Here is a 144,179-nt window from a genome sequence, read left to right as displayed (position 1 = left end):
AACATTGATTTTTTCCTGCCATTTGCTGCATGCAACAATATGAGGCTCTCAAATGAGGCAACGCACATGGAAGGCATTAATAATACATTGTGACAGGTATAGTAAATTAATTTGGAGACTACTATAAATGGTGTGAAAACACAGATCTTATTGCAGTTTCTTCTGTGGAAAGATGGCAAAAATACCTCTTTGCTAGTAATTTAAGAGACTGCAGTTGCTTCCAAAATACTTTGATGAGAACTTCAGCTTCTTAGACAACAGAGGCTCCTCTTGACTGGCCAGAGTCCAGCAGAGCTTTAGCAATTTAAACCAGCTGAAACCATAGCCCATAACATTGTGTTTACACCCTCAGCCCTGGAGAACATTTAAACAGGACAGATCCAAGTTTCTACGGCCAGTGGAAAGACTAACAATAATTTCAGAGCTAAACTGAGCCATTAGCCAAGCTTTTGGATGAAATGGAGGCATATATGAAAACAAGTCAGATTTCCAGTTCTGAAAGAACAGTTTTCAGAAAGTGAACTGATTAGTGAGTCCAGGGAGTCCAAGAATTGTAAGGTACTTAGCTGAAGGAGACCTATAATTTATATTCAATAAAAGCTGTAAGCAACTCTGTGGAATTCACTTCAGAAGAAAAGGAGGAAAACTTGCAGAAAGGGGCTATAGACCAAAATGGATCCTTATAAAGTCCAGCACAGTTAATCAGCAAAGAAAACTTAGTTTTGGAGGCCATGAAGCACAGGGCTGAGGTAAATATTGCCAAAAGTCAAACCAAGTTAGATGTTTGCAGAGGAAATTAAATAGTAATAATAAAAGGAAATCATAAAAAGTTATTTAGATATTGAAGTAAGAAGAGTTTAGACAGGAAAAGAAGTGATGTTTTTATCCTGAGAGGATTAATGCTGGCATAGGTGTGTGAAAACATTAAGTGAAGCTCAGCTTCGGTTTTCTGTAAAACATTAAACTCTGGAGAAAAGGAGAACAGATATGTGATGATTGTCAGGAAATTTAAAAATACTTCCTCAGGGGAGGTACAAAACTCTGAGAGCTGGATGTGCTCAGCCAGCAGGATCCTTCACTACAGGACACTTGAATACCTGGCAGCCAGTCTATGTAATTTTGTCAAGCTGTGCAGGAGAGGGATCCACATGACTTGAGAACAGTAAAAATAGTAACCATAATTAAGAAAGTGTACTGGCATCTAAAGGCCTGTTAGCTTGATTGTAATAGTATGCAAGGGTACATGGAGGATTTTAAGTGAAAGAAATAATGAATGATATGATGATTAATGAAAAATAAAAGGACAACAACCTGTGCCTGCCAGCTGGTGGGTACCAGGCCAGCCTAAAGCTTCTGCTTGCAAGAGCACTGATTGATTGCTTTAAGAAAAGTAATTGCAGCAAAGTTAAGCTGTACGAACATCTGAGCAGCACTTGTGATATGGGAAATCTCTAGGTAAAATGGAAAAGACATAAAGGAAAAATACACAAACTGTAGCAAGAAAGTCAGAAATGGCTCTAAAAGCAGATGGCAAGTAGTTGTGCTAAAGGACAACTTTCAGCTTTTTCCGGGAGCCAAATCTTTTCACAGCGGTCTCCACAAAGAACTTTGATTGAAGAAGTAGGTGTGTGGTAATGAAATTTGCCCTTTAGACATTTGTAGGAGACAGCATGGCACAGAAGTACTTCTGAACATGGTACAGATAGAAACAGATAACCTACAGATCTGGGAAAATAGTGGTAGAGTGAAGTGTAACACCCATTTCAAGACATTGTCTTTAATATCTAACAAGAGGATTTCTGCAGTAGTCTGGGGATTTGCTACTACATGTCTCCAAGAATCTGGAGAAGTGAAAGAGAAGGAGAAAGAAAGGGTTATTTTATTCACTTACAGGAGTAACTATGAGAGCCCAGGGTGATAGGGCTGTACAAAATGCAAATGTCTTCATAGACATTTTTAGGGAAGTACTTCCAGTAGACATAGGAAAGTGTTAAAAGTCTTGCACAACACATTAGTTGGAATATCAAGAACAAGGCAAAAAACTCACATCCTGGAGAAAGAAATTCATACACCAGAGGTAAAATGAAAAATTTTACTCTGTGCAAGGAGACTCAGAGAGTTCAATTTGTCTACCAAACCAAGAGATCTTATGTGATTTAAAATACTGATTACTTAATTGAGTGTATAGCCCAAATGTTCCTTTTGGGTTCATAAAACTTCTATCCTTGCTTCTATGTCTTCCTATGGATTAGTCCTCAGCTCCTAGTCCTAGTTTCCTCAGAAATCTCTGGAGCGGTGGTGACCTGAGGAAAGGTGTGCACCTGCTGGTGTCTGTCTCTGGTAAGGTACCTCCTGTTCTCTACAGAGTTTGGACTTCCTCACCTATCACACCTGGAAAGGTGCGGAAGTCCACACCTGGAAAAGTGTCTGATCTGGTCTGGAATGGTGTATGAAAAGGTCTCTGGTCCAGAGATGTTGATTTGAAATCAGATCTGTCATCATATCTGGATTTGGGAAACTAAACCAACCCTCTGTGTACAGGTAACAGAGGCCTGTCTGTCGGAGATATGGATCCTACATTGAAGGTTAGATCTGAGATTATGCTTTTTTATTCAAAGAACATAAGGAGGGAGATCCCAGTGAGTTTTTATACAATAGATTAATTTCTAAAGTAACCATCTAGGCAAAGGGTGAGGAGGGCTAAAAAGCTCAGACGTCTATTACTCCAACATTTAGTGAGAGCCCTAACCCACAAACTGAAGGTGAATCTGGAGCACAGAGATAGTTCACCTTTTGTGTTCAAGTCATGTCACTTAGCATCTGAAAACTGAATCTTTATGAGGCTGTGGAGGAAGACAGAGAAAATGAGCTTATTGAAAGGGGTTGTCTGAAAATATTGATAGGCAGGGCTAAGAATCTTGTTCCCTAAAGAAACAGAAATAGTTAATTAAAAGGAACAGTTAGACCTTTCCTGGAGACAGGAATACAATCTGTGATGTGATCTGTGTTCTAAACAGATGATAGAAGACCTGCAATGGAAATACATGTGTCTTTGTGCACAGAATCATGTGATGATCTGGATCACACCCTCAAAGGACTTAGAGACACAGAGGCTGTGAATCCCATACACACATGGTTGTTGAAATGGATGCCCATCTATCCATTTAGTCTGTCCATCATTTGGGTTAGCCCTTTGGGGGAAATTCATCACACCTAATCACCACTGGGCATCAAGTTGGAGCTAGCTCTCCTGTTGTCTCCATGGCCAGGGAAAGGAGATGGGTGGTTCAGCATTCCAGGTGGAACGGGATCAGTGTCCCACACTGGGACCAGCCTGCTGGTTTCACAGGTATCCCTGCTGGTTACAGGCAGAGCTGGAAAGCCAGCTGAGATGTCACACCACATGTCTGAGAGCTAACACCAAGGTGGGACAAACATGCACCTTCACACACAAAGATCCCAGTCATGGGAACTTGGGCTCCTCCGGGGTTCAGATGCTTTTGGGGACTGCACCTGGCAAAAGGCAGGATAGAAAATGAAGATCAGCTTGCTTGTGAGAGATTTCAGGCCAAACGGCTGTGGATCAAAGAGTTTAATAGCTCCATTGGCCAAGATGATAGATTTTTGCATGTTCAGCAAACCTAAACTCTTCATTTAACAGAAAATTTACAAGGTCTCCTGGCGTAGCTGATGGAGCTTGTAAGCTTTGTGACCAGATTAAGCCAATGGGATGTATGTACTATGAGTGCCAAGTAGTTCAGATGTTCCTTTCCATCCTTCAACCTTTAAAACAGAAAAAAAATAAAAGTAAACAACTACCATTTAGAGTGAAAAAGAGAGTTTTCAGATCCCAGGAAATCTCAAGAATCAGAGACTTCACTGCAGAAATAATTTTGTCCCATTTATCTCCCTGTGAGATATGCTTATCATCAACATGTAGCAAGACCACAAAGATTGTTATTATTTTACAGCTGGCAACATGTATTTAAGAAATATAATTCCTGTTTCAGAGCTTGATTTCTTATCCTGATATTTTCATTGACTTTAATGCTTCACTTTTCATTACCCTCCCATTAGGAAATGACAAAGTAATTACATATTCCAGTTTGATGCAGGAGTTCACTTACCATACACCTACACATTTTTCTGTTTGCACTCGTGTAATAGGGCTCAGCAGACATAGATAAACAAAGAGGAGTCCTGCAGATCCAGGAATAAGCCAAATATAAAGAAACAAACAGTTAAGTAGAGCAAACTCCTTAAAGCCAAATAATTCTGAGTTCATTGGGTACAAACTTGGTTTAGAAGAAGCCGAAGTACATTAACAAGGAAAATGCTAAAAGGGAACATTATGGGGCTGTTCCACCTACTGTGCATCCAGAGAGAGCCCTGGCTGCCCTGGTATGTGTCACACAGAGCACAAATGCAGCAGCCCTGGGGCTCAGTGCAGCAAAAACCAACCGTACGGGTGTGGGACCCCTGCACTCCAAACACCCCCAGCACAGGCGTCCACTGCCTACACATATGGCTGGTGCAAGGCACCCGCAGGCTGCCGCCACAGCGGGGTATGCTGCAATACCTCAGAAGCATGGATGCTCTGGAGCGTATTTTCCAAGGCAGAAAGCCTTTGAGTACAGAGTTTGACTGAAAAAACACCTCAGAACAATTCACAGGGAAAAGGAATATCAAAGCCTTCAGTGAGCTTAAGGTAGAAATTCTTGTACCACCTTCAGAGGCTGCGCACTGTGGGAGTCTGACCCAACAGCCAGCATGGGAAGAAATCAGTAACAATCTTTTCTGTGTGGGCACAGAAGTGCACAGCCCTGCAAAGGGGCCATCAGAAAACAAAGTGTCTTTTACCTTTCTTTCTTCAACTTTTCACCCTTATGAGGGTTGTTTTAAGCTACAGAGTTCTTATGCCTCCTATGACCCTTGTGCCAAGGTGAAGCTCTTGCTACAAGAGCAACACCCTGAAACACCTCTGGTATTTATGACACATTGCTTAACTTAATGGGGCCCAGGGCCATGGCAGTTTCACAAACACATGATTTTTTTTTTCAGAAGATATAGTAAGTGTTGGATTCCAGGAGTCAAGATAGGTGGACATTCTCTGGAAGTGCAAATGTGACTGTAAAACTAAGAAACTCATCATGAGAAATGAGCCATGGTCTTAGTGCTGTGACTTTTGGCTTCTATCTGGAGTATTTTATGAGGAGGAGTAGTAAAATCCCATCAGGCGTGTCAGGGTCTCTGGGCCATGTTTAATTCATTACTGAGTTAGGGCATTCAAATATGAATCTAGGTTTCCATCACCTTTGCCATAAAGACCACAAAAGATTCTAAATAGGACTTAGGTTTGAGTTTGCTTTAAGAAATCTTTCTCTTGGACTTCACTGTCTAAACTCTGTTTTGAAGTTATTCTACCATTTTCTTCATATGTATTTATGTATACACATGCATGTACGTTCCTTCTGTATATTTTTAAAGAACTGCCTTCTTTTAATACCTAAAAATCAGAATGTATACCTGCATATGGCAGGTCACAAATGAAGAGCTTGAAAACTGATTATTTTTATCATTATTTCTCCCGTGTCCTAAGAAAGTTTGATTTTGCTACTTTTCTCTTGGACTGTCTTTCCTCTGAGCTTTTCCATTCATTGCCCACTGAAACCACATTTGACAAAGGGACAGAAAGTCTTAGTTCCTAGTTCTGATAAAATCAGGACCTACTTTGAGGAAAAGAATAATTTCTTCAGTAAAGGTGTGTTTTAGGGGTACCAATTCCTCCACCAGCCAGCTTGGTGTTCTCCTGAACACCAAGCCCCCCAAATTTCTGATGGTGGGGTGTAGCAAGGGAGTTGAGAAGGGAGGACTGGGGAGTGAGTGCATGGAGGGCAGAAGAAGAAGCTGGAATGTTTTGGGGGACCATGACTGTGAGGTACTTACGGTGTTGCTCTGGGATAAGGGTAGGCTGTTCTCATATACTGAAACATACCACAACCTAACCATATCATAAACATGCAAAGAAAATGGTATCACACTCCCTTCAAAGACAGTGTTATTGTACCTAAACTGTTCCCAGACACTCTTTCTATTCCACCAAACAAACTCCCACCTATGTCAGTATTAGTGGGAACAGATGAAAAATGTACCACTTGGAAGAAATTTTTCTACTTCTGAATGAAGAGGAATTTTGCTTATATGTATCTTCTTGGTAGGTTGAATTACATTACAGTGCCTGCTTCCTGTGGCTAAACTTGGAGTTCATTTATATACAGGCCAACAATCTCTCTCTTTTCAGTATATATCTGCAGTGGAAGAATAAAAAAATTCTCACCAGATTCCTGACTTCAGCTCTTTTATAATGAAATGTAGTGCAAGTGTCTTTTTTGCCCTTCTTTTGAAACAGGAGGGAAGAGGACGTTGCTGACTGGTAGATCAACTCCAGACCAAGTCTTTCACAAACAGGACAACTCAATGCTAGCAAGATCACCAATACTTCTGAATTTCTTGTGTGAAAGTGGATGCATTAACACTTGCTGTCTCTGATTGACAGGCTTAAATCTTTGCTGCTGCCACTCATGATAAGCTCTGATACCTGTCTATACATCACTTTCAGCACTAGAGCTCTGCCTGCATCAGCACAAAGATATTCTATTCACTATCATTTGGATTCTGGGTCCTTTTTCTCTTAGCCATATGGAGTTCAGCACAAGCTTCAGTTTTATTTTCTCCCAGAACAGTATTTTTCTGTGGAAACCCACAGCACTCCTGCCGAATCATGGAGGAAACTGGAAACCACTTGTACAGCCTGTATCATCTTCAGTGACAACCTTAATGTTGACAATAGGCACCATTATTAGGCATTGAGCTGGCCCTACATGGTGACCCTGGGGGATCAAAGTGCAGTGACTTAATTGTGATCACAGTGTCACTTGATTGCTATCATCACTTGTTCTCTTTCTGCTATCCGTCCACTCTGTTAAAATTTCATCATGACTCTCAAAATTCCATCATAGGCAAGTTCATAATCTGTCATGTCTGAATGAGTGGCAGCAGTGTAACTTGCATAAAAAGTTGTTTTATTGTTAGTAGAGGCTAACACTTTGACACCTTTGTTCCTAGCAATGTCTTCACATCAGATCCCAGGAAAACACCTTCCTGAAGCACCTCAGGGTACCCAACACACACATCTCTGGTTGCTCCTTGCATGCTGCATCCTGCCAGGCACGAACATTCCCAGTCATGAGTCAGACCTCAACACTGTGTGGGAGTCTCTTGGAAAACATCAGTAATCCTTGGTAATTTTATTCTTGAGGAGCTCTTGAGTGTTACAGCTTGCAACTTGTTTTATAGAAATGTAGGAAGCATTGTTCTTATGTTCCTGTGAAAAGGTTGTCCCATTCCCATAGGAGCCCAGGAGTCCCACTGGTTTAATTGCAGCTGGATCCCAGATGAAGGCAACAGAGAAGAGCAGAAATCTCCTGCAGCACTTTTTGCTCTAACTGGCTCTGAGGATGAAGGCAAGTGAGATGATATGGTTAATCTTTACTAGGGAAGACTGGAGAGAGGACCCTGAGCTATCTAGCTGCCAGCTAAAGCTGCCTTGGCAACAGTTTAATGGGCAGTGGCCTGTGCTTGAAGGACTTCAAGAAGAGATGTAATCAACCATTCACTATCTTTCTTCTTTCCATTAAGTTCAAAGTACTATATAATCACTTCAATTTTCTTTCAGTGGTGATAAAGGCTCAAGCATAAACCACAAAGACCGAACTCTCAGTCAGCCTCCGTGTTTTATCCTGGATTTATCATCAGCTATCATCAGGTTCTGTCTTTCTGCCTGATCCCATATGGAAACTGGCCTCCAAGGAAGGTCAAGTATTCACTTTCATACTCCTTTGTGCTGAAATGCTTTTCCTGGCAAGATTAGATAAAGTAATTCCTTTTCATTTCAGGCCATCCCAAGTAGAAGCTTTATAAAAATCTACTTTAAAGCAATTATTTTTCTCATTTGCTATAGGTTTATAGAGTGAGAGGGTCAGGCTATTTTTATAGTCACTGTTCTAGGAACAAAGTCTCATAATTTAGTCTGCCTGTAGAAAAAATTAAAATTATCTTAAACAGGCCTTTGGAGGGTATTGTCAAAGACTTCTTTCCCATTCACTACCTGGTCAGAATCTTCAATAGGAGTAAGACACAAATCCTGTAAAAGCATTTGGGGTTGTAGTTTAAATCAGCGTAAAGTAAGTAAAAATTGCATTATTTCTGTATTTTGCATTGATCAGATATCGATTAAATATAGAGGTAGTGTTAGCAGCACAGGCTGAGATTTTTCCTTCCCTGAGTTCTCAGCATGCAACCCTTCTCTTGCTCACCAGGAGAGGCTGGGTGTTCCTTGCAGCTGCACCAGGCACAGGGGAGAGGAAAGCATCGCTGGCTTTCCCATAGCCTAGAGTGGGAATACTGGCTGGGACAGTCTCCTGAGGTGTGGAGAATGAAGATTCATTCACCTCTGTGAAGAAATTTTTGAACATCTCCCTTCCTGCATGAATACTATTGCCACTTGGCTGTCAGTGAGCTGGTTGTTTAAAGGTGGGATCATACTTTGGGATGGTTTCTACAATGTGCCTGAAATCCTGGCGCATCACCCCCTTGCAGGGACTTGAGCACACGGTGATGCTCTGCCTGCCCAGCTGCTGCTCAGCCTCCCCAGGCTGAGACTGGTGCACCTCCCAACTACTATCGGCTTGGCAGTGATACTGCACCACTTTGAATGATGCTGCTGTTGTGCCTTACTTTGCTGCAGCTCATAGAAGGGGTTTCCACATTTCTGTATCTCTGAAGCAAGGCCTTTGGTGCCCAAATGTCATCCCATTGCCACTTTGTCTTGGAAGTTCTCTCTGCACTTTCTGAACTGTTGCCAATGCTCTGACACATACAGTGCACTGCTGCCTTGGCTACACCATGCCTCCTTGCTTGGGGGAAATTTCTGAACCCCAAGGCCATGCCCCCACCTTTGGTGTATGGGGGCACAGCAAAGAAACTGTTCTGAGCAGAAAGGGGCATGTATTTACTGGGGAGTGGAACAGCAGGGTGAAACTCTCTGCTCTGACGCCCATTGTCAAATGCCAAGACACAGTCATAGCCCTGGAATGAAACCAGTCATGGGGTAAGTATCCAGCATGCTTGCACACCTGCTCACATGAATTGCATATACACACACATGCATTTCCTTCTGTGCACACAGAACTGTGATCCAGTACACAGCTGGTGAACCCCACTGGAAAAACTACACCCCAAAAATGACATACAGTGTGTATCTTCATATGAGTGCCCTGATCATGTAGAGAATGAGAGATCTTACTGTAATAATATGAGGGATCTGTGTAACAAAAGGACAAGACATAGAGCAAGGCCACAGAGCACTTTAGATTTGCTTTGAAGCAATGAAATTTAATATTACAGATATGGTTGGTAACTCCACCCATTGTTAAGATTACCAGACACTTTACATTGTAAGACCCTCTTTTCAATTCCTCATACACCAAACATTGCCTGGACTGACATTTATGTATGCCAGATGTTTGCATCAAGTTTCTGCAGTAATGGTTTCTGCAGTTGTATAAATTGCAGAAAGCTGTAGTACAGGCACTTAAAATTACATGACTAGGTGCGTTCATTTCAGCTAGGATAGTGTTAATTTTCTTCACAGTTGCTAGTCTGGGGCTATGTTTTGGATTTGTGCTGAACACAGAGTTGATAATACAGAGATGTTTCTGCTGTTGCTGGGCAGGACTTGCAGAGCCAAGGCCTTTTCTGCTTTTGGTGCAGCCACACTGGGAGGGAACTGGGGGTGCTTGGAGGCTGGGAGGAGATGCAAGCAGGACAGGTGACCCAAACTGATCAAAGGGATACTCCAGACCATGCGACGTCTGTCTCAGTGTATAAAATGAGGAGGAGAAGAAAGAGTAAGGTATTTGCTTCCCAAATCACCATCATATGTGATGGGACCCTGCTTTCTTGGCTGAACACCTCCCTGCTCATGGAAAGGAGTGAATTAATTTTTTGTTTTGCTTTGCTTGTGTGTGTGGCCTTTGCTTTCCCAATTAAACTGTCTTTTTCTCCATCCGCAAACTTCCCTGCTTTTACCCTTTCAATTCTCTACCCAGATCTACTGGTGGGAGAGTGAGCAGAGGGCAGTGTGATGCTTGGTTTCTAGCTGGAGTTAAGCCATGACACTAGGGATGATATCTTTGCATTTGTTGAAGAAGTCTTTCTGAGCCTTTTGCTCTGGGCAACCAAGATGTTGTAACCTTTAGGCAAGATTTGACAAGTTGAATAAGATTACTTCCTTCCTACACATCTACCTTCTTGGGAAATTGTTCCCAAATTTGTCTGGCTTGTAAGTGGACAAAAATCACCCCTAACAAATGGAGGCTTTATTTTATTTATTTATTGTGAAATTCTGAAGACTATTTAAGCAAAAACTGTCTTGCACACATCATGGTATGTGCACACCTGTAGAGCTCTTGGGTCCCGTGTCCATCCATCTTCAGTGGCTGACTGACAAAATCCAGAGGGAGAACAAAGCTCTCAATCTCCCTGCCATGACTACAGACTCAGAACCCTGAACACTAGATACAAGCAAAAAAAGACAATCCCTACCAAGATGCACATACTTTAGCACCTGCCCTCACCTGGGATGGAAGGGACCTGATAAGACCAAGGAACCTGTTTTGGCTGAGGCAGGAGCAAAGGACTGGTGCCCACAGTAAGGAAAGATACCCCAGACCTTGGGGACACCACAGACACACTTGCTTATCTTGAATCTCACTCAGCTGCATCTTAAAAGAGCCTGTTTTTGTCCATTCTATGCATATTTTTCTGGTACTTAGGCATCTTTCTTTAAATTATAGCCTAAATGTCTTAGTGGAAAGTTGGCAAATATTTTTTTCTCACACCAGTGCTGCTTTTTAACCTTAGGAAAGAAGCTACATTTCTTGGCTGCATTTGTAGGCTGCAGCAATACTGGTACACTGATAAAAGACAGAATCAGCATGAGTACCTCAAAAAGAGAGATTGGAATTTTGGTGTGGGGAAAAAGTGGAGATGGGGTGAGTGGCTTACAATCTAAGCCATAAGCTGTAATTGTTCACTATTCATCCTCTATTGGCTGCCAAAAAGTTTAAAATTCATCTTTTGTGTAAGGGGAACAAATAAAAAAAACCTAATGCAAAAAGCAGTAGACTGTAAGGAACGCTGTTTTGTCCATCTGGGCACCAACTACAACATAGTACAAACCTCAGGTACGTGGTAACAATATATGTTTTTTCCAACAGTATCTAATTTGCACATTTCACCCTCAAGGGTGAAACACACGTTGTTCCAATAATGACATAGAAAATCTGCAGTAGATTGTCTAGTAGTCCATATACTCAAAACTAAGCCTCTAAACTTAGGGCATATTTCTGATTCTAATTCTGTACTTCAAATTTCCCACTCTAAGATGGAGATAAGTCTTACTATTGTCCTACAGAGCTAGTGGGAGAATATATTCATTATTGTTTGCAAAACATTCAGGCTTCATTATTGCACATACCACAGAAAAGCCTATCAAGTCATTAATAACTTAATTCTTGCAGCAGGATTTATAGGGATGAGTAATAAGTAAGGTGTAAAACCTCATATTAAATAGCAAGGCTGGAATAGAACACTGAATAATTGCTCACTAAGGGGGCTCATCTACACTGTACATTTAATAAAGCATAGACATATGGGAAAATTAATACAGGATATTCTCAAAATTGTGCATACTTCATAAGGTAAAAAGAGCAACAGAAATAAGAGCACACAGGCAATCTTCACTCTGGCATTTCATACATTTGAGTTTATTGATAAAACAATCTTAATAATGTGCTTTAGCATGGTTGCTTGTCTGTGCATGTGTTGTGATACAAACACAGAGGAAAAAAGGTACCCATCAATTTATCACATTATTTGCACAACCTCACCATGTCTGGCCCTGTATTCTTCTGGAAAGTTTTATACAGGGATATTCTATAAGGCAACTCAGGTTTCCCGTGCACTGTGTACATGTTTAGGTGCTTATTGTCCAGAAACAAACATGTAACAAACTGGGTCTCAGCAAATAATAAGGAAAAGCTGTAAAGCTGTAGATTTTATTAAAACGCTCTCACAATAAGACATCTGACCACAATGTATTTTCCAAATGCTTTAAAAAAATATGATTTGTTAAAATTAGCATTTTATCAGTACCTGCTGAGCCAGTAACTTTCCCAGCCCGTCTTTGCCTACGTCAGATTTGCTGGCAGTGGCATTGGCAGCTTGAAATGACCAATCTTTTTTTCTCCTGTCTGATTATGGGACTGAGACTGGAAATGGGATTTCTTACCTAGGAAAGACATTTTCAACTGCTTTCTCTGGGTGAAAAACCTGCAAAGGAGGGAGTGATGGAAGTAATTGATCTCTGTTCCCTGCTTTTCCCAGGTGTGGAGGCACAAACGGGCATCAGTGCTGAGGCGTGACATCTCCAGCCAGCACCAGCACAAACAGCAGACTGGATCTGAACTGCAGGAGAGCACCATCTGATGGCTGCTGGGATTCACAGTATCTAGAAAATGTCCTATATCTGTGTGGCGTCTCCTGAGTATTACTGATTTAAAGAGGGCTACTAAATCAAAAACAACAATGGGTGATGCAATTTGGTTTTCCATTCATACAAGCAACCTGCATTAAGCATCAAGAAGGCAAAAACATAATACTTCTTATATTCATTTATGTATATATATATGCATCCACACAAAGACGTTTATATATGTCCTTGTTTTTTATGTATAGCACAATCATAGCATGTATCCTGCTAAGAAGGTGGCAAAGTGTACCCAAAATCCCAAAACAGGCCAAGGGTATGTCTGGGTAGAGCAGGCAGGTTCCCTGCTTCCCAGTTCAGCCTTGTCATCAGGATTGCACGTTTTAGTATCATGGGAAAGAAGCTTATTAACAATGATGGCAACCTGTAACTCAAGCAGTGTGCTGTAATTAAATTATGACTGCTGCAAAAAAGGGCTGAGAACTTTGGCAATGCACAAAGAGGAGGATACTAGCCCTCTCACTGCACAGCCTGGACTTCAGGACTTCAGGAGCAATGATGTGGACACAGTTGCTGGAGTACACAACCCTAGCTCAGGTTTCTGAGGCAATATCCGGAGCTTAATGTGCTGATGTCACAAAATAAAGGTCCTGAGCAAACTAGTGTGATGGTATAAATTCAACATTATTTTAAGGTAACTTGTAATATATATCTCCTTTATCGTTGTTCTTTCCTTTAGTTTTTCTCCTTCTGTTCTGGAACAAATATTTCATGTTGTTTCTTTGCTTTCATTCTGAATTTTACAGTTCTGATTCTTTTTTTCTTCTTTTTTTTTCCTCTTGTTGCTGATGTCATTGAACTTCCTGCTCTGTTGCAACTTACTAAATTTGCTTTTGTTTTCCTCTCTTTTACTGGTCTGCTTGCATGGTTTCCTCTCTCTCTGGAGATCATGGTTTCAAGTAATACATTTCATGTGGCTCTCACATTGTTTCTCCTTTTTTATTTTACACCCAGGAGATAAAGAAAACTAGATCTGGAAAACAAAGAAAATATCCAAAGTGATAAATAAATGTGGGGAAGGGGCTCATTCTCTCTGGAGCAACAACATCACTTCCTAGGAACTCCTGGGCAGGTCCTTCAGGACCCACACAGGAGATGAGGCATTTATAGCTAACGTCACTCTCTCCTTATTTTATGAGCTGATGGTTGTGGGCTCTTAGTTTATTTCTGAACCGGTTCTCTTGGGCTTCTCAGTAATTTATGTTGCAACAACGAAAATTTCTCTCCACAGTACCCCATAAATTCACTCATGACACTTCAGCATTTGAAAGCTGAGACCACCAAAATACTCCCAGAAATATAATTTAATGCCAAACTCCTAACTTCTTGACAGTTTTCTGAGATTTACAAGGACAGTTTTCATTGTTTAGCCTGGATGACCAAGTCCTGGACGAAGGAAAAAAATCCCTTTTAGAGATGTTTAAAACTTCAGCTGAGGACTGCTGTTTGTACCAAGATGCACAACAAAGCAGCTGTGGTTTTGTGGGCCTCTACTTAGTCCTTTTTATCTCTCCACCTTAAGAAAGGCAGGCTATTGTCTATACAACATGACTTCATGTTGTCTCCCTTTGCCTCACGCTCTGATGCAGGTGAGGCCATTCATGACAGCTGCCAATTTCTAAGACAAATCCTCCCTGACACAATACAATACATCATCTCCGCAACACAAAAGATGTGAGGGAAATAAATCTTTGCACTTACTGATTCAGTCGGGTGTGCGAGAGATACACAAAGATATGGCAGGCCTCGTATGAGATCTCCATGCAGCATATTGCATGCAGTGTCTAATAAAATATGAAACATTTAATTACAGTGAGTGATTATACTAATTTCTTCAGGACCCCTAAAGCTGTGGTAATTTGATGAGGGAAGATTTGAAAAATTATGCATGAGAGCAGAAATGATGAAGCACACTGCAAGAAAAAATCTCCTACCTCAACAAGGGAACTGTAGTACTTTCAAAAGAAACCTCAAAAGTTTTCATTCAAAATTAAAGACATTTTCTTTAAGAAGAGTGACATGCCTTTGGACCAAGATACAGCAAATGCCACTCGTTACACTAACAGGCTTCCTAATGAATCTATTATTTTTCAGTATTAAAACAGTGGTAAAACTGGTGGGATGTGAACTCTGTGTTTAAACAAAAGTATTATTCACTTCAAAGCCTTCTACAGACAGCCTCACTGCATTGTCTCTCCTAAGCCCTGCTCATGCCTTAAAACCATCAGGGCTACAACAAATGTGAGTTACTGTTCCATCACCCTACAGCATATTTTAAAAGGGGCTCAAAAGAATAGAAACTAAACTACCTAACCTGTCTGGCTATTTTTGCAGAAGAACTGTCTCCCTTGCCAGGGCTCTGGGGATGCTATGGAGGGCTATGAGCTGCTGGGGACATGCAAGACCAGCTTACAATCCTTTGCGGAGGATCTGCACTGATGTGGCAGCTCTGAGGACATGACACCAAGAGGAAGGCAGGACAGGGAGTAATGGGGGATATTAGCACTGCATTCACTTCTCTCCTTTGATGAGCTTTGCTTTTTGGTCCTCTTCTTGCAAAAAATTACTGAGGAGAGCTGCTGCAGTTCCAGGAGCAGCACAGTCTGTTTCTTGACAAGTGACTACTAGATTCATGCATTTTAATCTAGCATCAGGCACACAATGGCGTGGCAGGGCAAAAACATAAGCAGCTACAATTTTTTTCACATGTCAATATGTTTATTTAAATGGGAAATTTTAAATGGGGTGTTGTACATGCTCCTGAAGTAGTCACTTTTATAAATAAGACCAGTAATAACTCAGCTTTGCACGTAATGATTCACCTGTGATGGCATCTGTCCAAATGTCCTTACTGCTCATCACCTAGGTACTGTGAGATCCAATCCCTGTTTCCCAAGGTGTCTGAGAGCTGCTGAGTCCAGCCATGCCTAGGTACCTTCCTTTTAACCCTGAGGCCTCTGGTATACAGCCTCTGCCCAACACTTGGATTCCTATTCTCTGTTTCTCAGATGCTGTCCTGCCTCTTGAGCAAAAGCCCATCTGAGCTTACAAAAGGCTGAATCTTCTGTCCTAAAAAATACCTTTGTGAGGCCTTGGACAGGGAGAAGGAAACAGGCATGCGGATATAAATAGCCTTTCCAGAGACTATGTAAATACACTGTTACATTTCCTTATGAAAAAAAAACACTTGAGGTCAGACGCCATTACAAAAACCAGATTCTGCAGCACAGACATAGCTCAAGAAGCATTGCAGAGTTAACAGGGTTAAATTTTTGTTCCTGGCCAGGCATGCTCAGAGATAAGGGGTGCAGAGAAACAAAAGGGGGGCCAACAGCAGAGCTATACTGAGTGCTGCAGAAAGTTGATGAAGCAGCAGGATGTACCTCACTGGGTAATTAGAGAATGACAAATTGTAAGGTAGTCAGAGGAGGATATTCTAGGTCCATCGTTAATGTTAATGTTAATCTAGGTTCATCATAAATGAAAAAACTTTAGTTTAATGGTCTATGAAATAGTTTGTTCTGAGAGTGACCTACTCCCATAGCTCCATGCCAGAAGGTGGTACCATCAAATTCTTTTCTACGAGTTTCACGGCAATTACAAAGCAGAGAATAACCTGCAGAGAGTGACTTTTTTAAAATATTATTTCTTAAACCAGTTACAGTTGCAGAACATACTCTCTCAAATGGATTTTGCTGTGGCTTAATTCCAAAATAGAGCAACTAAGGCACGCACCTATTTGCCACCATGAAATTCTCTTTCTGAATTCTATAATGCTCTGCTTTCATCCAAAAATTCCAAGCTTTGTGAGAGCTTATAAACAGGTTTTAGGGTGTTGCGATTCTATTATTTGAAAAGTTGAGTGCTTGGTTATTTGTTAGTCATGGGCTTCACTGAGCTAAATTTGCCTTACCACAAGGAATCCACATAGCCAGGCAATTTCCTTCCATCTTTCCATCACATGTCTAGGCACGCACCCAGTTTTGGAAGATGCTGAATTAGTCATGTGACAATGCCTTTGGCTATTGGGAAATAACTCTCACATCTGTTTTCTTGGCATCGGACAAAAAAATGCACTTACACATCAGAAACTTGGCTCTTAGGAACATTAAAGGGGTGCACAGTGTTTAAATCTAACCACTGCTGCTGTGGCAGTTTTTTAATGCTACTCTTCCTTCAACTTTGTGTTCCAGCTGTGTTTTTCTCTGGTGGAAGGAAGCCTCACTCCCAACACCAGCGCCTGCTCCTATTAAAGTCAGGAATGAAGATGCCATTACCTTGGGCTAGAATCTCAAAGGGTATAAATGGGTATAACTTCTGTCTCCACTACATGGGAGATATGCCACTGCCCACTGGTTGTAGATCTGCCCTTGCAGGTTCATACACTATCTGCTCTGAAGCTTGTTGGCTTTCTGGATTTAGAATGGGAAGACATGAAGATGCTTTCTGAGGTGATGAGCACTGTGTGGCATGGCTATATTTACCTTGCAGTGCTAGACAAGCTGCAAGTTGCTGGAGAGTAAGTGATGTCATCTGGGAGTAAAAATCTGTAGGAACTTGCCAGCTCTTTACTATATCAGAAGTAAGGGCTTACATTTCTCTTTCAAGTTCATTCACTCTATGACAAGCCAATGTTGGAAGACTTCAAAGTCTTCCCTTTTTATTTTTGTGGGGATCAGCAGTTTCTCAGCTTGGGGTGGGATGAGTAATCAAAGCTTTTTAAGCATGCCATAGAATTTACGGAGGACATAATTAATACAGAAATAATACATATATATATATATGAGCTTTCTGCAATCCATATGCAATGAAAGAATGTAAAACCTCTCCATCTTTTACAGTCAGAGCTTACTCTTCCCAAAAGCGTAAATAACTCTGTATGATACAACCAGAAGAATGAATCACATATTAATAACTAAGAATTACTGCATGCCTAAGCCCTAATGAATGTCCCATGAATGAAGCAAACTCCACACCTGGCTCTGAAAATCTTCCTGCCTGCTGCAGTAGCATTTTTGCAATATCATTTCTAATTTTAAAATACATGCAATAGACACTAGGGTGAGTTAATCCAGCACAACAGAGACAAACAGTGTTAGACACACCTTTCCCTCACACCCAGTGTTTGTGCTGCTTTCTTCATGTCAGATGTCAGCCTTTGCATTTCCCTCATAATAGGTCTTGATTTCTATGTCAATAAGTACCAGCAGTGGCAAGAGAGAAAATGAAAAGAGCTTTCAGAAGCTCTTTTTCCAACATATTTCCTCAATCCAAATTGGTCAATCACCATTTTAAGAACCATATTATGTTTTGCATCCAGTAATCATATGTGAAAACCAAGGAATATTTGCAGACTTGTTTCTTGCTTTTTATTTTCCCTCAAGCATAATACATGTGGTGAAAAGAAATAAATTACTTTAGACTCATGTCCTGGTGCCTTATGATGATTTAAAATTGTGCAGAAAACTAGAAGAGACTTTTTCTCTAACTGTGTCTCTGTCAAATTTTTCAAGAAGGAATCACCGTTTTCTCAATCTATACATATTCTTTGGGAGCTCTTGTTTGGAAAGCAATGCTGTGATTCAGTTCCAGCTCCAAAATAGCACAGAGAAGGACACTTCCTCAGGAGGAAACAAATCCGGCCTGGTTTGAAGGGCTGAAAACTGACTTGCAAAACCACGACCTCAGAGACCCAGCTCAAAGCTTGATCACTTCCTTTCAGGCAAAGGCAAAGACTTGGTCCCTATGGAAATAAATGGCAATGTTTCTGTTGACAGTCTGTTTTAGGCCAGAAGAATCATAACTGTCCCCTCATTTTCTAGGCTATCAATCAAATACAAACACTAAGCCATTTTGCCATGCTGACACAAGATGGGGAAAACTGATAAATTAATTTTTAAAATGCTCACATGTGTGGAAAGAAAATGTTGGTGTGCAGGGCATGCATCCCTGCTCTAAGGAGACAGGTCAGAAGAAGTTCAAACCCTGTTGATAGACCCCAGAACTTTTGATTCAGCTTCTGTGGTGGAAAATCTTTGTATGGACAGAGGGAAGTTGACTCCTGGAGGAAACCAGCCTCTGAAATATCAAGGATCCTCTCTAAGGGTCTCCTCTATCTCAGAAGTACCAGGAATATCACACATCAGGAAAGAGTACCAGAAGTGATGCCCTGAAGGTCCCAAGGTCATCAAATTACTGTTGGTATTTTCTAGGAATTTTTAGTCTGTAAAGAGACCTGGTGATGGGGGCAAGCCAGTGATAGTCTTCTTTCCTTCCATGGTGCTTGTTTGTAGGAGTGTGCCAGGCTCTGCTTTGGGAAACAGGAATGATCCCACAGCCAGGTGGCCTCAGCCCCAAGCAGAACCACAGCCTCACATCCTGGTGATCCTGGAGCATGAGGTTACTCAGTTTATCCTCGAACCTATGCAAATTTAGAGGCATGATCTGAGCCTGCCCAGCTGCTTTTTAGCAGAGCTGGGAGAACCAAGGACCTGTCAATTCTCCATGAATTCAGGATTTCTAAACTGTTGTTCACTTCCCTGTAGCAAGGCTGCTGCAACTCACCTGGCCCATCCTCCCCTGGACATTCAGTATGCAGGCGCAGCTCCGAGTCCTCAAGGCACAGAAATGTCCAGGTGGAAAACCTGCAAGAGAAAGATGCGGGGATGGGACCCAAAAAGGGCAGTAATTGCCTATTTGCAGCATCACATTTCAGAGCTTGGGGATGTGAAGGAGGGGATGCATGGGCTTATTTTGCACCAAGGCACAGATACATTGCTGAAAAGGCACACTCCTGCCCCTTACTCCTGCTCTTCTAGGTATTAGATGGAGGCATGCTGAAACTCTCAAATCAAGCAATTAATCACATTCCTCAAACATTGTCAACAGGGGCTTGTTTCTCATTAAACTGCCTGAAAACAGATCTCCTGAAAACCTCCAGAGGAAAATAAAGAAGAAAGATATTTGTTTCCAGAGAGTGTTCAAAGGCAACAAAACTAAAAAACTGCTAAAACAGAAACAAATTTTTTTTTTGTTCTGCAGCCTGAGATACATTCACCAAGGGATAACCTATGGAGGGAAAGCATTTCAGCAGAGACACTAGTCTGTTATTTCATGCCTCCCACCTGAGTGACAGGAGATAGCTTGAGAAGTGCCAAATTATTGGAAAAAATGTGTCACTCTCCACAGATGTAGATGGGCATGGAAGTCAAAGATAGAGTTACAGGTTCACACCAGCATAAATCAAGGCTGGTCCCGTATCTGCTCAGTAAAACATGGTCAGACAAGCTAGTACAGAGGTGGAGAGGAAAAGAGAGCAGAGCAGAGAGAGCTGGAAAGAGAGAGAGAGAAAGCAACACACCTGAATTTTCATACCTACTCTGTCAGCAGGTCCAGCTGACCAGTACAATGCTGATTTGAATCAGCAGAAGGGAGAATGCTTAAAGGCAGAAGCATCAGCTTTCTTATGCAAATAGCAGGTTTAAACCCTTGCAGCTAGTGGAAGTGCAGGAGGTTTACTGTTGGCTGTGGTTTTTTCTGATTTTTGTTTTGTTTGTTTATATGTATTCCCTCTCTATTAGTAAAATGCACCTGCTTGTGTGAAAGGACACACCTGCAGGACTTTGAATCAATTGTTTCCCTGAGTGTACCTTATCTCTGTGCTTCCTGAAAAATTGATAGTCTCGCATGCTAAAGAGCTAGGCTGTGATCAAGCAGATAGGAAAGTCTTGGGAAATCCAGGTAGAAGATTTCCTGTCTGTTAGCCCTTCAATGGACCCAAGAACTTCATCAAAGCTTCCCCAGGCCCTTGCTTCTACAGCATTCATGGCCTCCCAGTGGCTCTGTGCTAGGAAGCATTGCTATTCATCACATTGCTCTGTGATGAATAACACCAGACTTAGAGATCAGTCATGGGTGCTGAAAACTTTGTCACTATTTTCTTTAGTAAATCAGCTCTTCAGCTCTCAAGCATAAAGTGAAAATTAGTTTCCCTTGCTCCTGCAGTTGCATAAAGTTTGTTTTTGCAGCAAGACACCCAGGTCTGCAACCTGCAACCCAAGGAGGATTAATCATACACCCTACTTCCCACAGAAAACTAGAACTGGTGAGAGAAGGGTCACACAAGGCATGGCCAGGATGAGTCAGGAATGAGGCAAATCCTACCCTTCCTGACTCTCTACAACCACAGAAAGACAGGAAGCATGATGTCCCATATTTCCCTCCACAGAAAGACAGGAAGCATGATGTCCCATATTTCCCTCTAGCACGTGGACAGTTGAATGATACACCACCACTAAACCAGTGCCCATTTTCTCTCTTTCTCACATCTTAGCCCACTTGGGCTTCAAGGGGAGAGGCATGCAGTTATGTTGGCCAGACCCCCAAGAATCTTTAGAGTTTGTTACTGCTTTTGTTTTCCAAATAATTTTTCCTGGCTGTCAAAAGGGAAACTCACTTAGATACTGATACTCGAATATCAAAAGTGGTAACATTTAAGAGACTGAACAAATGGGTACATCATCCTCAGATGTGGCAGATGCCAGACATACCCCCATTAGCCTTTGCTCTTTCCTTTAAAGGTGGGAAAACACCCAACTTTCATGATTAATGAGAAAAAACATCTTGAAATCATCAAACAATACATCATCTCAGATCAGTGCAGTGCTGACATCCTAGTCTTCACAGCAACGAATAGTAGAGGTGATTTGATTTTCAAAAAATGGTTACTAATTGCTCACTGTCTGTCAAACAGCTGATAATCTCCTCTTTGCTATGCTTTGCTAATTTCTTTCATCCATCCCTAAAGCCTATCCTTAAGCCACCAGCTAAGAACAGTGTAGTACCCAAATGCTGGAGTCTTTGCTCACACGCCCCGGGCCTCAGCAGCATCTCCTAATGCTATGTGCTAAACCCCAGTGTAGAAGCTGCACAGTGTGGCAGGAGGAGTCTGAAAATTTTCTCCCCATGCTCAGCATGTGGGATCAGACATTCCTTTTGCTGGTGCTAGGTCCAGCTGTCGAGATCTGTCTTTCTGAACAGGCTCCAGCAGAAGTGGCCAAATTCTTTAACCTCCTTGAAAAACCAATTCCTCACACACTGGCCAGCTGGTCATTAAATAACGTGACTTCATCCCCTTCTGGCAGCTCCACATGGGAGCTAGGGATCTCCATGCTGCTCCGGGGAGGCAAAAACTCAGCGCTGAGCTGTGGCTGCAGCCAGCAGTCCCAGGCACTCCCTTCAAGGTCAGTGGAAGAAGGACCAAATTCCCCTACTGTCTTTGTCACCCCTATGGGCGACGGGTGTGGTCTGGCAATGGCTTTTGCACCACTACTGTTTCTGTCCCTGGTAAATAAGGAGACAACTGAGTATCTGGCTGACACTCTCCCCAAAGTTCCCAAAGGTATTTGTGCTGGGCTCATTAAAGCATGACTCTTCCCCTTTGTTTCATTAGATTTCTTCAAAAGCCTTAAGAAAACCCTACATAACCTCAAACTACATGTTGGTGCAAGTGAAAGAACTTGAAATTCAACACTCTGTTTTGAAAATAATTAGTAGGATTTAAATGATAAAAAAGAGGCACAAATTGCTTTGAGTATATACCATAGCTGGTATGCAAAAATACCTATTAAGATCACAGGTTTTCAGCAACAAAGTCTAGGTTAGCTAAGATTTTATTCAGTGAAACAATGTAGACTGATGTTTATAATGTTACAGATCCTTGTTTGCCTTAGGTATTATTTCTACATAGCATGTGAAGCCAAGGCTTGTGTTCTTGAGTCCAAAAAGGGTATCTTAAGAGAAAATGTTGTAGTCCACCTCCTGAATCTACTGTCCTCAGAAGATTAGCAAAATTGAAAATGAAACAGAACAAATCATCCAGAGAAGCAAATCTCCATTTTGGCATTATATTTAAGGTAACACAGATCCATATTGTCCTATTCAGAGACCAGTGAGTGCATAAAAATCCAGGGTAAAGAATGATGACCACTAGAATTGTATTGATTTAAAAAGTAATTCTGTGTAATTGCAGAGGATGTAATTTGAATTGAGAGTAAAGACTTATCTGTTCACAGCAGCAAATGTATGTTAAATGGCTTCTAAATCAGAATCAGAGGTACGGAGACGGTAAAGGCCCAAAATGGAACCTTAAGGCTGTAATGGAGCAATACCAACAATAAATTGTACATGGGATGGGACAGATCAAATGGCAGTTTCCACAAAATCAGAAAGTAATCTTAGTGGATGGAGTTCTCTAGAAGCAGTTGATCCAATCTCCATCTCAAAGTATGACTAACTCGAGGTTAAGTCCGGCAACCCAGGATCTTGGCTACAGATGTTTTGAAAATATCTAGGGATAGAGCTGGCACTGCCTCTCTGTACAAGCTGTTTCCTCTCTGTACAGTTCTACACCTGGTGAGTTCTACACCTTGGTGAAGTTTTTCTTTCAAATGCTGTAGGAATTCCCGTTGCTGCTGTTCTCATCTGTTGCTTCCTGTCCTTCCACTGTGAGAAATCTAGGTCCCCCTCCTCTCTGTTCCCCATTAGGCAGGTGAAGACAGCAGTAAGACCCCAGCGCAGGTCTGTTGTCCATGGACCAAGCCATTGGGGTTACCTTAGGCTCTTCTTGTGCAGCACCCACTGCCTCCTTCTCTGGGCTCCTGAGCTTCAGTAACTACATTGTGCTGGGTCCCCTAGCTGGACATAGCATCTTAAAATGGCCTCGCAAGTATCAAATAGAGAAAAAATAATTGCTTTGTTTGACCTATTGGCTGCTCCACTGGGGCCCACCACTCCTTTTCTGGGTCTCTAGGTCCCTTGGGTCTGGATCTCTCAGATTTCTGCTGCTGTTTAGCATTATTCCAGCACAGACGCAAGGCTTTGAATTTTTCTTTATTGACAAACACCCCATCCATTTTGATTGGATGTGTAACCTGAGAAGTCATATCAAAAGTCTTGACAAATAAGTCCAGTAATAAATTTAGTAATAAGTGCCAGGGAAAGAAACTAAGGCATAAATACAGAACGTGAATGCCTGCCCTATGTAACAGTTTTAGCACCAAACAATTCCTGAGACATCCCGGGGCATTTTTTACATGTAAGATGCAAAATGTCTTGCCAACATTCAAGCTCTATTTCAGCCAGTTAGTTTGGATACCACAAACACTGCAGACAGAGCTGTATGGCACTCACTACAGCTCGTTCTCCCTGCCAAGCACATTGGCCACAGCTACAATTTGTCTGGCTTCCCAGCCAGCTGAGTTATACCTAGCTGAAGGCTTCTAATCCTTTTAAAGGTGGTGGTTGGTGCAGGTACATTCCAAGCACCTTCAGACACAGATAATTTCAAGACTTACCATTCAGTTACTGTTTCATTCAGGAAGACAAATAAGGACCTCCGGGAACATACAGACTAATCTGAAGGCCAGGAAGGAAGAATAGTATGTGAGGGTGATCTAATAATGAACTCAAGGAAGGCTTTCCTGAAAATATTATAAAAACATAACAGTATCCCTCTGTGTATTACTAATGGAAGGGGAAAATAGTTATTTACAGAAAAGATGGCAAGTATCTGTAAGATCAGCCAACAACATACAAAACCAGAGCCAAGAAGTAGCGACCAGGGCAAAAATTTATTTTGGCATTTATCTAAAACAGAGAAAATATCTAAATTGTCATTGAAATCAAGGTGGTAATTAAATATACATGTTCAGAAACTATTCACATAAGGAAAGCCCGGAGTAAGAAAGTACACTTTTGATGAAACTGTCCTATGTGTCTAAAGAGACAAGTCTACATGTGCTTATAGAGAGAGTACAGATGTCATTTGCTTCAAGGTTCAGAGCTGGGACAGAGACAAGTGTAAATTTACTTGGATTTCATCACAAATCTGAGGATATTCTTCCTAGATGATTAATTTATCTTCTTACTTTCCTAGTCACATAGTAACTGAATCAATACCTCCAGTCTCTTCCAGTCCCTTCTGTTTAAAAGGCTGTCTATGTTTATTTTAAGCATGTTCATTTGGTCAATAGCATCCAGCAATTTCTGTGGATTTTTCAGCTTTCACTCAAACATTTATTTTTTCACATTGTGAATTAGACTGTACTTTTCTTTCTGGAAAAAAAAAATCTAAATCAAAGTAAGAACAAGCAAGCCTCCCATTAGTAAAAAGAAAAACAGAAATAAATCCAGACTCATTCAAAAAGCAGGCTGCAATCTTTTCTAATTACTTCCATAACCCTAAGCAAGCCACATTTCCCAAGACAGCATATGAGATAATCCTTAAACGTTAAGAAATGAGAGGAAAATGCAGCAGATTTCGCAGGCAAATTAGAGAGTGAGAGAGTACGGAGCACCTGGGAAAGAAAGGCTTCAGCATTCATTAGCTTGACTATTCTTTCTCACAATCTGGAGAAAAACATCCATTACTTTTCATTCCACAGTCACACAGTCAAGTCAGAGAGTTTTACACTGGAAATAAATTTATTTTAAAAAGAAAAGTATTTCAAAACCCTGATTGCTATATAAGCAGTTGGCTCAGGTATAAAAGTTTACCAAGAGTGCCTACAAAATGAATTCTCAAAATAGAACCCAGGATGATTACTGTCCTACAGAAATATTTCATTTAATAGCAGTCAGCAAGTTAATATCCTTGCTTTTGCCCTGTACATATTTAGATGAAAATGCCTAATTTTGTCTTACTACTAGGAATGGTAGAAACTCATCTTCTAATCATGAAAGGCTGGAAACTTTTTGTCCTAAAACAGTGAGCTGTTGGGCTTCTGCAAAATTTCACCTGGAAGCACTGTGATGACTTTTCATTCACTGTACGAAATGTGTGCAGCTTTGAGAGGTTGATTTCTTTTCAACTGAGTACTCACAGGAAACACTGTGAGCACTTCTTTGCATTTCTTCTTCTAGCAGCTGTGATTCCAGTGCCACCAGGTAGTCACATCACAACTGTGCCTCATCTGAGGTACTATATTCCCACTTCTAAAAGCTCAAAAGAAAAAGTTCATATAATATTTTTTCATGGGATAAGTTATGAATTTTTTCCTCGCTCTTGTTTTCAAATGATGCTTTGAAAAATTGGGAATCTCCATGTCCCTGTGTAAAGGTAGAGAGAGAACAGGAGTGGCTGTGGAAGAGCAGGTGACCACCACCATATTCACCACCCTCTTTGGAAGGTGTTTATTTAGGTGCTCCTATGTTTGATCCCAAAAACATTCCCTGTGAAGCTCAGGGCATGTGCTGAAGTACTCATAAAGAGCTGGACATTACTCTTCCATCATCAGGCAAAGCAGAAAAGATTTAACATTGTCTTCAAGGTTTCAAGCCCTGCTATGACAAAAATGAATGCTTACTGAGCATAGAGAAAGTGATTTGAAATTTTATTTCACTGCTTCCTTTGAGGTCATTAGCTCAAACAGACTTCCAAAAACCAGAAAGGAGACTTAACTTTACATACACACTCCTCGAATAAACTATCCCCTTTCTCTTTGTGTGCATAAAGTTGTGTATGCATAAAAATACCCCTCAAGGCTATGACAAGTTTTAACTTTATATGATAACATTGAAAGATACTCTTCTTTAATCTTAATCTATTTCAGAGATGAGGTGGCTCTTTTGAATTCCTAAATCTTGTAGTAACAAGGAGGGAAGCTTGTATCATTGATTCAGGCATTCTCATACTAAACATAGTGACTCAGCTAGATGCTGATTTTTGTTGTCTCTTTTTTCCTTTCTCTTTTAATCTGCATTTTTAGTATGTGTAGAGGAATTGCTTTCCATATACCAATAATTCATGTTACCTGAGAAGCTGTCACACACAAATTAAGGTGGGTATCTCTCCCCCTGTTTCTCACCCTGCACACATGCATGTTAATTACAAGCAGAAAGAACAAATGACACCACATACTTCAGAGCATCTGCTCAGGCCTTAATTAATCCAACCTTCACACAGTCCCCATGGCAACAATGCTCAACAGACTACCCTGATTTGGAATATTCAATACAGCACTTTACATTCCATATTTTATTCAAATTGTGGCTGCAGAACTACTTCTGTGCCAGCAAAGTAGTGTCAGAGCTGATGTGAACAGAATGAGTCCTTGCTCTACTTGACCCCTCCTCATACATTACCTCATTAAAATGTATAATAGCATTCAAGCTAAGTCACATTAAAGCAGACACGCTCTTTTTCAAAGCCTAGAAAGAAGTCCATTACCACTTTTTTATGTTAAAAAAAAATCAGGCTTCATAAAATGGATAGGAATGTTTTGCATTGCATCTGCAACTCAAATCATAAAGGTGATTATGAAAATATTTGTAGCAAATAAGAACTTCTTTGGTGTATTTCTTATCTCACTAGTCCTCTTATCTTGTCAGCTTAGGCTCCAAATACATGTTTCGGCAAGGTGTGATCCCCATCATTTAGATGCTAATAGAGGCTGGAGTAAGAGAGGTTATTCCAGCTAATGGAAAAGCTGCTTATTTCAGTTATTCTGTGGGCAATGGGCCTCCATTCTCAGTTTCCTTTTGTACCCAGCTACATTGAAAGAGGCACTGAATTGGATTTCTCCATCATGACAGTGCCAGGACTCCCTGCCAGGAATTACAATCTTGTCTCAGCCCTGCCTAGGGAAGGCAGTCCTGGTGGCCAAAGGTCAGTCGCAAACCATTGCCCACAAGCCATCTTTTCCCATAGCCAGCACTGCACTGGGAGGCTGTTTAGATAAATCCTCTTGGGCCAGCCTCAGAGCACGGAGGACTGCTATCTCAGCTGTTTCCAGCTGTGCACAGCCAGCCTGTTCCTCAGGGACAGCTGTAGGAAGGGACCAGCCAGGACTCTTGTGCCTGTGGGCCAGGGTCCCTTGGTGGGGCTAGAGCAGGACATTCAAAAAAGCCCCCCAAAAAACCCTTTAAAAAGCCCAACCAAAACCAAAAACAACACCCAACCAACCAAAAAAACAAACAGGAAAAATCTCCAAACAAAACCCTGACAATTGACTCAAGCAGGGATTTTGATAAAACAGTGGATGGGAAGGAGGCAGGAGCAGGCAACTTTAGTCTGTGACAGTGCACAAGTGACAATTGGATGGAGAGATTGTTGGCTTGGAAAACCTCTGAGTGCTTGCATGTCTAACTCTGCCATATTTTTCCTCTGGGTATTAAATTACAACTTTAAACACTGGCAGCATACAGAGTTAAAAATAATTATTTTGCTATTGTATGCAGACAACTATGTTGGTCTGAAACTATGCACAAATTAAATGTTAATCTGAGTCCAGGCATAATCTAATTATTGTTTCCTTTTGAAGTAAGAGGAACAATATTTACTGAGTAAATTATGGATGTCAAAAGGTAAAGCTTGCTTTGAAGATTAAACAACACACAAGTTGTTAATTATTATAACCATACTTGACCCTTGTTACTTCGCAAAAATTCGAACACATTTTGAATTTTCACAGAGATGTTGTGTTTTAGAAGGTAGTACTTAATATCCTTGTCAATTGCATTTCATTACATGGCAACATGAAAGAGAGCACCAAAAATACGAGAAGGCTGAGTGTGTGATATGTGTAGTGCACAGTTTCTCTGCAATACAGAGCAAAATCCCCCTTTTAGCATAGAGGGGAAGCCATCCTCACCAGAATGGGGCACATCTCTGGGCTCCCCACACCCTAACATCTCTGTCCCTGGGGAGACAAACCCAGACCAGGTGCTTGCTGCAATGGGCCCACAGCACCCTGATTTTGTGTGGGGGAGGCAATTGAGACACAGCAGTAGACAGAAAAAGGCAAGACTATCTCCAGGAGATGAGACAATGTAATCTCATTCTCCTTCTCTGCCCACTGTGGGTTCTTGATCCATGAAAATACTTCCTGTTACCTGGCTATAAAATTTTAAACCCCAGTCCATCTTTTTCAGCTTTACTTTCACCACTAGAGCTACCTAGTAGTTTAATTATACACAAAATACACATTAACAAAATCCTTAATCAAATAATAAGACATCATTGTTATAATAATGTAATTTCACAGAATACCTATACAGGTGTTTTTGTCAGTGAGTCCCTGAATGCTGTACAAAAGAAGCAGTTTCCACTATTGCTTGTGCTGCTTATTTCTACAGTCACTTATTTTTGAGTCCTTATCACTTTGTCTGACAGTTAATAATCTAACTTTATGTGGAAGTGAAGTATTTTGTCTGAGCCTGTCAAGCTCAGACCCAGGTTTGCATGTTCCAAGTATCTGACATCTCTTTTATGTTCAGGCCCATCTCTATAATTACCCCAGAACTGTTGATGGTAGTGGCAGAAATAATAGGTTGGAAGCATCTGACCAATGTTTAGGGAAATGTTTCTGCTTATCAGAAGGCAATTGTGAAATTAAGTGGTGAGCATAGCTGACTTCGATTTAATTGAAACTATAGATGGAAGGACTGCATTCTGGTGAATTTCAATAGTCCAGGTGTTCTGAACTTCAAACTCCCAGAAAGAAGAATATTTTGAGTTTGGTGTCTGCAAACCATGCTGTTACACATGATCAGTGTCCTTCAGAAATATGTTGGAAGCATGCCATTTTGTGGGGTTTTTAGTTCATGAGACTCCAACAGTCCTGCTTGTAGGACAACCAACCATCTACCAATAAACTAAACTTCTTTGCCTTTTAGTGGGTCCATATCTTGTCCTTGAAAGATGTTATCCTGATCCCTTTGAAGAATATGCTGTAAATTAAATGAGAACAGCTGGAGTCAGGATTAAAAATTGAACTTGTGCTGAGCAAATGGTGACTTCCAGTAAAACAGCAGATGCATCCTACTCTTGTCAATAACTTCTTTGTGTGAAATATTCTTCAGTGCTCAGCATTTATTTTATATGCCAAGAGAGGTTTCCCAAGGCTGCAAGCCATCTCTCACAGGCTTAACACAACCATTCAGCTTCAAGATAGGCACTGAAAGGATGGGAGCCAGGCAGGGAGGTGACCGGAGCAATGCACAGGTTAAGCCCATCACTCTGCTGTGTGGCAAAGCAGGTTTGAACATGCAGCCATGCTTCCAGGCATCAGCTTCAGTGACACCAAATGTCTTGGTCCCACAGCCAGATTTGGTTTTCTGGATTACCAAGCCGCCAGCACCATTGAACTGATAATATCCATGTACAAACCCCAGAGTTGGAGCCCTTCCCTCAGCACCCCGCATTTCTCTTAGGGGCCATCCACAGGAATATCCTTGTAGCTTTCACTCTTAATGTTTTTCTTTTCACTGACAATTCAAGTATGACACTGTGAAAACTTGCTCCTTAATTAAAAGCGGGAAAGAAACCTCAGAGGATAAGGATAGCTAGTCTCCACTGACTGAAAGCAGGAGATGCTCTGTCAGTACTAATAAAGTTCGTTTTGTCCACTTGGCTGCTTTGTATCTGGAATTTACCTGTAATGGCTTGTTTTAGCATTTGTTCAACAATGCTAGTACAGCTGTGCACATGTAGGAAATGGGGACAGTTTTCATTTCAGATGAGACATTACTTACTTTAATCATGAGCAACACCAATTTCTCACGTTTCCTGTACTACTCAAAAGGAGCCCAAGTGGATTCACAGCTTGGCCTGAGCATCTTCAATGGGCTAAACACAGGGAATTCAGACATCCTGTTTGTTCACTTGCATGGGAAGGCCAGGGCTCACATTGATCTTCACAAGCTGTCTTCAGTTCATGCAATTATTTACCCATGCTGGTCCTTGTTATTAGCAGTGGTAATCTGGGTGAGTGGAAGGTTCATGTCTCTGCATAGTTCTTGTAGTAGGGCTTGGCAGTTTTACAGAAATCTGATAAGAAATTTCCCTTGGGTCTGTTAGGCCTCCACAGGAGAAATTCTTTATTTGAACTTACATTCTTCACTGTCCTTTTCGTACATATAGGGTACTTGGTCTCTCTGGCACTGGAATCAATAGTAGCGTGATAAATAGAGGTGTTTTTCTCTGAATAAACCATGTTGTTCCATGAAGGAGCTTAGAAACATCTAATTAGAGTGGGCACTCTTCCTGCCTTTTCTACATCCAGAGCAGCTTTTTAATGTTTCTTTTCTCTTCTCCTGGTCTCCACCCAGGATATTTTATGACTCAAGCTCAGAATTTGGTGTGTGCTGCAGACCTCCCTCTGGCAGAACCTCTCCATATAAGAGGTGGCAACATCCTGATCTGGGCCTGAGGTGGACTGAGGAGAAGAGGAAGAAACTTTGGCAGGGATGATGCATGGAATAAGAAACATAGCTCTCCTGGAATTTGTGAGCCAACTACTGACCGGCATAGAGCTGCTTCCAGCTCTGCTCTGCATGTCAGGGAAAGACATTGACATTTCTAGGTGAGATACCTGGATCATTTCACGCCCTTGCAAGTTCTTCCACAATGTGGAAGCCTTTGATGAGCTCCTCGTGTAGTCTTTGATGAGCTCCTCATAGAAGTCTAGTAGATTAGTGTCTGATGCACTTTTTCAGAGCAAAGGGCTGGATCGATGCCAACACTTTAGGATAATGCCAGCCTCACTTTAGAATAATGCCTCTAAGGTTATCCTTTGAGGGTTTTCCTTTATATTGAAGAAATGAAACACTCTTTGACATCAGCCTGCCAAAGGGAGCCTTTATGCAAAATTCAATCCATTGAATTCAGGCCATCCTCACAGACTTATCTCACTATTTTGCAGTAATTCAGAAAAAAATCTTTTTGGAGGTTAACATGTAGCTGTCCTTATGACTAAGATTATCAAGAACACTCATAGATACTTTCTCAGTGCTTCTACATACAAATCCTTACTAGGGATGAGAAAACAACAAATGTATCCATTTGCCTTGGAAAAATGAAACAAATCAACTGCAGGCCCACAATTCTGTAAAAGCAGACATCCAGCCTGTTACAGTATGCTAATGCTCCACAATCTGTGCTGTTTCTACTTCCGTAATATAAATGGGTCACAGTGAAGGTTTTGGATGGGAAGGATTTGGGGTTGGAATTCTTGTCACAGAATATTCATTAGAAGTTATCCAAACCCTATCCCATTAGTCATCAATAGTCACACTATTTTCCCATTTTGTCATCAAATGCACAAGGAAAACTGCCTCATCTGCAACTCTTCAGTGCTTTCAAAATTCAGCCTGAGCAAGTTGCACATGTTATTTACCAAAGCACAATGTCTTTTTCTTTGAATAAACACCATCACACTGCAAAAACGTTTTCAGCAGCAATATGGCACATTACAAAATTGGCACCTACTTCATTAGGATGCAGCAAAAAATCTTACTGACTTTTTTGAACTAAGTGGGTGGCATATAAATTAATGCGGCTAACAGCCCTCTCCAAGTAAAATTATTTGTGTTCCTTACATGGAACACCAACATGTTTTTTTCAACCATTTCAGTAAACAAACTTTGGGGAGTTTTGCTGATAGCCTAATCTGTATTTAATTTAGTAATTTGAAAATAACATGTATGACCTTTGTGAAAAATCTTTTAGAAATGCAGCTAAGTGTGTTGTTTACCTTAACACTCAAACAGCATCCAAGGGAAGAATTTCCTTCCTTTTGGCCTCATTCTACAAATGACTGAATGCACAACTCCAAGGGTCTGGATCCAGCACACTGTAAGCTCAAGCTCTTCATTAATTTCTTCTCTACCATTACTGTAAACTTGCTGAAGAAAAATTTGTTGTAAGTTTCTCTTAAAAGTCTTTTAAAGTTGCTTGATATGACAACTTCACTAGCATACAACATTAAGGAGAAAATGCTGGAAAAGTCAAGGCATTACAGCAAAGAAATCCATTCTTTGTTAGAAGATAGAGAAAAAAAATTAAAATAAGAAAAACCAAACAAACCTCATCCTGGTACCATGGATATTTGTAGTACAGCAATTGTTCCCTTAATTCAAGCACTGAAATTAATGATTAAATTAGAATCTGAGTTTTCAGAGGCAAGATGCTTTGAGAAGCATAGCAAAAAGAAAACACCATATATGGGATGAGTGAAAAAAAACAGGCTTTGCAAGTAAGCCAGCCTCAAAATAATATCAAAAAGGTGAAGAGAATTTCTGAATATATTTTTCTAATTATAAAAGATGACCCAGCATTAATATATGCCTGATGGCAACTGAAAACACAGACTGCTAAAACAGCTGAATCTCACTGGGGCTGTGTTTAAATTCTGCTAAGTATTAAGAAATGCCTAAATAATGGACAGAGTTCAGGGGTGCATAATACATCTTGTTACAAAGAGCACCTGCCAAGACCATACTGGCCTATACTTAAAACATTTTATACAATTAAAACACCTAAATCTAGAGGCCACCTGTTTCCTGCCTTTGCCTTTCTGAAATGCCAGAAGTTTTACTGCAAACACAGGTGAGCAAATTAAGATGCTGCCTGATTTTAAGGGACTTTTTGCACAACAGCTGAAGTCTGGGCCAGCCGCTTTTCAGCTCCCAGCCCCTCAATTAAAACTGATGAGAGAAGCAGCATCATCTCTTCCTCTCTCGGTGGCAAGACGCTTATGTGGGAATTCCCACACCGAACTGGGAAAGCAGCAATCCATACAGCAGTTTGGATTTGACAGTAACCAATACCAGATGTTACAGCCAAGGCATAATAAAATGCAGAGAGAGTAACTGTGGAGAAAACTGCTCATTTTTTCTCAATTTCCCATGGGTCTCTGGGCAAGGCACATATCCTGGGGTATACAGCATCCCAAGAAATTAGTCTGGCTACTCAGAAATTTGCCAAGAAGCTGTTGAGGTGGCAACCTTGAATTCATTGCTGACTCTCTGTCCCTACTGCAGGGCCCTTAAGAGAAGTTGGATCCACATTTTAATTTTAATCTAATTGTGAAAAGTCAAGAAGACAAAACAGTTCTAGATATTATAAAAGAGGTTTATGGTTTGTTTTTTTTTTCTCTTATAAAGAGACATGTTTTTAAAGTGCTGTCAGGTTAGCAGGAGTCTTGAAAGCTGACCACAGACACCAGAAACCACATCTGCAGGCCCAGTCTTTCCCTGATGGCATTTGCACATCATTTAATACAGCTGAGAATCACATCCTGCTCATCACACCAGGTGGTTGGTTGTTTGCCCAAAATACCAAGTGAACTACTACTCTGGAGGCCAGTAAGATGCAGCTCAGAAAGCTCTGCTTTCGGGTATTCCCTGAAGCACCCAAGTCCCTGGAAGAGAATCCTTCTCAGTCAGGACACCCTTGCTGACAAATGCAGACATCTAAGAAAGACTCTGTGCCCTGCAAAAGATGTTGCACAACACAAGGCTTAGGGTAAAATGGAAACCTGGGGCTGACCCAGTCAAAGGGGTGGGAGCAATCCTGCGTTCCTCTGCTCCTTGAGCTGGGCAGATGTGGGCAGATGTAAGGCAGCTGTGCAGGAGCATCCAGGAGCTGAGCAGCTGCATTTCTGCTGCCCCCTTGCCAATGCCATCAGCCATGCTGAGTAGTGATAGGCACATCCTTGGTTTTGTCAGCTGAAATACACGGCTTTGGCTATGCTGGACGAGCAGCACACATCTGCAGCACACCTCAGTGCAAACAAGGCCTGGAGACACGTTTTTTTTTCCTCCAGTTTTTTTATTTCTCTGGAGGATCTCAAAATGAATCAAAATTACAGTTTCATAGAAATGCACATAACATTTATTTAGTTTGACAAAAGTGTATGTATTTTTCAGAAAGACAAAAAAGCACAAAAAGGCACAAGACAGGTTTCTTACTGCCTGTACAGACAAAGACAGAGAATCCCAGGAATCTGAAAGCAGAAAGTTATCTGATTTCTACATAGGAAAGCAGTGGAGTTTCAGAAGAGTTCAGTTAACTGAAGCCTACTATTTATCCCCTTTCTTTTCTTTTGACCAGTGAGATAGTTTCATCTGGTAAATTTTAACGTGTAAGGACACTTACTGAAATGAGGAACAGTTATAACACAGTAACTGATTTAGTGCATCTCTGCACAGAAATTGGCAGTAGTATCAAAATAGTAATAAGCCCTGGGACATGAGAAAACACAATTATGCAATTATGCTCAGACCATAAAAAACATCCCCTTCTGAGCAGTTCCTGAGCTAGAAGATAAGGAAAATGACCCACCAGCTAAGGGTATATAGCACATTTCAGCAAAGACTTCAGCCATCGTTGTTTTTTGCTGTCTTCTCATATCACAGCTGTTACTGATACACGCTGAAATCTCAAGTAGCACACCCGTCTCTCTTAGCTCATCCTTGTAAGAAGAGGACTCAAGAAAATCGACACTAGCTTTCACAGTCCTTGGTGCCACCTTTACAATTTCAAAATGTTATGTCTCCCCTGCTACTCATTGCTTCTTGCAAAGCATTTGAAATCATGTCATAAATTAAAGATTATACAACAATGGCTTCAAAATAACTTACTTGCTATATTTATCATGGGGAAAATTTTGCATTTACTATTAAATACTACCCTTAAAGCCAGATGGTCATACAGAGAACAATTACAGAAATTTAGAAAAGCAAATACAGCTGTCTTTTCCAAAGTGCTACTGAGATTAGAAAACAAGTTATCAGAGGTAAACAATCTTTTCCTCTACTCTGGCTCCACTCTCTGCATCCTGCAGGCTCTCAGGCTGGTGGTTCAGCAGCAGTTCATCTACCTGTGGTGACTGGATGGATCCCTGGTTTGGAACACTGGTCTGGGAACCTTGGGTCTCTGATGTGCTCAGATCTGTAACACACAAGAGAAGGACAATACATTTTCTGCCCCTGCCATCAAAAAGGGCAAATTCTGACTTTTTCATTAGCACCATTTTATAGTTTGCTGCATCTGTCTGGAAAGGAAAACAGTACTCTAGTACAAATTATACTACGGCCTGGTGAGAGGTACCTTAACAATAATAATTATTATAAATGTGTGGCCATACTTTACTAAACAGATACACAATAATGGAAAGACATAAACAAGGTCAGAATTGAGCTGGAGGGAAGCACACAGCATATAATCAGTATCTTTGCTAGTAGTAATACAGTTGTAACATTAATACAGTTTTCATCATTACACAGAATTTTATTCGTAAGCCTTCCTTTTATAGATGCAAAAGAATTAAGTGACCAAAGTTAGAAGTCTACATGGCTGGCATTTGCATTCCGCTTTTTCTACCAAGTTTACCTGTGTTTATTGACATAAACTACCTACTCCACTCTGTCTTGATCTTTTTGGCGTGACGCGTAGAGAAATGCTTGCACCCAAACACTAGAACATTATTTCCCAACAATCTTGTTATCTTTCCAATTTTCTCCCACAAATGCAGAGAATCAGGTACTTGTTTTCCAGCATTCCACAATGAACACTTCTATGATGATCCATATATAGCTTTATAAACCAAAACAACATGACTTCAGTTGGGTTTTATTCCTAGTCAGAACTTTGTAGCACTTTGGGCCCTCAGGACCTGCATCTCAGTACCTGACTTTTCTACATCTGTATTTCTTCAAAGCAACTTTACCATAAAAACAAGCTAGGTAACAAAGAATGTGTATCCTCATGCAGAGCAATGAAAAATATCTGTAATGGATATGCTGCAATACTTTTCACTGTAATCTTAGCCTGACCGACTCTTCTATTACATCAGGAAGGTTAAATTTTCATTCTTCCCTCTCAAAAAAGGACTCTGTAGAAAGAAAGGGAGATTTGAACTCCTTGTACAGCATGGAAATGGCCAGAAGCACACAAACCAAGAACTGGGGCTCTCTGAGCCTTGATCACTCATGCAGAGCTGGAGAGATATTTCATGCTTGCTCTGGTCCCTACTTCTCACGCGTATGTGCAATGGAAATCTGCTATGAAGGACCTATTTGTGTTTTTACACACCATGTCACTTAGCTGGTAGCAATTCATAGTGACACATGCCCACATTTGGCATTCCCCAAATATATGAGACTTTCATCAGTCTTGTTTGCTGAGGCAGGACTTCAAGGCAAAACAAGCTTGCTGGCACCCTGAAAAGCCTAGGCTCTCTGGCTGCTCCCTGGCATGGGCTGTGTGGAGCAGTGTGGGATGATTATGCAATGGGCATGTGGGAACACATGATATCGCAGCCTCTGCCTTCAGCATCTTCTCCTCTTTGATATTCTCACAGCTGGGGGGAGCAAACAGGCTTTGGGGCTGCAGCTCCCAGCATAAACCACATGCATCTTATTCTTGCTGCTAAGACGGCACAGCCAATGGCAGGAGCAAGGTATTTGTAAATGAGCTTGGTCATAGTGGGATGACACAGAATGTTACAAAAATTAGTCGTCATTTGTCTTTCTTTTACTGTTTTATTCTGAATTAAGTTTCAGTCTTAATGAAAATCCAGAGTAAGTCTTGCTTGATTGTGAGTTATTTGCAATACATAACACAGAAAATCTTGACTCCCTAATTTAGTCAAACAGGCCTGATTTTTTGAAGATGATGTCTGCATTTATTTCTTTTTGATGATTATATTAGAAAATTACTGCAATTTCCAGCCCACAGAAGAAAGCAAAAATACGTCTGTCTGTTACCTTTATGGAAATTGGATGCATTTGGGTTGCTTATTTATTAAAAAGAGCCCTACTAGCAGAAGTTCCTCTACTTCTAAACACTTACATTTCTGGGTAATTTTACCCACATTAATATTTCTTTTAAGTCCTGTGAGTCTATTCACATTACCCAAGTTATGTACATAAGAATACCAGGAAGTAAACACTTATTTGAAAGATCTGTTTCCAAAGTTTAAGAAGTACATAATTTGAGAAGCCTAATTACAAATTTGAAAATACGCAGACAAGAAACACCTTACATGCAATAATTTTCCACCATCAAAACTAAATAGTAATTGCTTCAGCAATTAAAACAGTAGCTATTTCCAAACCATTTCTCATTAACTGTCATAACTACAAGCAGCAGAGCTGAGCAGTGAAAACTCTCAGCATTCTACAAAAACAAATCAGACCCTGTCACTATCAAAATAAATGATTTATCACTAGTTCAGCTTCTTTTTTATTTTTTTTTTCCTAAATATGTTGCATCTGGGAAACCTGAACAGCAGGAGAGCACCCAGGAGGTAGGAGCACAGCTGCTGCTGGGGCACTGAGTGGCTTCAGGCTGGAAAGGTTGTGCTTAATCCAACTGAGGAGGGAAGGGGCTGGTTTTGGATGCTCTTCAGGTGGCACTCAACACAGACTCTGCCTGACAAAAGCACAATGTGTCCCCAAGGCCAACACACTCAGGCTGCCATCGGGGAGGGCGGCTGCTGTCTCTCTGCTCAGTGCCATGCTGGAAGCAGCTGAGCCAGTAGACCAGCTGGTATCACAGGCAGCAGCGTGATGTGCCCCAAGGGTAGTGTGGAAGAAGTGCTAAAAATGGTAACAACAGTTTCAGGTGAAGGGAGACAGAAAATGGACTGAGCGGCCAGTCAGCCTTGGTTGTTGTAATGTAACAGCAGCCAAGAAGCCTCCCCTGAGCTCTCTGGTGTAGCATGGGGAAACTGAGTCGCCCTTGTTACCAAGCAGGAGAAAGGTGGGAGAAACCTTCCTCTTGAAGTGCTCTCCCAAAACAAGGGGGAAACTTCTGAAACAAGACTTGAAAACATCAGCTGATGTCTACTAAAGAACTCTGAGAGCTGAGGATGCTTAATGAAAATAAAAAAGGAAAACAAACTGATTATTTGTGCAGACAGCAAGGCAAAGGGGCTGCTATCAGAAAGTGATACCCAAGAAGCTCTCCAAAGATCCCCTGGCAGCTGGGGCACCCATGGGAACTCCCCAGTCCCTCTCCAGGCCCATTCTCTGCTGCACTGAGGCAAACATCAGAATCACTATGGATCAAGAGTCAGGCAAATACAGACCATTGGCCTTTTATGAGTTTCCATCAATGTGATTGTAATTCACCTGTCAAAATCAGCCATAAAATGAGTTCTGTGTTATCCCCTTTGTTTAAATTCAGCATTTACTTACCCTTTTTTTCTGCTGTCCTCCAAGCAACCAGCAGACGCTCTCTCTGGCAGGCTGTGTTTGGCTCAACAGCGCGCCCACCAGACCAGCACCCACACCACCAGCACCGGGCAAAGGCTGGACACAGCCCCTGCCCACACCCTTGATGCCCGGGCTGGGCTCTGCCTGCTGCCGTGCTCTCACACCCTCCCAGAGAGGACAAACCAAAGCACTGTACCTGGCCATAGCCATCCACTTGCTCATCTGCACTGTTTTAATTTCACAGTTAGATAAATGCAGAAAATACTCCCTGACTATTTCCAAAGCTTTAACAAAACTGAGCTGTAGCTCAGATCCTTCCACAGTCCACTCTTGGCACGGCCTTCTGCTCCCTCCCACTCTGTCAGCATCTCTCTGTACCATGGCCCCCAGAATTTATGCACAAACTGAAACCCCCTTCACCTGTTTTTCACTTACATAAAACATATTTCTCCTACAATATTCCAGGTAAGTCTTTCCTTAAGAACAGGCCAGATCCACAGCTGCATCATGGATACCGTAGGTAAAAGTGAACAGCAGACCAGAGAAATCCACTCTCAAAGTTGCGCTGGTCAAACACCCAAGGGAAAAAAGGGTGTGCTTGAGGCTGGTGACCAAATGTTAGGTATGCTGTGACAGCACTTCAGCCTTTTTGGGACTTGTAGCCTGTGCCACACCTCAGTATTAAATACTCTTAAAGTACAGCTTTTACTCCTTTTAATCTCAGCCAAGACCATTTCATTGAATAAAGAAACCCCAGGCATTCCCAGCAGTCTTCCTCACCAATTTTTGCAAAAGGAGTTAGAGGCTGTTTCTAACAAATTCTGGATCTAATCACAAATTGTCTCATTCACACAGACACTGTCAAATTCAACACTAAAATTCAAAATTTTTGCCCATTTTCCTTGGGTTTAGGTCTGGTACGATGAGGACAAACATCAGGAACTGTTTGAGAGGCACTCTACTCTTTTTTAGACCACCTCAATATAAAAACAATGGCAGATGGCAGGCCTGTCGTATGTGGGATCAGTTCTCAAGGGAGTTTATAAGGGGACCTCAGATTTTCAAACAGGGTCTGGGTCCAGACTGAGAAACGACAGCTCCTGTCTGAAAACATGTTACTGTTGTACAGGAAAAGAAAGAAAAAATAAGTAGCATTCTGCATCCTGACTACCTTACCTTTTCCACAGCATTAAGAGACAGGATTAGTAGTATCTCACAAACTGCTGACAAGGTGAAGGACAAAGGAATGGTATTTGCAGGAATCTGAAATCAATACATACAAAAACAAACACAGCCCATGTACCTGGGGGGGCAGGGGATACAAAAGCCAAGTAAACAACTCATTACTCACACTGATTCTCACCTCCTGTCTGTTGTCATAGGATGTAAGCACTTCCACATCAAATAAATGCCACAGATTTTCTCCTTCACCCCCTTCACCCCTCCTCTCTCTCCCCCAGGATCAGAGCTCTTGATGTTAAGGCTAGACTGCACACAGTGAAGATTGTGGGAAGGACAGAAGAACCAAGGCACTAAGAAACACTCCAAACAAAAAACCTCTCAAGTCTCTGTGTTTTGAACAGAAAGCCCTTAGTGTTCCTCCTTCAGCTCTGACCCTGATTTCACAGCACCACAGGATAATTCAAATTGGAAGGGATCTCAGAAGGCCTCAGATTCAAACTCCTCCTCAAAGCAGGGTAAGCTCTGAGGTTAGGGCAGGCTGGATACTTTTTTACTTCTTAGTCATTTCTAAAAAGGAAGGACAAAAAAAAAGGGAAGAAAAAAAGGGGGGGGGGGGGAAAGGGGGGGCAGGGAGGGTGGAAGGAATGCACCACAATTACCTTGCTGTGACTCTCCGAGATCTGTCAAACTGGCCCTCTTTACAAAATAAAAACTGCATAATAAAACTGCATTAAATGAAGAGAAATTTATGCCACTTTTAGCAACAAATATGTTGAAGAGTGACAAAACCACTAACCTTCTGAATTAATAAATAGAGTTGGGTTTTGGTTTTTGGTACCAAGTTCATTTGGACTGACAGCTGACACATCAGCTTCAGGTCACAGCTATTTGAAATGGCAGAGCTGCTCTATTTAATCCCCACACTGGCACTCATGCATAATGCAAAGCACAAGCAGACACCTAACAACCAGTGTCTACCGGGTCTGGGATATTCAAAGGAATTCAAGGGTAACAGGCTCTCATTTGCCACCACAGTTCAACAGCAAATGGCAGCCTAACTCCCCATGGGATCCACTGAAAAACCCACTGGCAAATCCCACAGCAGCTCTTTGTCTCTAATGATGCTCCCAGCGGTTTCCATGCAGATTCATTAGCAACAGACAGCCAATTCCCCCGGGAACTCCAAGCACCTCAGCCTCTCTCCCTTTCCTCACCATAAAAGGGAACATGACCTGTTTTGATTGCCCTTTTTAAGGCCTACTAAGACTTTCCCAGATTGCAATGCAGCATTTCCTTACTGCAGGTTCAGTTGTTTAAAGTTAGTGGTATTGGGCACCTGGAACACCAGGGCAACACCTGGAACAACCAAGATACTGCTGCTACTGATCCAGAACACAGCACTTGCTATAGAAAAGTTATGTGCGAGCCTTGATGATTTGAGCACAATTCCCAACAGTTTCACTGGCAGTTGAACATAGCTCACATACCATCACAAACCAGGCCCTTCACAACTCAATAAAGCTGATTTCACAGCAGGAACTGAACTTGGTACCAGGTCTCAAAAAAACACTGGGAAAAAATATTTTGACCCTAAAGCTTCCAAGGAAAGAGGAGCCTAATCCATTTCCAGCTGACTGAATAAGTCAAGAAAATCGGTCTGGGAATTGAAATGCTGTTATTTACTTTTGACCAGCCCAACCCTGTGAAAAAGCAGCCACTGTATTTCTTAAGCAAACAAGCACCTTCATGAGTAAGAGATCTTTACACAAAAAATCAGATGAGAAATTATTTCAGAAGATCTCCTACATTAATTAGTCTTTGCATATTTTGGTGCATTTTTTGTTATAAGAGAGAACAGAAGGAATTCAAAGTGTATGATGAATAAGGTTCTGAAACATAACTCTTCTCTGTATCTGAATGCTGCATTTTTGATCAGGGTAAAATTACTCGGGTTGCCATTATTCTGCATGTTTCCACTCTTTGTGTAATTGCTGGCTTAGGTAAAACAATACAGGTCCATTTTCAGGCTTTGCCTCATAAGTCTTCAGAGAAGTTTCGTCTAGACAATTTGGACTTAATTCTTGGCACCAGAAACACAAAATACATATTTATTCCAGCAAAATTGCATTTATCATAAAGTTCCAACTCATACTCCAGGTTTTGGAGTAATGTGATGATGCAGTCATTTTCCTTTTATTAAGGCCCAGTAAATATACTATTTCTAACAGTGGTGTTTACCAAAGAAAATATTTTAAAACTAAATCAAGCTCAAATACTGATAGTGTCACTTTGACATCAAATTCATAGCATGCTGATTAAAATTGATTAGGTTGATTAAAATTTTAACCAAGTTACATGGCTATGTTATCAGATGTATTGGTTTTTGAAGCACACAGGTTCCAAGCTATTTTTGGCATGTTGTTTTTCTAATGCGTATCAATGAGAGACTTAAAAATAGGTCTGACTTGAAATCATAATTTGTCTGTGCATTAAATACCCACAGTCTCACCTTGGGAGGGCAGACTGCCTGACAGCTGTCTGCTTCTGCTTATTATTAATTTATTTAAGTATGAATTCCCTATTAAATTGTCTTTGTGCTAAGCTTTGAAGCTTTAGATGGTCAATTACAGACAAACACGTGGTCCAACAGGTATTCTGCTAACAACGAACACGCGTTTTATTGACCTACTTCTTTTCCAGCTCATTAAACACAGCTGCACTCAAACGATCAAGAGGGAAGAGCCATAAAACCCCAAGAACACCCTTCCTACACAGGATCACAAGGAACGTGACCAGCTGCCGCCGCAGGGCCCCTGCCGCGCCCGGGGCAGCAGCACACCCACACAGAGCACCTCTCCAGGGGCAGGGCAGCTCGCCGGCCCACTGACAACGGTGGTGGGCAAGCACTGAAAACACCCTCGGCCTCCTTTTTCAGGTGTCCAACGCGGGTGTAAACTAAGTGGTCTGCAAGCATTTCCTCCCAGCCCATCATCTGCTGAAGTCATTTGGCCAGCAGGCCGAAGTCAAAACAAAAAAAAACGGCCATCAGTAGGGAATGCTCCTGCTTGAACGGAGAAACAGAAACCCCATAAAGTTACAGACACAAACAGCACTACCAAGGACTCAAGGGACAATGAACCAGTTCCCCTTTCTGCCGCCTGCCACCACATCCACACACTTCCCTCACCCACTGTCCCAATTTGCACCCTGAAGACAAAACACTGCAGTGAGGTTTTATCTCCTTCCCTTCTGAAAAAAAGAGAAACAGCCAGCATTAGCCCTGAAAAAGCAGTCTCTGGAACATTAAGTCATTCCCTTTGAAACGAAAGGGGACATTTACACATCAAAACTCTTCTTCTGAACTGTTACCACAGACAGATGTTAGAGTGTTGATTAACTCTGCCTCATATTTTATGGACACTCTTTGGTTGCGGGTTGTTTTGTTGGGGTTTTTTTTTTTTCACTTTGAAATAAACGTGAAATCAAAGACCTTGGCAAAAAATCAATTTAGTCCCCAGCGTTTGGCCAGTCTTTCAGGTGCAACATAAAGAAGAGTGCTCTGGACTTTGGCAAACATTTTCTTGAGTAGCAGAAGGGCACAGCTCTGTTACAAGAGCCAAAAGGGTGAGGTAATTTATAAAACACTCAAGTCTCCTCCTAAGCACTTTGGTTTTATAGGGTAATTTCCCAACAACAGACCAGATCCACCACTTCTTACTCATAAAAGCTGACAAGATCAAAACTCAAAGAGACCAGCAGAAGATCACTAAGTCAATATAGAGAATTGCTGCAGAAGAAAAAAATCAGGCAAAGCACCTGTTTCAAATCAATTACATGTTAATCTTACCCTTTAACAGAAACTGCTGCTGTTGATTAATACAGGAAAAAATACAAGCACGACTATATGAGTGAGCATCTGAGAGAAGCCTATTATCTACAGTCGCAAAGATACTTGTTCTCTCCCAAGGTCAAAACTGAGGGAAATATTCACTACATTTTTATTGCATATTGAGTATTAGCACAGCCATTTTTATTCATTTTTGGCAAGAAGTATATGCACTTATGTTTTCTTCTTGGAGTCCTTGAAAAAAATCAAGAAAAAAATGGAAAAGTTGCACATTCCCCATATTTTGCATTGTAAGCATAGGAATTTTCAGTGTGATTGAATATTTTGAAATGAATGCCCTTTTTAACTGTTTGCTAAAAGTTGTGTGAACATATAACTGCTGTGAAAACAGTTTGCACAAGAGGTAAAGGAAAAATTGTACACCAAAGCCATTAAACCCTACAATTCTCAAATAAGCATGTGTGTCCATCCCAGGAGTGGGTGGAGAGCACTTGGATCCACTTTCCTCTCTTCTGCTCCCACTCCTCCTGTGTATGAGCAATACTGGTCTTACCCTTAAGCTTGAATTCATCACCTCCTCCTTCTACCTCACCTTTACTACAAGTTTTAAAACACCTGCCTATATTCATTTTCACTTCAGCTCTGAACTGCCTATGTTTAATGCAGGAGCCTTCCTTAGACCTTCATCCCCTCCCCAGTGGCACTGTGCTTCAATGGCAAGTTGCTCTGCACAGAAGACAGCTTCCCTGCAGTTTTTCTGTCAGCAACAATTACCTTATATTTTAAAATTCAATTAACAAAGAGAAAGAAAAAAATCATCCTTGCCAAAAACCCTGCTTTCCCTGTCTCTCATGTATTCTTTATCATGGAATATATTTAATGACTTGTTTTTAAACTACATGGGTTTGATTTTTCTACAACAGATCCTAAACAAATACAGAAAAATCATATCTATTTTTTATCATTTATGTCCCAGTTTTAGATCAAACTTCTGAGGAACACTCAAGGAATCCCAGCAGGTGACTGTTGGAAGTCTTCCTATCTGATTAAACTATAACTAAGTTCCATACCAGCACCAAGGCTTCTCCTCTCTACTGCCCCACTAAAAATTCACACTCAAAAGAAATTTTCTACAGCATCTGGCAAGGGGGAACAATATATTCCATGAAATCTCCTCTACCAGTTTGCTGACAGCCAATGAAATTTATTGGAAGGCAGTTGGGGGCTCCTGTGTCCGCACAAAACAGACAATCTTCCCCAGTGTCTTAATAAATATTTAACAGCAGATGATGATGAGGAGGTTTCATATTACTAACACTTCATTAATTTTGTACAACATGCTACAGGCCATTTCTTGGAATACGTAAAGTATTATATTAAATAATTAAAATGAGGTTGTACTTTCCAAACTAAGCCAGACAGATACACTTGGTGATTCAGCTACATGGTTTTACAGGGTGTGTTTGCATACTCAATATCTTGCAAAATTTGATCATCCATAAACAGCTTCGCTCAGCTATTATAATGAATTATTTATTTACACTAGTGCTTCTATTTCAGGCTCTAACTTCATTACAAAATACATACAAAATATTTTAATGTACTTAAGCAGGGTACTGCAGCCAGGTCTCCACCCACAGAGAGCACTTCCCAAGGAAAACAAAGACCTCCCGAGGAATCTTCTTAACATCAAACAACCAGCAAGACTGCCGTTTTGTGGCCCTTTTCCTGAGATTACCTCTTCCCCTGCAGACTTGCTATCCAAGTCACATCCCTGCACATCCCAGAGCTGGAGCTTAGGATCCAGTTCACTATAAACCAGTTGTCTGACTAAAAACCCTCTGCCCATGGTTTTCTGCTTTCTCCTTTCATCCCTCTACTTCCCTGAAACTTCTATCCATGGAAAAAACACAATACAGGTACAGAATAAATCTGCATATAAGGGGGATAATCCACAAAACTCCAATTTTGTTGATACCACTAATTCCACTGATTCCATAAACCACTACAGTGAAGTTGGTGGAACCATAAGTGTGAGAAAAATTAGAAAGATTCAGCCATCATCCTGTCGCTGTTTAGTAAGTCTGCAGTTAATGAAAGCCTGAATATGGTGTGCAGATTTACACCAACACCAGTAGTATCTCAAAAGACAGGGTCAGGCAATCTTTTTTACTCCATTTGTAACCTTAAAGATGTGCACTATTTTAAACTTCCCTCCACAAATGAATGATCTCTAAAGGAGAAGATAATAGAAAGAATAAAATCAGACAGACATTACACAGGATAGGCATTACTTACATTACTGTACAAAATAAAACCAGAATAACATTAGCTGCCTTAATTAAAGGATTATGTTACAGTGCTGCATCTACTGTGGTTATTTTCAGAAATTAGAAAAGTGTTTTGAGATGAGAAAATTAGTAACAGAACAACAAAATCTGACTTCTACAGAGGTGAAAAGCAAGTGTGTCTTGAAATATACTAATTGCAGGTGACATACAATGACATATTTTTGACTTTGGTATCACACTGCTGTGTGATTTAATCCCTTTTGCCATTTGCTTTAAACAAATGGCAGTGTTATTCAGGAGAGAGAAAAAAAAAAACTTCCTCTCTGATTCATTTCCTCCAAGTATCTCAGAGCCATGGAAATCTTCCAGCAGAGCATGAAAATCAGTGTTTTGTGGTATGGAGAATTTGCTGTTGCCTATTGCAGAGTCAAAAGTAACAGCTCAATTGCTCTAATAAATCAAGGAGATTTTGAACTTGGAAGATGCTGGTGCTGATGTTCCTCAAATTCATATTCTTATATATTTCCATTTAATTTTATTCTCATTATAACTTACAGTGAGCACTGAATGGGCCCTGTGCTCACCTCTGTAGCCATCTGCACTTAAATTAGTAGGGAAATGTTAAACACAGAAAAATCAGTTTAGAATTGTTCTCAATGTGGCATCTACTCAATTAAAAAAGACAAAAAAATTAAAGTAGCACAAAATATGACACCTGTTCAGGAGGGTCCCTGACAAACGGGGAGTCATATCACCCTCCGTGGGTCATATCACCCTTTGCTTTTTAAAAATTTCCCTCTTTCCATCTTTCCAAGTGAAAGAAAATATCAGAAAGAATTCAGTCACTGTGAGACAGTGAAAAAAATGGCACTACTAAAAATATTATTAGACATACCAGAAAAAAATAGGTTGAAACATATCTTCACATGCAATTCTGCAAGTGGTAAGGGGCTGGCCTGTCACTGACTCCAAAGGATGCTGTTTTAAAATGTGTGCTGTATGGGACACAGTTACATTCCGGCTTAGAAAAATCAGAAGGAGTTCTTTCAGCAACAACAATATAAAAATTACTTTACAATGATTACATATGCAGAACTGTGGTGACTTTTTTGGGGGTGTTGCTAATCATTGTTTACCAGGTTCCAAGTGATGAAAGTAATCTTATTTAACTAAGTTCTCATCATGGTATCCCATCAGCCACTTCCAGCACTGGCAGCAGCACTATGCTATCTGAATAAGGCTCCTTGCCAAAATCCAGTGTTGAGTTGGAAGCATAGACAAAGAGCCTGTACCACTTCAGATGGCTTTTTAACACTGGGGTGCAAAGCATATTTCACTTATTTTTTATCACACTTGCATCAGTTTTACATTGTATATATTCCTGACTGCAACAAATTCACCTTAACACAAATAGGATAAAAGAGCAGGGCCTATTGTTCAAAACCTCTCTGATGTAAACAAAGAGCAGATACTTTTATACAATGCCATTACACCACAACTTCGGTTAGCTAAGCCTTAGTGGTGGCTTAACCCCAGCCAGAAACCAAGACCCACACAGCCCCCTTTCTTACCAAAATGACTGGGGAAGGGTGAAAGCAGGACAACTCATGGGCTGAGAAAAAGACAGTGTAATAGGGAAAGCAAAGGCTGTGCACACAAGCAAAGCAAACCAGGGAATTAATTCAGTGCTTCCCATGCACTGGCGGGTGTTCGGCCATCTACAGGAGAGCCAGGCCCCATCATGCAAAATGGTTACTTGGGAAGACAAATGACATCACCACAAATGTCCCCCCCTTTCCTGTTTCTTGTCCCCACTTTATACTCTGAGCTTGGTGCCACATGGTCTGGAATATCCCTTAGGTTTGGGTCACCTGTCCTGGCTCTGTCTCCTCCCAGCCTGCCAAGCACCCCCAGTCCCTCCCAGTGTGGCTGCACCAAAAGCAGAAAAGGCCTTGGCTCTGGGCAAGCCCTGCTCAGCAATGACAAAAACATCTCTGTATTACCAACTCTGTGTTCTGCACAAATCCAAAACACAGCCCCATAGCAGCCACTGAGAAGAAAATTAACTCTACCCCAGATGAAACCAGCACAGACAAAAATGCACTGTTCTAAATGCCGTCTAAATTAACAATGGGAAATCAAAGCAAATGAATCTGATACACAGTTTTAAGATCAGGTTAAACAGAGTAATCGCCATTAGCATAATCTGCCTTAGGGAATAGGAAGGAAATTTCATATAAACTATATGTAGTTACAGGATACTACACAGTGTTTCTGGAATCTTTGCTTTTTCTGTTGCAAATTAAATATTCTACATCTCTAGAAACCACTTACTTTGATGAAAGCCACTATAAATAAATAATTTTTCCAAAATCAAGCAATCTCATTTGTTTATACTCAGCTATGTACAAATTTCTGTCCTTTAAAAAATATTTAAATTACATTAGTCAAATAGAGTCCTCTTTTTGCTCCTTGAGTTTGCATTTGGTTCCTTATGAAGATCACAGGTTTTCCTATGTTCCCCATAAAGATTTAAACTCTGTTTATCATTGTGTCACATGTATAGATCCTTCATACTAAATGTCTTAGGTAAAACCCACATTCAAGTTTCAGCAGTTTTCCAGATATATCACTTTTCAATTCTATTTCTGCAACTACAGTGTCTGAATTAATGAAGTTAAGGTAGCAGCAGCAAACAATCTATTCACGTCAAAGCTTAAAAGAATTAAACTTGCCCTGATTCCAGAAATCAAAGAGGTGAATTCATAGGTAAATCCTCAGGCATCACCTTGGCTAGTTAACTTGACATGTCAATTAAATGCAACACTAATTTATTCAATTCTCAGTCTAGTCTGACACAAAACCTATACTTCCCCTCCTTCCTAATTAGCCAAAGTACTTGCTTCTTTCATGCAGATAATTTCATAACCATTACTGTAAAGCATTAACACATTTTTCTTTCAATCACATTTTCCTCCTGTTGACTGACACACCTTTTCCAGTGAGGTTACTTATGCCAGTTTCAGTTCAGTGGGAACTTGCCTGAAGGTCTTTACTGAAGTTCCCTCCCATATAGAACAATGATACATAATCATGATGTTAGCTATGGGAAGACACCTATGTCTTACCTTAGGAAATACGAATGGAAAATTATGCACTACAGTAATGTAGCCGTTTCCATTTCTGTATATTTATGAAGCTTAATTGAATACCACTTAATATATGGTAGAATGCAGTGTGATTAACTCCTTGGAAACGAGTTTAGATGGTGCTTCTCTTTAAATAATTTAAGCGGGTTTTTTTGACTGAGCAGACTTCTTACAAAATGCCTAATAATTCTGTGAAAATTAATCAAACCCAAGAAATTTCTTTTGTGTGCACACAAAACTTTAACTATATATTAGCTCTGGCTATGTATGTATGTGGTGAATGGCTATATGCAGTAAACCATACTCAGTATTTGTTTCTTAGTTCTATGTTGACAAATTATTTAAGAATGTTTTTTTAAAGATGATTATGAGACTTTATACACAAAGCTAGGTGGAAAATGCATGGAAACACACAAAAATGCCATGAAACATTCATCCATGTGAAAATATTGATGATTTTAGCTAACTTTTAAGTTCTTTCCCTCACTGAATTTAAGATGGCTTTCTTTCAAAGTGATTGGAACTGACTATATCCTGCAGAGGTGTCAGAAAATGGAGGCAAAAGTTGGAGATTTTCTGAAACTCTGCTAAATTCTCTGGGGAAGAAAACATGTCCAAAATTACTCAAGAAAAAAAAAATCCGTTTCCCAGTATGAAATCTTTGTATTGTTCGATTTGATTGACATTGCTTAGGAACAAGTGATTTGCATAATTTCCCTGTGCATGGTCCCTTGGGGAAATTCATCACTCTTCTCATTCCCCAGTCCCTCCCTGTACAGTGGTCCAGATGCAAGACAGAAGCAAGTCTGAATCATGCAGACTCATGCACTGCATGATCAGAGCATAAAATTCTTGTCACCTTCTCAGTAACAAATGCAACCATAGAATGTGATGTTACATCTCTCTGAGGGGAGGCTTCCAGCCCTGCCTGCTCCAGCAATGCAGTGGTAGGCTTCACAGCATCATCTGAACCATCAGAATGCTGCAAGGATTTGCTTCGCTCCTTTGCATAAGGTGTCTTGTGTCACCACCCAGGCAGTACCTGCACATTTTGCCAACACAACTTGGTCAGACACACTGGCCTCTTGGGCGGGCTCTGGAGCCAGAGCTTGTCCCCAAGAGTGATGGGACTGCCTTGGTGCCCTGCCACCCGGGCAAGATAACGATGCCTACACAGTATGCATTGTCAACAGCTGAACACAAAGCTGGTCCATTGTGTCTTGAGACAAAGACGCTCCACCAGCTTATCTCAGAATCAGTGCAATTTAACTGGTACAAGCCAGTTTAATTAAAAGAGATGCCCTCATGTGGGCTCAACAGAAAGCATCCTGGTTAGTTTCTATCTGTATGTCTGCCAGCGCAAGCTAAGCCACTTTTGAGAGGTTTAAACCCACATATGTGTTCCTTTTCAAACTCACACTAACTAAAATGACAACCGCAGCCAAACTAGAACGAGTTTCACCAGGCTACTTATTTAGGCATTTTTAGAAATATTAATCTCTTATACTAATCAGCTTGGTTTGCTGATTGTTGTGATGTGACTAGCCTGCCCTACCTTTGGTTATAACATGCTGTTTTGGCAATCCACATACCAAAGACTAGTAAGGCTGTACTGGATGTCTGTTTAATTCATTACAAGGAGTACTAAAGAGCAAGTTCCTTAATCACCGATGTAAGACAATTTACCATTGTGCCTGTGTATGTTTTCAGTTCCTAATTCTGCTGCCCACTGGTCTTTGCTGTGACCTGCAAGCTGGTGTGACAACAGAAGTTATTCTGCACTGCCAACTGCACAAAAATGGGAGCTCAGGCACTGCTGCAGCATTGCCATGCCACGTCTCCTGAATTTCACAACTGTGGAGAAAACCCCACCAGATCATTTAATCCCTTACCCCAAAAGTGCACCGTTGGCCCCCAAGACTTTTAGCAGCTGTGTTTTTACATCCTGGTTTACAACTCACACTAATGAAAGAAGTTAGATCAAAACTAATATTGTGCAAAATGAGAAATAAACCCCAGATAGTTTAGAGTTTCTCATAAGTTTTTAAGACCTTCAAGGAATTTTCAGTGCATGCAGTGCTCAGATAGGCAGCCTCTTCCACCCATTTTGGTAGCCACCATCAGTAACTGCCATGCAGCCTACATATCTTTGGGGGTACTGGTAAAATGCAGGAATAAAGAACGGTAAGGCAGTAAGAGTTACTGATGTAACTTATTCAAACATTACATTATTCCTTAGAAGAGATACCACTGTCTGTCCACAGATCTTTCAAGATATTTTCATTCCTTAATGAAGTAAGAAAAGGTGTTCGAACACTGACTGTCATCCTAAGACAGGAAATCAAAAGCTATTTTAACCAGAAACCATCAAGTAATGCACATATGTTCTCAAAGAATCAATAAAATACACTTGACAAAGAGTGATTTCTGCTCACAAAAAAATAAGTCAAAAAGCGTTGAGAAAAGACTGAGAGAAAAACACATTCTGAGTACTACTATGCAGACACAAAAAGGAGTTTCATGGGGTTTTTCAGTAATTTTCTGTATTTTTGTTCTGCTGTTTTTCTCACCTATCATGAAAAATCTTGCAAAGAAACATGCAACTGTTTTATCAAAATCTCTTGCTTCTGCTATTACTAAGCTTTGTTCCTAGGACTATTCAGCCAGAGAGGGGGCAAACTGCCTGTACTACTTCTTAATTAAATAAAATATTAATTACCATTATTAAAGGAATCCTTGTTGCTTTTGCAGGAAAAAGACATCTGCTGGTAAGGACTAGTGGATTTCCACAGTGCACTAGTTAATGCTGGCTGACAAGAAGTGTCCATTTTGAGGTCCATCTGATTTTCACTAGTCCCTGCTACATCAGAATTTGAGATATTCATCCCATACACACCGTCCTCATAAACGAGAGAAGAATTTGATCTGTTGATTCTTCTGAGAGACACACACACTACAGCTTCATTGAAGTAGAATGCATTTTCACCATGTAAGCTGTCCAATTGATTATGTCCCATTATCTGCAGAAAGAGAAAAAAAACAATTGTTTGGGCTAGCAAGCATATATGGGTAAGTCATGTACACACTGTGTTCACAAAAGCCAGATGAAAAGGGGGAGGTCAGAGGCCAATCCTTTAACCCCTCAGGCGGGCACAATCTTAGATGCCAAATAGTTATGGTTGAGTTGCCAGCTGAAAAATTATGGAGGTGATGGCTTGAAGAAAGGCTCTACAGAATGCCTTGTGAAAACGAGAACCTGAGGGGAAAAAGAAGCTGTCTGGGTCAGTGAGCTTTCCATACGTGGAAAAGCCAGACAAAATGTTTTGATTTTCAGGTACTTTAGAGAACAGTTATGGAAATCAAGACCACAACCACGAAGCAGGTATTAGAGATGAGGACCTACCTGGCCGGTGAGCACCCAGACAGCTGAGTTCAGAGGCAGACTGCACCCTTCAACCTCAATAAAAACTTAATCATTTTTATTATTAAACACTTAAGCAGTTTTGGGGCTACTTTAAATTGCACCCCCAAATAATAAACATCTCCAAGGGTTTATACTGTCAGAGATGGTGCCACACACCAACCTCTTCCCCTAGGGGGCTGGTTGTTTCAAGGAACAGGACAGCAGGGCCTGATATGTGGGGTTAACAAGAGCCTGATGTTTGTTACTCCTGGAGGTGCACCTTTTCCTCCCTGGAGCTAGTGGTCCAGGAAAAAAAACAGCAACCAAAAACTTCATTAAGTTATATGTATATGCTTAAGCATTACAATAATTAAATATTTCTACAAGATGCAGAGACACAATGGGTCTTACAAACACAGTAGTAAAGCAGAATAAAACATAGATTCTCATATTTATAATTTCTGTCTTCTCAATTTAAGAAACACTTGCCTAACTTTGGGTTTTCTAGGTATCTAGCTTAAAATCACAGAATGGTTGAGGTTGGAAAGGACCTCTAGAAGTCATCTGATCTAACCCCCCTGCAGAAGCAGGGCCACATAGAGACAATTGCCAAGGACCACATCCAGGTGGCTTTTGAAATATCTCCAATGACAGAGACTCCACAACTTCCCTGGGCAACCTGTGCCAGGACTCCATCACCCCCACAAGACAAAATAGTTTTCTGATGTTCAAAACGAATCTTTGGTGTTTTTGTTTGTGCCCATTGCCTCTGGTTCTGTCACTGGGTGCCACTGAAAAGAACCTTGCTCCATCTCCTTCAGAACCTCCATTTAGGTGTTTTTATACACTAAAAGGAACCCCCATTAATAAGGAATCCCCATTAATAAGAACCATTTCTTCTCCAGGTTGAACAGTCTCAGCCTTCCTTACTGGAGAGTGCCTCTCAAACAGGCACTTCACCAGACACCCATCCTCCTGCCTCTGCCTCCTCTCCACCCCAAGCTCTGTGCTTTTCTTGTACTGGGGGAGCCAGACTCCAGGGGTGTCCAGAGCAGAGAGGAAGGATCCCCTCACTTGACCTACTAGCATTACTTTACTCAGAGCAGCCCTGGACACTATGTACCACCCTTTTAGAAGGGCCCGTTGTTTGCTTATATTCTACACTAGGACTCCAGTCCTTTTCACAGAATCATAGAATCATAAAGGCTGGAAAAGATCTCCAAGATCATTAAGTCCAACCTTTGACCCAACACACCACCATCACATCAACAAAATCATACCATTAACTACCATGTCCAGTCACTTTTTGAACACTTCCAGGGACGGTGACCCCACCACCTCCCTAGGCAGCCTGTTTCAATGCCAGCAAAGAAATTCTTCCCAATGTCCAAATCAAACCTTCCCTGTCATATCTCAAGGTCATTTCCCCTGGTCGTCTCACTCACTGCCTGGGAAAAGAGGCTGACTCCCATCTTGCTACAACCTCCTTTCAGGTAGCTGTAGAGAGTCAAGCTGATTTCCAGCAGGTGACCACCAGCATCTACCCATGCATGGGGTTGTTCCTTCTCAAGGGCAGGACTTCGCACTTTCCTCGCTTAAACTTCATGACATTCAAAGAAAACGCTAGGATATGCCTGAATCTCAGCTTCCCACATGCTCACTCATTACTTTAAGAACCAACAAAACCCAGAGATCCTGGCCTATTCGTCAAGGCAGGTTTCTAGGAATGCAGTCAGGGGTATAGTTACAATGGGGAAGCACAAACCTCATAGTCCCCTGTGTGTGAAAAGAGGTCGTTTTGCTGACCATGCTTCCAGTGCCACACGAGTTTCTTCTGCATTTTCACATTGTCTCTTTCCCTCTCCACCATTTTCTGGCCCTCCCGGAGCCTCTCCAGACTCTGCTGGTACTCGTGCAGCTGCAGCGCCAGGCTCTGCTGGCTCTGCTCCAGCAGCTCTTCCTGGGCCCGGCACTCCCGCTCCCGCTGCTCCAGCCGGCCCGCCCTCGCCTCCTGCTCCCGCTGCCGCTGGTCGCATTCTCGCAGCCACCGCTGCTGCTCTTGCTGGAACTGCTGCCTCGTTTTGTCTATGTTGGCCAGTTCCACCCTTTGTTTTTCCACATTCTGATATTTCTCTTGTTCCAAAATGAGGTTCAGCCGAGAACCATGGCTCCGACTGGTCTTCTCATTCTCTTGCAGTAGTAACCTATGGAGCTCTTTGTGGCTCTCCTGGATAGCCAGTGCTGCCTAGACACCACAACAAAATCAGACATAAATGTTTAAATATCAGCATTAATACATTTATGTGTTTTTACATAGAATCATTATATTAAAATGCTGGAACTTTTTTGGGAGGTTATTCCTCAAGGAAATAGATAAAATTGTGCGATAATGCCTTTACATAGGGGTATTTCTAAAATAAAACTCAACTTTTTTGAGCACTTTTTTAAAAGTTTCTGGTTTACACTTAGTATTATAATACATGTTTATGTTACAGCTGTGCATATGCACTTCAATTACAGCTGGGGTCCTGTTCTGTCAGAGGATGTAAAGACACACAGGAAAAATGATATTTCATGGTTGAAGAGTGCAATAAGGCATTGGGAATGCTATATTCACCCAAGTATTCCTAACACAGCTGTGACTTCTACACATAAAACTGTACTGTTTCCAAGTGAGTTCACTGTGTCTTTAAGGCTCTCCTTGCTAACCTGCAACACTGCAGTCCAACTAACGCCAGTCCTACCGGCACCTACCGACACAGCCATGTCACCAGGACTGTACCACTACACACACCTGACCGAGGTGTCAGTGCAAGCATAAACCTGCAGGATGGTAATGGTTTCAGGTTTGATGTTCCTATTTTACAGTCGGGAGTTCTATATTCCATTTGTCACAAGGATGTTTTGACACTGTTTGCAATAAAGGTTGTGACATCCTCCAGTAACGCAAAAACAAATAGCTGGGATTAAGAAGAAAGAAAAGCAAGAAAACCCTAGATCTGCTGAGGTACTTATTGCACTATGTTTAAAAACTGACATGGGAATCTATTTCAGGAGACATTCCCAGAGAACTCACATAGCCCCACTGCCACATGCTGTTCACCCCAGAAAGTTTTTTACTTCATGCAATGTAACATCTGCACTTTTCTTCACTCTTCCTCCAGTATTGGGCCAGTTCCAGTGACTTGTAAACAAGACAAGATCCTATGCTTGTTTCTCAGCACCTGACTGTTCATTCATGGTCTGAGCAGTTAAGGCATTATCCTAACCTTACTTTATTGTCCCTATTTGTTTTTCAATTACTCAAAATTTTTTGCGTGAATTACAGGATTTTCATTTTGCTTTTGTATTGTTTCAATACACTTAACTTCTAAGCACAAGGTTTCCAGGATTATTATGAAATATGCTAAGGGCAATAGGGTCTAAAAATTAGGTATACTTAGATGAAACATTTAAAAATAGAATTATAAAAGTGCAGCTAAATAAGAAGAAGTAAGTTAAGATATTCAAGCTTAGCATAAACGAGATAAATACTTCATACTAAGGCCCTACAGTAAGTGAAGTAAGTAATAAAGTAAGTAAGGCCCAAAGTAAGTGAGATTTAAGCACCTAAAATGGGTTGAGTTTGCTACCTGAGCTACCTGGCCAAATTACTGCTGATTACTAGCCAGGAGAACAGTCTAATCAAAATACAATTTTTTTTTCAATTCTTTGAACTATAATTTCAGAAATCTGTATGTGGAATGACATCAGCTCAAGTGGAGCCATCATTTTATTTTCCTGCTAGGTTTTTGGACTGTAGAGACATCCTCTTTTGGGAGGAGGGACTGATCTCCAAGCAGGTTAGTATTATTCAGGTCTTAAAAGAAACCTACCATTGATGTAGAATAAAACTGTATCCTGTGACAACTTATGCAACAGTCAAAAGAGATCAGGATCAATTAACATAATGTCTAAAAGTAGGACAACATGAAAACAATTCTTTAAAAGTAAATTATTAGGACAAACTAATTACTCTCTGAAGTTAGTAGTGGAGTAGTCACCTGCATGCTGTATAAGAGACGGGTTAAGTTCTGGATTGCTTGTACAATCTAGAAAATAAAAGAGAAGGATTTTCAAAGGTTTGACCACTGTTAACTAAATAATTACTACATTCTGTCTGAAGTTTAAACTAACTTACCTCTGTCCCTGTAGATTCTGAAAAATTCATATTTGCTCCCTAAAATAAACACATGTAGGTTTAAAAAGTTGTTTTAAATTTTAAAGTTGTATCATCAAATTAATTTTTTTTTAAACTAGTGGGGACATGTGGCTAGGAAATGTGTACTGAGTCAACCCTTTATGTGGGTATATTAAAAAAGGCAAAAACAACAATCTGTGAAGACTAATAATACATCAATAATGGAGTTTCCATGGAAATTACTAGAGATTCTGAACACAACTGTACAAATTAAACTATTTCATCTACAATTTTAATCCCTTATGAGTAATGCTACACAGAAAAGACATTTCAATTCATTCTTTGTTTACTTGAGAGTTTTTATATATCTGTTGTATACAGATTTCTGTATATACAGCCCAGTAGGTTAAGATTAATTACAGTAGGACAAAACAGCATAAGAATCTTCAAAATTAGAGATAATAATGTACTAAGAAACTAGCATGAAGGCATGTTATTGGATCACAAAAAATGCCTTAGGTACCCTGTGAGATGCTATGCCCAGTACATGCTACAAAAGGCACCAGCATGGTCACTACTGTCCTCTGCTGCAGCAAGGCACATCTGCTTCACACTTTCCATCCTGCTCCCTTTTCCTAAGAAGTTCTCAAAATTTATGGGGTGAAGCTACCCATAATCCCTTCAGCATGAAGAACAGCTCCTTTGAGAAAGATAAGATGAAATGGTGAGAACTGTTTCAAATACAATCCCTTCTGAGACTACACTGACAAGACTTCCTGTATGATTTTTCCTTTTTTTTTTTTTTTTTTCAAAGAAGCTGATGAGAGTTTGGGGAATATTTTTTTTCTCTCTGATTCTCTTAAGTTCTCTACTGAGTCTCATTTTCCGCCACAGAGAGCAAAGCATCTGCTACATTAGATGCAATAACTGAAAATGAAAATGAGAAAGACCAGCCCCCTAAACACAATCCAGCACAGACACCCTTGAGGCAAAGGGAGTACCAGCTGCATCATTTCCTCCACTACTCTTTCTCTCATTATATCTCTTCAGTATTTCCTTCCACTCCCCCTCCACATCTTAACCTCCTCCTTCTCACTGTATCCCCAAGCCATAGAAAAGCTCAGCTCTCCTGTGAAAGCTGAGTATTTTGTGTGGATGTCTTTGTGCAGCACAACAATGGACTCAAGATAGCTCTGCTCCTCCTTAGCTGTAGGGTGTGCAGTGGGTAAGGAGGCAGCACAGGGCCAGGAGGGAGAGAAAGGAGATAATGCTGGAAGGGTGAGGAAGAGTGAACAAGGGAGAGCCTGTGCACTGAACAAGAGCAGGGTTTCCCTCAGGTTTTTAAGCTCTTTTTAACTGAAAATGGATGCGCACAGGGGGAAGGTTTGTCTGGTATTGGCTTGACCAAGGAGTTGCAAGTGGCCAGTCCCAGTGCCCATGGTCCCCTCACTGCAGCACCACTTGAGTGCTAGGACATGAGGCTGAGGAAGGCTTAGCTGAGCTGGCACATCCCTGCAAGTCCAGCTAGGAGTGAAGCAGTAATTTCAGGTGTTTAAATGTGCTGAAGGCCATCTCTCTGCCTCTCCTCCTGATCACCTTGGTTCAGAGAGATGAGGATGGTCAGATTCCAGGGCAGGCTGCGCTGTGCTTTGAACAATGCCTGGGCAGATACACTTAAAAGGCAGGAGCAGGGGAGACAAGACGGGGATCACTTCTCACAGCTGCCCACTGGGGAGCCCTCACGTTGCAAGGACAATGCTCTTCCTTCCAGTATCTAGTCAGCATCTAACCTCCAAGCTGGGAGCTCTTGGCCCCCTGTCCAGCTCCTGTTTTTCCAAGCTAGTTGGTCTGAGTTCAGAGCCGTCACCCCACAACCCTGGGACGGCACATCCACCTCTCAGGAAAGCCCTTGCCTTGCTTGTTTTCTTTGCTCATTCTGCCACCTCCTGGTAACTCTGATTCTGACATGGTATCAGAAGATGTGATACATGCCTTCCCAAAAAATAGGCCATAAATAACAGGATGATGACTTAGAGTGGAAGGGTTGAAGGCAGGTCCCTCCAGCTTTATGAATAGGCATAACTTCAAAGTTAGAGGAGCTTGCTGAAGGCCTTCTCCAGTCAAATCCAGGAAACCTCCAATGGTAGAGACCCCCACAACCTCTTTGGACAAGCATTGCTCCTTGATCATCCTTGCACTGATTTTTTTTTCCTTATATACACTCATAATTTCCCTTGCTGCAACTTGTAATTTCCCTAATGCAACTTGTAATCCTTTTGCTGCACACTTCTGAAAAAGAAAAAAGCCCATCTCTACCTTTTCTATAACCCCAATGGCAAAGTTTTCATGTAGAGATTCTGCAATTTTTAGCCGGCTATATCTGAGCCCCTCCACCCTCTCTAGGTTCTATTCCTCTTCACCTGCTCCCTCACTTTGTTTTCAAACAATTTTTTCCACTCACATTCTTCATCTTGCTCCCTTCTATCAGCACTCTGATAAGTAAGATGATCTAGTGCTAAGCATATATATTTGCTTAGCACTAGAGAGATTAGTGTATTAGCAAGAGTATTCTCAATATAGAAAACAAACAAACACAAGGTTTTGGGCACACAAGCCCTCTTTCAGACCTGATGCAAATACAGTATGTTAGTGCTAAACTTTTCAGCAAAGTTTTCTTTCCATTTCAAAGTCTGTATCTTACATTTTTGTTTCTCCCCTTTATTCCTTTTGCGATTCTTATTCTCCACCTAAGAACTACGTTGTTACAGTTCACTTTATTTTCACACAGTAATTCATGTTGCTTACTCCAACACTCCACTGCTACATAAAATTTGTCATTCCTAGTCTTGCCCAGAACTGATTTTTGATTCTGCTTTTCTCCCCAGATTTGCTTATTAGCTATAGGACTTTGAAAAATGGGCACTTTCTCTTCTATTCTCTAATTGCTCTATTCTGTTTTGATTCAAATTCTGAAGCAAACTGGTGTAAAAACATTGATCCTATCTGGTGCTTGTTCTGAGGACAAAGTTTTTCCAATGCACAAGTGTTCCTTGTATTAGCTGAGGACTCTGTCACTGTAGGAGACTTTCATCATCCTGTGAACAGGAACAGCCCATACAAGTGGTTTGAAAACACTGCCTGCTATTACAACTCACTGATCTTAAGCCTTGCAGAAAAATCGTTCTGTGCTTGGATTGTTTATGGCTGCTTTTTAAGATTTTATTATCAATTGCTGTGACCTCTATTACACTGAATTACCTGGATCTGAGTGAAAATCCCCATAAAAATTTGAATAGCATGTACATGCACAGTGCCCAGACTGCTGTGTGCAATGCAGGAAGAAAAACTGTTTGCAATACCTTATCCTTAAGATCACCTGCCATTTCCTTTTCAACACTGAGATCAATTTCTGGTGATTCTTCAGTTTCTTTTCTTTCTGCATCTAACAAATAAAGCCCCAAGAAAATTCATAAGAAAGGTATCAAAGCATATATTGACTAGAAAAACAAGAGCATGCTTTTCTACAGCTACTCAGGACTATGAGAAAGTGATTTTTATAGTTTGTAGTTACATAATGGATCCTAGGCTGGGGAAAAACTAATTTGCAAGCCATGATGGCACACATGGCTCAACTCAGTTTTCCTACCATACAAATTAGCACTGTTTCATTTATGAAAGGTTGGAGATAAGTGTAACCATAACACTAAAAATGCTCTGTAGCAATGTTTTTTACACAACTTTAGTCACAAATTTGTTGTGAGAAATTAATGCCACCCTTTGCAGCTGAAATTATTGGAATATTAATCCCAGTTTTCAACCCTCCTGACAATACGAGAAATGGCCTATATTGCAACATAGACTTGGTGCAGAGCTTAACAACAATGACAAGAAAGTGTACTTTCAACAAAGCAATGTAACAATTTACACTACCTGAGCATTTGCCCAAAGACAACTTCTATTACATTATTTTCTATTGATTCTGTCCTAAACCATGGAGGCTTCCCAAAAAACCAGTCTGGTATCAATTATTTTAGCAATCTAAAGATGTAAAAGCATCCAAGTTTACTCACCACCCAGAACAGATTCCAATATTTCATTGGTAGCAAATCTATGCTTGATACTTAATTCCTCAGTACTTTCCTCTGGTGATATGTCTGTTTCACTCACTTGTGAGGTTGTTACAGCAGTGTGGAGACTTTCAACTAAAGAGGAAAACATGCAGAATTACACACATCCCTTAAATAGCTCCTTAGTTGCATGAATGCTCTCAATGACATAGAAATGTTTGAACATGGAATAATTTAGCTTGTAAGGGACTTTCAGAGGTCACCTAGTCCTGCACTTCACTGAAACCTGGTCAGTCTAAATTGTGTTGCTCAGACTGTTGCACAACAAGCGTTTAATGCCTCCAAAGATGGAAACTTCAAAGTCTCTCTGAGCAATCTGTTCCAATTTTTTAACACTCTCATAGCATTTCATTTTTAATTTTAGTTAATTGGAATTACCTGTGTTTCACCACAGGACTACTGTCTCTTGTCCATGTGTTCTTTTATTGTCATGTGCCTCTGCAAAAATCCAGCTTCTCTATATCCTCCCATTAAGCTGCTGTGGACAGAAATGAGATCCCACCAAGCCAGCCACCTCAGCTTGTCTTCAGACATCATGCCCTCCCACCCTCTAGTCATTCTGGTGCTTTTCACTGGATTTGTTCTACTTTGTCAATGTCTCCCTTGGCCAGGGAAAGTGCAGCATTTGTCATGACAGCCCAGACAGGACTCGCCAGGGTTAAGTAGAGGAAGAATCACCTCCCTCAACTTGCGGGCAACTCTCCTCCTACTGAAGCAGGCCAGGAAGCAGTTGGGCATCTTTGGCACAAGGGCAACTGCTGCCTCATGGTCAACCTGCTGTCGAGTAGCACTCCCAGGTCCACTTCTACAAAGGTATTTTTCAGCTCATCAGTGTCCAGTCTGTACCAACATGCAGGATTACATCACTGGAGATGCAGGACTTTGCATTTTTCTTTGTCAAATGTCTAAGTGTACCTCTTACCATTTTCCCCATCTGTAGGGGTCTCTCCAGCTCACTGAATGCTCCACCTCTTGCCATAACAGTCATGGGCTTGCTAAGAGTGTACTCAATCCTGAGGTTAACTGCATTACTAAAAGTGTTGAACACTACTGGTGTCAGGATACACCCCCTAAAAGAATCCCGTAATAACATGACACCAACTGGATGTCATATGTCATACAACTGACCCCTTCAGCCCAGCAGTCCAGCCTGTCTTCCACCCAGTTAAGCAGTTTACATCAATTCAGATGTAAGCACACTACAGACAGTGCAAACAGTGTGGAAGGTCTGAGAAACGTCAAGGTAACCAACATGCACCCTTTTCTCACCTTAAAAACTGTCAGGTTAGTTAGACACAGCTTGCCCTAATTAATCCATGACACTTGTTCCAAATCATCTTCCTGTCTTTCAGGTTCTTGGAAATGCCTTCCAGGAGAATTATCTCAGAGATGCTGGTGAGACTGACTGTTTTTTAGCTCTCTATATATTTCTTCTTGGAATGTGAGGCTTGCTTTCTTCAAGTCATCAGGAACCTCTCCTGATCACTGTGACTTTCAAAGTCGACAGAAGACAGCCTCACAGTGACATTGGCCAGCTTGCTGTGCAGCCTTGGATTTATCCAATCTCATCTCATGGATTTGTGTATACCTAATTTGCTTAAGTACTGTGTAATTCTGTCTTTGTCTACTGTAAGCAATGCTTTATTCCCATAGAGCCTGCTATTAGCTCAGGAATTTAGTATTTCCATCCTGGAAAATGATCCCCACAACTTGTCTATAATGTAAACAACTGTAAGCTCACAGAAAGTGTTGTAGAGTCCCGAAATCCAAGACATCATCAACATCAACAACAGCGTGAGAGAAAGCGAAAAGTACAGAAGTGGGTAGAATAAGGTGTGTAATAAGTATAGGCTTCCATTTCAAGTATTTTCTGTTTCATCACTGACTTACTTACTACCCTACACAAACATTTAATCAATTTTATCAATAAAATGCTCTTTGACTTTATAATGATGATGAAGACCAAGTTCCACTGATTTATAGGTTGAAATGTTGCTAGTAGCACACAGTTCCCAATTTAGGTGATGCTAAAATCAGGACTCTGTTTACCAGTGCTCCTTTCCACTAAGTTTAGGAGAAGTTTAGTTGAAGATCCAGCTAGGGAAGGTATCTACAAATACCATTCCCTTCCTTCCTTTGTAGGACAGCACTATAGATGGTGCGGCCATCTACCAATATCCTGTGAGATAGCAGGCAGAAATGAGGGGTCCTACAGCAATTGTGGCAGGTGTTTCTTGGTAGAAATTTGATTTGCTCTGTAGGTGAACATACAAGATTCTGAAGTGACATCAAAATCAGCCAAGGTAGGTGAAAGTTGGGGACCAGGTGCAATATCATACAGCATCCAAGCTTCTCCCCTGCTGTGCTTCACAGAGCTGTATTGTGAGGACAGCTAAGAACCTAACACCACGCCCCTGCCTGCATATTTGATGATATGCCCTAAACATATCCGCTATTTTAAAATCTGGCAGGTACCATCTCCTGTATCTGACAACAATAAATGCAGCAGATTTTTTTCTATGCCCTTTGGCAATTTTTGACACTGCCACTTCTTGAGACTTGGCAGAATTGCAACACAAGGCCACATGTCTGCACTTGATTACCTTAAAATATCTGCCCACATGAAGAGCCACCAATCCATTCTTCCAGTGCAAACTCACCTTCTCTGAGTGCTGCTGCCAGCAGTGAAGCAGCCTGTGGAGTTTCTCCGGAATCAGGTTTGATAAGTAGGTGAGGTTCTACATGGACATCATCAAACCCACACATATCTCCCAGTTCTGCATAGATACACAACTTTTCTTCTAAATAACTGCAGATTTGCTGGTCCTGGTTACTCAGTGATTCTGTCAACCAAAAATTGAACAGTGCAAAAATTGAAAACTGTGGTCATTATTTATGCTGCAGGGAAAGCACGCTCCCCATTCACCTTTCTAATCTTTATGCCATGTAGGAAGTGCTAATTCAAGTTAAGCTTCATTTAAGTGGCCAGGACCCAAACTCATCCAAGTTCATCCCACAGTCTGTCCAAATGAAAACTAACATATACCCTTGCAGAGTCTAGGCCAAAGCCCTACCCCAATGAGGTGCCTTTGGCTGCCCTTTCTGGCCCTTATTACTGCTCTTGTCTCACAGCAACCTGCTAGTTCTACCTCCTGGAAAAGCACTTGGCTCATGTGTGCTAATAACTCAGGGCCTCAACCTCAGAGAGCACCTACTTTCAGCAGAGGATGTGGCTCTCAATAGGACAGACATTGCTGCAATTTCTCTCCTCATTGCAGTATAAAGATGTAGGGGCATCAAGGAACCAGAATTTATCCTTATTAGCTATATTTGCAGATAAAAATATTAGCAGCAAAGGACAAAGTGCCATAAACAAGCACAAAGCCACACAATTTCGAAGATTCAAGGTATTTTCACAAACCCAGAACTACTTGGTCCTGATGCTAATCTGTGAAATTCAGTGTTTGTTTTGAAAACATCAATTTTTACTTTTATTTTTTAGTTACAGAAATGTAGCAAAAACATTAAAGTGTTTGAAAAAACATTCTCTTTTACTACACTTACGTTATACCATCAGACCACCTCATCTGTCTCTGCTCTGATTCTGCCTGTTGAGCCATTTTGAACACATCAGCCAGTATAGGTGCATGACTAATTCATCCTGAATGCTGAGGATGCTGGAGCTCTCAGAGCAACAGGAAAGGGTACCACACCTTGATATTTCTGAATTCTGTATGCCTTGGCCTCAGCAATACGTCTGTCCTCATCTGATTCACTCATTTTTACTTCTTCTTCTTCCTCTGGACAACTTCAAAGATAAAAGACAAAGGTGGATAAAGCAAGATCTGCACATTATATATTCATCTTCAATACAATATTCTGTTCACAATAAACAGAACACAACACCAGCACCTTTTGCAATAATCCAGAAGCATGCCATTTGTCTGCCTCTTTAAGAAGCATCAAGTGGACATCAAGCAGACTGAAGGACTCCTTATTACTCTGGTACGGCTGCACTGAGCAGAGAGAGTGGCTGGTGCACACCCACAGGTCTGCTGTCCCAAGCAGAACCTTGGGCCCATCAGAAGCAATGTTTTCCCCACCATTCTTAATGACCTGATGCCAAGATAACAGGCATGAATTGTGATTTCCTCAAAATGGTTGTATGGACACCTGCAGGACCCTGGAAGGCAGACAGTGCCAAAGGCAAAGGTGGGGGAAGGCTGGTAAAATGGCTGGTAAGGATGTCTAATGAGGAACAGAAAGGGTCTGTTGATTCAGTGGGAAACCAGGAGGAATATGGAAGTATTGCAGGGGTGATTAAGAGGTTTTAGCACCTTGAGCTCAAAGGAAAACCCAAATTCACAGATAGACCCAGTACAATGGAGAACAAAGAACATCCTGCCATGAATATCCAACCAACCTCCCATCTGCTTTGGACTACCAGCATGGAAACCAAACCCCTTTTTCCCTACCTTTCCACTGCCTCTTGAATATGCCTCATCCAGTTGTTACGTTCTTCTTTGGAGCTGGTATGAACCTCATACATCTCAGGCCCCACAGATGAAGCACTGATGAGAAACATCCCCCTTTCTTCATTGGCTACCTCTCTTACAATGAGCTTCTGAAGGGAGATAACTGAGGGCTTCTGGTCCTGCAGGAAACAGTCAAAGCACACACATAATAAATTACTTTCTTATAAAACACCACACTCTAGGAAAAACATGAGTTTTCACTAGTTCTGGTATAGTCAGACTACTGAAAGTTTTGAGTAATCAGACATTCTTTTAAACTATTCTTTAAAATATGTTACACTGTCAACAAACAAATTAAGCACTAGATATGTGCTCAAAAGAAAATCTCAGAGGCTCACTGATACTGAGACACAATATTCATATAATGTTTGTATTTATATAGTTTGGGAACTTCTTTCCATGACTTTTCATGTCTTTTATGTGTGTTTACTACTATATTTTCAGTAAAAACTGTTCTTCTGTTTGTTTTATGGAACAAAAAAATTAAAATTTGTATTAGTCAACTGAAAGAGCCTGCATTACTTCCCACCTTCACAGTCATGTAAGGCACAATATTAAAGATAAACTTCTGTTATTTTTATCCTTCTCCACAAAAAATTTACTTTTAAAAAGAAATTAAATTTTCTATATACTGACATACAATACCAGGATTTTAGAAAAAACATAAGTTATGTGGGAATGAGCTGGATAACGACCTAAGTTTTGAGAAAGATACAAGTAAATGTGCAACATTTGTGTTAAAATATCTGATAATATACTCACAACAGCTGCAAAGATGTATTTTTGATCCTTTTCTTGTAAGAACAGTAGTACATCAGTGAGAAGCAGAGCTAAGGTGTCTTAAAATGAGAAATGGAAAATAATGGCTTTTAGTTAAAATTAGTGCAATCAGTGTTAGATTCTTACTTTATCTTTTTAAAATAAAGGGAGAAGCCCTGATGAAGAAATATCTTGTAGAATCCTACAGCAAACTAAACAGGAAATATCTGAATTAGCCCATGGTCTGCATGAAGCACTTGCACATCCCTGCTTGATATCTCCCAGGACAGTGCACCATGCTGCAACAGGCCCAGGGAAAAAATAAATCCTTGCACCAACAGCAGTACAACTTCCCTAAGCCTGACAAAGACTATCTTAATAACCTTGCTTTGTCTGTGCTGTAACTCACAGCACAGAATTACACTGGTAAAAGCATTTCTAGAATAATGATCAAGAGACAGCTTTATAAAGTTGTACAGCAAAAACTGTACTAGTGTTTTTTCCTAAAAAAAAGCCCAAACCCTAATACATGATTAACATCAAAAATCAAAATCTGAGCTTGCATGTAAAAATTGTGCTCCAGCCAATTGTGGCTTCAGAATTTCTTTTCTACTACGGATGTCTCATTACCACTGAATTGTTAATAAGCTATTTTCAATGGCAAATACTGCGAACAATAAAATGTACAAGTGAAAACATTATATTATGAAATGAAATTGAAAAACAAAAAACTTGAAGGAGGGGATTGGAAGAAGAAATGCAAATGGTATTGTATGTGAATTTGTGTTCTTACACAGTTTACTCACAGCTTCTGGAACTGATCATCCAGAATTGGCAATACCATTACCTCAGACATTCTTATTTTCAATATAGCACAAGAAAGTATTTTCACTCTTTAACCAGTCTTTGAATGTTATTTGCAAATAAAGAGTTAAAGGACTTTACTGCTCAGATGAAATACCTTTGAACCGACCAGTCGCTGTCTTCCAATACACTAAGCCTTCATGAAGAAGTATCCTCTCTTTCCTCATCAAGTCTTGCTTCCTAAAAACATGGCCATTTTTCAGCTTTGTGTATGTTTTGTTTTCAGTTCTACAAAGAATTTCCAACAGCTTTTGCTTTTTCTCATACTCATTCACTTTCAAATCTACTGTTGCTATTATATCCTTAATTAGACGAAGGGCTTTGCACAAGTCTTTATGTTCTTCTGTTCCTTCTGTATGAAACAAAAAAAAAATAAACAACATGACACTAGTCACCATGTTCAAGAGAAGATATAATTCCTTGATGCAAATGCAGCATGATGCAAAACTCAATTGATAAATTTATCAATTTAAATTTGAACCTTGCAAGCATTTTACTAGAATTATTAGAGGTATATAACTTTGACTCACCTATTAAAAGATGGCCAGTACCTCAGATTTATTCATTAGCCAAAAAACCACATTGAATAGTTTCTGACATATTTATGAGGTGTGAGCACTCAAAAAATAAATCAGTGGCCAAGTAAATCATATAGCATATTATTTTTCTGGCTAGACAAAGTACCTTTGAAACAGGATTGCAAGTACAAAGGATTTGCATTGTATATGCAGCTTTCTACAATGCTTATTTACTGCCCATTTAGGGGGCAATATCTGTAAGTTAATAGTAATTGTAAAAAGTTATACTAAGTTCCAGAGGCATTCAAGCTTTGCCTGAAAAAACAGAGAGTAATTTACAAAATGTTTGCCCAGCCCTACTTAGAAAAAGCTCCTCCAGAATAAATTCCAAAGGTACACATGTATCTGAGCTAGTTCACATACTTCAGTTAAGGTCTTTTCCTAAAACAAGTATGTTCTTCTGGACTTCTATGGCCTACCTGGCTGGAATATCAGAAATCTTCACCTAGAAGATAGACAAGACCTATATAGACCAGACAGCCCTGTTCAGGTGACATTTGCCTGAGCAGTAGGTATTTATGTTGCTCTGGTTGTATCTCTACAGAGCAGTAAATTTAATCTTTTGTGATATTGTAGCTGTGCAAATTCCTTATGTTAGAATTGTGCTAGGATTTCAGACATGAAGCTACACTTTAGCTTTTATTTACCTTTTGAGTATTGCAATATCCTTTCAACCAGAACAGGGTATTTGGTGATTCGCTGGGTGACAAGCAAAATGCATTCAGGGATTCCTCGGCGTCGTGCCAACAGGTTGCTATTTCTCAGCTGCACAAATGTAAATATATACCTTAGGTAGTAAATGCATATTAAACCACCAATTGACTAATAAGAAATATGATCTAAAAGCATTAGAATAAGTTAAAACAAATGCTGGGTAATTGGAACCATCCCCAAGGAACAGTTGCTGTGCTGAGGGATGAGGCATACTGTAACAGGAACATGTGTGTAATACACACTGGATGCCAAAGCATTCTAAAATTTGAAAGAAAACTGTGATTTATCAGCTCACTAGTTAAGGAGAAAAAAACTTTTGCCATTTTTATTAGCCATTTAAAGTGAGTTACTGAATATAATTCCAACCCTAAATCTAAGTAATGGCTATGTAACTTTTTCCTGAGCACTTTGTCAGTAGTGCTCATGATTCCACATTAACTTACTTTAATAAAATTCTGGAACTTCTTGTTTTGTTGCAGCTCTTTGAAGAGATTAACAGCTTCTTTCTGATGGCTACAAAACTCTCCGTATATTTTCTCCATTTTAGTTGCATTTTCCTCTGAAAACTGAAGAAATTCATAAGTGGATTGTGCTCAACATTCTATCTAACAGGAAACTGAATTTTAACTAGTGAATTTTGTACAAATTGGGAACTTTTACATTAAGGGTTTATCAAGTTCTCTGAATTTCACTAACCTGTCTGTAGGCCTGTCACTACAGAATGAAAATATGCTAGCTGTTTTTAGGAGCAAGAAGAGGAACGCAGGCTGGAGAGAGCACAAGCAACCTACACTGTACTCTTGCCAGTAACAGCCAGAACATTATAACAGCATTTCCTTCACCTCTTTTCAAACACAACCCTCTGAGGTTCATTTACTTTTGTCCCATCTCCACATTGTTTCTCGATAAACTAACATCTCAACTCTTTATTTAGTGGAGTTAAAAAAGACTGACAGAAGGTGAAAAGCGACACCTCCCTTTCACAAGGAACTGAGGTGTGAATGCCAAGCCATCAGTTAGCTATTTTTCAGCCACAGGAGACACCCTGCAACCACACCTTCCTTACTGAGCAGTATCCTGGGATGTAACTGATCTGGGATGCCAGATTACTGCACGAAATTAATGGGTAGTTTCCATCATCAGTTCTTCACATCTCTCCTCAGCTGATAAAGTGAATCCATTACTTCCATTTTTTGCAGTCCGTAGTATGACAGAAGCCTTCTACTGCAAACATGACCAAGTTCATCACTTCCCTTGTCACTCACCCCAAGTTCACACAGCTACGTCACAATAATGATATCTTTTCGCATTGTTCTTTCACCCTGAAATAATCAGGGGAGGACAGGTTTTGAATCTTTTTGAGCAACCATAATTGTCTACTTGCGCACAGAAGTTTTGGAGTAAAAAAACTGTTTAAATTTGGAACTCTGAGCACTTAAAGGATTAACAGAACTGATGCTTCTACCTGCTGCACAAGGATGTCTCCAATTCTGCTGATGACAAAATTACGCTCGCTCCCTGCCGTACATGATTCCTGCCGCCTGTCCTTCATTCTGCAGAAGAATTGCCTGTGCACCTCCAGTAGCTCATCTAAGCAGGGGAATATTCTGTCCACTATGCTGTGGTCAAGCTGCAGTTCTTCCTTCATCCCCTTCCTGAATATTTCAGACATAATGAACAGGGTATGGATGTGATGTACTTCTGTTTGCATCAGCTCTGTGGTATAAAAGAAAAAAGGATAGTGTAGTAATCCCCTGAATATTCTGCACACTTTATAAGACAGAATTTACTCTATCAAATACACAGTCATAACTCCTTTTTGGGTGTGAGCCTCAAACCAAATCAATTATGTCAGCAGGAAGACTTAATTTATCTGGCTCTGACACAATTCTCTCTGTATCCCACTGAACAAGCTGTGGTTTTAATAGCTTGAGCTGAGGATCAGATGAGGCCCCTTCTAATTTCAACCATTCTGTGAACAGGCTAGGTATGTCTCTGGTAGCCACTACTATAAATTTCCTTAGTTTAGGAGACATACTTTGCGATAAAAATGTTCTTTGAACCTTCGTATTGTTTTGAGTTGAAGCACTCATTCTTCTGGCCATAAACCATGTAGGTTCCCTCTCTATTTGATACACCAAATAGCGTTTAAACCTACACACAGCTTTGAAATACTGACCAAATATGACATCCTGCCGCTTGACGACATCCTTTTCTTGCTTGCTACAGAACATTGGATCCACAACAAGACTCCAGGAGTCTGCCTCAAACTCTTCTGCATCTGTGCAGAGATCAGTCCACTGAGACAAATCCACATCATCTATGACAAAATTTGTATTTCTTTAACACCACACGTACAAAGAGTAAGGGAAGTCCCTTGGCACATGTAGATCTATTCACATAGGGAACACATCACACAGATGAACATCACAGGTAAGACTTCTGCAAATGCTGGCATTGTCTTTACTACAGCAAAGTTTGCCAGATGTGAATACTATTACCAAAGTGTTGAATTGCTTTTGCGACAGAAGGGGAGGAGAATAGGTAAAAAACACTCTTCTTTCCTCAAATCATTTTTATAACTCTTTGCTTGCATAAACCTTTTAAAATTTAAAAATAAAATTCAACATTTCCAATACCAGATGTCCAGTGAGTGGTATGTGCACCATCCTACGTGAGTGAAAGCCCTTCAGCTTTCAAATTCAGTCTCACACCTAGCTATACAAAAAATCAATTTCTATTTGCTTCATAAGGCTATGCAGCTATTGTAACAGCACAGCTTATTATCAGGAGTTAAGAATTTGGGCTACTGAGGAAATACAAGTGTTGCAGGTTTACAATTTGCAATGGACACTGTCAGCAGAGTTATCTGGATGAGTGCAAAAGAAAAGTGTATTACTGTTCTGTTTCTGAAAGGATGCCAGTACATTTATCCCTATTACTTTAAAATGGTAATAGCATACTAAAATATTCCAAAAGTTATAAAATAGTTAGTTACAAGGAAGCAAGGAAAAGTTCATTTTTAAGATTAATGTGTTTGATTTCATCATTGTAAAGAGGGATGCAAATGTAATTATCAAAAGTAAGTGCTCTTCTTTGAGAAGATGAAGTGTCTTCCTAAATCAGCTAAGGAGTTTTTCTGGTTTTCACTTTCCAATACTAGCTATAAGATGCAACATCTGTGCAATATTCTCACCTTCCATCATAAAAGCATCCATTGAAGAAAAGGTCCCTAATGCTTGTAACATCTCTTCAGACTGTGACTTGGACTTCCAGGTGCTAGTCTCAGAGTCTTGTCCAGAAAATTGTGTAGCTCTTCTAGAGCAGAAATAAAATTACAAAAACCCACATTTATTTCATGGTTTAAATCTTCCTAGAAATCCTGAAGGATGTATTTAGCATAGTCCATTGGCATCTGCCCCTCTACCTTTCCAAACTGGCACTGGGGACACTTTTGGACAAGAGGTAGGGCTGTTGTGAGGCTTCCCTCTTTCCAGGAGACAGTCCAATAGGCACTGAGAAAGAAGGATGCACTGAGGACAGCACCATCTGTGAAATGTCTCCAGGCAGGGAATCTGCGAGGCAAAGCACAATGCAACATTTTGAGAAACATTGAGTTTGTCATTGTTTGACAGCGTATGTCACCAACAGCACACTTATACTGAGAGATGCTATCTGGTATTCACATTGACCTACATCAGACATCAAGAATGCCCACTTGCCAAGGTACATGACCTCAATGCTCTATCACACAATATAAAAATAAGCCTGTTGGCAATATGGAATAGCCCCAGAGTGACTATCACTTGATAAAGAAATAATCTCAAATCATACATCCTCTATAGGTGTATGAATACTTGTGCACAAGATAAATGTCGTAGACAGAACTGGCTACTTTTTTTGTTGTTTTCACTGAAGGTATAGTAAATTCATACTCATTTTAATAGAAGATGAGTGTGTCTTTAGTAGAAGGAAGCGTGTGCCCTTTCTTACAGATACTGAAAGAAAAATTAGAAACAGAGAAATTACATGGGAAAGTTCATGCTGTCAGTCCCACGATTTTTAATCAAGGCCTACCTTAGAAATGCTAGGTTTATACTTACTTGTTACACCAACTTGGACCTTGTTTCTACTATGGTATTTCTCCTGGGATTTCTGAAAAAAAAGAATTTTTTGAAATCACATAGCTGATAATATATTTAACAGTCAAGTCAGTAACTCATTCACATACACCATCACACAAAGGGCTACAAGAAAGTGGTCCTAAATTATGGTATTAATTAATTCCAATAACTAATTTTATTAGTCACTGATAGATAATAATATTCAAAGTAGGATATTATTTATACTACAATACATAACTATTTCTTCTAAGCAGACTGAGTTACAACGTTCTACTTTCTCTATATGAGTATTGGCTGCAAAGGCTGCAAGAAAAGTGCACATTCAGGGCTTCATACTCAAATAAGATCAAAGCATTTGTGGTAGTACACTATCTGAAGCATGGGTACCAAAAGCAGAACCGTTCCCCCTTCCAAAGGGGACTTTTGCAAAATCTGTACTAAAAGCCTGCTGTACTTGGGCATATACTTCACTTCAGGTGTGTCAGTGAACATTTCCTGCACTGCATTCTTGCTGAGATGAGTTGCGGGCTCTTGTGTCATCTTGCAAGTAACCCACCATCCCCAGGAACCAAAGCTGTCAGTTCAGCAGTCTTAATGCCTAAAGTTTCCCAGAAATTAGTGCAAGACCATGACGTGAAAATTATAAACAAAATTAAACCAGCTTGATTTATGTAGTTTAAGGCTTGTAGAATCAGTATGGAATCATGCTCTCCTTGAAAGCCACCATGATGCAAAACCCAGCTACACCAGAAAGACATGCTCCACAAATGTGAAAAATGACCTGCATCATTGTGGCACATTTCTCTTTGAGTCCCATTTTATTGCTTGAGGGCAGTAGCCTTACACCCGGTTTTCAAGATTATGCCTTTGTTATGATAACCTCACCATGCATGCATTCCTTCTTAACTGTTAAGGTAGTATCCATCAGCTCCAGTGCTGGTTTTGCCCTGCTCAGAAGCAGCTGTACACTGGGAGCAATTGCCTAGGCAGGCAGCTGTGGAGTCTCCTCCTCCAGAGATTTCCCAGAATGGGTGAAACAAACATCTGCCCAAATTGCTACCTAGAACAAACATCTGACCAAATTGTTACCAAGAAGAGAGCCAGCCCAAGGGTGGGGAGCTAGATGAGGTCACCGGTCAGAGCCCCTTCCGTCTCTGCTTTCCATTATTCCAAACATATGAAATCCCCCCCGTACACAAGGGCACTTTCTCTCTGAGGTTTTGAGAAGCCTTTCTTTTCAACCTGTTCTGTAACCGTCCAGGCACACCATTTCACAGTCTGAGCTTCAAAAATACAAACACTTTGTAAAACTGTTTTTTGACCCCCTAGTAAAAATTGTTATTCAAGCACACAGAGCAAACAGTGCTTGCTCTGTTGCTCACATTAGCCATTCTAGCATCCTTGCAGCCCTTCACACACAGACGCTTGGGCTGGGCAGCCTAAGTGTATTTTCTTTTTTCCTTCATTGTTTCCAGCCCCTTGGAAAGCAAGTATCCTCTAGTAAGATCAGTGTAGGAGGTTACCTTGGTGCACACAGGAGCGCACTCCTTGCAGCTTTTATGCACAATCACACTGCAATCTGAAAGAGAAGGTATGTTTCAAAGCCGGGCACCAAACAAGGTCCCCAGTCTGCAGAAAATGTACTCTGAGGCTTCAGTTTTCCCTTTTTCAGAGAAAACTCGATATTCACTTATTAAAATGATCCTCAGGATTCTTTGAGTACAGATATAGGCTAGAAGGAAGTTTCTGCCTAATGTGCTAGGGCTAGGAGATCAACATGTCTTTCTGAATCTGTTACCTGCTGTCCTTCCTCCCTCTCCCTTGTCAACCTCAGCTCATTACATAAAGCAGGTACATCCAAATGATGACAAGGTTTCAAACATCACACTGAACCAGGATGTCAGAACAGCACTTAGAGCACTGTAAATGCACAAGTAAAAGCCAGCAGCTACTTACAAGAACACTGCAGTGACTCCTTTCCTAGGAGGGCCTTTTCACAGACCATACATGGGATAACTCCTGGGAAAGTCCCATTTGTAAAATTGTGCCTGCTTGGTTTCTCCTTATCTTTGGTATCTTTACTTTTTGTCTTCATCCCCAAAAACAGAGGCAGGAAAATAAATAAATAAATAAATAAATAAATAAATAAATAAATAACTTTTTAAAATTAAATAAATAATTATTTAAATAAAAATTATTCAATCTTAAAAATTAAAAAAATATTCCCTTATCTAACCAAATGATAGTAGAATATTTAGTTCCTGTCCTGGAAGACTTGCAACAGCATACTGTACTCTTATACCCAATACTGCTAAAGCTCTAAAATCACATAGGCCTTGTTTTCACTGGCAGCTAGGCCTGGAAGCATTATCAAGGAAGACTGGCAGAAATACATTTAGAAATCTAAAAAGAGAGGAGGGACAGGAAACAAAATTTTAGAAGTGCTGATCATTCACTGTACGCATTGTATATATCTTCCACATGTATATAGCTCATGCCTCTGCAGATAGAGGTGCAGTTATGCAAATTTAGAAGAGTTATCTTTAGATCTTAGAAGACATTAGAAACAACTTATTTTTAATGAGTGGTAAAACATTTAATAAATTCTGCCTATTTTTCCACTACCGTAGTTGGTATACAGGTTATACTTCTAGTTACTGACTGTTATACCTTAGGAGAACCTACAGACACAAGCTGCACAACCAGACATATATGTTCACATGTTCATGGTCAGCCCTGACACTCCTGAAGGCACTGTCTCAGACAAACACCTTCACATCTGTGTTTGTTAGGTTGTCCTGGGGCACAGGAGGGCATACTAGGGAGCCTGCAAAGCCATCAAAAGGCCACCCAGAAAGAGCCCGGAGGCCAAGCCTGTCTTTCGAGCTGCCGACTGATGTCATTAATCTAAAATTAATATGCCTTAGAATTAAGTTACAGTGTTGTAATCTACCTTCTATAGTAGGACTGTTCGCCTGTGCAGGCCTCAATTCTCAAACTCTTTAACACTATTCATTGTTTACTTATGCAAGAATTGGCATTAACTTCAAATAAGGCAAATTCAACTAATTACATCCTAATGTAGAATTTTACATACTCAATTATGTTTTGAGAGCAATTCCAAGAACAGGCCCATATCTCTTAATTTTATTTAAGAAAGAAAATATTTCTTAAATGTAATTCATACATTAAAATATTTGCTAAATCACTACACAGAATTCCTAATGACATCAAAGCAAAGCTGGTTTTTAATACAAATACCATTTCAGGGTAACCTGCACGTGTTTTAAATTTAAAAAAAGAAAAGTGAAAAGAGTCTTCCTATGACTTTTGTGGTTTTGTAATAAACAATTTATCTTTACACGAAAAAGCAGCTTCCATCTATAATACACTTAATTACAGTGACATAATCATATGTAATAATATGGGCATAAATCCCAAATTACCTTGCCTTTATTCCGTGTGCTGGTCATCCTGTTCATCAGAAAGCTGAAAGTCCGACTCACTTTATATTTTTCAGACTCATTTTTTGAGGGTACAACATATTTATTCCATCCCTCTTCCTGTATTCTAAAACAGAGACCAGTGAAAAAATGTTCCTCACTCTTTTAATTAACAGCAACACTCCTTTAATTAACATACAGCAGAATCCGGACAGTGCTTGTTTCACCTAACATTTACAATTACAAGCTTTGTTGTGGGTTTAACGTATCATGAAAAAGATTGCTATTCCTATACAAAAAGAAGTAACACTTGCCAATAAGCACTCTTCCTGTGCAATGTGTAACAAGCTTGCCTATGTTACAGCTGGTATCAAAAGCTGCCCAGCTTTTACTGCAGTGGTTTGGACATTCCTACAGTGGACAGGAGCCCCAGCAGCAGGCAGCAGCCCATCCCTGCTTTGCACATCCCAGTAAATCCCTGCTGCAGGATGTGTGCAGTGAGAGCTGGGTTGAGCTTGGCACACGGTTTAAGCATGAGTTCACAGAAGCCAGGGGCCTCTACCCCATTGCTCAAAGCCCACGTGGAAGGAAGGTCTCTTGCCCAAGGGCTCCCTAGATGGCATTCTGGCACAGACCTGCTGCCGGCTCTCCGCGACACGCACCCGTACCTTTGCTCCCGGCACTGCTCGGGCAGGCTGTACACGCGCTCTGCAAGACACAAACAGCCACAGGGCACTCACACTGCAAGCTCATCTGGCTCATTTCAAACTCACAACCTCCACCAAGCCATAAGGCTACCGTGGAGGGTTTGCAATGTCATTTGAAAATCAGGAAGGCAAAAGCATACATACGTTAGAAACAGCTTTTTCTAGGTTAAGACCACTTCCTACTAAGCTTTTAGATGACAGGCTCTGACAGAACTGAGAAGGGTATCACTGAATGCCAGTCCCTGCAAACAATTTATGCTGTTTTTAAGAACAGCATAAATTATTTCTTTTGTTTTTCTTAACAACATAGACTTGAATGACTCTCCCTTCATTTTTCTTTTCATATAATTTGTTATAAAATATCTTAATGACATTATTCTACCATTTGCAGCTACATATCTTATGCAGCTTTATTTAAAAAAAAAATCCTTCTACACAGAGTCATACTACCTTAGGTACTGCCTAGGATGTTTAATGTTCTACAAATTTGTGTCTTCTACAATTCTACGATCCTATAAACACATGACCCAAGGCGATACTTTTCACAAGCTCTCTAAAAAGCAAAATAAAAGAAAAACAACTCAGTTGGGTTGTTTTGGATGAAAATAAGCCAAATACTGTAGAGAACACTACCATTTTCAAATTAAAAGCCACTTCCCTTTTGCAGATCTTTTTAGCAAAGCTACCACAGGTACAGTTCAGAAAGATACGTGCTTGCCTAAGTCAAAGCACCAGACTGTGCTTTCTTTGAAGTTAGATACAGGCTTAAACACTCTTTGCTGAATCCACATCTCTTCAGAGAAATGCAGACATCAGGTTAGCAAGAGCTAGAATATTTACCAAAGAGGCAGCAAAACAAAATGGGCCTTTCAGTTAGCTGTCAGGCACAATCTGTGCCACAGGAAGCTTCTGTAAAAAACCAACACCACATAATCATAGGAGATGTCTCATGCAAAACAGCACCGTGGAGCTGAGACTTGGAGAGTGTAAGGGCCTGGAGGAGGAATGAACCTCTGTTCATGAGCACACCATCTACAGAGCAGGCACAAATCCTTTACTGTTACAGCCTGGTAAAACCCTCTCAAATTAAAGGCAGGTAATATGTTTTAAACCTGAGCACGTTTTAAAGTTTGCACAAGAAAAGGATGGTGTTTTGCCTCTTTTTTTCTCATATTTTGTGTGGAAAAAAAAGGTCCTGTTGTCATTCTGAATTCATCTGCTTTAGCTTAGATTTTTTGCAATGTGCAAGGGCAGCTGCATCTCCTTCTTGCATAGATAAGCCCTAAGCAAGATGTCCAAAGTGTTGGCAGCTAGGCTGAGGTGAAGGGGGAGGTCTTCCACGTGCAGACTCCTGCACAAGCCCAGACGTAATCCTGCTACAGTCCACGATGATCAGGATGAACTATCTGAGCCAGCTTCTTGGACCAAGTTCCCAGGCTAGTTACACACCCAGATAAAACTGCTCAAAGTGAGCACAGATGTGCCTGCCTCACACAGTAATCACCACTGCCAGCTGCCAAACACTGTGTTCAATGCTCCCATACTTGGAAAATGCTGACAAAAAGAGGCACAGTGCTGGTGGAAGGAAGTGCCAGCAGGAAGCTCAGCAAACCACCACCCTCCCTCCCAGCATTATACTGCATCTGTGGTGCAGGCGTAGAACACCCTGCTTCTAAAGTCTGGACAAGAATGGGCTTCCACCTTCTCCAACAATGACTGTCCCAGAAGGAAGAGGAGAAAGAATGAAAAGAAAATGGACTCAAGCCCATAACAAATCAGGGCAAGTAATGATGTCTGGGTGAAACTTAAGGGGTTGTGACACCAAGAAAGTCCCTCAGCTGCAGTGTCAAAGGAATTCTGTTTTAACTTTAAGCATGACACAGGGCTTTACTATTCTGCTAGCTTTTAATTCTGTGAGCTTCTAGCTTTTTCTTCTAGTCTTTTTCAAAGACTTTTCACCTAAAGCGTTGAATAGAAATACTTACAAATACTTTAGGAGATGGATGAAAGTACAACATAGCTGCATCCTGCAGGCTGCAATACTTACTCCTCCTTACAAGGTGACATGAAATCATACCGTGAGTTTGAGTAACATGATAGAAGTTATTTGCTGCACTGCTTAATTCAGTTTCTTAGGAAAAAAGAAGCCTGCAGACATTGTGTATCTCAACCCCCCCAACAGTTTTTGAAGTTGTTAAGTGCTTTCAAAGTTAATGACAACATTTTCACACTTTTTGTATGTTTCATTCACATTGAATGTCAAAGAATCAGAGTGGTTAGGGTTAGAAAGGCCACTCTATATCACTTATGATCAATCCTAGTTTAACCAGGGACACCACAGATAACTGGAGGTTTGCAAGTGTGATGCCCATCTACAAGAAGAGTCAGAAATGGGATTTGGGGAACTACAGCCTTGTCAGCCTGACCTTGGTGACCTCAGTGCTGGGGAAGGTTATGGAACAGAGTATCTTGAGAGTGATGACTGGCACATACACGACAACCAGGTCATCAGGCCCAGCCAACTGAGAAAGCTGGCAGTTCATGGCTTGGACAGGTGCACTCTGCTGGATAAAAAACTGTCTGAACGGCTGGGCCCAGAGACTGGTGGTGAGTGGAGTTATATCCAGTTTTGAGTCTGTCAGCAACACTGTTCTTAGGGGGACAGCACTGAGGCCAATTGTGTTTTGTATCTTTAACACTGATCTGATGAGGACATCAAATGCACTCTCAGTCAGTTCACAGAAGACACCAAGCTGGATGGGAGTGCTGATCTGCTGGAGGGCAGGAATGCTCTGCAGAGGGATCTGGGCAGGCTGGAGCATGGCGGAGGCCAATGGTGTGCGGTTCAACAAGGCCCAGTGCTGGGTCCTGCCCTTGGGTCACAGCAACCCCAGGCAGTGCCACAGGCTGGGGTAGAATGGCTGGAAAGGACCTGGGGGTGCTGGTGACAGCAGCTGAACATGAGCCAGGCTGTGCCCAGGTGGCCAAGAAGGCCAATGGCATCCTGGCCTGTGCCAGCAATGGTGTGGCCAGCAGGGCCAGGACAGGGATTGACCCCCTGCACTCAGCACTGGTGAGGCCACACCTGGAATCCTGTATTGAGTTTTAGGCCCTTCACTCCAAGGACATTGAAGGGCTGGAGCATGTCCAGAGAAGGGCAACAGAGCTGGTGACGATTCTACAGAGTAAGTCATATGAGGAGCAGCTGAGGGAGCTGGGGCTGTTTAGGCTGGAGAAAAGGAGGCTCAGGGGTGACCTCACTCTCTACAGCTGCCTGAAAGGAGCGTGCAGCCAGGTGGGGGTCGGCCTGCTCTCCAAGTCAACAAGTGACAGCACAAGAGAAAAGGCCTCAAACTGCTTCAAGGGAGGTTCAGGTTGGACATCCTGAAGGAAGAATTTCCTCATTGAATGGGTAGACCTTGGAATCATTTCCAATCTTAATGGATTGGAAGCTGGCAGTTCCAGCCCCTCTGCCACAGGCAGAGAGGTCACCATTAGACAAGGTAGCTCAAAGCCCTGTTCAACCTGGCCTTGAACACGTCCAATGATACAGCATCCAAAACTTCTCCAGTTGTCCACTGTGGCTTACATGTCCTGTCTCTAGCGAAAAACTGAAGGTATACTGGAGTGAGAAACAAGCTGGAAGTATGGCAATGGACAGGCTTTTTTTAAATATAACACATATCCTTACTGAGAAAAGTGTGTGTTGTCTTCTAAACATGAAACTATGTGTCTGAAAATAAAACATGTCAAATCACAAGTCATAAAAAATTACAAACTTCTTTCAGAGACATCTCTGACTCTACTTGATGAAGTGGGTGGGTTTTACTTCCCAGCCTGTAAAGGTACCACAGCCCACCTGTGTTTCAGAGATTGCTTAGGATCTGTGGGAAGTTGGAACCATCTGTCTTCTTTGATGCCTCTTCTGTATCATTCCGGGCTTCCTCCTGGTCTCTGTCAGACACTTAGCAGGAGGCTAGGGTAAGGATCTTCCAATGAGAGGATTATTGCCCTGTCTATATTCGTTTCTGTGGCTATTGCTCTCTCCATTTGTATGCCCTGTCAAGGACAGTCGCTGTATCATGGGGGCATGATGGGACTATAGATGGGAGAAAATTGAGGGATGATAGTGTAGCTACTAGATACCATCTAGTAGCTACTACTAGCCCTGAAGGAGCTACCAAACATAGACACTGGTGAGCTCTGTAAAGTAACATCTGTAAAGTAACAACATTGGGCCTGAAGTAGGCAGGTATTGAATAATGCAAAGCCAGAGAACTGACCTCCATTTGAATCCCCAGCTCCAAAATCACGAGGAATGCGAGGTCTTCCCACCACACGTTTGGATGAGGAGTAGGAATAGGAGCGTGACCGAACTCCAAACACTGTGTATTCCTATGAGAAATTGCAGCAAATGAAATCTTGTGTCATTTTGAACTGCATCAACAACAAAACCAAAATAAATCAGGAACAACTGACCAGTCACATCAATTTTCTTGGCTTCAAGTTGAATTTTTGACAACTTCATGTGAATTCCTAGGAAGTCTGCCATACTTTCACCATGACAAATTTTTGTATGCTACAGGAAATAAGTTGTGGGTGCAAGTTTGACTAAGAAAAAAAAAGAAAGCTTACATTCTTCTACAATTTGGTAACCAGTGACATCCCCACAGTATTGCTGGCCATTATTTCTGATGACCAAGCTATCTCCTTTTACCAAGGAAGGCACTGATCTTACTTTAATACTTGAACAACATTTCATGGAGACTTTGGCATGCCTTAGTAATTACTGATGTCAGAGTTTCCGAAGAAAGGAGCTGACCTCTTTTTCTTTTCTCTATGTTGTTTTTTGCTTTTTTAATCATTATCATATTTGAAAACATTTTCCACTTACCAAATATCTCAACAACAAAACCTGAAAGGAAATCCCCCAATTTTTGATACGTTATTTACACTTAAATAGAGACTATTCCTAAAACTCCTGTAAAATGCTTACCTTATTGGTTTTTAAAGAAGCCCTATCATAATTAATTTTTTTGCTGAACTCTTTTTTCTCCCTTCATGAAATCATTTGCTGAAGGTCAGATAAAGTTCTATAGTGGCAGAAAGTGCATCTAAAAAAATCATAAAGAATCTCTGCAAACAAGAAATAACTCTATGTATGTGTCTGAAGACCTCTAATGAAAATTAATGTAGATAGGATACTTCAGAAAACCATAACAAAGAGATTTACATCAATCAGTGGACACCCCAACTGAATTTCCCTGAGTGTAGAAATTGTTGTAAAACAGGCAGCAGGCTAGTTTTACTCTTTACAAACCATTACTCTCTCACATAACTAGAGCTGGTTAAACATTTTCTCGCTAAAAATATTTTGGTTAAAAAAATGCTGATTCACTGAACCTGAAATATTTCCTTTGAAACATTTCCATTAGATGGTGTGTTTTTTAAAGCTGAGGTAAATCTCTGATGGACACTTTCTTCCCATGGCAGGTGCCCAGCTCAGCCACAGCCAGTTTCAGCTTCACAACTCAATGTGAGTGGTCCCTGGAGAGACTAGGACTGCCAGCTGGGAATTCATCTTTCTCCTTCAGATTCAGATGTTTCTCACATAGTTTCAGTGATTTACTTAAAAGGAAAACAATTCAAACCAAGACAGAGTCAAATACCTTGGGCTGCAGACTGGTAGGTAAGTCCAATCCATCTCTGCTAGAAGCCATGGCCTCTGAAGAGCTGAGGGGACAGTAGTGAACATGGGATCTGTCCGACACACCTCCACTTGCATTGTCTACTTCAAGGTCATCGAGACTTGAACTGAAGAAGACAACAAAATCTTTAACTTCCCTGAGTTCCTCACAGCAATTTACTTCAACCTTAATGCATTAAGCAAAGTTCTGGCTGAATCCTCTGACCAATGACAGCCCAAAGCACCATGACTATGTCAGGTAAACCATGTCCTGAGGTGTCTCTCAGGTCCGCAGCCACCTGGTCAAGGCAGTCAGTTTCCCTGTCCAGGACCCTCTGACGCCATCTCACGGATCTACAGTGCAGGTATCTGCATCACCCAGGATCACACACATTCCCACCACAGCCAGCCACCTCTGGATCATGAGTTTTAGACACATGCTCAGCATCTCCCAAAAAATGAGATTTTTTGTTCCAGGCATAAACCTGTCTCACATCAAAGAAGATAAGGAGAGCTGAGACAGTAAGGGGAACTGAGAGAACTACCTCAGATTTTAGTATACGTGAATATAGATGGATACTATGTACGTGTGTGTATTTGGAAGATATGACATGGCTGTTAACAGATATTTTTATCTACATCTGTGACTTCATGACAGAAGATGGAAGAGAAAAACACAAAGAAGAGATTAAGGAGGGTCTTGAGATAGTTTATGAGGTTCAGTTCAAAAGATAGACATCAAAAAAATAGAGAGCAACAAGCAGACTGAAAAATCTCTGGCTAAATCAATATGTCAGACACATAGAGACTATTTTATTGGAAAAGATTCCTGAACAGGAGAGTGCACCAAAGCTGCTCAGCAGTATCAGAGTTTTCCAGGATGAGGCCTGTTACCTGCAAGAGCAAGTTCACGGTCTCTTCATCAGAGTGTCTGAAAGGAATGGTTGACTGCTTGCAACAGCATTCCAGCCTTACAACATAAAACTTTAAATTATGTGTGGTATTTCTAAATAGCCAGAGTTCCTACCACGGATAATCGCACAAAAATTCCTTCACACACCACTACTTTTTTGAAGCACAAATCTATCACTACTGTCTGAAACTGCTTCCTTATTACAATTCTGGGGACAATATTTTGCAATGTTTCTGAATAACAGCCCACACGACATATCAGAAGCAACTTATATAAATGCATTATCAGTTACTGTCACATGTTAAAATTGAAAAAGCAGTACATGTCTGTGTCAACAGACAAGTGTCCATGACTTACTGTGGTAACTTCTCTAGGGAAATTCTCTGACATAAGAAGCTGTTTTAAAAAGAGAATAACATATTACTGGTCTTATTTTATGCCTAATATTTGGATCAATTACATATGTCATATGACATGTTAAGGCAAATCACGTCTCTGAAAATTTATATACACTCTCATACAGGTGTATATATTTATATACAGTTCTCATACAGGAATCTAACCAAGGTCTTAAAAAGGGTGGGGCTGTTTAAAAATACATAGGATAAAAATGGTTCTGACTAGAGGCACAGGAAGATTATAGTATTCTACATGACATTCCTATAACTAGCAAGAAAAAGCAAACAAAAAAAAAAAAACCCCAAACAACAACAAACACCAAAAAAAGAGCGTGAAAGAAAAACTCTGCCTGACATTTATTATATTATCTGTGTTAAATATTCCTGCTAGTGGCACTTCATAGTTGCATAAGAAACTCAGAATTAAGGTAGAGAAAATCCTATTGCCCATTTTAAATAATAATTGGCTGGCCTTTCTCTTCCTTGCTGTTTTTACATAGATCTGATGCTCTACTTCCAACTAGTCCTAATACTCCCCAGAAGGTGGGAGCAAGATTCAGATTTCCTCCTGCATAAGAAGGAATCTTGTCTATTCAGAGAAGTAATAAAGTTTTTCATCAAGAAAATTTATTGTTAAATTGTTTAATTTTAAATTAATTGTTAAAAATCCACGTTTAATGACCAAAGTTATAGTTCCATCTTCAAAGCTCTCTGCATTTCTGAAGCCGTTTGGAGGAGGGTCTTCAGACAAATGGCAGCAAACCTTGTGTACCAGCAATGGAGAAGAAAACAGTCTGAACCTAACAGCAGATACACTCTGCGCTGTGTCTTTTGAGATAAATACCTATGGAATCAGGAGGCCTTCTACAGGCCTATTTAAAGACTTGAAAGATTCCCAGAGACTTCAACAGATTTTTTCATAATTTTCTTAATGGAACATATAACTGAGGAAAACCACAGTGAAATTCTGTTATCTGTCAAAAATGCTACAATGGCAGTGACAGTGAAGAGCTGATTCTTTTTTTTTTTTATTTATTAAGACTATTTGCATACAAGAAATAAAGGTATAAAAGTATCCATTTGCATTCAAGATACATTTACTAAAAAGGTCTTCACAGCTATTTTATGAAAACAGATTATTAGGACAATAAATATTAGTGAAGAAAAACAGAGGTTTCACCCCAATAATAGTAGTTATCACTTCAGATTCTGCTTCACCTTTTCAAACAAAAGGTGGTAATAAATAACGCTTATTCTGGCCATACCATCAAGTCAATTCCATACCTTCTTCTTTTCATGTCAGCATAAAGTTGGCTCCGATCCTTAATAGATCCATGGGTCTTGAATGGAAGATATGAATCTGCCACATACAGATGAGAAGATGAAATGCCATGTCTTAATACCGTGTTTTCTTCTCTCTTTACTGGCCTTTGACGTTCTTCATTTGGGAGATACATAAATTGATCATTCTCCTCAAGGGAGGGAGACGAAGAGCTTGTATCCATCAGGACTGAGTTGGTAGGGTTCAGACACATTTCACTGCTGACACCATCTCCATGAATGTAGTTAGGCTTTAAGTCTCCAGCCTGCAGGTAAAAAATGAGTGCTGGTAAGAGGCAACAACATATTGTTGACAGATTGTCAGGAAGCAAGGACCTGAGAAGTTTGCCATTTTATTTATGGCTATATGTTTTGTGGGTTATTTCCCTATTACTTTCTACACCACATGAATTTAAGGCAATTTACATAACTAAGGGATTCTGGACTTTGCATTACTTTTTTTTCCTAATTAGAGCAGCAATTAATTAGTATTTCCAAGTCTTCTGAATTTATCACTAATATTTATACATTTTATTAAATGTACTGATACAAATATTTATAGATTTTATTTAAAAACTATCCTTAAGGTGAGCAAAAAATATGCATAATACATTCATGTGGGAGACATATGGAAGAGAATTCAAACATTGTGCAATTTAATTTGGAAAAATCAGCCTACACATCATGCACTTTTAATTTTTCAGCACCAGTTTCCTAAGCTTTGTGATAAATATACATGACCTGGAACACAGTTTCTCCAGGGAAGGAAGGGAAATTACTCTTATTTTTTGCCATTAAGCAATTTGGGCCCTGAAGCACCTCTCCTTTTGCAGAAAGACAGGAATGGATTTGGAAATTCTATTTTCTCAGGTACAGGGATCAGGATTTAGACTCTAGTCACAAATAATTCCCTGTTGACTCTGCAGAAGATACTAAAATACAGTTCACTGTTAGTCTTTTAGCTTGAGGCAACAGTCATGTAATTAGATACTGAATAATACTGAAAAGTCATATTGCCAGTTAAAACACTCAATCTACAAAAAGCGCCAGTATCAAGGCAAGAATAAAGGAAGGACTGCAAGCATCTCTAAAGCCCTGCTGTTTCTGATTGCTACTTTCTCTTTTCGAGTTCCTCTTGAGATGTGCTTTCATCCCCATCTTAATTATGCTTCTCTTAGTAAAAGACAGGAAGAACTGCTGGCCTTTTTGCAGCAGCCCACATATGCATTCAAAGCTACAGCACATGCAAGTCTGGAAATACTTCTGTTGCGCTGTGCACATGACATGCACGAAGGTAAAATGCTTTTCCCAGGTCTTATGCAGCTGTTTCCCCCTGAAAAGTTATTCCTGTCTGGGCAATGTTCCTCCTCAGCACCAGAGGGACCTTCTCCAGCAGTCACTCTGGCTCCTGCTGAGTGGTGCTTAAGAGAGAATTTGGCCCCAGTCAGTAATTTTAAAAAGCAGAATGTGGCCACATGGCAAGCAAAGGTTAGCAACCCAAGCTGAAGGCCCCCTGAGCAATACACTTGGGTAACATCTCCATCTGTAATGGAGATGCAGCTCTGTCCTTCCAAACTCAATATTGTTCAAATCAAGGGTTCAAAGACTGCACTTTATAGTCCCCTGACAGATGCTCACTTATGCACATCATTATTACATACATTCATCTCTTACATTCATCTGTAATATATATTACAGATATATAGATACGTTTATATAGATAAATATATAGATATACTACACATATATATGTAATCTATACTACATGTCTTCTGTGCATTTTGAACACAAAAAAGCCTCTGACTCAAACTTCCATCTCAGCTGTCACATGAACTGGATCTGCAGTGAATGCACTGGGTGAAGTGTTTCAGGCAAAGGGGTAGGGGTGGGCAGGAGGCAAAAAAGGGGGGGAAAATCACACTTGCAACATCTTAGACTTCTAACATTATCTGATAATTTCTTACTCCTATATTCCAACATTCGGGCAAGGGAGAGCTCAAAGCAGGTTACAAATACATAAATATCTTAAAGCATCACTGAAAAATAGCTACACACCAGCAGAATCTGGCATCTCTTTAGCTAGACCAAGCCACCACACACAAGTTGTGACTAGTCAGACTCATGCCCACATTCTAAATTATGGTATCTGAGTGCAACATGAAAGAAAGGTTCCAGGTGCAACACAGTGATGTAAAATGTCACTTTAGGTCATCTCCAGTGTTGGTGACAAATCAGAAATGGGAATTCTAATGAGGACCTCCAATATCAGAGTGTTCCATGACAGCTTTAGGACATCAACTTCACCTTTTCACCAATGTCTTGTTTTTGTTGAGCCTGTAGGCCTCACTGTGAGCTTATAATTAACATCTGAAATTATCCAGCAAATTCATCTGAACTGTGAATGTACACAGAATTCAGAAATCTGAAATGCACACAAACAAGTAATATTGTTGAGAAGCACATGTTGTTTAGCTCACAAACACACAGAAGAGACAGCCTGCCTTAAGAGTTCTTCTTGCAGTCTAGGGAGAGTAATTCCTATAATTGACTGAATCTGTTAAAAGAGACCTCATACAAAGGTTACAATATATAGCAGAGAAGAGTAAGATATTATTGGTTTTCATTTAAAATTTTATTAATTGGCAGCACTGCTGACAGATCCAGAAGATCCTACTATTATGCAACTAAATTAACCAAAAATGAAGAAAAATTAGCCAGAAGTTCAAATATAAGCTTACTTGGTCTACTACCATGCAGTTTGCATATACTTCATCACTTCCACTCAGCATGGGAGAAAGCCTGGTTGCAGCAAAGAAAGTAGGGGCAGACTTCAATTTCCTAAGAACATCGAGGGTAGAGTGTCTGTGCTCTGGAAAATAAAAAGTATGGGAAATTTTCCATTAAATCTCAAACCATTTCCTTCTCATGTATATGTACTACCATAAAAATGCAAAGTTAAGCATTAAGAACCAAATCTTAGCATTACAATTTGAGTAATACTTGTGCTACCACAGCAAAATGTGCTCATTTCATAACTGCCCAATATTTGCTATATGTTCCAGGAAGCTTACAGCTGTCAAGACTCTCAAGGGTACCACAGAATAATTCACATAAATAAAAAATAAATGTTCCTGTGTATTGGCTAGCAAAAGCTACTATTTTACACCTAAGGAGAACTTTGCAGAGATTTGTGGTTGCAGAAGAACACAGCACAAGATTTATGGGCTGGGAAGAATTATGCATGATTCTGCCTATACATTAAATGCCTGACACTTGATACATTAAATAAATGAAATACTGTTCAACTGCAATCAAATAATGATTCTACTAAAGTATTCTACCTACTGGCAACCACATAAATATTAATCTTAGACCAAAGAATCAAATTCATGTTCTTAAAACAAAACCAACCAAACAAACAAAAAAACAAAATTTAGAAAAACACAATAAAATTGCAAAAGAGATATAAATAAAATACCACTAATACTGCCTTTACAGAGTGACAGCAATCAAGCAAGACTTGATCCATTAAGAGGATGTTTAGGATGAATACTGCATCTGATCTGCTTTTGAACAGTTTCACCAGAAATCATTAACAGAAAGCCAGAGTTTAGTTTTTGAAAGTGTGCTCATGACTACAAATATTAAAAAAAGCTGGACAGGCTGTGTATTTTATGCCTTTGAGCAGCAGAAATCTTGTCCTACAGGCCCATTTCTCTTAAAACTGGCTATAAGAATGAAGGGTCCAGCATTTGAGCTGGGTTATCTTCCGAATGTAAAACAAGTAAAATTTAACAAAGCACAAAAACAGGCTGCTACAGACTGTGTGAAAATGGGCTAAAAAAAATACAGTTCATAATACCGTTTTCCTTAAAACACTGTAAGGCAAGCATTGCCATTGGAAGTGAATGGAGACACACTAGCATAAGAATGATGTGATAGAGGAAACTATTCCACACAGTAAAATATCCAAAATCAAACCACTCAATAAATTTAATTTGAGTTTGTCTTTTATTGAATATTATTTTTAAAATCTTTTCTATGCTGCATCAGAAATTTATTTTCTACTGAGATGTAAAGGAAAAGATACCACTAAAGACTTTCCTCACACTATATTAATATAGCAATGTAACTGCTTTTGGAAGGTCACAGAGCCATATAGCATGGTTTGGGTTGAAAGAGAAGTTTAAAGTTTATCTAATCCAACCCCATAAACATGCCCAGGGACACCTTTCATTAGATCAGGTTGCTCAAAGCCCATCCAAGACGTTTATAGGAATCAGATTGCAAGAAAATTCATAATAAAAAAAAATAGAATTGGATTAGAAACAACACTTATTAAGATCTGGTGCATTTGTTGCTTTGAAAAATAAAAAACCAAGACCACTGCCAAATCTGCAATGATACACCACAGCTTTTATTTAATTTTAAGATTCCATCTCATAAAGCCTAAGAACAGTAACTTCTATACTTAGAGAAAGATGGCAATTCCCATTTAGAAATGGTACAATATGAATTTTTGGTTTCAAGTCCTGGCAGGACTTGTGGGATCTCATACCATTAAAACATCCTTACGCATCTCATTTTGTTTCTCCATCAATGCAAGAATTTTAACATGATTTTAGTGACTCTCATATTGAGAACTGCTAAAGCTGCAAACCATTTCCTTGTGTCTGACAAGATCCCAAAGCCTTTGTTTATAAATAATATAAAAGCATTGTTTTGTACAGCAGCTCATCAAACTCTGGCATCTCACATCATAAGGAAATGTGATTTGGCAAAATTGACAGTACTTTCTTGAGGCATATAAAGCTTTCCAAGGGCTGGTCTTAAACCAACAACGAGGCAAAAAAGTGTCAGTCTGCATTGCTTCTTGTATGCTTAATGCCGCCTCCAGCCTGCACTCCCTCTCGTATATAAACCCATGGGGTACAACAGGCAAGGGTGGTGTACGCCTCCAGTGTTAGGCTGGCAAAGGTTCAACACATACCCCGAAAAACAGCCCAGGCATTAAGGGATTCCCACACCAGAGCGTAAACCTCACCCTAAGAAGTCAGTTTCTTGATTTCAGCAATAGTCCCTACTGCTGGGTGCAGAAACCTCAAAGATAAGGGGGCTGATGTGTATGTCTCAAACACCAACAGACAGACAGCTGTGGAGCCAGCCAAGGATTGTCCATAATGACATGCTGTGAGAAGGAACAGGATGTGGCTCAAGAGGTAGGGCAGCACTTTTCTGAGACAAATATCCTTCTTCTGGATCCTGGAGATAAGCACAACACAATACAGCTCAAGTGCAGGAAAGAGGTAAAGAAGTAGGCATGGACTGTAGGAGAAAGGTCAAGACATCCCAAGACCGTCAAAAGCCCTCTTACCCAGGTCAAGAAAGATCTAGAAAAATGGACTGTGCATGATAACTCTTTTGTATAGAAAGCAAGAAACTCAGCTCCTGGGTGTGAAAAAAATTATATAAATAAACATACTTCTCTAAACCTGGGCTGTACATGAGCCCCAGGACTCTGGACAGCCCACTGCCTGGACTGACATTGAAGCCAGGACTGTGATCTCCCTTTTCAACCCACCTCTTTATCAAAAACCCACTGCTGTGTGCTTACACAGGATGACACCAGGAACTACCTTATAACATCTTCCATGCCACATTGTAATTTACTACTAAAATTTTGTAAGCTTTTATGGGCTCTCTTTTGCCATTCATTTTGACCATCTATGAGCATCTTGGGTGATCTCTTCCCCTTCAGGGTGGGATGTCACATTGGGTCTTCACAGTCACTTAGTGGACTGCAACATCCCAAGCCAGAAAGCCATCCCCCTTCTAATAATATGTTACATTATTTTAAAATTCTGTACAAGAGTAAAAACCTAAGTAACAAATTCTGGAGAAAAATGCTGCAAGTACAAGCTATAGCACAATATGCTACCTGCAGTATCTTCAGTCTGTAAACCTTTATTAATTATCCACATTAAATATCATATGTTTTCCTGGAGATGCCCCAGTTAGCCTGTGGTTAAATGTGAGATGACTAAATTAATATTCATTGGAGTTTTAAAAGGTAACAAATTATTTCAGGCTTCATAGAATGACGGAATTCTGTATGTTGGAAAAGTTCTTCAAGATCATTGAGTGCAATGGCAGTATGACCCCACTGTACCTCTTTACTCCCACTCTGCCGTCTCGTCCCCTCAATTTCAAACATGTGAAGGAATGACAACATCAAACTAACTTTGTAACATGAGAAGTTTAAAGCCTTGCTGAATGTGGGGGAGAGCAATATTAATTACACATTGACTGTGCTAGTAACTTATTTCCACTGGAAAGGCCCACATAGTTTAAAAAGTGACAAAGTCATTGCAAATGTCCAAATCACACACTGCATTCCCACAGCTTTGCTAACTGCCTCCAGCCTGCCTTGCTGGCTACAAGTGCTCTTGATCTTACAGGGACCATCAGCACACCTTTCCCTCCAGGTTAACATGGCAGCAGGTAACAGCTCAGTGTACTGGGCGCCAGCAGTAATATGCAGCAAGGCTGAACTTGCCTGAAATATGAAGCATATCAACAAAATCCATTTTCAAATAAAATGCCTCAAAAATCTTCCCTGAGCATTCAATGAGGTTATTCACATTGCAGATGCAAAAATTCAGCATCATTTGCAAAAAGACAGAACTGCCAAAGCAAACCGGCAAAGGTGTCCCCAGAAGGGTTTAGGTTCTGTAAGGTACTGGAAATGGATTTCAAGATGCTTACTACAGTAAGAATTACATGAATAGAACAGAGGAGAATTACCTTTGCTGCCGAAACAACCTAGCAAGCACAGCTCAACAAGCTAACCCTTCTGCCAGAACTGAACACCCTCTGGCTCTACACTGTGATCACAGAAAAAGAATAAAGACATGCCTTCTTTAGAAGACCCTGTGGCTCTCTGCCATCTGCCTGATAAACAGTCAAGATAGATGAAAGTGTTATTTAGATATCATGCTGGAAAGAATAATCTCCAAACATGGGTAAAATAAAAGACCTTGATCAAAGACTAACTAAGCACAATTTCTCTTCTCTACATCTTGTCTAGTATTGTAGAGTTACACAGCAAGGTCTGTGTATTCTGCCAGCCACAACGTTTATACAAATACTGTAACTTTAAAGATCATCATAGCAGTAATTAAAAACATGGTTTATGTTGGTGAAAGAAAACACATAGCCTTGAATGGCCTGTGTCAGAAAATGGCAAGAACACAACACTGATTTTTTTTCACAAAAATCAAAACTTAACCTGTTTCATGGGAGAACACACAGTAAAAGAGCATTTAAATACATCAACATGACCAAGCCAAGAGCCAGGAAAGAAAATAGGAATTCCCTTCTCTAAATACCATGAACAGTTTTCCAACAGCTCATCATATTTACCCCCAGCAATCTGAACAGGGGTTAATGTATAATTGGAAGTCAGGGAAAACTACAGACAGCTAAGTGCATGGGTCATGTAGGACTGCAGAACTACTGCTGTAAAAACAGCTCACCTGAATTTTTAAAAAGAAGTTCCTAGCAGAGGTCCAACTGAAGCAACATGCACATCTACAGAATGAACCATACAATCAGTTTCAGGGGGAGAACTGCACTCTTAATTGAGGTTTCTTAGGCCTTCATTCAGACAGCACAACTTCTGACAGCAAAATTAAGCAAGTACTTGAGAATAAGCCTACATGGAGGAAAAATGAGGTAGGCTTTGAAGTGCTATTGTCATGGATGAACATTTAACTGTCTTAAATCTACAAAGTGGAAACTAAAGCACTGTGTTACCTGTATACTAAACAAGGAGGATCAGGCATATAGATGCTGGAAAATAATGCCAACATGTTCAAAATGTAATCCCAAAGTAGCCACTAAGAATAAAATCACTTGTCAATCTGACTTTTGGTCTTGCTCATCTAAATGTGGGCTCACCTAAATGTCGGCTGTTTTCAACATGAGATTCACAGTCTTGACTCCCTCCCTGAAGAAAGCACCTTACCTACTACACAAATGAATATGCAAACAGAAATAAGTTCGTGTCTCATTTTACAGAACAGTATACAAAAAACCCAACAAACTTTCCCATGATATGGGATGTTTGGTTTCACTTCACACCTCTGCAAGAGTGAACTCAGTGTGTAACTCCCACCTCCCAGTGCGGTAGGACAGACTTATCAGAGACAGATACTCTCAGCACCACTGAAGGTTTTTAAAGCTCACAAAAAGCCTGAGAGAGTCACTGTCTCTGAGCAGGTAGGACTGTGCAGAGCAAGGACTATGCCTGGTGACAATTTCACATAAAAAAAACAAAATAAATATCTTTTGTGTCTTGCAACAAGGAGAAAATCCTAGATCCTCTCCCCAGTCCAATCACTAAGACAGAGTCATGTTCACATTCTCTGTATAGCCTAATTACCCTTTAAATATTCCATGCCCAGCAACTTCAGCAGGAGGGGGCAATCTGCAATGCATGTCCCAAAGGAGATAAGTCTGCACTTGGCTCCTGACAGACTTCAGGAGTTCAGGGGAAGGGCAGGAGCTGAACACACAGTCTGAAGGTTCCTGAGCAGCAATGAAATTTTGGGCCTTAAAACGTGAAAACACTGATGTACATGATGGGAAGTGATGTGTGATAACTTTGACTCTCCATTCCAAAGAGTGGGACAGTCTGTGCAGCTCCCCGGCCTCTCAAGAGGAGCAGCCCTAGGTCAGGATACCAACAGCCTGATGTTCCAGAGGGGAAGGGTGGCCATTGAAATGCCATGGTCCAGAACAGCTGGAGCACCCAGCACAGATTTCATGATTTGTGGAGTGTCTGGAAGAACCCTGCACTGTTTCCTGCCAGGCACTGCAAGTCTCTTGTTCACTGAGACCTGAAGCCCTGCAGGAATGAAATGCAGGCATAAGCTAGGTGCCCCACACCTACACACCAGGATCAACTGGTCACGTTCAAACACTTGCAGAAAATAACACAGATCACGTGCTTAGATCATGAGCCTGCTCTCCCCTTGCAAAGGCACTTCTCCCACCACATCAACACACAGAATTTCAATCAGCCAAGCACAAACAAACCCTTGAACTTTGCCACTGAAATATGCACAGGTACCCAAAAGCACCTTCTTGCTCCAACAACCCCACATATAAGGTCAGCAGTGTATATACTGTGTTGGTATACTATTAGCAGGGGTGGAAAATAAGGTGCAATACTGTAACACACTAACACCACATCTGTATCCCGTGCTTTACAACTGGTCAAATATTTTAAAAAGATCTGTCTAAACAAAGGTGAATGATGGTTAAGCGCACAGCTACAGTATTTACAGATAAAACAAGCCCTCTTTTGAGATGGAGTAAACACATACTCTGCAACTTGCAACTCATTTCGTCTCTGCAAATTGCATGTGCATTCATACACACAGCACAAACTCCTGTGCAGCTGGGAAATACTGGATTTCCTCATGAAAAGCAGGAAAAAGTTGAGGAAGTGCCTTGCACATTAAAACATGAATTCTGTACACATTTTCCACTCTAAACTAGGTCAAAGTCTCAGTCTGTGTAAAAATGAGTCTCTTGGCTTACTGTATTTAATGACACTGATGCATCTTACTTCTCTGATTTGTTTTTTTCCCTTTCTGAAACAGAAAAACCCTCCCAATTCTAAGAAAGGAAGCATAAATCATATTTTTGCCATTCTTTTCTTCATTCTTTTCCTTTTATATGTAGTAAAAAATTTTCTTTCCTCATTAAAACTTCCAATCATAGCTTTTCCTTACATAAACTTACCAGTCAGTGTCTTTGAGCCTCCTTAAAACCCCCCTTTCCCATACTGACAGCATCTGTAATCCCTACCTCCCAAAGATTTCTCCACAAAGAAAGATAATGTCTAACTGTGCAAAGACAGTAACTGATCCATTTCATTTTTCTCTTCATTCTGGTATGCTTTTTCTCATAATTATTTTAAAAAACCCAAAAACCTGTTAGCTGTTGAGGCATAATTGAATTGCCAAATTCTCCCTAAGTGAGAATAACTGCAACCAGCAGAACTTTTTCAGCTGCTGCCATCCCGTGCAGCTCCAGGGTGTCAGAATTGTTCAGTTAGAGCTACATATACATCAAGAAGTGAAAAAAAAGCTTTAAGAGAGTAAAGAAATAAAAACAATCGTAAAGAACAGTACATAATCTGGAGAAAAAATACTTTCTTTCTTCTTAAAGAATTGCAACTCCATTATCTAAAAAGGCATTAAAAACAGTGAGATGGACTTTTGATAGGAAAAAAAATCTACCTCACACAAGTAGTTTATAGAGCCACCTTCACAGAAGCAGAAAATGAAAAGGAGTCAGAGCTGTAAAGCAAGAGTCATTTAAAAGAAGATAGCTTTTTCTACCTGGTTTGGATGCCCTTCTTCGAATCCTCATTTTAGGTAAGGAAGGCCAAGAGTAATTAAAAGGTGAATCAGAGTCTGAGTCCATTTTTGTGCTAAATAAACAGAGAGCAGATTCCCAAAGTTGCACTTTGTTGTTCTCAACAGCAAGTCAAGCCTAAGAGTAATGTGGAATAAACGAATGGACAAAGAAGGATCGAATTGCCCACTAAACACAGGGGAGGGAGAAGCTGTAAATGTTTGCTCTCTTCAGGCGTCCAGGCATGTAGACAGATCAGGCTGCAAATATTAAAGCAGAAGCAAGAAGGTTGAAGTATGAGAGCTTTGAGCTGAGCTGCTGCATCGTGGTCCAGAACTATTTGAAAGGTCACTGTGTGCCAATGAATCATTAACTCACCTTTCCATTTCGATGCAAATGAAAACAATAGAAGCCAAGTAAGGAATGAGAAAATACTTCTCAAAAGCAAATAAACTATTGCAAAGCTTTGTTTCCCTGTTAAAAGTGGGGGTTAGAAGATCTCAAATTAAGGTCAGGCAAAATGCTGGAACTAAGGTAGCCAAAGATGAACACCAAGCTATGAGGACTAATCAATCTACTGAGCTCTATATCACTCCAGAGCAATATCCCTCCTCTCAGCGTTTATAATTTTGGCAGACCTTGGGATGTTGCAGCTGGAAAAGCAGTGATAACTCACTCAAAATCTGTCACTCCCATCTTTCTAGCTCAAATGATCTTAAAACTTAAGTGTCCTGAAGAAAGATTACACTGTCATTAGAGGAGCATTTTTTCCAATAATATTTAGTCTGCACACTAATTTCTCCTTCACACAATCACCAAGTTAGACAGTGAATCATCAGGATTTTGTAGAGCTGGCACCTTTACAGCTCTGGTCTAACCTCACTGCAATGCACAATACAGCTAGTGACTAATTTACAACAAATCTTCCATTCTTATACAGTCTCCCCGAACAACTCACAGGCAATTAGTATTCAGTAGGAACTCATTATCCCTTCCCCCAACATCTTTACGCTACACAAACTACATTTTTTTCAAACAGGCTTATATGTGGCTATACAAGAGCTAATACAAAAATAACATGTCCACTGTTTCTTAACCAACTCCAGCAAACATTTCTTTTAGTTACTCCACAATGCATGTGGTTTTGTATTCCACATAAAGAAGGAGAGGGAATGTGGATCAGCTTAAATGTCAGGTTTTGGAAGATGATGACATTTGAGCTTGTTAACATTCCTTACTTCACTTCAATTATTTTTCAGGCTGCTAGGGTCGGCAGCGCTACTCCTGTATTATGTTTCAAGTGATTCTTTGATCCACATTTCAGTCAGAGATAACAATGTATTTGTTGAAGGAAATAATGCAATTCAAATGCAAATTTAATTCAAAACCCATTAGAAAAATATCCATCATATTTTCAGGGATAAAATAATTATACAAACCCTTCATAAAATGCACAAATTACATAAAACACAGTTGAAACACATCATTGTTCTGCCCTTCCCTTAACTGAAGTTCTGCCAGCTTTGTTAGGCCTGAAAAGAATAATTCACCCCAGACACTGGAAGCCTTAGACTTTCACTTTAAATATTAGACACTCTCAGAGACTTTGTTTGATTTATATGTATAATTAACAGCCCCAGGGAATTACAACAGACAATGGAAAATACAGGGAGGATATAAATCCATGCTTTAAGCATCCACTTCAAAATATCTCCACTCCCTGGAATGTCAGGTTCAAATTGCACTGATAACTCCCCTGGGCATACAGGAACGCAGGCACTGACGTAGCCCTTCCCACCTGCACACCACCCAGGGCACTCGCCTGCCTCCCACCATGGCCACAGTTTGAGAAATGGATAGCACAAAACATATCAAGGAAAGCCTTCCCAACTGCTCCAACAGAGAAGATTTCCCCTCTACACAGTAACTTTCTCTACACAAGTGTGCTGTCTGGCTCATTGGATATATTTCACATCAACCAGAATAAAAGTTTTCATTTCAGACATGCACAAATGGCAGTGTTCCATGGACAAAGGGCATTTTAAATGTAGAGAGCTGTTGTAAAATTTCTCACCTTTCAATTTCATCAATTATTCTTTTGTTCTGTTTTACAAGAAATGGTAAAATTTGCTTACTTCTGTGATACCTCCATTTGTGACTGTTTTCTGCAAATCTGGCTTTTTTCACTTACAGATTCAGCTAAAAGAACTCACTCTCATTGGCCTTTCTAGACTTCTGTTCAGTTTAGGGAGGGGTGACTAGAGCTGAACAAAACACTCACCATGAGGAAATGCAGCCAATGTATTTAATGGCATTAAAATATTTTACATGCCTAGACATTTACTTTCCTGAATGACCTCTGTACACTGCATAAATGTTTGCACTGACTGCTCAGTTATTGCCTGCCCTACCTTCCTTAAGCAAGCCGTGTTCATTTAACATTCTAACAAAAACAAGTAATTAAGATTGTTAAATAATTTTTCAACAGCAGCCCTATTACATAATTCTCAGAGAATCCAACAACTAAATTTCAGCAGTGATAAAACCCTGAACATGCACTCCTGCTGTTTATCATCTCTTTTTTGTCCAAGTTCTTCGGCTTTTCACCTGTACACTGCAACCTCTCCTGAACAGGATCTTGCATGAGAATTTGTCAATGCCACTCTGAAGATAAATTGTCAACCTTAACCCCTACTTTTGAAGGGTTAATAGAATATCACTCACATTACTTGCTCTGTTTGGGCCTTGTGAAAGGCTTCTTTTTTCTTATTTGTAAAACTCCTTTATGCAACCATGAAAGATGTCATGCTGTTCTTTGCTACAAAGAAGGGCTTTGCCGTACAGTCTTTGACTAAAAATATTTTGTTTCTTGCACTTTGTAGGGTGATCCAACCCACTTTTCACCTGCCACTCCTTCCTTCCAAAGTAGTGGCATTTGCAGGCAGCTACTGAAGAGATCTGACCACTTATGAGATAAAAGGTGCTTTTAGCTGGAAAATATTAACCTCTCTTCCACTGACAAAATATTTTTCATAATATATACCAAGACACAGATGGGAAGATAAAGAACAACTATAATACACATAAACATGTGTATTATCTAGAGCTAACACTTTTGATAAATAATGTAATGCCTTAAATTCTTTCAACCATTGCTTACCTAAATACATTCATAAAATCTAAATGTTTTTCAGAGATAGTACAGTGTATTGTCTATTGTCATACCATTCCTGTGGTTCACGGCAAGATGGAAGGAAGGAAAGGAATGTCACCACATCCGCAGACTCCGTGCAAGAGCACTGTTGCCTCCCTGCATGTGCAGTGAACAGCACTATGGTACCAAGTGAGTGGGCTGCCTGTCCCCACACACTGCTAAACCACAGCTGGCAGTTCTCTCTCTCAGGCAGAGCAGAAGGGGACAACCCTGAGCCACCACCCCCTCCCCAGATGGAGAAGGGACATATACAGGATGGAAAATGTGGTTAACAACCACAAACAGAGCAGGAGGGGGTCACTTTTGGACACTTTTGGTAGAATGAGAGCCACCTAAACAAAAGCTCTGCCAAAACCACCCTGTTCACTTTGCTCTGGGAATAGTCTCCTCTGGTATCAGCGATCAAATTTATTTCCCCCAGCTTGATTCTGTCCTAGGCCCAGTGGAGCCTGCAATCCTTTCCCAAAGTACATCCAAGCATCTGACAAATAAAATGGAGTAGAAAGGGTTAGGTGATCTCCACCACTGGTCTCTGTGATCCACAGGCACACATCGCTTCCCTACCTTCTTCACTCCATTGTTCTTACTAATTAGAGCATATCTTCCCACAGAGAGGATCAGACAATGCACCTACACAAACTATCTGCTTTACCCTACATTAGACTTAAAAAGACTCAGCAAAAAGGCAACTAAAGGAAAACATTACCAACCAGATGCCAGGCACCAAGCAACTGCCAACTGTAACACTATTAGCCCACAAAAATGTCACAATGGCTATGCAGACTGTGGCTGACAACATCTTCATATGTCTTGAAAGATGGCTTGTCACAGACAAGAGTTTTACCATTTCTCTTCTCTAGTAAAGACCAGGGTCTTTCTTATGGAAGTCTATACAAGAATAGTTAGAAAAGCTTCACCACATCACTATTCTCTCCCTCTCCCTTTCCCAAATCATTGATGAACCAATCACTAAAGAAAAAAGGACCAAGTCCAGATCATTGAGATCTTAGTTGATAACCTCATTCACCTATTCTTTATGATGCTCCTTATTGCTAAGTTTCTGATGGGAGATTCAGGCATTTTTTTAGGGAACTGACCCATTATTTTCTTATTTTGCAAGCAGAGGTCTCCCACAAGTAACAAAGCAGTTTGGGATTTAAACTGTTCAGCAGTGGATTTCAAATGGTCCATGCAGGCAGTCTCTGTCCATCACCACTACTCAATGTCATGGCAGTATTTGGTGGATTCCATCTCCCTCTCCCTCTCCAGCACCCTGTGGCATCCCACCCACACTGCATCACCCAGAGGGGATCAGAGCTGGGAAGGGCAGGGGAAGGAAGAACACAGAATTTCTTGCACTGCATGCTTTCCTTGCAAACAGAATCACAGAACCCCAGGATGGGAGGGACCACAATAGTCAGCTGGTCCAATCTCCCTGCTCAGGCAGAGTCATGCCAGAGCACATGGCACAGGACTGAGCACAGACGGTTCTTGAGTATCTGCAGTGAAGGAGACTCCACACCCTCTGGGCAATCTGTTCAGTGCCCAGTCACCCAGACAGTAAAGAACTCCTTCCTCAAATTCAGGTAGAACTTCCTGTGCATCAGTTTCTGCTCACTGCCTCTAGTCCTATTGCCTGTCACCACTGAGAAGAGCCTCTTGACACCCACCCTTTCATAATTTATACACATTAACGGGGTATATGCCTGTTTTCCATGCTTTCAACCCTGATGAAGCCACAGGTTTCAACAGGGTGGAGGATCATAGCCACTCATCATCACAGAGCCTGCTCCTCCTACTACAAGTTTAAAGCAGCAGAATTTGCACTCCCAGAAAAGCACAGTCCTGGGTGACTTAGGTATCAAAGCCAGCCACATTCTGACATGAGATTAAATGGCCCTGATCGCCAGCCCATAAACCTCCTGCTCACATGTCCCCCTCATGTTCTGTTCATCACTCTTCCATTCAAACAGCTGAAGATAAAACTCATACCCATTTGGGACCTCTTACTGTAACAAGTAGATCTTCTGTAGATCTTGTGTAAACAGATAACAGAAAGAATAAGGAAAAACATAAGATAACAATACAGCACTAGAAATTGGGTCAAGTTTTCATTTACTTATTTGAACAATTTTTGGACACTAGCCTGGAAAGAATACAGAGCAGCTGCTGCCTTCCCAGACACTCTGCTGAGAGCATCCTATCCATCTCCAAAAGCACTGTTCTAAGACACAGCAAGTTCACTGAAACACTCTGCAATCATGGCAGGCTGCAGAAAAAGCAGAGACAATTTGTGCACACTGCTTTCTGGATTGCTTTAAGCTGAACTTCCAGTCCAGAAGTATTTGTACTTAATTGCATTTACTTCCAAAGGTAGTTATATATCCTTTTCCAAAGGTAGTGATATCTTTTTATCATTCCCCGACAAGGCACATGGAATCACTGTGTTGCAGCAAATCATCCAGACTGAGAGAAGACCATACTATCTAAATTTCCATCGACTTCCTTACTATTCCCCAGCAGATACATTTCTAATTTTAATGTGAATTACTAAATTAATTGTTGAGGCTACTTTTTTACTGCTTTCTTTGAAAGCAGGGTGACAACTACACTTAGAACACCTATAATAAGAATAACACTGTTATAAATGATAAAAATATTATGTTTGTGATATTCAATGAATGATGCATTCTCCTACAAAGGGGTCTTAGCCATAGGTACCACTTTTGAAAAGCAGCAGTTTGTAAGTGGTGGGACTTAAGGCTTTCTTTGATAAACTAAAAAGCAATATACCTTCACAAATTTAAAAAAAATAGTTTTGCACAAACTGTACTAGTACTCCAAGATCCTTGGAAAACACCGGCCAGACTGGGATAGAGAAGGGCTCAATATTTTTACAAAACTTAGGCAAGAACGAGACCTGTGCCTAGTACTGACTCAACATAGCTCCAAAAAGCCCATGGACACACACAGAATCTTGGGATTTGTCTCAAAATCTTTGTGTTGCCCAGTTCACTCACATGCTGCTAGGATTTCACAGCATTCCTCCAACCCAGACCTTTCTGATGTCTGGTTCATGGCTGATGGCAGATATTTTCTTTTTTATATCCTTTTTATAAAACACCAGTATCACTGTAGGGTAGCAAGCAAGCTCGGTTGAGGATAAGAAGCACATAAATACTACTTTCACATGGTAGCGGTCAGCATGCCCTGACTCTTGAAACAACCAGTAAGCACAGCACATATAGAGATAATTTGCCTAAATGATCTCCTTGTCCAGTATCTGTTCAGATCAAAAGACTAGCTGAGAAACACAGAACAAATGTGGGTGGAAAGCTCGTCACTTTTTTGTTCAGTATCCTGATGAAAAGCTCCCTGATGAAAATAAGAGATCATTTGCAAAAGCAGGAGGGCTAAGGGATTAGTCTTCCTTGTTTCAGGTCCATGGAGGCCTGTGAGAGCAGGAACGGGGAGCATGCATATTGCCTCATGTGAAAGCAAACCGAAGTTTGACTTGGACCTCGCTTCTACTGAAGCTGTGGCAGTGACTTGGGTATTGAGTCTACACTCACACAGGCAGTGTGTGATGCCAAAAAGTTCACCAAACACCCACCTCATTAAAAATCAATTTTTCTATGTTTCAGGGAAGACTTCAAGGGAAGGTTGCCTCTTGAGGAGGAAGAAAGCTGAGAAATGTTTTCTTGTGTGCGCTCTCAAGACTACAACTGTTTACTTCATAATATATTTTTGGGTTATATTTCACATTTACAGAGTAATTTGACATTAGATACATCCCAGATTGCTCATTTATGTTAGCATGAAATGAAACTGGGTAGAAGACAGGCTGAAAAAAAGGTAATTAAAACATCCATTTTTTAAAAGCGCCTTTATGGAGGCTTATTTTGTTGAGCCAATTTGTTTGGGATTTTAGGCAGAGGAATAGAACAAGTTCTGGGAAGCCAGAAACCATATGTTTGTAGCGTGTTGATTTTTCTTTCTTCCTTTATTTCTTCCTTTTGAGGTTAGCTTGAATTATACTGCCTCAGAAAATCAAGAGTGGAGGAAATTCCAAGCAACAAGAACAAGCTTGTTTCAATGCCTAATGCTGCTTCTTCCAGATTTCTCCCTAGCTTTTTAATTAAACTCAGTTCAGGCTCACAGCCTGAACTGTGGAACATTTTTCCAGGAAAATGTGACTTCCTGTATCTTCTGCAGCTCTTAACTATTCTGCAGTTTTCAATATAGCATTGTTTATAGATACTCCAAACAAATGTGAATATTTTTATCTACAGAAATACGTTACTGTCATGTTTAAATGCTGTTCAAAGGCTGGTGGTGCTGGCAGTACTGTGACAGACTAACCCCAAGGTATGCCTCTAATGTGAGGAACCATGCAAAGATTTTGCAAAGTGGAAGAAGCAGCACTGCTGCAGCCCAAAATGACAGAGTGCAGTTGTCACCATCATTAGCTGCAGTGGTAACCCTGAAATTTTCTTCAGTTGATGTTTCTCTCCACAACTTACAAATCATCTACCTTTTGACTAAAAATTAGCGGGTTTAAATCTTCCTTTACCACACACTGAACTTCTTTGGCACAACCAATCTGAGTATTTGCATATCTCCAATCATCCAAGTAGTGTAGTGCCTTTTTATCAGCTTGCTCTCTATAGTCCTCTTACTTTCAGGAAAAAATGAGTTGCAGAGAAAAGACAAGCGATATGCCCAAAGTCTTGTGAGAAATCTGTTAAGGAGAGAAACTGAAGCAGAAGTCTGCAGGTCCTGGACTAGAAATGCTATTCTGGATCACTCCACCTCTCTCAAAGCATACATAAAGCAAAGATAGGATGGAAAGCTGCCAGAAGAACATAAAAAGGACTGCAAACAGAAAAGATTTGCACAGCCTGAATCAGAGAACTCCTGTAACTGTCTCAAATAGGCAACACTTAACACACTAACTTTCACTCTTACCTATCAGTAACCATAAAATTATTTCCTGTAGTTCCAATGTCAAAACAGGCACACTTGACTCCAAACACTTCCAAATGCAAACATTCTGCCCTAAAAACCCCAGAAGGAAAAAAAAAAAAAAAAAAAAAAAAAAAAAGGAGCAAAATATGTTGCTGCAGTAAGTACAAAATATAATAAATATACATGCATAAAAAAGTGCACAAAGGTAGAATTCCAGACAGCAGGAACATGCTTTTTTCTGTCTTAATAGAAAAAAAAAAATACCACTTTTAAGTGTTACCCACCATGGTGAGGAAATCTAATCAAAGAAAATAACAAAACAGCAACACGGAGACCAGATTTTTCTGCATATTTCAGTACAGGCCCACTGGTATACAGAAAAGAAGATCAGTATGGCAATTATGTTCTGTTCCTTAAACTGATCCGTGGATAAATGAGAATTTCTGTGGAATCATGAAAATCAAAGGGCAGACTCTACTAAAAATATTTTGTAGCTGCCTGGTAACACAGTGAACTGCCAAAAATTTGGCATCAGTAATTTCATCTCTGGCAAAACATGGCTTCCAGGGGTTTTTCATCACTGGCAGAGCAAACAGAATAGAAGAGACAGACACTACTAAGTTTTTGGCAATGTAACGTGGAGATAATGGAAATTATTTTGAAAAATTGTCATCATCATCATCATCCCTTCCTGAAGTTTAGGGGAGATGTGGGGGAAAGCTTTATTTCCTTGGAAGAAAAACTGGATGTTTGGGTCACTTTTTCTTAATGGGAAAGAGAAACTTTTGCAGCTTTACAAATGGCCCTGTGAACATTATCTTTCCCAACCAGCTATGAAGAACAGTAAGGAATTAAAAATGTTTAAAAACCCATGCTCTGCTCACACTTTTACATGCCCAGCAGGGACAGCATACAGCTGTCACAGCTGTCACCTCCTAGACTTTTCCCAAAATGTACATACAGGGTTGCTGATTCTAAGGATGATAATGCCTGGCAATAAAACACATGCATAATATTGAGAGGGGGAAAAAAATCCTTTTTTTGTTGCTTTCCATTTATTTCTTTTATTCGTTCTTCCCAACAGATATTGGTTTTCTCACAGTGTTGCCAGCACATTTACCTTAAATGATAAAAAGGAAAAAAGTCCATTTGGGGGGGGGGGGGGGGGGGTGAGGTTTGGTTGGTTGGTTTTGGGTTTTGTTTAGCAGTTTTTTCTCTTGTATACATAAAACAGATATCTAACAATTTCCAAAGGAGCCAGAAAGAGGGGAAAGAACACGGGCAGGCATGACTAGCACTGAAGCATCTCCCTACAGCCTCTCCTTAAGTATGGTCTAGCATCCTGTTGTGCCCTACTCCTGCTCCTTCCATTCTTAAATAGTGCAAACCCAAAACTCATCATTTTCTTGGCTTCTTATTGGCCCATCACCCCCTGGACTGATATCCCTGGGGCTCTTCAGAGATCCTGGAGGATGAGAAACATTTTGCATAACAAAAATTGAACTACAATTCTCAAAACCAAACTACAAGACTCACTACTAGACCTGGTGCCTAAGACAGCCAGGTCCCAATCCAAAGATGAAGAAAACAGGGAGAAGGGAGTGTTGGTGCCCTTTTAGTGCCCAACCAAACATTGATAGCACTTCTGCAAAGGCACTTCCCAAACTCTGTGGAGAAAGTGCCATAATGAACAACATGCTTGAAAGGGTTGTTGAGGAAGAACACAGAGAGCAGGAACAGGAGAGCCCTTCCAGTAGTCACTTCAAAGGTCCCTTCCAATGAAAACCATTCCATGACAACATTGATTTTTTGGTGAAGATCTCTAAAGCAAGAACCACATAGGAAAAGGAGTGAGAAACAGAAGTGGGGGACTTTGTACCCCCATTCAAAGAGCACTCACATTCTCACTTTTACAAGTACTCTCTGATTTGCACATCCAGCTACTAGTGAGATGCCAGAGTTTGTTTGTTTCTATTCATTCTTTTTCATTCAATCCCCTTTAGCTGTTTCCCTCTCCCCCACTGACAACTATCTGAATTTCTCTTCTTATCCCCCACTGTGTGCTTTTCCTGCCAAAACCACTGCCATTTAACAGCACTGCCAAACAAACTTTTTTTTTTAAGAATAGTTTGAAACAATTCAGGGTAAGAAAACTATGATATTCAGCAATATGGTTAAATGAGTCAGGTTAGAACATATGCTGATTTTTACATTCACATAAACCAGTAAACACAGCTTTGGTAAACTTAAAAATTTCTGGCTGTCACCAAACTATTTCCATCCTTCTTCATCCCTCCCCGCATCCACTTTTTATTGCACACCCAACAGTCCACTCATTCCCTAGCCTGCAATCCAGCCCCATCAGATCTCATGCACAGTGCTCAATGGAAGCCTTTCAGGCCCCACTGAGGTCAATGGCAAAATCCCACTGGATGTCTACATAATGAGTGTTTTGGCCAACTTGAGAGCACAACCCGGAGATGGGCAAGGACAGCTCACAGTAGGGCCAGCAGCAAATCCATGCTCCAGTCCTTACACAGGGCAGTCAAACTCTCAGTTACAGAGACTTCTAAAATGAGTAGAACTGATTTCACTGCAGTTTTTCCACAAGTCAACTCCTTAAACACACTCTAAAGTAATTAAGATAAAGAGGGTGACAGACGGCTGCTTCTTTCTCATATAGGCATTACAACAAGGAGGTTTTCTTAGTTTAGCACAAGATAATCCTGTGCTGAGGACACATTTCATGTACACACATGTATGAACACGTATAGGTATATCTACACATTATAATTTTACTTTTATGCAAATAAGATGCCTAATAAAATTTATTTAAATCAAATTTTAAGCACCTAAAACTTGTTCAAATCATACTCAAATTCACCACTCTTTTTACCCGCTTAGCTCCTCTAAAAATCTGCACTACCACTCCTAACAGTATGAACCATGGCCAAAGTCACTTGCTTGTTCCTCCAAGAGGACTCAGGATCTGATGCATCTGCCCAAGCAAGCACAAGAGAATGAGCAGGTCTGAAGCCAGAGGGCCTCGCTTCTGTTTCAGCTGTCACAAGCAATTCTGTGCAAATGATGCCTTAGAAGGAAAAAGCATTTCAGAAGTAAGAAAAAGAAATATCAGCTATCATTTCAGAGTGGAGAACTTCTACTTTGTCAACTTCTAAATTACTTTATGTTCTGTCTAGATGGTATAGCTGGAACAAAGACCAGAGCAAATGTGGCTTTCATATTAACAAACCATAATCACTCCCCAGTGGCTCCACACACTCCTACACTGAGATACAGTCCAATACTTTAGTCTTGCTTGACAAAACAGATTTGAACCCATGGGCACTAACATCACACATACCTTGCATTTTTGAGCAAGGCAAAGAGTGGTACAGTGTCCTATTCTCAAAAGTACTAAAGTTAGAATGACTGTGAATATTAGGGCTTTTGCTACTAGTCCTGAATCCCTCATGGTGCTCTCGTATTCCCTGTATGGGACAGTGAGAAAATCATCATCAAATAGTTGAAGTACAGGTATTTGGCATAACAGTAACTAAAACAACAGATAACTAAATGCTGATTTAGGGAGAGGCAATAAAACACTCTGCCAGCTTCTTATCTTAGAACTGTCTCTGAGTTTATGCCAGCTCATTTCCCTCCAACATATATCCCCCCTATGCATGCACATCTATCCCCTTCCGTTCGGCACACACCAAGTGGATATTCACTTTGCAGCACCAAAATCTGCATACAGAATGCCTCCATTTGGGCTGCTCTTTCTGAGCTCAGCACGGGACCACAAGCCAGTGACATCAGAGTGGCAGCTCCCACTTGCAGAGCTTAGTTATATTTTTTATTTTATTATATTTTCCAACTTGCTGTGCTTTCCACCAGCCCGTGTTTGTCTATTGCTCTTGTAGCTTTCCACAAGGCTTGAAAAAACCTTTCCAGTGGAGTTTCAACCTATAAATGTGCTGTCTAGCACAGCTGGCTATATTATCCTACCAGGCCTACAACTTGCTGTGTCATTTAAATATTTCTGCAGACTTTATTTCGCCTTCAGTCACCTATATGGCTTCAGTCACAAATGTTTGCTCCATTAGATATTATTTTCAAGGTGGTTGTTCCTACAACACCTAACACATTACTGAAAAGTCCTGGAATCACAGTACTGTTGGATACACCATCTATGTAAGCCAGGGACAAAAGAGGTTCCCTCTTTGACATAGATACAACTGGCTGATTTTCAGCAAGTTACTCTGCAATGTCAATTACCTTCATCTCTTTAAAAGAAACTGTCTTGTGTGTAACTGACATAACACTACCTATCAGCAGTTTTTGGGAAGTAAAAATTTTTAATTCTTTCTTACCTAAGGCCACCAAGACACTATCTTCATTTTCTTTAGAAGGAACCCCAGAGTCTTGGAAAGGCTAGAAACAGAAAAAGTGAGCTATATTTCTGAAGACAAACACTATTTATGCTTAGTTGCAAACCGTGCTACAGGTCTTCATAATTCAGTTCAAGTACTATTCAATTTAGGCATTCTCATAAATGCAATTGATACAGCACACTACTTCCATATGCAAATGAACTCCAAGGACTGAAATCCTAACCATAATCAAAGGAGAGACCAAATCATATCTTACTTCCTATGCAAACTTGATTTTCAGCCTCTTACGAAGTTTATTGGCTTATAGCCAATATACAGTGCTATGGAGAAAACAGCAATATTTTCCAAGATTAGAAATATTTCTAATGCCTGAGCTGTTCATACCTATAGAAATGTCACAGTTCAGTTCACTAATTAGAGTTTCATTATATTCTTTCTGCTAGATCAAAACAAGAAACAATCAGCATGGGACCAGAATCTTTTCCCCCCAACAAGACTCATGAGCTGCAACACTGTCCTCCAACACACACTTTCAGTATAGACTCCAAAATGTATGCATACTGCAAATTTAATTCTGAGATGTCACAGATTACAATACCAAAATGTGAGTTCCAAACAAATGGTCAATCTCCCTCACAGTTGGCAATAAAAATTAAAGAAATCCAAGACACCAAACAAAAAAAAGCCTAAAGAGGTCATCACATTTATAAAAATTACCTAACATGTCAGCTCAGCAACATTCCACTACATTCCAATGTTATTAAAAGAACCCAAAACAACAGTAGTCACTTGGTATGGATATCACTTTTACTAGATTTACCTGGTTTGACCAGATTTTGTTTCTCTTAATCTAAATTACTATTTTAGCTTCATACCCACTGAGGTACTAATCAAGCTCCTGATTTAAAGGTACTTAACAAATACCAAGACAAAGATTTTCTAGTTTTGTAAACAAATACATATAAATAAAAAGCAGAATATAAGACTAGAGATCAAGTACAACTGACACAAATACAGATGTAATGGCATTTCTCACATATTTTGGTCTCTCCCCTAAGTTGTTTAGATACCTCCAAGTAGATGACAATGGGAACTTGCAGTATTTTTTTGCATCAAGCATTATTGTCATTTGCATCCTGTTAAGGACTCACAGCTACCCACAAAGTCTCCCTCAGAGACTAACTCCTCAGATGTAAGGAACCACGCTGTCTGAAGGATGAAACTTACACTGGACGTAGGTCTGGTGCTGACCCCAAACTGGCAGCTGCCAGCTCCCTAAAGGCACTAAGCTTCACCATAAACACAAGAGCTTTCTGGTCCAAAAGCAGGGCTTGCTTCTGTAACCTAGCATTCCAACCCACAACTACATAATAGGTTATTTCAAATAATTATAATCCACATACATAACTACTCCTGCAGCCTAGAAATAGCAGGAAGTGTTGCCTGGCAGGCTAGATCTTATTTCTTAGCTCAGATAGGCATGCAGAGGTTGCTGCTTCTCACCCTAAATAAAGCTTACCTGTTAGTAAAAAGAGCAATCTGTACCTTTGTATCATCCTGGGTCAGCTCATCAGAAGCCAAGCTCAGAGGACCTGCAAGAGCAAAGACTGCTGCCTTTCATAACAAGGAAATTCAGTCTGGGTCTGCTTCGGTTTCTGCTGCTGGTCTGTCTCTTTTTTCAGATAGGAAAGGGGACACAAGAAGCACGCAGGCAAGCCAGAACAATGGACATGGGCAGCCCATGCATCTCCCCACAGCAGCGATCCCGTGGGCAGCATGCAAGCTGGATTCACAACAAGCGCTATTTTATTGTCACAGTTATGTTTGGGCTGATTAACCCCCACACACTCAGAAAATCAACAGCTCCAGGACTGTGCCTCACACCAATGCTTTTCTTTTGCAGGGATGTCATGCATCTTCTGAAATCGGACTTTGCATTTTTAACCCAAAATGTAAAAAATATCTTCACTTCACCGTTGCTCTTTTTTTTGTCTGTTTGGGTTTTGGTTTATATTTTCTTCCAAGGGATGTGGAGAAGGAGACAGCAACACCAAAAAAAAACACCTCCCACACTTTTCAAGTTTTACACAAATGCAGCCTGAAGGACTACTGTGAAACAGCAAAGATACAGGAATGTAAATGGACACAAGCCTCATTCATGCATCCAGGAACATTATTGTTTAGCAAACATATTTTAAAATCAAATGATACTGAAATCATATAGATAGAGTCATCATGGCAGATATGCTTCATTTTATACTGCATCTTTCAACTCTAGGTTCATATCTGTTTTCAGACATCCTCTTCATTTCTCCAGCTCCAGCAAACAGTTAAACTAAGCATGCTTCAGCAGGCAGCATAGGGTGCCTTGAGGTATATGGAGCCTGGGGACCTTTACTGGCATTGAACAAAGTATACACTCAAGGTTTTAAAACAAAGAGTTCTATCAATACATCTTGGAAAAAACCATTCAAAGAATGCTGCCCATTACCTAAATCACACAAGTTCTGAGATGCAGTTATGTGCCCATTGCAAGATGCTGTCCCTGACCTCGGCAGGGCACCTGGACACTGGCAGGAGTTAGGACTGGGTCCATGCTGATCAATACCCAAGTGATTCATTTTGAATTAATCCACCTTCTTTAATTAAACTCCTGCAGCACTCATGAATACATCTCCCCTTGGATTCTAATACAGCACAACCACAGAACACAAAATCCCTGGTGCTGTCAAACTAAACATTCCAGACTCCACCTTTCAGCTAGTAGGAACAGACTATTTCTTCTGTAAGTGCTTTAAAGCTTCCATGAGATTTTGCTACAGTATTGACATGCACTTGTCATTATTATTATTATTCAGTTCCACAATTGTCAGAAATAAAAAGCCATTTTCTCTGTACAATATATACAATAGCAACAATTGGCTTATATTCTTAGTAACAGTGTTCAGTCAACTCACAGCTACGGAATTTCAAACTCAGAAAAGAGAAAAGAAAAGCACAAAGTACAAAATTAGCCAAAAAACTTCCTACTTCACTTTTTGTTCTGCATCCTGTCAGGAGAATGTATCACTCCATATATTTGAATTTAACTTGCTATTGGAGATCAAAATAGCAGCATCACCTTACACTGACCCACTGCCTTCATATGATGGCATTTCACAAGAAATGGAGGAGGTTGGCTATATCAGCCTCCTCTCATTAACAGCTGAGGGGTTCTGATAGCATGGGGTTTTAAAGGCCTGTTGATCTTGACTTTAGGAGCGAGTAGCTACTCCTTCTTGGAACAGCAGCAGTTTTAAAATCTGAGGGGGATACTTTCATGACATGAGTCTGCCAAAATAAAATCCTGAACTTAGCAGACACTTTATAAAGGAGTTCAGTGCATGCAACTCAGAAAGTAGTAAAAAAGCACAATAATTTCATATAATTTTGCTTCCAGCAGCAACAATTTTAACTCAATCTGGAACAAAGTTCTTTTGATCTCCTGAGTGCTGGCAAATGGTAATTTTAAAACAAGCCACTAGTCACCAGTAACCACCATTCAGTGATTTTTAATTTTTTTTACTTGGTGGTTAGAAAACAGTCTGCCTTGCAGAAATATGGTAACCGATTAAATATTCAAATACCAGAAGATGAAAAAACTTTGTTGACTAACACCATACAAACAGTAGTTATAGACTTCTCCTGTCTACAAGCAGATATCACAGAGCATAGAACATGCAATATGTTTACTACAATCTGTTTGTGTTGGTCCTGAATACTTACAAAATGTACTTACAATACTTACAAACTGCTTTTCAAGGTGTTGAAATGATTTTTTTTTTTTTTTAAACATGTGCAAAGTAACTCTGATGCATGAAGGCACAAAAGTATACAGCTTCCACTGAAAACACATATAGCTATGCCAAATATTTCTAGTGCTTATCAGAATCCAAAATAAGAGTAGATGTCCTGAACTGGAGACTCTCTCGCTCTCTCTCTGGGCTATGAATACACATTGATGTTTGCATTCTGCTTGTGCAAGTCAGACCAAGTTAAAGCTGCTTTTTGTGAAAAATATAGAAGTAATCACCACCTACAAGTCACATTGGCCAAGTGACTGCCACATATAGACTGCCAATGAAGGCCATTCACTTTCTATCCCCAAGCAGCAGCATAAAGACCACCCTGATCAGAGTGGAGTGCTCAGGTGAACACCCAGAGTAAATGCATTTTCACACTGTATCAGCAAGGTCATTCACAAAACCCGTACAATAAATTCTCACTTGCACTCACAATAACAGATATGTAGCTTGTAACTGTTAACAACTGTTTATTATTTCTCTGCAAATTTAACTTCTAATGGCAGAATACTTGTTGCCTGAAGATGGACAGAGAAACTGGGTATAAAGGTGTTTTTCAGCACTAGCAATGGCAGCATATACATTTAAATTCATGACTTTGTCCCTATTTTACCCATTCACTTGAAGTTACTTGCTGATGCCCGTCAAACGAGTGCCCGTCCTTTCTTTCCCTGCATCAGGTCCTGGTCCTGTCAGCAGTTTGTGCAGGTGCTCAGATTTCTGCTGCCCTCAAGGAAGGTTGATGGATAACTGATAAAAACTTTTAATTCATTCCTAAGAATCATATATTTCCAAGCCTCATGCTTCTGATGCTGAAGAATGATACTTTTTTGTGATTTTCTCTTCAGCTCTAAGACCTGCTTGCTCTGAGGTACACAGGGAGGTATTTTGGTAATGAAAGAGCATTCTCACCCGCAAGAACAGTCCCACAATCCTTGCAGAGGTAAACTGCTCACCAAAATAGTGAACATCTAATGGAAACAAATGAGGATTTTGCCACATTAAGAAGTTTAGGCCGGATCCCAGAACTATCCGTACAAATCATTACTCTGCTCCTATCTTTATTAACTTATTAGACTTTACTGGAATTTGCAGGAGAGTTCATTCAGTTAAACACTGCCCTCTCCTGGAACCACCTGACATTTTTCTAGCTCTTAAAATGGAATCAGTTAAGGCTTTTCCAGTCACTATAAACGTCATAATATTTTGTGAATAGTTTCGGTCTGACATTGGAAAACCAAGCTCTGTGGGGAGTATCATGATTTACAAAACTCTTGTAATGTATGACTTACCTATTCCACTGTTCTGTACTAACAGGTCTCTAAAACCATATGAAACACGATCTTTCTGAATAAATAATTAATGTATGAGTCTGTGTCAACTTTCTAGAGCTTTGAAAGATTGCAACATTATGGAATAAAAACACTGTACCTTCTACAAAGTGTGTTGTATTGCAGGGCATTTTTGGACCTTCCACTGTCTCAACTTCATTTGAATTAATACTCTATAAAAAAAAAATCAAAATTACAGTAACTGTATTTGATGCCCAGACATTTATCTGAAAACTCAAGAACAGTATCGAAGACTGACAAACACTTATGTTATGAGCAATACTAAGATGACTGAGAGAAATTCCACAAAGAATATTTTATTGGCTACCTTCCAGAGGAAACTGACGGCAATCCCTCAAGAGGAAAAGAAATAAAATATTTTTAACCACAGAGAGAAGTCACCTCCTGCTTACAATACATGAAAGATCTAAAGGAACAGATTTGCCATTTGCATTTCACTGCTTACAGCCTTCTTCTCTATGAGAAAAGCAGCACAACAGCTTTGCACAACAGCTCCATTCAGAATTCTAGTTTACATTAAAAGCATCCTGTAAAGCAAGCAATTTTGAGGGATAGGTAATACAAAGAGAATAAACTGGGACTAAACACTAACTACATGACAGATCCAGTCGGGAGGCCAGGAGACATTCCACTCCCCGTGTCTGTAGCCTCTGGCCAGGCTGCTCCCTCACTCAGATACACACCAACTCCTGCTCAAAAGGAAGAGAGGGCTGGGATACAGTCTCCTATTTTAGAAATTACTCTCAGAAATTAAAAACAAAGTGGGAGGAAGAAAGAATGGATTCTTTTGCGTCCTTTCGTCTACTACTCTGCTTGCTTCTAGTCTTTCCCTCTAGTAGACTGTCTGTCTATTTGCCAACTACCAAGAGCTGCAAACAGAGAAAAGACATGGTAACCTGAACACAAAAGAAAAAGCCAGGGATGACCCTGGGTTGAATACTGCAGCCAAACTAATTTGAAAGCCATGAAGTCCCACCTCAGTGGGGCAAGTTGCATTTCTCTCTGCTCATCTCTTGCTGTGCTAGGCAGTTTCCCATTTGAACACCTGTCAGGCAGAAAAAGTCAAAAGAAAGTTGGGAAACTATTAAATCTGTCCATCATCAGGCAAAAAAAAATTACTTAAATGACCATAAACTATAGTAATCATTTTGGATGATTAGCCCGGCTTGCCAATTCTGGCTTCTTTTATTACTCTGACACGTTTCAAATGTATCCATCAGTCCCCAGATCTCACTTGCTCCCACAGAGCCCTGGGCCCTGCACTGGCTGTGCTGCCTGCCGCAGCTCAGACTGCCCGTGGATCACCTTCTCCTGCTGCCTAGGTCTCCACTGGAGGTGCACAAGGAACCAACCACATCGTCCCACTGGCAGGCACCACTACCACACAGCAATCTCTGCCCCAAGGAGGTCACACAGAATTTTGCAACTTCACATTCTTTTTCAGCAATTTCAGCTATCTCCCCCATCTCTGTTGCCTAGAGTGACCACAGAGTTTCCACTTTTTGAACTGCTGAATGAAGGCATGGCTCCCATACAAGTGACTTTAGCTTACTGGCAGCTTGTTTTAACTTATCCATTACTGTTTTAACTGAAAGAACTGACACAGCAAAGAGCGAAGAATATACTTGGGAAAAATTCATGCTTTTCTTGCATGAATAGATGTGCTGCTGTCTGAGACAATCATTGGTCATTGGTACAGTCTCAAGACACCAGATGTACAGCCTTAGTCTTCTATAAATTAAATGAATACTCTAGGACAGCAGTAAATTCTATTTCTATTTTTAAAAGATTATGTACTGTGAAATCTCTAATACCTACCCAAGATTTATAATTGCCTCCCAATGCTTTGGATACAACCAAAGAGCTCAAAATTCTTGTTTGCAACAGAAGGAAAATTAATTTTATCTTTGCTTTTGGACATAATACGTAGCCTAAAAACAACAGCTTTTCTATAAGAAACTAACTAAATGAACCATGTGATCTTCCCAATTATTCTGGTCTATTCCTGCTTGATTCAAAGTGCTGCAACACTGATGCTGAGCAGGAGGGGAATAAGGTCCCCACAACAGAACTTAGACTGCTGCAACTAGAGGAATGGCAAAAGGGGAACCTACAAATCCAGGGCAGTAGGCTCTTTCCTGAAAATACCAAATGCAGAATTGTCTAGCTTTTCAGAGTCTTTGAGAATACCCAACATGCCACTTGCCACTTTCTTTTTCCATTTCAAAGACTGAATGCAAAACAAGGACTTTGTGAGTGCAAGAAAAAGGCAATCATATAAATAACAATGCGTTCTTGATTATAGTTTTGGTTTTCCTTTTGAGTTCATTATTGTTAATGGAAAAGCCACACACAAATTGCAGTGATTCTGCAAACTACAGAGAATAACTTTTTGTATGGAAACAAATCAAAATCTCAATAATGTAGTTATGTAAGAATATACATAAGGACTATTACAGTACGCCGCGCCTTAAATTTCTGTATTAAACATAACATCTAAATAATTTTCTAAGTTTAAAAAAATGCAGCATGAAATAAAGGTAACACAAGGAAAATCAGTGCCCAAATGAGGAAACCCAAAGCTAAGAATGGAAAAGAAAAGCTGAATTTCAAGACCAGGAAAAAAGCCAACTTTTAGTGTGTTAACTAGTTTTATACATGTTGTGCAGTCTCAGTCTAAAAATACAGGTAAGCATTTGCATTGCTATTAAAGAACTTATACATTCAAGCATTCTCTTTATTTTACTGAATCAAGAGATGTCCTGAAGCATAAGTCAACAGTGCTTCAGACATTTTACATTAAAATAAGAAAAACTAAATTAAACTCCATAGAAAAAGTCCATACTCTGTATTTCTGCTGAAAATAACAGACCAGGGTTGGCTCTTGATAAAGGCTCCCAGGCATTACACTACCGGAAGAATGGAACTAAATTAAATATTTCAAGTACAAACATTAATACAATGGCAATGCAATTGAAGACACAGAGATTTCAGGGAAAGATACTCCCTTTAGAGTCCACCATGATTGAAAAACAACCTGGGAGGCAAAAGAGGCTTTTACGAAGTTCTCAACGCCTCTTATGCTCCAGCGTCAGACATACAAAGTGCTGCACCTACACAAAGTAGAAACCCAAACCAGTAATCATAAAGTTATACTGGCGATCAGTGACACGGCAGCCTAAATTAAAAGGCTACTCAATGAAAACAAATCCAGCCTGAAAAGTCTACAGCTGGAAATCATGAAGAAAATCCGTGGTACCTGGTAAAGAAGAGGTCTCTGTCCCAGAAGTATTTTCTGAAGAGCTTACTGTCTGACTCCAGCAAGTGCTGTGCAGTGCGACTGAACATCAGCGTCAGAGCTCCAGATGAATGAACAAACTGTATGCAGGCACCCTCGCTGATCTCCGCTCTTGAAATGTCAAGCGACTGACTGCCCTGGAAGCTGAAATGACAAACCCTTTTAGCCACAGCAGATGCCCTCTGCACAGGCAGAATGAGAGCGCTGCCACAGGGAGCATCCGGCTTGCCTCCAGCACAGCCCGTCAGGACCCCAACACACCCACCGCAAAAACCAGAGTCAGAAAATCTGAAACAGCCACTGAAAACACAGCTGGGCAAACAAAAACCTACCAATGACTCTTTTCAGCCTTAAGAACACAGAGTTACTTCTAGCTATCAACTGGGAAAAAACAATGTTAGCTCTAGACAGTTACTACTTAAAGAAGCCAGAACGAACAAGCTGTGACAATACCTATTTCTCCTTATTGCTGTAAATGAGCAAAAAAGTACCTTTTCCTGTCAATGTTGCCATATATAGCAGTAGGACACAACTGGCAGCTAGCAGATTTATTATCCCACAAGAGTGAAAAACAGAAAGTATCTCAAGGGAATACGGTATTGTTTGGACATAACAAGTAAATGAGACAGTCATAACATAATGTACTGAACCCATGCTGTATTTTTTTTTAAGCTGAAGTACAGATAAGTCTCACATAAACTACAGGCTGCATGGAGCCAAAACTGAAAGAACCACATACCAAAATTAAAATGCACCCTAATTCTCGTGTGTTTCTATTTGCAAAGAAAAGCCAAGAGTAAAAAGGCGTGTCTGATGCTTACCATTTGGTATCCCAAGACACATACATACACCCCATGCAGCTCCTCAGGACTGTACAGACAGAGCTCCAGACAGCTGAAAGGTGCCAGAAAGCACTTGTCCTTTGAGTTATTTGTCAGTGTGGCAGTTCTCTGGCAAAACAGAGTCATAACTGCAGCACTGTCTTCGTTGCTAATTCTCCCTTATTTGTTGTCCAAACTTGAGCTTTCCTATGGTTCTGTTCGTATATAAATATTTCTTTATATATATTTTAAAGAAGGTCTTTGCATGTTTTTAGTGTTTCAGGATTCAGCTGATACAGTGCTGAGAGAGGTACCTGATGGTGCAGCTGGTCCTCTATCATTTAACTATTAATTGACTTCAAATGTAATGAAGGACACAAATAATAAACTTCCTACAATTGTAAATGCAAATTTACCATTAAAAATTATAATACTGGCAAAAAGCAGCAGAAACCAGCACAAAATAGGCAACTCTCTCCAGATAAATAACAGTACTCCCCATATCCCTTAAATGACGAGACCATTTCAAAGAAAAGAGCAAAGAAAGCATTATACACACTTTGTAAAGATCTCAACAAGTTTGGAGTGTCCAATCTGCAATGCCAAATCTAAAGGTGCTGCTCCATCCTCATTAGGTAATGCTAAGGCTGATGACCCTCCAGGCTGGGCTGCCAAGAACAGGGAAAGCTTAACCAAGCCCAACTTCATCACAAGGTGGAGAAGAGTTTCTCTTAAAAATAAACACAGCAAGCAGATCAAAATCATCAGTAACAAACCCCAGCATTTTACTTGCTGGGAAGCATCAAAAGACACTTATTATCATCTGCAGAAATAATATAGCTCAAGTTCAGACCTACAAAATCTTTTTGGCAGAAGATTTTAGGTCTTTCACTGAAAACACCAGTTACCTACTTAATTGCATATGCAGAGCTAAAGAATAGCTAAATGCTATATAATTTCTTCTGTCAAAGAAATCAGCTGAAATTAGATAATTCCAGCTGTTAATTAATTATTATTTCTCTCATTCCCTGTATGTAATATAGCACTCAGCACCAGTAAATGTCCCAATGGAGAAGATAGGTAAAAAACAATTTTCGTGCAATCTGCCTTGCCTCAGCAACACAAAACATCCAGCGGCAGAGCCAAGTATCTAAACTAAAAAAAATTTAAAATATTTCAAAAAGGGATATAATTTCTCAAGGCAGGCTGCTTATCAGGACAGTAAGAAATCTATAAAATAACACACACATACATAGAATATGCTGGATAATTCCTGCTTCTCTCTTCTCAAAAGCTAACTGCATGTGTCAATCCTTCCTCTCCTCTCCACTTTTTTAGCACATAATCATCAAGTTCAATGGGATGAAGTTTAAAATAAAGGAGTACACAACCATGATTTAGTCACTAGATGCTGAATCATCATTCACACCATTCCCTGGCCTCTCTTCAAGGAAGGATTTATTTGCCTCAATACATATATTCTCAAACAAAAGGTCTCTGCAGTATAAAGGCAATAAATAAAATATTCTCAAGTGCCACTCAACCAGTTTATTACACTGATATTTTGGTATGAAGTTAAACATAAGTGTTCCTCCACAAGGGTCAAGTATTTAGGGACCATTGCTCTACAGATTTCAGAACAATCAGCTAAAATGTGTTAGGTTTCCAGTGATTTAATAAATGTTACTGAAATTTCCATTTCTTTCCCTTCACAGCTTCCTTTTGCATAACTGAAGGCTGCTGTCATGTCTGAGCCAAATACATCCTCTCTGGACATTCTAACAGAAGAGCTGTGTTCTACAAAGCCGAATGTCTTCTCTGGAGGCAATGGGGGGAAAGCCATTAGCCTCCTTCTTGGACTTAAGAGTGTTATTATAGTCCAAAAAATCCTTTATCTCCATATCCTATAGAGCCAGAATTGCAAGGAACTTAAGAAACTTTCCCTACCACTACAGAGGGAAAATCACTGTTGGATCTCCTCTGGTAATACAGTTTTTTATCTGAGTATTTGGTATTGAGTATTTGGTGGCAACCCCTCCAGACTTTTTACCCTTCCATTTCAGATGGAATCAAAACTTCCAGACAGTCAAATCCCAGAAAAAGACGCCATGCTTCCTTCAATAAATGAAAGAAATTCCAGGCACTTGAGCACTTTAACAGCCAGCACACTTGAATGTAGTGTCTGAAAACTATTTTTATTGCAGTTCTAACAGAAGTGGACACATTAACAAGACACAGGGAGAATTCTTCATATCAGAATATCATTAAACATTTACATAATATGTACCTAAGTATTTGTGGAACACACATATAAAATGTCACACCACTATTTTTTAAAGTTCATCTCACTGTGGCTAGCCAATATGTGACCTGCTAGCCTGCCTATGCAACAATTTTCTCCACAGGTTTCAGTCTTTAAAATTTTTTCTTGGTCTCCCCATTTCAGATTATAGGAAAATATATGTCCATCTGGGCACAGGATCTGCTGTAGGATCCAGAGCCACAGAGGAAAGTAATGAATCATGGGGAGCTTTTTTCCTCCGAGGTCTACAACACGTTTCTTATTTCAGTCTTTGGAAAGGATGATCATTGCTACATTTTAGTTACCAACACTAATATGATCTATAGCGTTTACACATCTATGAAACAAGACAGCACAGATGTTTCAAAGTTTTTGAGCATGTGCAATCTTTACACCACTGAATCCAACTGAAGCCCTTGCAGACTGCTTTGCTAAACGGAACCACAAGCAACATGGAACCACAGAAACGCCTGGATCGGAAGTAAACTTCAAAGACCACCTACTCCAAAGACCCTGCCATGGACAGGGACAGCTTCCACTACAGGAAGTTTCTCAAAGCACCATCTAACCTGGCCGTGACCAACACAGCCCAGAAGATCTGACTGCTACTCACTGTTTCGAAGCCCAGTCAAACATTCCTCATCAAACACCATGGTCTGCTTGGACCTGAGACCTTCTTCTATGGAGGACATTTAAACAAGCACAGTTAAGGCTTCTCAAAACTTGTGGATAATGTGCTACTTGAAAAATGAGAGACCACAGTACAATTTCCCTCCCCAGGCAGATGTGATTTGAGCATACACATCTTCAAATTTCTTCCAAAAAAATAGTCTGTTTTCATCTGATGGAAGCATACCATGTTCCCTCCATTGCAGAGTAATTGAAAATAGGGCATGGTGCAGAGGGAAATCCAGGGGATGCGGGGCACAAAAGCAAAAAAACAGCAGACTGACTACAATGCAACAATCAGCTAGAAGTCTCTGCTGTTTAGACGTAGATGCCTTTCTCATTATACTGTTGTCAGAAGTGAAAAACAATGTTCAAAGCCCGGATCTCTCACTCACTCAGAGAATGACCTAACAATTCAGTCACAGTATGAAAATGTGTGCCAGTATCTTCCCTTTCCCTAGCTGTATATCTGAATACAGATTGATAACATCATGTGTGCTTTGCATATTCAGCACTGGCCCCAGTGCTATTTCTGTACTTCAGAGTCTCCCCTGAAAGGATTTCAGCAGACTCAAGGCTGTGCTACCCATCTGGAGCCCAGCAGAAAACCTGGTCTGGAGTGTTTATATGTACACCAGGGAGTTCATGTTTAAATACACAGAAAATTATGTGGTCCAAAATGCAGACCCTGAACAAATATTATGCATTCACAGGAAAAAAAAATAATTTCAGAATCGCTTCTTGATCTGGCATACTGAAACTCTGCTAAAGTCTTGATGTGTAAAGTGCTAACACTTTAGACATCAAGCTGTGTTCTTCAGATGCTTCTAGTAGACCATACTACACTACACTACACTGTTAGTAACAAGACAGCAGACACACTAATCTAATTAAAACACATGCAAATACATCATTCAATATTAAGCATGCCAAATATCTATAGATGTAACCCTAATCCTCAGACTAAATGCATTGAAACAAAAAGGTAAACTTTACTCTGAACATTGGCCGGTGGCCGCTGGGTTTCAATGTATACTATAACAATGCAAAAAAAGCCAGATAAGCTTGCTCTGAGGATGATAAGATTAGCACTTTCCCACTCAGCAAAAAAGGGAGCCCTTAGATAGCCCTGAGGAGGAATAGCCTTCTCTCTGCTCCAATACTGCAGCAAATAAAGTTACTCTTCTGGCAGCCAAATCTTACAAACAATGCAGTATGAATAAGTCTGCTGCAAAAGAACAAGTTTTAAAAATAACAGTAATTAATCTTTGTCTTCTGAAACCGCCATCTGAAACAATAAGTTCTACTATCTCACCACAAATAGTCTAGTAACTGATCTTTATCTGCCTAACCTAACAACCTCCATCTAACCTTATGCTAAATTTGTTCATGGCCAGCTTGAATGCACATGGTAGCCGAACCACCCTGCAGGTTCAGTGTCTGCTCTCAGCCCTGATATACTTAGTAGGAAACAACACTCAGATATCTCCCCATCCTTTATCTCTCTAGATAATGTGTTTGCTAGGCTACTCTCTTCTTACTAGTCCCACATGGCTTGCCCAGAAGTGAACAGAAACTGATGACATAAAGCAATTACTAATACCTTCACAAAAGGAAAATCTGAAATTTGAGCTGTCTACTCTGAAGGATAAATGGAAAGGTAAGTATGCTCTCCAGTACAAGGATTTTTCACCACAAGGAGGGTGAAGCACTGGGACAGGTGGCCTAGAGAGGTTACAGACTGTCTGTCCTTGGAGGCGTTCAAAACCTGATCCTCAGCAACCTGATACAACTCCAAAGCCAGCCCTGCTGCAAGTGGAGGGTAGGACCAGATCACCTCCAGGAACACTGGGCTTGGCCACCTCCAGGGACGCTTACATCCAAAATCTGCTGTTGTCCTATTCCAGAACCAGCAATACCAAAACAAAACAAAACAAAACAAAACAAAAAAAACAAAAAAAAAAAAAACAAAAAAAATTCAAAAAGACATGATGACTGATAATAAGCTTTTTAAACAGACCTGCCTATAAAGAAAATATTTTCATTAAAAGATGGTAAAGTTCTGAAACAACAGGAGGTTAGCAATTCTTTCCCTTAGGAACAATTTCTAGTTTCAGTTCTCTACTTTTACCACCTTCTCTTATACTTCCTCACTGTGGCAGAACAAATGGCATTTTCCTACATTTCTCACTTTATTTTCCCATACCTCTGGGGAAGAATTCAAGTGTGGCATAAAGGCAGGGTGGGGGGAACCACAAAGAAAACACAACAGAAAGAAAACTCTCCAGAAATAAACATACACATAGACCAATATTGTGGAAAAAACCCAACATAATTCAACTGCATTCTGTGGCAAGCAAGAACAAAATAAGGAAAAGAAGGAAAACACAAGACTTCTTCAACATATTCATATTTAAATGGTATAAAATGATATTTAATTTCAATGGTATAAAATGCCATTATCCATCAATGTACAAACAATACCACTCCTGTGATTTGAAGGACATGCTGCTGGCTGATTTAGACAGGGTCAGCTACTGCAAGTAGCTGTAGTGGGGCTGTAAATGACAGGCACTAGCAAGACTGTTTTGCATTGCATCCCTGTTTTCCAGCCAAAACATTCTGTTTGGGTTACACAGAGCTGACTCAAACAGTCTGTTTTCAACATTAAAAAAAATCCTTTTGTTCTTCCTTGCACCTGAATCCCTTCCTCTGTCCAAAAAAACAAACTAAAACCAAATATTTCTCTCTGACAGAAATGACTAAACCCCTTCTGGGCTCTGAATCTCATTCATTTACTGGAAGGAGACTAAAAACTCCAAGACTGAAAAGCAGGGGGTGACATCAAAACTGGCTAACAAATTGAATTTTTTCCTGGCTTCATACTTCATGACTGTTATTTTTTTTTTCATTGCTCCATTAGAAATAAGATTATTTATAAAGTTGTCTCCAGTGCACCCCACTTCTGCAAAAACCCACACAAGTGGTTCTGTTGAGGGGCATCAGGCTACAATGCTTGAAGTCAGGTATGTGACAGACCATCTGAGAGCATACCCACGCGAACCAACTCCCAGAGACTGGCATCAATCCTACAGAAGAAAAGGAGAGAAGATAAAGGGAATCCACTGCAAAGGGAGTCTTGCCCCAGCAGTTTTAGCAGCAGGGCCGCCAGAAAAGGCTCCCATCCACCAGCCCCACACATCATGGAGCCACACCTACGCCTCAGATGGAGTTCCACCTGACTCTACAGATTGGGTGACCCCAGCTAGGATGCAAAACACCACAGGAGATGGTGTCTGTTGCAAGGAGGGACAGTCCTTGTCCTCTAGTACTGCAGCCAAACACTGCCCCGAGGTGTCTGGTGTAAGACACTTGTTTGCTGAGCACCATCCAAGTGCAGAGTACCAGCTGGGACCCCTTTTCAGCCAGGAGAAGACCAGGGCTCTCCAGCCCAGTGCTGATTGAAGGCTTTGGTCTGGGTCAGAGCACAGCTTTGTATCTTCAGCAGCAGAGTGGCTCCGGAGCCCCACTTCTCTCTACTGCCCTCAATGGGAAACTTTATCTTCTGTATCTCTTAGAGTAGTCACTCTCCTGTCATTCTGTGTATCTCCAAGTGCTCAGTACTTTTCCCAGAAAAACCTCCTCATGGTCAAAGGGACACCAAATGCCTCCTCTCTGCCATTGTTTCCACTGACCAGGAGATGAGAATCATAATGTGCTTGACAATATCTTGCCCCATGCAGGTTTCTGGGTCAGCAGCAGGCTCTAGAAGACACACATCTGCTTCACAACGCACAAGCTAGCATCCTCCTCCCTCTGCCAGGCACAGTTTCCAAAAGTACAAACTCCAACTGGGACAAAGATTTATCTGTTTCTCTAACTTCCTGAATTCTTTGACCAAAATACAATTACCTCTCCTCACAAATCTCACCAGACCCAGACACACTTATCCACTGTTCCCAGTGTTTTTCTAATTCTGTGAAGGAGAACAAGCACTTTGCACTCCTTTCCATTTCCTTCAATGGAAAAAAAAAGTAATCTAAAATACCAGCTGAAAGGAGACACAGACAGAATTTTCTTTAATTTACAACACAATCCTGACATCCATCAGTCAGGGTTGAGCTTGTGCACTTTAGAAAGACTACCAAGTGAAAAGAGTAGCATTAATTACAAAGAAAAAGGGAAGGATTACAAAGAGGGTCATGCTTTCTTATTTCTTTTGTCCAGCTTCCTATAATGTGGCAAACAACTCCTGACCTGTGCAACTACACTAAATTCCTGAATTATTTGCAATGCTCTCTAGATAATCTTTTGGCTCTCTTTATCCAATCCTTCTTATAAGGAATTCAAACATTTTTCCTGAATACCAAAACTCCTATGACCAAAGAGTTCCTCTATCTTTCCATCAACCCTTACATTTTTAAATCCTCATAAAAATCAATGAGGTAAAAAAACAGCAGATAGTGCAATAGTTTTCTCCAGCAACATGTCACTCAAAAGTATTTTTTCCAACAAAAATAGCCCTGCAGCTCTGAAAACTGACTGAATCACAAAAGTATTATGCCCTAAGTAATGTTGGATGATAGCACCCATATATTTTATAACATGCATATTAAAAAGAACGTCCTCACAATGTCAAGTGTCAAGGTATCTCCAATCTTTGGTACGAGGAATCATAGGGACAGCAGGTAGGGAAAGTTCTCATTCTACTTCTAAACACTCATAAATTTCTTGATCCTATTTCTCACCCATTTTGAACTTTCAGAGCATGTAGAAAAGCACAGGGATAACCTTTGATTAGCTCACTGTTGAAAATGAAGGACTTCTCCTCATGTGCTGAGCATGAAGCTCTCCAGACTCAGTCCATCCCCTTCTCCCTCCCCTTCCTTCCCCTCTGTGCACAGGCCTCCCTCAGCCACAGACAGTCCTCAGCTTTGCTGGGCTTTCTTGGCTTTGCTGGGCTTTCTTGGCTTTGGGGACAAAAATACAGGGATGGGGACAGCACAAGGAAGCAACTCCAGTCGGTCCTTCTCAGAGCCAGGAGAGAGGATCAAAACTATACTTTCCAAAAGGAAAAAGAAAGGATACAGAAGTTTAAGAAATATTATACATACTGTCTAGAGGAGAGCAAAATAGATATGAGGCCCAGCCCAAGCCTGGACCTCAGAGCGAGACACGGGAAGGAGTAGCCTCCCTTGGGCTGAAGGAAAAGCTTTCCAAAAGCTTTCAGGAGTCCCCCTGAAAGGAGGTGGGCCCAAGCACTGCCCAGGCAGGAATGCACTGACAGATCCCACTGTAAATGAGCATTGCTACCAGGTCCCTGGAATTATTTTATTCAGAAACCAGGCAAAAGACCCTGGTTTCATTTAAGCGCAGCATCTGTTGCACAAAAAGAGATGTCACTTCTTCAAGTGCAACTGTGCCCATGAGGCAACCCCACCACAGTATGCTGAAGACATGCTTGTCTAACACTTCAGATGTTCACAGAGACTCTGTATGGCAATAAGGGCACATATCCCAACTTTTTTGGCTGCAATGAAATTTCATTTATATATAGTATTTTAATCTGAAAAGTGAACAAAGTATGAAAAATACATAGAAACAAAAAATACAAGATCTATAAAAGTCTTGCAAGGGCAACATATTTTTTTTCCATATAAACATTGCAGTACACCTGAAAATTAACAATTAGGACAACTGAAAATTAAACAATTTTGCTGTGTGGATAGCAGTTGCCCTGGCAGAGCTTACTCTGAGATACCAGCTAAGATGATCTCTGACTCTCTGGGCCCACAACACAACCAGGATAACCTTTCCCCATGTTTCAAGCAAGCAGGCACCCAGCTGGCTATGCCCAAGCATCTCTCAGTACCCCTGGCATCCTGCTGATGCTTCTGGGTTGGGTTTCAGCTGATTAAATGCTTAGATAAGCCTGTGAACAAAACTACACTGATTTCTTCAGGTTTTGATACAAAGTCCTCACTGCTAAAATACAACAGTTTTTCCAGAAGCTGAGCAAATATTTACTCCACAAAAAATGAAACAACTAACAGCCTTTTTTATCCTCTCCTGTCTAGCCAATATTTGAATGAGACTTGGTATTTGGTTTTACAACTGTTTGCAACAGACAGACGAAAAACATTCTTCAGATTTTAAGTTATCTGTCATTTAGAATTAGAAAGATTTAAGATGTGAAAAAAGCCCTTACCCAAAGAAATGAGCTTAACTGACATGTTTTTATTTCCCAAAAGCTTGCATGCATCTCTTTCAGTTTGGCTGACATGGAAACTACCTGTCTTCTAATTTTCAGCAATTTAAAGTACTAAAAGGAAAACAGCCAAAACTACCAAATTTTCGGTGAAAAACATGTGAAGCTATCAAGTATAACACAGTTTCCACCCTCAGCTATAAATCAGCTGACTCTGCAAAAGAAAAATAAACTCTTCAGCAAACCCTATCTACAGTTCTTTGTTTGCAATGAAACCTGAAACTAGGAAAATCCCACCTGATTTTGTTATGAAATTTTTCAGTAGCATACCCTAACATAATGTTGCACAGGTATTTTCATTCCACTTCCTCTGCAACTGAAAACAAAAAAATAAAAACCACTTAGAAACTTATTTAATGGTATTTCCCCACAGAATGACCACAGTCATAAATGAAGGATAAACATTGACAGAACAATGGCAAAAACTATGTTCATTCTGCACACTGGAATGCCTACAGTAACATACTCTCCTCTATCACCTTTTACTCCCAAGACAAAATATCTCACTTGGTTAGAATTATGGCTGCAAAGCTTCATGATACAGTTCTTGCTTCTTTTAAACAGCTCTAATTATAAATAAGAACTGTGTTTACAGTGAGTCAAGGCAGAAAAACCTTCTAGGGAGACAGAGGTACAACAACCATCCTTTTTAACTCTCTGGGCATAAACCAAATCTCTGATTACCCCTCTCGCACTTGAACAATTTTTCACATTAACCTCAAAATAAAGCACAAGAGTAGAGAATTTGGACCAAACAGTGAAATATTCTGCTCTGAACCGTGCACCAAACCACTGATAAAAGCTTTCTAACTTCGAATAAAACTCTACCACCTTCTGGACAGCTTCCAAGGATGTTCCAAGTTGAAGGCAACTTTTCATAAGCAACAGCCATCATCAAGTCATTATCCAGTGATTGCAGATCTTTCATCCTTAGCCCAAACTTATCCAGCAACATCTTGTGACTACTGGCAGTGACACATTCTGCGTGATCAACCAGAAAGCGAGACAACTTGCATGACAGATTCTCTCTGTAAGTGATGGGACAGCTGCTGAGGACCACAGGTGAGAAACCCACTGTGTACTTTGACACAGACACAGAAACTGCTTCTTGGTATCCGTGGCCTGTAATTATAATGTAAATTAATCACTAACATCATCTGTGTTCAGAAAATACATCAGTTATTTTTCATCTCATCTGCATCTAAGAGCTGTGGCTGCTCATTCAGAATTATTTTGTTCTTCCCTTTCATTACACTGATTCATCTTAGACATCCACCAAGAATTTATACTGATGAACTTGGATTCAACTAGACTTGAACTGACAGTCCTCCCAATTATACCAACTTGATTAATTCTAGAACCAGTCTTTTTAGGTGAGGGTTCTTCAACCACAGTAGAAAGAAATAAAGATTCTTGGATAAGCATTAAGAAAAATTAGATGCTCTTGAAAAGAGTGGGGTTGTGGCCTGCAAAATTAATTCTGAGTAATACATCTATTTATTAAAACAAATTTTGCATTTACCCAGGCCAGAACACAAAAGCTTTTAACTAATGCACTCTTCAGGGCCTTGGCAAACTTGATTAAATGCTGTATCAATTCTATTACTTACAGCTGGGACCCTCCCAGTCCAAGGGAGTTTATCCCTTTAACCTCATCAGCATTTTGTCTTTCTCTCCTACTCCTTTGACATCTAAGGCAGGGTGGACGCCTAAAAGAGGATATCTAAATGAGGTGCAAGCTGTACCTCTCACTGGAGAGTTAAATGCGATGTACTAAGGGCCCAAGTTTAAATTTTCCAATGTATTCTGAAAAGCTATGAGCACATGTGCAATCTAGTAACTGCAGGAGGAAGCATGTACTTGCCACAACTAGCTGTTTTTAAAGTGTTCTGTGTTCCCTTATGTGCAATTTGGCTACCATAAAATAACACTATTATCAGCAGGGATATAGTTTAACCTCACATTTTATTGTAATGTGTTCATGGCTTTAGTCATGATTAAGGGCTGCCTGTAGCCATTGGATTGTGCTCCTCCCCCAGATGCAACCATTTAACAGTGTCACACAATATGCTGAGATCTTAAAAACAAAATTAAAACCCACTTGGAACAAGCCTAGCATTGTATTTTTCCCAGTTGTAATCCATGACAACTATTTAGCATTTACAGGTTCAGAGGAGTCACTATGTAACAGCAATGAACTTCCCTTTTTTTATACTCTGCACTTATTTTCATACTCTAAATCCCCTTTAGAACACAAGAGAAAACAAGAAGATCCAATTGCACAGGTTACTGCCTCCTACTCACACAAATGAAAAGGTCACAAAGCACACTATAAAGGTGACAAGCAGGGTATATGTTACATCCATGAGGCAGACAAGCCCAAGGCAGAGAGCCAGCTGGGAGGCAACACAGATGTCCCTTGTTTCCAGCGAGGCACCCTGGAACAGTTTCCCAGACCCTTCTGTACCATGTGCAGCTCCAGCAGAGCTCTGAGCATCACCAGCAGGAGAGTCCTGCAAGCCAGGCTGACAGCTGCACCAACAGAAGGCTCAGAAATAACAGGACTTTTGCAGGTGTTAGGACTACCAGAGGCAAATGGCTGTGGCACAGGATCAAGTCACATTAAAAATTCTGCCATCCCTGAAGACTGCACTTTAAGGCACACCCCGTGGTGCAAGTCCAGTAAAACTTAATCCGATACTGCGTTGGCATGGATTGCTACAAAAGGCAGGATCACCTATGGAGAGTCAAACTCAACCTGGATCCTAAAGCCCATCATTCAAATCCCTGCATTTTCTCCATTACAGAAACATAAAACAGTTTTATCAAACCGTCCAGTCATGCTGAGCTTTGAAATGGGGTTGGGGTAGAGCAAAGAGTGGAAAAATATAAACATGAACTCAGGCTCACCTGGAGCTATGGACTGAAGAGTGTTGTCACTAACTCGCTCAGCAAACATTATGTGTCTCTTCAGGGATCCATCACAAAAAAAGTAAAACTCAGCATCCACTGGGAGGTAAATGTCTTTGTCAAATTTTGCATGTACAGTCACTTGTCCCTGAAATTGAAAGTGCATTCTGAAACATCCAGTAAATTTCTCATCTTCAACAGACCCACTGATGTATAATTCAGGTCTAAGCTTATTGTAATCTTCATAACTCTGCTATACACAGGCCCTGATAGAGTGACAAATCTTCCATTTCCTACTTCCACTTAGAAACCAACACTGGTTTTATGCCTGCAACAGCAAAGCTAATTTTTAAAAATGCTTTTTAAATAATATCTTTAAAGAAATTTATTTCATCTTACCCCACACAAATACAATTGGCTTTTTATTTAAAATGCATCAGAATAACTGAACCCAAATATTTTGTTATTTACAAAAGCAAGTTTTGTTTTAAAAAATTTAAAAAATTCAGAAGCTATTTAAATTACCTTAGACTTCAGTCTTCAAAAAGAAGCACCAATGCAATTCTACAAATGGTTTCAAAGAACACTAGTTCCCAGATATTTGTCTGTGGGTTTCTTTATAGTAAATAGAAAGCAACCGGCCAAGAAAAACCTGTCATACAATAGCTTCAAAAAAGAGCAGGAAAAGGATCTAAGAAGTGGCAAACAATAACAGATGCCTGACAAGTCTGAGGGAGGAAATTTAGATCAAGCTGCATTTCCTTGTGGAGGAGGATAGTGTGCTACAGCATAGTTCCTGACTGCCACAGTTGTTCTAAATAAGGCAGAATTGCCCCAACATCTGGCAGAAAGCATGCTACAAAAGAATATCTGAGCCATATTTCCAAAGATGCCTGCCCTGCTCTATTCAAACAGTTACCACAGCACTGGCTCCACCAGCTCGACAGACAAGTCTTGTAAAAAACAAAGCAAAACACAGTAACACAGAAATTTCAGTGGCTGAAAGCCACGCTTACACCTCTGACTGTCCTTACCCTGGTCATTATAAGCCAAACACTTCACTGCAGGGTGACTCTTGCCACCCTCAACAACTTCGGACCTCAGCCTACTTTTCCCAAGGACATCTTTCTCATCACTCAAAACAATGCAAATTCTGCAGGTGTTTTCCTCTTCAATGCAGACAAATCTAATGAACTGGGGTCAAGAGGCAAAGACTGGTTTCAAGCCCAAAATCTTCCTCAGATAGGACTCTTCCCGTAAGGACAAATGGAAACAACATTATGAGTTCAGTATCAAGAGCATACATGCCTGTTATCCCCAAACACTGATAACACCCCTTTTTTAAGTGGCCTGAAGTGTTATTATAGCTGCAAAGTGTTTCTCCTATTTGTCTTTGGGTTTTGCACTACTATAACCAGAACATGTTATGATTATTGCAGTTGCTGCTTTTACTGTTGTTATTAAAACAGTCTTCTTTTAAAAGAAATTATTGTATTTGTGAATAACCATTTTGGTCTGTTGAGTAATAATGTGGGGAGACAGGAGTAGGGTAAGTCTCTGAAGACCCTCCACAGTGTGCTCCAGTGAGCTCAGCTGCCTAGTAAACAGGAGCACAGCAGAATTTCTTCCACATGGGTGCCTGAGACCACAACTCCGAAACCATCTCTATGCCTTCTGGACCCCTGAGTCAGAGAAAGTATACAGCCACACAGTTTTCATGTTTTCTTTGCCCTAACTATGCAAAATAAGGGAGATATTCTGTGGAAACTCTTCTCACTTAATTAGCCACTGTTGGCAGGGGAAAAAATTCAAGCCAAATTTTAGCAATACTGCTCCTTTTTAAAAAATGCTAACACAGGTTCACAAAAGACAGAGAAATATCTTAAACTAATTACATTACATAATATGTAAGCATGAGAGAGAATTTCACGAATCCTTGTCTAGAGGAAAAATGACAGTGGAAAGCTTGCGCACACATAATAAAAAACAAGTTCTGTAGAGCTCATTCCTTGCAACACTAAAGAAAATTCAAGTCATGGTCATTTAAGCAAATATTTTACAAAAAGAAGGAAATTGGCAGCTACCTAGTATCTGGCCAAACAATTAAGTGATTCAACTGGAAAGTCCCAAATTATCCAAAAAGAGATTAAACCCTGTATTACAGTATAAGATTCAGAGACAACACAGAAAGTAATAGTGGAATATTATTTTTTGTGCTGTATGATTATCACACCTGACATCAGAAACAGTTATTTCATACAAGTTCCTATCATCATCTCCAGCACTTTCTACCCTGCCTTCAGATACTCCTGTTTCATGTTGCTCTGTTCAAAACTATTTCTTCTTTCTGCTGCTGCTGCAACTAAAACATGTATCTGTTTACTTTCAAATTGTCTCTGTATGAAGCCAAATATATTACAGGACCTATTTAACCACTTTTTTTATCCAAAAAGATCACTTACAGTCCATTCTTGAAAATTCCTATGTAGAAAAATACTTTGAGAATGTAATTCAAGTTTTGTACCCATTCCCTGCAGAAGTATTTATATCCTGAGTCCCTCATGCAAGGTCAGTCCAGCCCCAGGAGCAGGCTGCAGCAGGAACTACCTGAACAGATCTTTTCACCACAGAAAAATTACCTCAGAGTCACAGGAGTGGGAGCAATTCCAGCTCCCTTCTTCCTCCTCCTTTCCTAACAAGGCACACAATGAAGAGGGGAGCAGGCTAAATCTTGCAATGAGATGCAGTAATTTAGTCAGCAACACCTTTGACCCAACCTATAGTCGTCAGCCTACTGCAGCCAAGAGGAGTTTTGACATCAATTTAAAGAAAGCCAAGATTGTCATTGTAATCCTTCAAATAAAAACCAGAAAAGCATACACAGCAACTGGGGAGAAGACTTTTTGTTGGGGGGACCTTGAGTGAGACACAGACTCAACTCCGAACACATTAAACCTGTGGCTGAGGAAGTGTTAGTTTTTGTGTCTCTGGGATCCATAAAGTAAAGTCTACCTTTCATTACCAGGGAAGGCACTGTCCTGGTACTGGCACCAGGGAGCAGATTAGCAAGGTTTGTGTTTTTAATAGGATTTATAGGCCTATGCACTCTTTCAGCATCACCAATCAGGTTTTCCAGACACACATTTCCCCTTGGTTTGTCTAGGGCACTTGAGAACTGACCACGTCAGCTTTGCAGCAACAGAGCCCACTGAACCCCTGTCCTGGGCAGGAAACAGCAAAGGCCAGACCTGGGAGAACTTCCACCTCGTGACACTCATCTGACCCTGTTCTGCGGGGGAACAGGGTCTGAGGAATGTCCCTGTTCCCTGAAGGGGACTGAGGCAGGCTTTCTGGGGAGAAGGCAGTGTGGGTAGGAATCCCTCACAGCTGAAACACAGCAGCATCCAGGCAGGCAGGAGGGGTTTGACCATGGCACTTCCACTATGCCTCATCCCCAGCCTGCTGCAAGACACTTCATGCCTCAACAAATAACTGGCCATTAATGTGAACTGTGCTTCTTCCACTTTGAATACCACCATCTTCCTCACCAGGAACCTGCCCCAGCAAAACAGGTGCAGCACAAAAAGATCTTTACAGGACTTCCAGATACAAGCCACCATGCTTAATTTCAACAATTGCTCTCTATCCGTGTATACATAGCCTGGAAAAATCTACTTTCCCAGCAGATTTTTACCAGAAAAATAACACATTCTAAAGTATGCTTAAAATTTCCTTACCAAACTAAGCATGCAGTGTAATAGCTTGAGAAGTAATGTTTTATGCAGGGTTTCAAGAATATCATCTCCAAATGTAACAGGACAAACAAATACCAGCTTTGTAATTACATGCTGTAAGAAAAATATTTATGTGCTGGGGTAAAACAGTGGCTTAATTGTTCCCAAAACACAAGTCCCAACACACTGAAGCAAATGCAAATCTCCAAGTATTGCCAGCTAAAATAGGAATATTTTCCTCTATGTCAGCTGCTACTGGCCACTGCAATTTCACATATATATTTTTTCACTGTTGAGAAGGTTCACTTCAGAAAACGTTTATATTTTACTTGTGCCTGGACAAGAACAGTAGCAGCCATATAGTTTTAATGACCCTTTTGCAACTCACCTGCAACTGTGAACACTTCTACACAAAAGATGCTAAAATAGGGAAATTTTAGCAGTAGGAAAATTCTAAATTAATCCAAATCAATCATATTCAAAATATTAATAGCAAGAAAAAGGTATAAATATGCCTTTCCAATGTTCTGTGATGTTTTTACAGTGTCCACCAGACAGACCTTGTCTACAAATTGCAGCAAATGCAGTTATGGACTTGCTTAAAAAGCATGCACTCCAACTGAATTGAATGCAATGAAACAGCAACACTGTATTCAGGGAAGGGAAGAAGTTACAAACTGGGGGAAAAAAAAAAAAAAAAAAAAAAAAAAAAAAAAGGAGAGATAAAAGCTGAACATTTCTCTAGAAGCATTAGCTTTCAAATTGTATAGCTAAAAGTGCACCATGGCAGATTCTCCAAACCACATCAGCTTTATGCATCAACCACCTGCAGGTATTTCTTCAGTATGTGGCAGGTTTCTGAGAAATGCAGAGGATGCATTTGCACAGATACCTCGAGCACAAGTAAGAAGCATCACCCCCACAGGTGCTCAAGGCAATACAGCACACAGGAAGTCCACTGACTAGCAGCTGAGGCAGCTCTCTGTTCTTGTCAAAAAAGTGAGAAAAGAAAGTGTTCAGTGACCACCAAATCAAAATCTAAAAGATGCCTCTAGCAAGGCCCCAGCACTATCTTGAATAGAAAAGAACTGAAAGAGAAAATCCTAATTAAGCTAATTTCCTAATAAGCTTCCCTCTTTTGATATGAAAAAGCAGGAAGCTCCTCATTTTGGTTCAGATGCACTGCCTTTTTTAAAGAAAAAGTAAGTACTGGTAGATGTTAGAGCCACCTTTATGAGTAAGTAGCCCACATAAACTGGAAAAAAATTAAGCACTCTATTACATCCAAACTGACCACAAAAGTACACTCCAAGCAAAGAAGGATGGAGGAGATACTGACAAATTAACTAGCTGACTCCCCTGCCTCACAATATGATAAAAGCTGCCCAAGTTTACTCTCCAGAGATGGATTTTCCTCATCCTGCTTGAAAACACCACTCACACAGTCCCTTAACACACAGCACTGTAAACTTCCTCCCACCCAAACAATCCCTGTCTGGCCTCTCACACTTCTTGAGCCTGGTACAAACTTTGTGCTTCTTTAACAGCTCAACAAGACTTTGGTCTTTGGCCTTGATTAGGGGAAGAGAGAGAAAGGATTGTTTTATGTTGTTGGGGTTTAATAGGAGACCATCCTTACACCTTGTGGGTTTTCAGTCAAGCTTACTGCAATACTCCCCTTACAGTGACAGCCTGAAAGGCATCCGATGTATTGGGAGTTTCTGAAATTGCATACACTGGCTTTTACCCAAAGCTGATGTCTCAAAATGAGTTACACCTTCTACCTCCTCACTTGCCTCAACAAAGGTTTACTCTCTTCAGAGACACAAACAGAAAAACAAGGGCTTTTGTTGAGAACTGCAAGATTTGCCTCCAGCAAAAGGAATTAGAATCCAACTGAATTAAAAAAAAAAAAAAAAAAGAAGAAAGAAAAAAAATTCCTCTAATAAGAAGAAACAAAGTAACAGTAAAAAATTCCTCTAATAAGAAGAAACAAAGTAACAGAAGAAACAAAGTACATATGTCATGTACTACGCTACTGTGCACTGTTAAGCTGCCTCTAACATTACCAACTTTAAAAATCATGTATTAGACATATGTTTTTCATTTAGTGCACATGCAACATGTCCAGATGCTTTCCAGATCTTTATTTTCTGTGGCATTATCTTACCACAAAAAAATTGTCCTCCTCAGTCCTAAGGAGTTTCTTCTGTTTAACCCCTGTTCCTCTCAACCAGTCCTTTACTCAATTTAAGATACAGCTGGCACCACCACCACTTCCACGTCACCATAAGCAACATCCAGTCACACTAACCTGACTCAAGTCAGACTCTGGGTGCACAACCTCTTTTTTGCTGAATTAGTGAATGGTGTCTGCTGGAGCTACCAAAAAACAGAGACCAGGCAAAATTAAGAGAAGAAAAAACAATTATATTTATTGAAGGGCCCTCAGGTACATTTTGGGCAGACAAGGCCTCCCCAGGGACTACACCCAAAATGGACAATGGGTCACGGGGTTTTGTACTTATATAAGTTTGGTCTGTTTGCATTTTGGGGGTTAATCTTCCAATTACAGCTGCAAGTAATGAAGTCGTTTACCCCAAGTTTGCTCCCACCCCCATTTGCCCAGCATTGACTTCATGACTTGCAGCTGTAATTGTCTACATTTTGTCCACATTTTGTCCACATTTCTCAGCGCCTGAGACAGTGAGGAACCCTTGATCCCCAGGCCTGGAGAGGAATTGTTTTGTCTGATCAAAATGGGAAGGCACTAAATAGCACTCTATATGGAGTTTAGAGTTATACACTAAAGAATTGCAGGATTACAAATACATGAAAAATATTAAAGCTAAAATCCTAAGGCATCAGTGAGAGCATACGATACAGAGCTTTTGCTGGCTTTGTGCTTTTTACGGCTGCTCTATGTCAGCAGCAGTATAAGAGACAGTCATGGAACTGACCATTCATGCAGAATTAATCTACCAGTGTTTTTAAACAGTCTGAACCGCAGCACAGGTCTACAGCAAATCAGCACTTTACATCAAACTGACTTTATTTTCCTTACCTTGGCACCACCAGTCTTAAAGCTGTGTTTAGCTAATTATCAAACTGAGACAGCAGCAAAGTTGGAGAAAAATTTTCAGAGTCCTATTTGGTAGCAACATAACAGAAGTAATAAATAAATAAATAAATAAATGGGATACCTTTTAATTCTGGAAACACTGGATAAACATAAAAATATCTGGAATGCTTTTATCAGAAAGGAGAGGGGAGAAAGCAGAAGAAATAGAAAAAATTTTAAAGCCACTGCTTAAACATACATTACTGTGCTTGCTCATCTATCATTGAAAATATCATTCAGTGTTTTGCCATCAGGGACACAACTTATGTTCATGCATAAAGTAATATGGTGGAATTAGGAAGCTTAAGAAAGAGATATTAACATAGGTCAGAAAATTTCTGCAATAAGAAAATTAACTTCCCTTCCGACATGCAACTGCTGACTAAAAGAAAAGGAGTAATCTCTTTCAGTTGACTTGGTTTAAAATATACAAATCAGACCAGTTATTATTCTCATGTCCTATGTAATATCTGCTGCAGACACTACACAAAAACATGTAAGCTCAAAGTCCCTGCCCAGAAAAATCTCAGTTTAAGGACTGAGGGGAAAAAAATTAATATACCAGTGGAACAAAAATTATCTGCCTGCTGATGGACACCTTTTGAAGCACCCATTCTTTTCTTTCATATTTTTTAAAATAAGTCCCATACTTTCAGATACATTTTCTCAGTCTCATTTTGGCAGCAAGCCTGCATCCAGAGGCCAGCCTGTGCATACTGTTTTGTGCATCCCCATGCAGGCATTCCACGATGGACCTGACCAGGCTCCCAGAGCAGAGAACAACAAATTGCTCCTGACTCCAGCCAGAGCTGGATCAGCTCCGTGCAACACAGCTCTGTGCATTAGCAAAGGTATGCTGAAAGGCCAATACAAATTCACATTTTAAACCACACTTACTTTTTGTGTTTTGAAGTCTAAGTAAGGCAGTCATTCAGCCTCACTGAACACAAAGATAGGCCCAGAATTAGGGCCAGACCCACTGCAAGCAAAGAAAGTGAAAGCACAGAATGGGCAAGACGGGCCAGAAACCATCTTCTTTCCACAAAGGGCTGGCTAGAAGATACCAACTATCTGGCAAGAGCAGCAAATACACAAGCTGTATCCAACCATGGAAAATCATCCCTTTCCACCCCTCTTCAAACATCAACTACAGCATGGAGGAACTGGGAAGGCAGACAGCTTGGGCAAGGGAGACAGTCAACTACTCACAATCAATACCTAAGTCCTACTGCCGCTTCCCACCCAAATCACACAAAATCATGCTGGAATAGAGTTTGGCACTCTGCAGACCCAGCCCAGGCTTAGACTATCACTGAGCTTACCCAAAGCCTGAGAGTCTCCAGGCCCTCAGACACTGTAGCTGCAAGCAGCCTGGTGCCACATCCTACTTTCTGCCCTTCCCAACCCAGGCAAGAACGCCTCCAAAACTTCCCTGTAGGAATATTTCCATACATCAGTATTAAGCACCTCTCTCTCCTTGGCACCTGTGCTTTGCCCAGGAAGATGTAATAGTGTCAGAAACAAAACTGTCCCCAAGTGAAAACATTGGAGCAGGGGCACCTTAAGAGGAAGACTTTGTATAACAGAACACAAGAGAAGGTAATTAAGCTTAAACCTTAAGGACTTTAAGCCAGCTCCAGTGGTTACATAGGAACATGTGATACCTTAGGAGAGTACATTTTGAGAATAGTAAGCACTTTGCAGCACAAGAGCAAATGAAAGTTCTAATTTCCATGAGATCTTGAGTCTTGAAGGCAGGAGCCTGTGCTTCTGCCTCTTCACAGAGAATTCCACAAGTTCCTTTGGAAAGACAGATACATACCCTTCAGCACCATCTCCTGGAGAGATGAGGTCCCTTTGGTGTCTCCACAAAACTGCTGGGAATACCCCCCGTGGCTCAGCATTTATTTATTTATTTATTTATTTATTTATCTCTCCTGCTCCCATGGGAAACATTCCTAAGGTTCCCAGCAGAAAATCATTTACAAACTGCTGAGAACACTTATTTACTGCTCTTGGGAACTCACTACTTCCACAGTATTTTTGCCCCATGGCAGTAAGGTATTTCTTTGCCAATATCAAAGTTGGTAATCAATAACATTTATTTAAAACTAACAAAACCCAGTTACTTACCATTAAATAAGATGGAATGCTTTTCCAAGAGGGAGATTTGTTTCTCCACACTACAATAGGAGGGACAACTGCCATACATGAATTCTTTAATATCAGAAGAGTGCTTCATCAAATATTTTGCTTTTATCTTTCATCGTTCATGAATAGACTTTTTTCCATCTACAATGAGACCAGTGTCTTCCAGAAGATAGTGAGGTTTTATTCCATATTGTGTCTTAAGTACACAATGAAATTAAAAACTCAGCTTGCTGCTCCTCTTACAAATAGAATTGGCTAAATATATTTTTATTTGTATCGGTTTAAAAAAGCATAATTTAGGAGGGCAAAAGCTACTTACATTCAAGTTCTATATACTTAAATGATGTATTATTAGCATTGAAAAAAGATGAACTATGAACTATGTCAGTGTACTCAGTCCTGAACACTATATTGGCTTGTAAAGAGTAACTTTATAGAGTGGTTAACAATAATTTGCTGCCTAGAAGGCAGAAACAAGCTCTTCAAATTAACTGAGGAAATGTGCTTCAAATACTTGATTTTCTGTTTCATTACCTTTTTTTTTTAAATCATGGCACTGATGTGTGCTGTAATTAAATTTTAATGTACTGCTGCCACCAAAATTAAATACAGAAGAAGAGTATTGAATAATGCATTTTCACAATAGAGGAATTGTATAGAGTATTCTTAAATGATATTTCACAGAAATTATATCAAATCAGCAAGATCCTTGAGCTTTTGGAAAGCATTCCCTCTTAGGTAAAAAAACAGAACAGCCGTCACTAGACCAACAAGATTACACATACTATTTTAGATTTGCCAAGAAATTCAGTAATTCAGTGTCACATTTCATGCTGAAGTGTGACAGTTTGAAGAAGCCACACTGTATGGACAGATGCTCCAGCTGTGTTAACAGCTGCTCACATAGAGTGAATCAACAAAATATCCTACATATAATCTTTAAAAATGCATATTATAAACACAAAACTGTAGTTATTCTCAGATAATGTGGCATGAAATACAAACCTCTCAAAACAGGCATCCTTACCGCAAAGAAGAGGGTAAAATCCAGTGGATATAGATGCTAAGCATGTTTACACACAGTGTGAAAAGAATCCTAATTTTGGACCCAGCATACAGCAGATCTCTCCCTCCCTCAATGAACAAAACCTATGCTTTCACAGAAGCTGGAAGGAAGATATTACTTCCTACTTTTTGATCTCTCTCACTTTTCTTGTGGAAAACAATGTGTTAGAACCTTATGCTGACATATTTGAAGTCACATGTGAACAGTGTGCAATTGCCATGACATGGTATTCTGCAGTTCCACTGTGGCCTTTTAGAAGGGACTGGAATACATCAGACAGATACCTAAATTCACAGCAGGGCAAATATTTGTCTTGTTTCCTCAGTTGTCCAGAGATGTTTTCTCTATCCCTGCTTATGGAACATGGCAGCAACATTCAGCTGATGGAGATGGAACAGTATTTAGACAAGCTCAGCTTGTCGAAGAACTGCTTAATGAAAACTGACAAAGCAACTGAATAATCAGAAAGGGCCTTCATGTTTAACTTAAATGCTGATTTGATTGTGTTTTCCAACAAAGTCACTTAAATAAAGCAGAAACACTTGGAAGGCGTTTCCAGAACTTATGGAATAACTGGATCTAACTAAAGAAGATAACTGCCCTTACTCAAGGACTTTTTCAGGACACTCAGAACTCTTTGATTTTCCCAAACACACTGCAAAGGCACTTCCATTATGAACAATACTGTGCTGTGCAAGACTGTGAAGCTGCAACACTTTCAGGCACCAACTCATTAGATTAACTACATCAACCTCAAATGGTCAGTATAAGATCTGCTAAGATTTCTCCAAGTTTCAGATGTGGGTTGAAAGAAAACTTTCCATCTTTCCGACACGTACACACAGAAATGAATATAGGAGACTGTTAAAAAATTACTACAATCCCAGGTTCTGAGAAACTCACCCCAGGTGCTCCCACTGCAAGTCTCTGGTAGTCCATTTTTCTCCACTAACCTCAGGCATGTTAGGACACTGGGGACCCACAAGAAAGACACCATCTCCGTCTGCTGCCCCCACAAGAAAATGAGTTGGTGACAATTCAAACTGCTCTCACTGGGTTTCTAGCAAGTTATGAGCTCCCTCTGGAATTTATCCACCTGGGTTGGTGAGAGGCTGAAGACCACAACTGGAAAGTTACCAAAGCACAGGACGACAATCAGCAAACCTTAGATCTGGTACAGACTCTCACCTGTGCAAAGCTTGGGGTGAATGCTCTCAACTGAAATCACATTCTCTCATCCAACACACTACAAGTGACTAAAACATTCCAAGCCTCCCCTGGTGAGTCCCTTGTTCATAAGAGATGTACCATTATTAGTCTTCAAATGCACCGTTTTGTATCATTCTTTGCACTTCTCACTGGCATAAATAACAGGTGGGAAAATTCAATCTTCCCACATAATCACTGAATTCTTCTCGGTACTAACCAGCATCTCCCAAAACTATGATGTCAATAGATTTACATATATTTTGCAAACCTACATCTGACTCATAGGGTTATAATCAAAGTACTACAGTAGCCTTAAGTATGACACTTAAGGACCTCTCTACCCTAAGAGCTCTTGCAGTACCCATACATCTTTATCTCTTTATATTAATCTTCCCCTTCTTTACTGTCCATAAGAATTTCCTGCAAGACACAGTACCAAATGTTTCATTTTCAACAACCTGGATTAAAACCACTGAATTGCCTTTTGCAAAGTGGTCAGTTACCTCATTATGGGAAGATACCAGATCAGTCAGATCAGCTATCACCATGTCCCTTACTTTTCCTGTAAAAATTTGTTTTTAAAGCCTTGCACCACATAATAAACATCACATGAGCAGGCCTCAAAAATACTTTTCTACCAAAGTCTTTAAAGATACTGCATCTAATTTTTGCAAGCCTGAGGTTCCAAGTCTGAAGCTGACCAATATAATGAAAAGTTGTGATGGTGCATTACCAATCATATGTTCCTTAAATGCTCCAGGGTACAGATTATTTGTACTCCTCCTTTCCCATCCCCATCTCGCCACAATAAGCAGATAATTGTTTTGTTTCTTTGTTTAATCTTTTACCACCCTTTTGAAAACCATTCACTGTTCTCTCATTTTTCCACTAGGCATCATCCATGTACCACTGCTACCCTCATTGCAAAGCAGAACAGGTATAAAAAACACAGAAACTTGTTTAAATAATAACTGTTAAGAGTTCCCAAGATTTAATACTCACAATCACATCCCCCTGAAGGCACAAAAAAAATTTAAGTTATCTAATGTATGTCCTCAGTCACGCTACTACTTGTTTTTTAACTTGTAGTTCATCTAATTTAAGCAATTATTTCTATTTTACATCTATCTTAAGCAATTAAGCAATTATTGTTTTGAAGAAAAAAAATCCATTTCATTAGAAATCTCAACTTATTTTTTTACATAACACAAAATTTCCTGCTTTGTGGAAACTGAGGGAATGGTAGTTTGGAATTTTGTAAGGAAAAAAACAACCAAAAATTGTGGGAAAGCAAATGAGAGGTGTCTCTTCACAGGCAGTAAAACTGATTGTGAAAATTGCAATTGAGAATACTGAAGGAGAATAAAATAATTATCACAAAAGAGAAATAATTTAAAACTTCCTTCAGAGAGCTGAACTGCACTACTGGAAACTATCACTTTCACATGTGTGTCATCAGACAGCAACATTCAACATCCTCCAGTCTCAGAAAAACAGAGAATGGACTTTAGTTTCATTCATCCTGATTTTGAATGAGCTATTACCCGAAAGAAAGCAACTCTCCAGGCAGAAGCCTAGTGTTGTAGGACTTACATAAAGAGGTACTTCAGAGCAGCTTAACTCCATTGTCACAGCATCTAAAAACAGAATAAACCAGTGGAATTATTACACACCCATGATGAGGCCTTGATATAATGTGCAATTCATGTCTGCAAACTAGGTCAACATCTTCCAGAACTGGGAGGGGCAAGGTGGGAGAAAAGATGTTAAGCTTATCAATTGCCCTAAATCTCCCCAGAATGAGAAAACACTGGTTTTCACCAGAGTCACATAATGCCTATGTAAGGCTGGAGGAGGGGTGGCTGGTGTTAGTTAACATGTCGCATGCATTTCAGATAATAGAAACAGTGAACAAAACAGGTCAGGCTGAGCCCAGCTGCTGAGACACTCCTAGCTGCAGCCAATTAAGGAGCAGGAATTTCAGGATTTATCCCTAGAAGTTAAGAATTGAACTTGAACTGCATTGTAGCAACTTTTACTCCCCACCAATTTCCCAAGTATCTGGTGTTGATTTTTTTCAGCAACTTGATAGAAGTCATCCCCAGGGCAGGTTGCCTTAACTACCATAAACAGCAAACTACTGAGACAAGTCCTCACCAGATCTAATACAGCAACAGTCATCATAGCAACTCTGATTTCCATAATTATATTTGAGATTCACTACACCCTCAAAATTCATAGTCTAAAAGTAATATTCCTTTCAAATGGGAAAAGCATACAAGAGCAGCAAGGTGGGCTCAACAACTATGCACAAGTCTTCCTCAGCTTGCTACAACTGGCTACAAAAAAAGAAGCCTGTCTTAAGAGAGGGCTGTCTCAGCTCAGATGTGGCCTTGTTTTTACAGCTGAACAGTTTCCAAGAACAACACAGTTGTGCAGCTCATTGCATGCTTATGTATATATACAGCATTGTATGAGTCAGATGGGATTTGAGAAGTTCCCTGCCTACAAATGCAGAAATTAAATCCATGGCTTCAGTTGAAGCCAAAGATTACCATCCATGCATGTACCTCAAATTTGTTAATTTTCATCTTTGGGTGCCCATCAATTCAAGTACATTCACAAATCCACACATTCTTGCAGTTATAAAACAAGGCAAAGTCCCGTACAAAATCACTGGTCACAAAGATTCAGCCAAAAAACATCCAAACCTTTCATACTGTGAGAAAAAGATATCAAGGCGAACACTAATCCAGCCAGCCTATTCAGCATTAAGATTCAGGCAGAGGGGTTTCTTATTTTCTGTGCAGAAAGGAGGTATCCTCCAGCTGACTCCACGGCATCTCACTTCAACAGACAAAGCTCTGCAGCTTCCAGCAACAGCATCCTGAGCCCAACCTTAACAGCACCAGCCTGTGAAGCACAGCCCTATTGGTACAGAAGAAAACACGGTTACAAGAGAAGTTAAGAAACAGTGACCTTAGTTCCACAAGGAGTAGTTTAAGCTAGAGCCCTCCACAAGTGTTAGCTGACAGAATAGATGACCCACATTAATATCTATCCCAGGCCTCACAATTACGGCTGCTCTTCTGAAGTGGGCATCACTTCATGGCTGTCTGAAACAAGAGACACATTAGTCAGCCACCTGACATCATTGCTTTATTCCTATGTATGAAACTCCTCCACCTACAATGGTTCTCAATCTTTCAAGGAACACATCCAAACTAAAATCCACCATCTCCTCTCTCCTCAAGAAAACATGATCACATTCCAGTCATTATACCATGCCAAGGGAGTAAGAACTACTCTTAGATGCTTTTGTCAAATTATTATTCTGACCTCCAAAGCCTTAAGAGATGTATCTCAACATCTACCTCCTCTGCAAGGATGAGATAGGCAGGTACTCAGTCTAGTCTACCTACTCTACAGAAAGCGTGAGCAAGAAAACATAACTTAGCTCTTCCTTTGGAGGATAAAAATTCCATCACCAGCACAACAAAGTTGTTTTGTATTGGCAAATACAAACACAACTCACTTGTGG

The 144,179-nt window shown here is 40.3% G+C and overlaps 1 protein-coding gene across 1 annotated transcript; it reads right to left on the bottom strand.

Annotated features, from left to right (window-relative positions):
* Positions 1 to 34,507: 34,507 nt before the first annotated feature.
* ARHGEF28 (Rho guanine nucleotide exchange factor 28) lies at positions 34,508 to 117,916 on the bottom strand. Its single transcript, XM_058823710.1, has 30 exons — positions 117,768 to 117,916; positions 116,349 to 116,531; positions 113,169 to 113,239; positions 87,630 to 87,760; positions 84,856 to 85,157; positions 82,244 to 82,388; positions 80,858 to 80,969; positions 76,503 to 76,575; positions 75,871 to 75,994; positions 74,381 to 74,513; positions 73,948 to 74,003; positions 72,404 to 72,455; positions 71,728 to 71,875; positions 71,497 to 71,618; positions 70,480 to 70,620; positions 69,766 to 70,016; positions 68,744 to 68,866; positions 68,234 to 68,351; positions 67,106 to 67,360; positions 66,148 to 66,224; positions 65,326 to 65,504; positions 64,564 to 64,658; positions 63,511 to 63,693; positions 60,794 to 60,925; positions 60,083 to 60,165; positions 56,724 to 56,762; positions 56,587 to 56,634; positions 54,309 to 54,788; positions 51,860 to 52,160; positions 34,508 to 35,402 (listed from the first exon to the last, which is right to left on the bottom strand). The coding sequence occupies exons 1-30, from the start codon at positions 117,914 to 117,916 to the stop codon at positions 35,242 to 35,244; spliced, it is 4,467 nt and encodes a 1,488-aa protein (XP_058679693.1). The 3' UTR covers positions 34,508 to 35,241.
* Positions 117,917 to 144,179: the final 26,263 nt, after the last annotated feature.

Source organism: Ammospiza caudacuta, chromosome Z (assembly GCF_027887145.1).
Source record: "Ammospiza caudacuta isolate bAmmCau1 chromosome Z, bAmmCau1.pri, whole genome shotgun sequence".
NCBI classification, from domain to species: Eukaryota; Metazoa; Chordata; class Aves; order Passeriformes; family Passerellidae; genus Ammospiza; species Ammospiza caudacuta.
This window is presented reverse-complemented; position numbering and strand designations above follow the sequence as displayed.

Coding starts and splice junctions, on each gene's coding strand:
- ARHGEF28 (XM_058823710.1), bottom strand. CDS start 117,916: ATGAAGTTGGGCTTGGTTAAGCTTTCCCTGTTCTTGGCAGCCCAGCCT. Junction 71,876..72,403: donor GGTCCAAGTTGGTGTAACAA/GTAAGTATAAAC, acceptor TTTGCCTCGCAG/ATTCCCTGCCTGGAGACATT. Junction 71,619..71,727: donor CCCAGTGCCAGTTTGGAAAG/GTAGAGGGGCAG, acceptor TTTCTGCTCTAG/AAGAGCTACACAATTTTCTG.